This window comes from Aplidium turbinatum, chromosome 11 (genome assembly GCF_918807975.1).
Source record: "Aplidium turbinatum chromosome 11, kaAplTurb1.1, whole genome shotgun sequence".
In the NCBI taxonomy this organism is placed as follows: domain Eukaryota; kingdom Metazoa; phylum Chordata; class Ascidiacea; order Aplousobranchia; family Polyclinidae; genus Aplidium; species Aplidium turbinatum.
The window spans coordinates 12068575-12212753 of NC_137482.1; the positions used below are offsets into that span (position 1 = coordinate 12068575).

At 37.7% G+C, this 144179-nt stretch overlaps 8 protein-coding genes and 2 pseudogenes across 9 annotated transcripts in view; 3 read left to right on the forward strand and 7 right to left on the reverse strand.

Annotated features, from left to right (window-relative positions):
• The first annotated feature begins 447 nt into the window (after positions 1-447).
• On the forward strand, positions 448-10699 carry LOC145779232 (serrate RNA effector molecule homolog). The gene is made up of 21 exons (XM_082590769.1): positions 448-605; positions 737-919; positions 2150-2250; positions 2709-2791; positions 2875-2984; positions 3892-4061; positions 4522-4688; positions 5131-5229; positions 5413-5527; positions 5842-5883; positions 6207-6247; positions 6528-6685; positions 6875-6956; positions 7239-7406; positions 7642-7848; positions 8397-8491; positions 8609-8757; positions 8834-8937; positions 9031-9283; positions 10287-10392; positions 10469-10699. Exons 1-21 carry the CDS (start codon positions 496-498, stop codon positions 10542-10544), a joined length of 2619 nt encoding a protein of 872 aa, XP_082446895.1. The 5' UTR covers positions 448-495; the 3' UTR covers positions 10545-10699.
• Positions 10700-13507: 2808 nt separating this feature from the next.
• LOC145779342 (phosphatidylinositol-3,5-bisphosphate 3-phosphatase MTMR8-like) lies at positions 13508-23759 on the reverse strand. The gene is made up of 13 exons (XM_082590904.1): positions 23646-23759; positions 23208-23392; positions 22800-22891; positions 21995-22150; positions 21454-21595; positions 19770-19893; positions 19337-19469; positions 18855-18964; positions 18495-18670; positions 17464-17664; positions 16966-17130; positions 16646-16803; positions 13508-16294 (listed from the first exon to the last, which is right to left on the reverse strand). Exons 1-13 carry the CDS (start codon positions 23667-23669, stop codon positions 16014-16016), a joined length of 1947 nt encoding a protein of 648 aa, XP_082447030.1. The 5' UTR covers positions 23670-23759; the 3' UTR covers positions 13508-16013.
• LOC145779343 (mitochondrial import inner membrane translocase subunit TIM50-like) lies at positions 23760-26844 on the reverse strand. The gene has a single exon (XM_082590906.1). The coding sequence runs from the start codon at positions 26835-26837 to the stop codon at positions 25317-25319; it is 1521 nt and encodes a 506-aa protein (XP_082447032.1). The 5' UTR covers positions 26838-26844; the 3' UTR covers positions 23760-25316.
• A 12009-nt stretch (positions 26845-38853) lies between these two features.
• LOC145780212 (uncharacterized) lies at positions 38854-41331 on the reverse strand (annotated as a pseudogene).
• A 7287-nt stretch (positions 41332-48618) lies between these two features.
• On the reverse strand, positions 48619-52253 carry LOC145779801 (choline/ethanolamine transporter flvcr2a-like). Its single transcript, XM_082591446.1, has 2 exons — positions 51533-52253; positions 48619-50337 (listed from the first exon to the last, which is right to left on the reverse strand). The coding sequence occupies exons 1-2, from the start codon at positions 52106-52108 to the stop codon at positions 49492-49494; spliced, it is 1422 nt and encodes a 473-aa protein (XP_082447572.1). The 5' UTR covers positions 52109-52253; the 3' UTR covers positions 48619-49491.
• Positions 52254-70569: 18316 nt separating this feature from the next.
• LOC145779866 (protein XRP2-like) lies at positions 70570-82456 on the forward strand. The gene is made up of 7 exons (XM_082591531.1): positions 70570-70701; positions 71178-71365; positions 75367-75496; positions 76465-76699; positions 77778-77902; positions 79881-80016; positions 80622-82456. Exons 1-7 carry the CDS (start codon positions 70609-70611, stop codon positions 80792-80794), a joined length of 1080 nt encoding a protein of 359 aa, XP_082447657.1. The 5' UTR covers positions 70570-70608; the 3' UTR covers positions 80795-82456.
• Positions 82457-82509: 53 nt separating this feature from the next.
• On the reverse strand, positions 82510-87470 carry LOC145780213 (uncharacterized; annotated as a pseudogene). The gene is made up of 4 exons (XR_014290610.1): positions 87421-87470; positions 86268-87353; positions 84022-84195; positions 82510-83904 (listed from the first exon to the last, which is right to left on the reverse strand). The product of XR_014290610.1 is annotated as an uncharacterized LOC145780213 (transcript).
• Positions 87471-94300: 6830 nt separating this feature from the next.
• On the reverse strand, positions 94301-114445 carry LOC145779465 (signal transducer and activator of transcription 5A-like). The gene is made up of 21 exons (XM_082591062.1): positions 114327-114445; positions 108938-109082; positions 107917-108076; positions 107474-107642; positions 104473-104562; positions 104002-104106; positions 103456-103555; positions 102491-102591; positions 101886-102046; positions 101561-101707; positions 101251-101353; positions 100819-100898; positions 100332-100419; positions 100060-100191; positions 99829-99921; positions 99161-99329; positions 98894-99038; positions 98469-98608; positions 97959-98108; positions 97656-97841; positions 94301-96572 (listed from the first exon to the last, which is right to left on the reverse strand). The coding sequence occupies exons 1-21, from the start codon at positions 114390-114392 to the stop codon at positions 96502-96504; spliced, it is 2601 nt and encodes an 866-aa protein (XP_082447188.1). The 5' UTR covers positions 114393-114445; the 3' UTR covers positions 94301-96501.
• Positions 114446-126384: 11939 nt separating this feature from the next.
• LOC145779585 (dnaJ homolog subfamily B member 12-like) lies at positions 126385-141067 on the forward strand. Its single transcript, XM_082591211.1, has 8 exons — positions 126385-126564; positions 135690-135864; positions 136213-136358; positions 136753-136938; positions 137486-137571; positions 138699-138808; positions 139202-139374; positions 139518-141067. The coding sequence occupies exons 1-8, from the start codon at positions 126417-126419 to the stop codon at positions 139634-139636; spliced, it is 1143 nt and encodes a 380-aa protein (XP_082447337.1). The 5' UTR covers positions 126385-126416; the 3' UTR covers positions 139637-141067.
• Positions 141068-142261: 1194 nt separating this feature from the next.
• The window catches only part of LOC145780214 (uncharacterized), a 4370-nt gene continuing 2452 nt past the window's right edge, over positions 142262-144179 (reverse strand). The window contains exons 2-3 of the mRNA XM_082591917.1: positions 143859-144090; positions 142262-143201 (exon numbers count right to left, since the gene is read on the reverse strand). Coding sequence (XP_082448043.1) covers positions 142262-143201; positions 143859-144090 — 1172 coding nt within the window. The remainder of the gene's footprint in view (positions 143202-143858; positions 144091-144179) is intronic.

Here is a 144179-nt window from a genome sequence, read left to right on the forward strand (position 1 = left end):
CAAAATAGGTGTGACTTTTTCTTTGTAATTTTGTCTAAAAATTGGTGCAAGTATAGAATCCGCCACCCTAGTCAACATGACGTCACAAAACGGACGCAACTACTACATACATGTATTGATAAAATGGTGTGGAAACATATGTGGAGGCCATCTGCCAATAGCAGCATGACTGGCTGATGATGATAATTGATGGCTGTACTAATGAAAGCCTAAGTAATTATTATCAATGCATGTTTTTAACTTTTTGGTTTTACAATTTTTTCTGGCATTTAGCTATTAACATATACTAGCGATTTTGGCTAATAACAGATCGACTTTCAGTCAAAGTTGAAGCTGAACGTTGGCATGGCATGTCTATAAAGATCTCCATATTTCATACCGATTAATGAACATAGTATTTTTATAACTTTTATTTAAAATATAATGAAGTGTGTTACTGTCAGCCTGTGTTATTGCAAATCTAAGCTTGAGTTATAATTGTTTGAATAAGTCAATATGGGAGATAGTGGAGATGAATTTGATAGACAACGGCGTGAAAAGTTCCAAAGAGAGAGAAGTGACCAATTTGACCGCCGTGCTCGTGAAAGGGATTGGAGCAGAGAAAGGTATCTTTTAAGAAAATTTGTTCTAAGTTATGTATGTACAATCTTTTTTAATTCTGTGTATAATGGTTGTAAAAATCTGATGCCGGTACATTAATTATATCTTTTTCATGAAGCTATTTTTGATTTGTCAGACCAAGAGGATGGAATGGTTCACCAAGTATGGCAAGTGGGGAAATGAAACAAGCTGGAATGCGACCAGTTTCAAGTGAAACAATGCATCGTCGTCGCATGCCAGATTATCCTCCACCTCATGAAATGAAGAGACGGTATAGCCCTGGACGTGAGCCTGATATGCGGGCATCAAAGCGAATGAGGTTGAAATATTTGTGGAAATAATTTTGCTACATCAGTGTTGAAGAATTTTATCATTTTGCTGCATCAGTGTTGACGAATTTTAATTTAATAGTTCAAACATTTTATTTTTATTCCTTTCTGCACGTTTAGCGACGTTAAAACGATGTGTAACAGTTAGGCTACGGTACCCGATAATTCCCTTTCAAAAATAAAATTTCAAAAACTCGCCGAATAGGGCTCTCGCCGAATCGGACTTGCCGAAATGGGCCATTCAGGCCTGTTTCACCTAAAGGAGGATCATTGTCAGAAGGTCTTGAAAAACATGCAAAAGCAATAAATCGATAATTCCTGAAAAGATATTAAAAATATTATAACTGTAATTTAATCTGCAAAAAAATCCTTTAAATCTGTAATTCCTGAAAAGATATTAAATATTATAACCATAATCCAATCTGCAAAAAAAACCTCAGAATTACAAAGGGCTACCATCCATTGCTTACCACAAAACCTCAATTAAAATGTCTAGATTGAAACCAAGCAGATTGATGCCAACACCTGTGACATCACAAAGAAGCAAAATACAATAAGGATGAAGTAACCTGTAGTAACTGTCACTGTAGTACAAATTAAACTGTACAAATATATATAACTGTTAGTAACCTGAACAAATGAAATGAAATTTATTTTTAAAAACTTGTAAAAACCAAATGAAATTTATTTTTAGATTTATAACCTGTAAAAACCAAATGAAATTTATAACCTGTAAAATTCAAAAGGTATTTATTTTATTTTAAAGTACTTGAGTTTAAATTTGTTTCTATGACGAGTTGACGACATTTACCCACCAGTTCCGAAGTGGCCACCTTCTGAACACGGAATGGCCTGTTTCGGTGAGTCCGATCCCTTAACGGGGGATTTAAAAAAATTTTTTTTTGTTGGGTACCGTAGCCTAATTATGATTGCCGTTTTAGGGTTAGGGGTTAAGGTTAGGGGTTAGAAGTTAGGAACTCACCGAATCAGACTCACCGAATAGTAGCAGACCCTTCTGAACAAGCGTTCGGAACTGGTGGGTAAATGTCGTCATAGAAACAAATTTAAACCCAAGTACTTTAAAATAAAATAAATTCCTTTTGTCTTTGTTGTAAGAAGACGACAATCATAAAATTGGTATTTCTGATTTTAACTTAGTTTAAGTATTTTGGCATGTGCATAGTTTTGCAGTTAATATATATATGTTTATTTTATTTTAGACCGTTTGAACCTGGCTTTGAGCAAGGTGCATGGGGAAGCCCAGGATGGGAGCAAGCTGGGGCACGGCCTCCGTTCCACCCAAGAGAAAAGTGGGGAGGAGGTAATTCTTTGCTCTCATTCTTTGGAAAGTTTCTAAATTGAGCTAAGTTGTCTACATGCAAAAAATGCATAGGCTATTCTGTGAGTAAAGTGCTAATATAGTGAAGGGGAGTCTCACTAATTTTTATTTTAGCTTGTTGGTAAAGGTCCCATACTCAGATACTAAGCTTTGGGGAATGAGAAGATAAGTTTCTCATTATACTAAGCCTTCGGCACTAGGGAGAGTAGGGTGGCCAGTTCCTTTCTCTCGGCCGCCTTTACTTCAGCAACTAGGCCCACCCAATTTATTACACCCTGGGTAGAGGTGAGCGGTGTTTTTTAACAACAGCTGAAGCCGGGAGTCGAACCAGATTTGCATAATAGGAAAGCCAACGCCTTATCCGTTGCGCCATCCCACCGCTGTTGGACATTTCATTGAAAAAACGTCATTTCTAAAGAACATTATTATGATTACTGCAGGTGACAGAGGCATGGGTCATCCAGGGGAAATGGAACAAATGGGAGCACGCATGATGACCTTTAAGCAGTGGCTAAACATGCAAGTAAGAAATGCGCATGCTCAACTTCTGAACCTAGCTAAAGCTTAATATTTAAATATAGCTAATTGCGTTTCCTGTTTTGACAGAGTGATGACATTACTGATGAAGAAGCTGTAACAAAGTACACTGAATACAAAGTCAACTTTCGACGACAACAATTGCAAGAATTTTTTGTTGCCCATAAAGATGAAGAATGGTGAGTGGTACAAATCGATACTTTAGTTAATTTACTACATTAATTAACAGAAAAGCTTTAACATTATGTTTGTGTTCATTTTCGCACAGGCAGTAAATTTGCTCCCGGTTCCAAATGCGGAACACACACGTTGTTTCGATATGCCGAGCTCTTACTGTTGTTGCTCAACAGCAACAAAAAAGGGGAATCTTGCAAAACTTTAAGCAAGTTAATGCTTTTTATGTCTTGGATTAAATGACTGGTTTATTTCTTCATCAATTTCGTATTAATACCACATACGTACTAAAGCTAATAATATTATACACTTTTTCAGTTTGCTCTTGCTCAACCAAGAAACTTTGCTTTGACAGGTTCAGTCCCAAGACAATGTCCCGCACACATCGTGTATGCGTACTTTGGATAGCTAGACAGTTTTTAAATCTCGATGCTTTTAATCGAGAGTAGTTACAAAGGCAGGATGTTGTCACTGATTATATCTGAAACTAGTGATGCTGTCATACATGAACACAATATTCTGGTTCATTGTAAAATTGTATTCTGCTGAATAGAAAATGCAGCGAAAGTGAGGCTTAGTTGAGCATAGAAATATATGCCGGTACTTCGTAGACTCTTTAATCTTTGCCGAAGCCTTAAGGTAAACTTGACAAACAGAGGTGCATATAATTACTGTAGAAGTAGACATTACTTGTAATTCATGAATATTAAAACCTTGCAATGTAAAAGTAGCTAGTATTTAACTACTTTGTTTAAAAATTCTCTATGGCGATTTTTATTTATTTAGGTTGTAAATAAGATCTTTTGTTCATGAAATGAGATGTTGCCATATTCTTCCACCTGAAATCGCATCATAAAGTTCCTCTTTTGTAAATTATTTAAAATTTACTTTTCTTTCTCTCGCTTTGTGCAGGTTCAAAGAGAAGTATCACCCCGACGAAGCAGAGAAGCGATTCGTCGATGAACAAGCTTGCATTCAGTGGCGAGCTGATGTTTTCAAGCAGCTCAACGCATTGCTTTTGTTGGACGGTGTTGACCTTGACCTTGCCAATGAAACTTCTATTGTGAAACTGTTAGATTCAGGTGCTTGTGAATATTGGGTACTATTTTTCACTACGAATTAACTTCGGCATGCGTCAAAATCAAAGCCATATACGTAGTTACGTTATGCTTGCGTTGTTAAACATCAAACTAAAACGCTTTTCCAACCACTAATAGCCTGATATTATGATGACGCACAGAGTAAAATAAGTCGTCGATGTCAATGTAAGATATTAAAAGATAAATCTTCAGGAATGTTAACAAAATTGTGCATCAGTCTTTCATTTATTATGATAGGAAGAGAAAAGTGTAGAAAAACAAGATAAGATTCCCACTGACTAACTCCTAGATGTCATTTTCATCTTGCAATAGTTATTCTTTCATCAACGGTGACTGATTGGAAGTAAACTATTTTAAATGAAAGACAGCATATGATGTCTGCCTGACTTATGTTGATATATGGGAGGGAACAACTTTGTGATACATTACATTTCGTTTTCAGCTGTTATTTTCATGGAAGGAGGTAATGTGGAGGATCTTAAGGTTTTAGACATGGATCCAAATGCGCTGGATGAGACTGTATTGAAACCTGAAGGTGGAGTAACAGGGAAGAGTGATGCAAACCCTCAGAGTGGCAGCAACGATGGAGCAGATTCGGCAGGGATGAAGGTTATTGAATGTCCTTAAAATGGCCTTGCTGCTGATGTTTTAATTTTGACGTTGCTGACTGTCAAATCATTGATTACAATGACTTTATTATGAGGGACACGACATTACAGCGCATCTGACCTAACGCGAGACGATTGACTGCGGCCGACCTTTCGCAAGGACATCTTACTGCGAGACTATTTGGCGCAAATTTTATTTCATCCATTGAGTATATGTCACATTGTGAAGTGTCCAGTGAAAGAATTGTGATGGGCATTCAGCATTGGTAAACAAAAATATCCTCGTAAGATGTACCCTGCGATATGTCGACCGCAGTCGATTATTTCGGTCGGTCTCGCCTTCAAGAATGTCCTGATTCCTTCATCATAACATTCATCACTTAGATTTATTTTTTATTTGAAGTTGTCGACATTTGTTGTAGCAAACACGCCTTATTTTAAAGAAACCTGCCGTGTTAACGGAAGAGCAATATGAGTTGAAGAAGCAAGCAGAACTATATAAACAGCTCGTCGACCAAGAGCCAGGAAGCGCTGCTGAACAGGTATTCTAACTAGTATTGGAGTGAAATCACTTAACAGTGGAGTACCAGCTGCTTTGGCATAATATTACAAAAAACAATGCCATACTCTCAAAGCCTTCTTGTATAACTTTGTTAAAAATACGTAAGTATCGTACACAGTGTTAGTCATCAAGCATCGATATAATCTGGTTGATTTTAATGTAGCCGTCCAGCGAAAATGAAGCTGTGAAAGCGAAGAAGAAAAAACGAGACAGAGGATACATGGGCTACGATGATGAGGATGGAGTTTCGAGCGATTCAAGTGGCTCAGAAACGCAAGGTGATCTTTTCATCTCAAGCTGAAGCACTATTTAGTGACAATGTAAATCAATGAAGTTCTCTCAGAACTCCTTCGTGTTTTATTGTAAATTATAGCGTGATAATTGCATAATATCCTGCGTTGTTTTGCGTATCTTGCTCGTAACTGATAAAAATAATGCTAGTTTTTATGTAGCGCTGTATCCATCGCAGAATGCGTTGCTCCTCAGCGCTTTACAAAGCAGACAGTGTCATTGCAGCTGTATAGAGGCGCAACTGAGTACATTTTTTTTAGGAAATATGGAACACTTTTTTAGACATTTCCTTTCGTTTCAGATTCCGAAAAGAATACAAAGGAAGCTGACTCTTCTGAACCAGGTTTGTTCAAGTGACGTTTACTGACTAAACTTGTAACTAATGTATGTTTGTTTAAAAAAAAAACAACGCATTGGCCTGGCTATTGGTTAAAGCATTTGTCTCTGCAGAACAGAGATTCACATCAGGGGCAGCTTTCTTCTCTCATGTTGTCGCTATGTATCAGGGCACCCGTCGGTTAGCCATAGCCACTGCCTGATGTCATCGTCAAGGTACAGGCAATCCCAAAACACAGAGATTTGCCGCCGCTTTTTATCCCAACTAGGCAAGAAATGAACAGTACTCATGTCAAAACTGATTGTATTAACGAATCTTGTTATTTGAAGGGAAAGGCGAGGAGAGCAAGGATAACAAGGAAGAAGGAGAGGTAAGGTTTGCTTCAAACTCTCACCAGTGGTGATGTCTTCATGCTTGGAAGTCGTCACTACTTTTGGTGGGCTTGTGTTTGACGGCGTTATTTGCTGACCCGGGCAAGGACTTCTAATAAATAAAAAAATACAACTGATACGCTCTGCAAGCGAGTAGTTCTGTTATAAATAGAAATCGTGGTGTTTTATCTTCAATCTTCATTGGCATTTTTTTGTTAGGAAATCGTTCAGGCAAAGATTAGGAAATTTGTGTTCATTTCAAACACATTTTGCTTTAAGGTCTCCATTGTAAAGACTCCAAGAGCGCTTCATCGGACTCACTCCATTTTTATGAGGAATCTTCCTCCTTCTGTTAACAAGCAAGAGATCGTCAACTTGTGCAAAAAGTTTCCCGGTTTCATTCGCGTTGCTTTTTCCCATCCACTGGAAGATAGAAAGTAAGACATTAAAACCACTGCTTGAAGTGACCATGTTGTTGTTTTTTTTGAAAGTTTGTTACTTTTTAAATCTGTAGACGTTAAATCAATGTAAAAAAAGAATGATGTGCTGGCTTGGATCGAGCAGTGGAATCAACCCGTCGATGAAATGTTGCAAGCCACGTATCAAACTTGTTTTTGTTGTTGCAGTCGTTTCTTTCGCCGTTGCTGGGCAACCTTCGATAGAAGTGTCAACATCAAGGATATTTGCTGGAATTTGAATAATCTCAGGGTAGGAAAACGCAAGAAGCATTTGCAATTGTTTTTGCTGTGTTGCCATTGTTTTGGTCTTATGTAGATTTTTTCTTTAAATAGTTTGCTAGAACTAACATCGGTAATTTTGCTACAGTCTTTTATCATGCGTTCATTACGCTTATTTTTATCTTCAGTTTTCCAGCAAGTAAAATCTGCATTTTTTACTTAGTTTCAGCATCTGGCAACAGTGAAAACGAACAGATGAAAACAGAAACTTTGGCCTAGTTGGTTCTTTATTCTCATTATTTTTCTTCGACAGCTTCGCGATCTTGAGCTCAACCCGGTCGTGAATCGTGACCTCGCCCGACGAGTTCGTCCGATATCCGGCATCGCCCAGCATGCGTCGTGCGCTCGCAATGACCTTCGAAACATTGTCAGACTGATCGTGCATCTCGATACAAAGTGGAAGTTGTGGATGAATGCCGAGGTAAAGTCATTATAACATCGATTCAACGTGAAGTTGGTATTGTCAAAGCCAACTGAAGAGATGCAACACGATTTAAATCGCTATTGGTATTTGTTAGAATCAAAACAGGTAGTTATAGAAGGCAAGTTGAGATATCTACTCGTTTTTTATTGTTTTTTAACAAACGTTTGCCTTTAAATAGACTTTAGTTATAAGAAATTCAGCATTTTATTACAGTTGATTTTGATGTGTGCAGAAATCTGATGACACCACAGATGAGAAAAGCCGTGATGCAAACTCTTCTGAAAATCCGTTTCTAAAAAACATCTCTGAATTTCTGGTTGATGAGAGCAGCGCGGAGGAAGAGGAGTTGGTTGGAGAGAAGGAGGAAAAAGAAGAGGGGGAAGAACCAGGAGAGGCTACGTCAATCGTGAAGATCGCAAGAGATCCTAAACTCATCAAAGTAAGATCGCTTTTATTTACAATTTCTGGTTTTCATTGCAACAACGCACGTTGTGAGAGGCTTTTCCCACTGTTTGAATCTATGCAAATATGTTCAAGTGCTTAGATGGCTCATTTTATTTACTTTTTTATTTTTAAACGACTTACAACTTCGTTTAAAAAGTCTCGGGCCAAAGTTTTGATTTTTTTTGCGCTGTACTAAATGATTTTGTTTGCTTATTTTCAAAAAGAAGAGCCAAGCTTAAACATGTCTTAAGGATGTTCACAATAAAGTTTTTTTTTTCTTGTCTTTTTTTCAATGTATTTGAAGCCTATTGAGTTGCGGAACTCTGTCACAATGTGACTGCTGGTGAAAATTTCGGTCTTGGTTTGGCTGTGATGTACACAACGTGAACTATGATGCACTCTATCCAACAACTTCTTTGACGTTTAATCAATGTAGAAATTGTGTCATCTGTTTATAGACTGTTGGTTTATTTCATGAAACGTACAAACTTCCCCAATATTGTCTTTAGATTTTATTCACTAATTTCCTATATTTGACTGTAGGTTCTCGATCGTCTGCTTTACTACTTACGTATCGTCCACTCGGTGGATTATTACAACGCGAGTGAATATCCTTGCGAAGATGAAATGCCGAACAGGTAACCTTCCGCGATTGTTTTACGCATTTAAAAAAAATCAATACAAAATTAAGGAAGGCCACTCATCGACAGGTGATGTCAAAGTTTCACGCTTTTATCGTTAAATCATTCTTTCAGATGCGGCATCATACACGCCAGAGGCCCCATACCACCCAACATGTTGACAAAGACGGACATCAACGAGTTTCAAAAGCGTTTTAACGACAAACTTGTTCATATTCTCAACTTCAAGGAACGCTTAACTGAAGAGGAATCTAAGAAATTGGGTAAGAAAACCAATGCCATTGTGTGTGAAACTTGTTTTTGGTACAACTTGTAAACTTGTATTTTAAACTATTGAAGGACCAAAAGACGTTGAAACCGAAGTAGAAAAATTCGTCACGGCCAACACACAAGAACTCGGTAAAGACAAATGGCTGTGTCCTCTCAGCGGAAAGAAATTCAAGGTACGTGTGGTCACTTACACTTACGCTTGCTGTTGTGTGTCTACGATTGACTGTTTTAGTAGTAAACTATTGCTATTCTAAACCACATTTCAGGGTCCGGATTACATTCGCAAGCACATCTTCAACAAGCACGCCGACAAAGTCGAGTCTGTGAAAAAAGATGTCGCTTACTTCAACAACTACTTGATGGACCCGCGCAGACCAGGACCGATGGAAGGACAGGCCGCAAAGCCATCTGGACCGGCATCAGCTCCGCATCCTCCTAACCCTGGATTTGTGGGTCCTCCTCCAGTGAGAGGATACGGACCTCCTCTACCGGGAACGCCACAATTTCGAGGAGAACCTGGTGATTATATTTGATTCCTGGCAAATTTAGTGAACTTTGCTCAGTCACTTTTTAATGACATGAGCCAAGACCGACTTTAACTTACAGACCTGGAAGCGAATTAAAGATGGCGTCCACAAACTAGCAATACGTTCAGCGGCGTATCGAAAGTTTACGTCTTTAAAGCATTAAAATTAAACTGCTGGTATTAAAATTAATGCTCATATCGAATCCACTTTTATTTTAAATTTTTTCATTCACTTGAAACAAATATTCACTGAAGTTTGGCAGCTAGGTAAAAAGCTGACCGTATTGTTCAAAGCGGCTTTCTAGCTTGCCTGTTTGAAATTTCCCAGTCAATACAAACTGAAAGTTGTGCTCGTGTTACAAGTGCATCACCAGACAGCACAAAAAGATGCAAAATGTGTGGTCTAAAATCTAAATTATCTGACTAAACAAGACTACTGTATCACCACTTTCATAACCGAAGGTTACTGGTAGACTACAGCTGCCTACTCTCTAACCTCGCCATAAGTTTAAACTTAAATGAAAATAAATTCTGAAACCTGCAAAAACAACTTCGATCTTTCAAAAAACTGGGCTGTTAAATATTTAGCTCTTCTAAACGTTGCCATTTGTCTTGTAGAGGGGCTGCCAGATTTCAACCTCTGCTTTGTTTGGCATATCTTGTGTTTCGTTGTGATGGTTAGAAATAAAAACAAACTGAACTTGCAACGCTGTCTAGCAACAACTATCACTGCAATTTGTGTTGTGCAAGCACATGCATGCACACAATAAAGAGAGTTCTGAACAGTAAGCCTCTGATGATTTCCCAATTCTTATGACCAAGAACCGCTTCCAGGCCTGTAAAGTTAAAATCGGTCTTGTATGAGCTGTTCAAAGCTATGACATGTTTCTGCTTAGTGTTTCCTGTGATATCGTATTCGTGTAGGACTGTAGGTCTATCTGCTTGGCCAGAATATCCAATCCCATTGAATTTGTTATTAAAGTATTTTATTTTTAGCGCGTGGACAATTTTCAACTCCACAATTTCACCAGCGGCCACCACATCCTTATGGCAATGGGGGAGGAAGAACATTCCCTCCGAAGAGTCGAGACATCAGACCAAGGTAGAGAAGTTGTTTTGACTCCTCTCGGCTGATCGCCATGAAATGATTGAAATCTAATAATCGTTTTTTTTTTCAGTGGCGATCCGTTTGCTCAACGACCAATAGTCGGCTATCAAGATCTGGACGCTCCTGATGACACTGACTTTTTCTAAACGCTGATGATGATTCTGTACCAGCGGATGGACCGTCAGTGGCAATAATGTCCTACCAGCCATGTCGCATGGTTATTCTGATGAACCTTTTCTTTTGTGGAGATCTTATTTTAAGGTCGATGTAATCACTTGAATGTTGTAAATAAAAATAACAAAACTGAGTGTTTGTGGATAATTACTTTCCCTCAGAACTCTAAAAATTTGCTGAAACACTTCCGGTGGGCAACATGAAGTGAAATCTTTTTGTAATGTACAGGCCTCGAAATTCACGGCGGATATGTCCGCCGTCACAACATGTGATGCGATGTACCATCTAGATCGGTCATATTTGTCCACCGAGAAATAACACAGGAACTAGCGATACAACTCGTCATTGCACAGCACGAACAATTGTTGCGAGAATATAATTTCCCGCACTTCTACACCTATCACGCGCAACTTAGTTCAAGTCTTATGTCACAATGTCTGGCTTTGATCTCTGAGTAATATCGATAAGGCAAGGTTGGTTACAAAATTAGATTATACGAGTAGGTTTTTACAGCAAGATGCAGCAAAATTTAAGTTTATAATTACAGTAAAAAAGAAACGGCCCAGGAAAAATTCCCTTTCGCTCACATGACACGCAAAAGTAAACCTAAAGAAAAAAGCCTAGTGAATCTTTGCACAGCAGAAAATAGTAGCATTAGTGTAGAAGTTTTCCGACTCGTGTCCAGTGCTGGATTAACCATTAGGCAAAGTAGGCACGTGTCTGCCCTACAGGCCAGTCAAAAATCCAGGCCACTTTAAAATCAGTAGAAATTTAGTCACAAAATTAGTTGACTGAGTACGACTCCATGCCTGTTAAAGACATCGATGTTGCAGGTCTGGTTGGTGTGTATTCAAAGGACCTGTCTTCCCATCAGAATTTTGTCAGTTTATATGCTGGTATAAAGAGCAAAGACGATATGAAACAACAACAACAGGAAGTGCCCAGAAGATGTTTAAAATGCTGCACACTACTGGTGTTAATAATGCATTTCCGAACACTGAAGTAGCACTTAAAATGTACTTCAGTACTTGCCTCTAATATCTACGAATTGCTCGGGGGGACAGCTCGTTTTTACAACTGAAACGAATTAAAGACGTTAAATTATCAACAATGTGTCAACAACGTCTTGGTACACTGGAATTTTTTATATTGAAAGCGATCTAATCCGTAAGATTTACCTCCAAAACTAGTTAACGCGTTTTCAATTGCAAAAACGCGCAAAGTTGTTATTTAGTTAGGCATATGACCAAGTTTTTGCACGGTACCATGTGTTACTTATAGTTGCAACAACGATCTTTATGACAATGCTTTGGCAACACTGGTAATTTTAATTTTTTTAGTTGGCAACCCTGATTTTCGCGCCACTTATAAAATGTGGAAGGCACTTTAACATGCAGATATCCAATCCATGGACTTCTGTCCAATCCAACCACGAACCAATGAGATGCTACGTTATCTGTCCAATTGTGACCATTCCAGCATTCACCCAGAGAATTAATTACACTGGTCAACAAAAAAAAATTTTTTTTTCCTGCATGGGCTTTGAGAACTGATTTAGGGTAACTTTGGGGTGCTGAATCCGAATCTGACCTCAGATTTATCCTATCACGTCAGGTTTGTGAGATATGATAACAGCAAATTGCTACTTTTGTCAAAAGTGGAAGATTTGGCGTTTCGTTTACCACCAACATATGCAGTGCTATAACGAAAGGTTAGTGTTAGACAGGTCAAAACAGCTTAAATAAGGTTACTGAACAAGCATTGCCATAGACCTGTGTTCCAGACAATTGTTCACCTAATCAAACGTCATATAAAAACCGTTCAGGTTTACTGAATCTTACGTCATGGAATTTTTCTTAAAAATGAGCCGAAATTGCATCCATCACCTTTGAAAAAAAAAAATAATAAAATAAAAGACGTGACTTGTTAGCTGGTAGGCCAAGAAGCACTAGAAGCACAACCTGTTTAAATCTTTGTGGTTTCATGCAAAACGTTGACGGGGGTGGGGGTCGGTTATACTTTTAGCCTCCCTTTTAGCTTGTTACTACATGATTAATAATGTTGCTTAGAAAACAAATTTGTATCAAAATTATAGTTGGTGGGTGTATTTTAGCTACTTATGTAGGCTACTACATGGCCTGGATTTCTGGTTATAGCACAATGCTGTGTATGTGCAATAAACGCAACGTCAAATCTTCCACTTTTGACAAAAGTAACAATTTGCTGTTAGTGTTATCATATCTCACAAACCTGATGTGATAGGATAAATCTGAGGTCAGATTCGGTTTCAGCACCCCAAAGTTACCCTAAGACCATTGACAAACTCCATGCAAGAAAAGTTGTGTTGACCAGTGTAATTATTACTTTGAACTTTGTTTGGTAATTACAAAAGAAAAAAGAGCTGTAACAGAGGTGGGAGTCAAGCCCACGTCAATGTAATGACTACCACCGCCCTAACCCAATGCGCCAAGTCAACCGATGGCAAAGTATTGATTTAATTTAGCTAGAATTTGCGTTTTTCCTTTATTCTTCCTCAACGCAACCTTGATGACGGCATGAACAGCGTAGCTTCTGATTGGTTCGTGGTTTATTAGAAATCTGCTTGTTAAAGTGCCTACCATAAAATGTGCCATCAGGCCAGCAGACCATTAATCCGGCACTGCTCGTGTCCAGAGCATTGTGACGCAAAAAGCCACACGACCTCGTTCTGTGGAAGTTAATAAGTTATGCGGCGTATTAAGCAGCTACACGACGCTTTGGCTCTTCAAGCGCACGTCGTTGGTTTGATGAAAGGATGAAAGCCTTTCCGAGTGACTTTGCTGAAATTTTAAAAAGCCTTTTAATCCGTAGCTATAGTTCTCAAATGGCGAAGAGGCTGAAAAAACAAGCAGCTAAGACTCTTATCTTTGAAAACATCTACACAACTTGATATAATCACAATTGTATTGCACTAGGATTTAAAGGCAATTGAACAAGACAATATAGAAATCACGGTGTGAAAAAAGTGAACTGTCATACCAAATCAACAGTGTACCAAAACAGATTTTTAACAAATAGCGCCCAAGTCATCAAATACTAAGTTCAAGGATATCACACAGGAAATTCTTAATGCGACCAATCACTGTCGTCTGCAGCAGCTTCTCTGCAGGGCTGTGGAATCGCAGGAACTTTGGCGTATTCGAGAGAAGACCGACTCCGGCTTAATACAAAACGATAAACAATAATCATTATCTTTGTATTTTTTTGTTTCAAAATATTGTTTCTTGTTATTCGCATTCGCAAGTCGCCGTTTAAATTCGATCATAACTTAAAGTACCGTGAAAAAAGTCGTATATTTTTCGCCTGACTCCACAGCCCTGGTTTTCTGGAGAGGCCGCAGTATTGGAACCAGTAACACAAATAAAAAGTGCTTCGCTGTCAAGCACTGGAAACGTCATGAAGCTTGCTATTGAGTAACTGTAGATGGGAATAAATACACAGGGAGGTTAAGTTTGGATGATAAAAATGTGATAGGAATTGCGCACAATGGTGAGTCTAGACTTAGGAACATTCGGTACTGCAAGGTAATAAATCATCAGCAAAGATCAAGAATCGAGTGTCAAATTATTGCACTGCACGACAAGTGGCATCTTTCAAGAAATTCTCAACAAGTTAGATATCAGCTTGGAAGTTTGAATACGCAAATGCAACACATCAACTGAACATTAATTATGGTGAATAAGACAAATATGATTAGCTGCCGTTTAGAAATAACATGCTATGATATTTGTTGCACATCATTGCAAAAGCAATAAAAATTATTGCGAAGAATTGTTTCGGTTCATTGATATGGCATTGTTGCTGTTTTCAATATTTCTGAAAGCGTATTTCAAAAATCAGCAAAAAATACAAGATTCATCTAGATCAGGGGTTCTTAACCTTTTTTCCCTTATTACCCATTTCTGTCCAGATCAAAGTCCGATTACCCAAAATCGAATTTTATCTATTTTGCCGTATTAAAAATATAGAACAGCGTTATTCAACAAAAATAACATTTAATGCAAAGAACAACATCAATAGTGTCAGTGAGACATTTGTTCTTGTTTTTTGTGTACAATCGATGCAATATTGGGTGCGATTTTGGATACTGCACAACTCAAATCTGACTCCAGATCTAACAGCTTGTTTCGGGATTTTGATTTCAAAGCAACAACACTTGAAATTGCTGATTTACAGAGATAAGTAGAATATACATAGGCTACATCGTCTCTAATAAGCTGAACTATCGTAAGTCCAAATCGGGGGTCTAAATTTTGCAAAATTGCGTTTTTGATGGATTTGGTATCTTTATAGACTACAGTTTATTTTGTTAAAGCATCGTAACTCTATCTACTTTAGTTTTGATGATACAGAACGATGAACTATCGTAAATGAATGTACAGCAAACACAGCGTGAACTTTAAAATTCAATTTTCTCAAAACTGCATTTTTGGAGTTACGATAGTTCAGCTTATTAGAGACGACATGGTTAACAATATTAGTGATTTTTGGATATGCTTTCCCCAGAATTTTCCCAAGCTTTCATCTTCAAAAGAATATAGCTCGCTCGTCTCAACACTAACTCTAAATGTACACTTAGCTATACTACTTCAAACAGCAACGCAGCCATCAAGCTTGCTCATAAAACAACTGTAACTGAACTGATTATACAAGAAAAATCTTATTATTATGTCACAAAAATAAAATACATAAAATCGGCGACAAAAATGTTGAGAAAATAAATTACTATGACGAAACAATTTTAAAAATGATAAAATATTACTGTGCTTATTTGGTTGTTTTGAAAGGACTCAAAACATCAAAAAAAGTGTAAGTAATAAAGCAACTTTACCACTTACAGCTGTGACATTGTTTGTTACATCTATAATTCTGGTTCAGCTGATTAACCACCTGCTATCTTCAAATTACCCACATGTGGGTAATTACCCATAGGTTAAGAACCACTGATCTAGATTCTAGTTTGAATAAACAATAAACATGTTGGTAAGAGGCGACAAAATGCTTCACCCAACATTATGTTGAGGATGGTGTCAATAGAAATTGGAATCAGCTCGTTTACTTCGAATGAATGTTTGGACATAACGTTATGCAAAATTGATTAATAGTAAACTAAAATCGTTAACACGGGGTGAGGTATCGACTAATCAGATACAAAAATCCTACAAGCCGATACCAAAAGCTTAAAGACATCTTACAAAACGAGAATGTTGGTCTACCTTGATACTTCGAGCAAATACTAAAAGACAGGTTGCCAGAAAGACAAAATCTTGAACGAGAAAGAAAACGCATAAAAGTTCAATGAAATTAAAAAACAACAATGCCGCCAAGCAACTGCGACAACAAAAACCTTTGTTAACGTAATTAAATTAACTCAGCTAGAAGATGAATCTACTTGTCCATTCTCACTTAACGTTGAAGTTACCAGTCGAATTGATTGGATTTTTTAAAGGTTGCGTGGGTGCTTGTAGTTCTTGCTCGGGGCTAGGTAAGCAGGTAGCAGCCGACATGGCGACACAAGACGATTGAACAATCGCCTTCCCCAGTGACGTGAGCTTCTTGTTAGATGACGCTCCACTTGATCCACCCGGCACAGTGAGCGATGAAGCTAACTGCGTAGATGCATCCGCATCAGTTGCGTCTTCTGACTTAAGACTTGAAATGTCTTGGGCTTGCTGTTTGGCACCTGTCAAATAAGCATTAAGCATCAGCTGGTATCAGACCTTACTACAGAAACAGTTTCCAAAATTTTGTTTGTGTCATTTCAAACAGTAGAATATCAAATCGCTTTGCAACGGTGGTGTTGATAAGTCATGATTACGAAATACGTTGAATATCAATAAGCACAACTGTAGGTGAAGCATGTAAGCTATTAAAGTAACAGCTGAAGGCCAGGAAATTCGGAATACCGATCAAGCGAAGATTTTCACAATGTTTAAGGCTGAGGGCTCAAATTCCAAAATAAGAGGGTTGAGAGAAATGTATTTCTTTCATTTAGCAAACTTTGAAAAATAGACAATAAAATTCCAGTGATTACTTGTGATTGCAGGTTTGCTTTCTGTTTTAAGCATCTTCTGCAAGAAGGCGCTGCGACTTTTCATGTCATTCAAGTTCTTAGTAAGCTGCACTGTTTCTCCATGCAAAGCTTTCACAATCGAAGCTACGGATTCCTTTGGCTGTATGCTCTTGTCAAATCTAATGCAATAAAGAAGAATAACATAACGCATACAATTTTGTTTCAGAAGTCATTTTTCCGATGTCGTCCGTGCATTAAAAGGTTGTACCTTTAAAATTCTACAACGGTAAAAAGTTGTACTGTATTCAACTAAAAAGCACACGACGAAGCGCTACGTCCACCTGTTGTACATGCCCGTCCATAGCTTAACGAATTGGGGGGTGGTGGGTGGAAGGATCAGCTGACTTTCTATGCCGTTTTTCTCCGGTGTTTTGTACAGAGGGTTGGTGTAGACATCGAGCCGGTTCATCATCCAACCCCACAGTGAGTAGGTGCGAGTGGGAAGGCTGCAATACGAAAACCCGTGCTTGTACTTTCGATGAAGTTATTCCAGCTTACAACTGCGCTTCGCAACATTTTCTGATAAAGCCTGCTTGATTGTGAATTTACCAAAAAATTATTTTCTGTTTAGAAAAGCTCTAAGCTTTGCAACGTTTTTGAAAGGTATTAATTCAGCGCGTGCTTTGATGCACAAGCGAGTTAGACGTTAGCCACAATCTAAAACCTTGTACGAACCGCAAATAAAACCAATACTACGTCATAATCAAACGCCAAGCGACAAAAATTACGTACCAGATCTGGCAAAAAGTTCTCGTTGAAGAAAAGATGGCCCAACAAACCTGAGTTCTTGCCTTGCCTTGGCGGAATTTCCTAAGAAAGTACCAAACTGGCACGAATACGCGTGGTCGTGCAAGTCCAACAGCAAGTGCTCGTTGAATTGGAAAGAACACGGCTTCAGTCGTATGAGCTGCCACACTGCATCGAGGAATTGCGTGAATACAGGCGACGTCTCCCTGACATCGAAGTCAAGATGGCCACACCTATCACATAGTCCACTGTCAACCACGTGCTTATGTAAGGCGCGCATTTAGAAAGTACGCAGAACAAGTGGCTTTTACGTCAAGCTAAGAAATACAGTACGTACATTTCTTGACAACTTCCTCTGTTATACTGGCTAAGAATAGTTCGGATGGTTAACACTCAGTTTGTAAATTAAACAGTGATAACAATTTTTAATATAAACACAGCGATTTAACTACATAATATAATGCATGCTGCTGAAAATAATGTGCTAATACAACTATGTGAAAAAAATGTGAACAAAATGTGAACAAGTTATATCGTGCAAACTAGACTTAGAAAAACTCCATTAAATTTGCATTATTGTTTAAAATGTAAAGGTGGTCCCATACTTGATTCAAGTGTTGGAAATGAGAAGATAAGGTTTTCATTGCACTAAGCCTTCGGCACTAAGGAGAGTAGGGTGGCCAGTTCCTTTCTTTCGGCCGCCTTTACTTCAGCAACTACGCCCACCCAATAGAGGTGAGCGGTGTTTCCAATAACCAGCTTAGCCGGGAGTCGAACCAGGTTTGCATAATTGGAAAGCCAACGCCTTATCCGTTGCGCCATCCCATTATTGTTTAAGTAGTGGAAAAAAATCCAATCAAAAACTTGTTGCCAAAGATTTTTACAACAAAGCGGCAAAAATATGAAAATGCAAATGATTTCAAGCTAATGAATGGATGGAGCACAAACTTTTGGGGAAGCAAAGTTGTGAAAGCTCAATTTCGTATTCATCCGAACATCGATGACGTCTTTGTGCATGTCAAAAATATGTCAAGTTTCAGAAATGAACCTACGGGCCACATACCTGTGTTCAAATTTATGCCCAAATTGTATCCAATCTTTTTGGATTAAAGCCAAAAAACCTTCGATAGTGCGGTAACGAGGGTTGAGCATGATGGACGCCAGTGCGCACGTCTGAGCTGTCCTATCCCATCCATCGCTGCAGTGTACCATAACGCTACGTCTCTCCACAGCAACAGCCTTGAAACATAAACAAATAGCTTCCAAAAATAACCGAATAGTTTTCTCGACTATGGTCACTGGACAACGTGACTCTGGTCACATGACCAGAGTAACACAATGGCAATGGATCTAATGCGATATTGTGAAAACAATGAAAACAAGCACTTGCGGCTGCTTGTAGTAGTTGGATGCATTTACTTACATTGGCGATGAACCGCGATACTTGGATCACATTGTGGATGTGCTTCAACCATCCACTGCTGTTTACAGATTCCAGCCAAGTTCCAACACTGACACTTGAATCTTCGCAAGCTGAACAACGTTGAACAAGATGTTTCTATTCTATTTTTACTAACTTCTATAACAAAATTATTGAAAAGGTTCAAGTCAGTGAAATACAGTTTAAAGGGAAAACGTTGAAACACGGACAGCAAAATCCGTCAATTTTACACTGATTCAACGTCTGCAGACGTTGGATCAGTATAAAATTGACGGATTTTGCTGTATGGGTATAGATCAGACCTAGAGCACATTTCCTAGTAAATCTCAGAACAGTGAAGAAACTTGGGACAAATTCGAGAAAAGCAAATCCCCTGTTTAGTTTACTTTACAAGCACATCATCTCTGATGATCTCTTGCTGCCAAAGCAAGCACACCTTTAACAACAAATCTAAACTCATCTACCTTCGAGCATCTTATTCAAACTACTCCTCATCACATGGATGTTGTCGATGCCCAAAAAGCGATACTTGATGTTCTCATAGCGATCAGTGTTTTCGTATCCTTTTCCTTGGGCACGGTTGGCAACGGCATTGATCTAAGTGAAAAAAAAATCCAAGTTGTATCTAATGCCTAAAATAATAATTGATCGCCAGCATGTCATCGCACGTTGATGAAGCGCACGCGCAGTACGGTACGCAGTAGCGTGACGTTTAAAGGCCAAAACTTTGCAGAATAAAAATTTTTCTTATGTCCCTTTTATCACAGCTTTGACGTCAAAGTCGTATTTATAAAACAAAACCCGAGTTGATCAACTGAAAAAGTTTACAGAAAAACAAATCATTAGAGTAATGCATTTAAAACGCATCAGATCTAATGGCTAATCCCAAAGACATACCATTGGCCGCGTATCAACGATGTACATCAAAGTGTTTCCTTCTGACTTTGAGCGACGGATCAGGTCGACAAATGATTCATCTTCGATGGACCGAGAGTTGAAACCCGCCATTGGCTGACTGCACCTGAAGCAAAACACAACCCCAGTTAGCAAAAGTTACTTTACAATGCTTCCCAACCCTTTCCAGTTCGCGATCACTTTTATTGCCATTTGTTTTGTGCGACCCACAGTGAGATGTCATGACGAAACGAATGAAAAACAAATCAATGTCTAACATAAAACAACGTATCCTCATGCAATTTCCTATCAATTCGAAACATTTAGAAATGCTTCGCGGCCCCCCAGAAACAGCTTTGCAACCCACTGGCTGGGAAGGACTGCTTTAGAATGCGTTCTAAACGGATGTTAACTAGAAAACAACACTTTGTTAAAGCACGAGTAAAACTTCATCGAAAGTATCACTTTTAAATACCACTGAATGAACACCAAAACGACCACAAATCACAGAGTCTCCTGGAAGTCGGCAGTTGTGAACTGAGCAAATGTCAGTTGAGCAGGGAACAACTGAGCTACCAACATTTCAGCAAGTGGTTGAAGTTGGCGAATGGTTAACTCTGAGCAAGTAACAACTGAGCAAGCGGAAGCTTGGCATGTGACAAGTCAGCAAGATCAGTTTAAAATGCAAAGACCCACCAAGTAAAGGTGCGTCTACACGAGAAAGTGTTCTTGCTTAGAAATTCTTGCTTAAGCTAGTGATTAAGGTCGTTTCGTCTACACTGGCAACCTCGACGAAGATTTTGCTCGCTTGAATCGCGGTCACGTGAGTATCTAATCCCCAATGACGTCATGTTTTAAAAAGTTCCCGCCAAAGCATAGCAGTTCGCGCTAAAGTACAGCAGAGTACACCAAGCAACTGACTGTTCTTTAACCATTTGAAGTTGTTCAAGTTATTGCAGTCTTTCAGTCATGGCTTCCCAGAAGTTGTGTAAAAAATGCTGCAAAAAGCGAAGGATGCAAACCCGCAATTTACTGCTTATTGAAGCATTCAGACACCTCAGTGAGGTTGAAATGTTGGAAACAGAATTTCGTGTCAGCGTGGGTGACTGGTAACAACCAGCAAGATCATTCCTCCGCTATTTTTATTACCCAGTGTACAATGGCAATGGTTTTCTGCTGAGATCCTGTTTTGGATTTGAAATTGGAAAATATTGTGCTTTCTGTGGGCTATTTCGAGTACGGTTACCGCCAGTTCAGCCCACAACATTAATAAGAACGGGTTGGGATCAAAACTTAACGAAATCCTTTAACGATACCGCGCTGCCCTGTCTGGATACTGAGCTGAGAGGAGACCTGAGATTTTGGCGGGAAAAAACATTTCTAAGCAAGAGAACTCACTTAAGCGCCCAGTTTTTCGCTCTGGAGCGTATTTTTTCTCGACGGCTCGCTTACTCGCCCATTTTCTTAAAAGTAAGCGGCACAAACTGCGATTAACTTAAAGAAACAAGAAGTTTGGCTAGCTTAAGCAAGAAAACAGTCGTCGTGTAGACGCACCTTAAATCTCATTTACCGACTTGACGGTAGCTGAAATGTACTTGCTGAGTTATCGCATGCCGAGTGGTCTGACGACCCAAATCACATTGAGTTATTGGATTGATATGAATGAGGTCAAACTAACAATCAGTACCTAACAATAAAAGAACCATTTTTATGCAGATAGGACAATATTGGAAGACGCCTTTTACTGCGAAACGCAGCACTGCCGACCATAAGCGCAGGTGTGGCGAGGGAAGGCACACACAACAGCTTGGGATATGTTTCACATAAACCTGCAAACAATAACACATGATGTATGCACGTAACCAAAAATAAAACTAAGACGTTTCGTTAAAACCACTGGAGTGACTTTTCGCCCTGGTTTAAACAAACTAGTGATAAAATAGTGGTACAAGAAAAAATATTATACTGACTAATGACTTATAGTCTTGATGGTGGTAACAACAACTAATTGCTTACACTCAGTGTGCAAACCATACGAATACGATTGCAATATTTCATTGAAGATCATGTGGTGAGGAAAAAACTTACTAAGCTTTTCTAGTGCTTTTGTAGAGTTAAGCAGTACAGTACATAACGCGTAAGCCATACATATTGCACGATTTGATATGGACAGTTGATGAAAGGTCTTGTGAAAATCAGAATCACTTTCCAAAAACAGTCAATCATACCAAAATCATTGTTAATTCTTGATAATTTCCAGAATCTCGTCGGCAAACCCATTTGAGAATAGATGCTTTTCATTCCAAACAAGTCCCATCCTTCTTGCTGCGCCAGCTCGCCTCCGGGAGGATTGTATGAGAATGCATGTAAATCTTCCACCTTGACTGCAATCATAAGAAAGAGTTCAAATAACAGCAGGTCAACAACTTGAAAAGTTTTCTGGTGCACGAGCGTAGCGTAGTTTCTGGTGCACAAATCGTAGAAAACAAGGAAGACTCAAGAATACGTGGAAAAGGCAAGTTGAAGAGGAAAGCAGCAAGGTGGGCTTAACAACAGAGGATGCGTTGCCTTGGACAGGTCGATGTGGAGGCAGGGTGTGAAGGCGATTGCGGCACTTGGAGGTGAATCCGCCACCCTCGGTAACAGGGACATCACCGGATTAAAACTGGACTACTACTACTAGTCATCACGTTAACGTATGATGCAGTGAAAAAAACAGATTTGACACGGGAAAACGGGCTTTATTTGCGGATTCCCCACCTCGAAAACCCCTCTTATCTTTGTTGCACCAAAAATGATGTTGACCAGTGTAATCACTTGCAATGTTTCACAACTGAAACCCCAAAGAAATACATGTGTATTACCATACAAGAAAACAGCAATAACAACGCAGTCAAATGAGTTTTGTGCTATTAGCAGACGTTTGCTTGGTTATTATCCATTTGCGACACCATCAAACCAGCAAGCCATCATTGCAAATCACACAGCACGATATTGCCTTCGCAACCACAATAACGTGAAAAAGAAGATTACCTGGTTTGGAAAGCTTAACCAACGAAGAATACAAATCATTATAATCCTTCTCCTGGGCGACAACAAACGTGAATATTTCAAATGTTTTGCATCTGTAATAAACGGCATTAACATTAAGAATGTAACCGCATTGACGAAGGTAAATTTGAGATTTTATTCCAAACTGCTGAAGTTAATTATATACACAGTTTTTTTTTTGTAAAGTAGTATACCCAGCATGTACGAATGCAAGACCAATAGACCATAGATCAGAAAAGTTTTTCCAAACGAACAAAAATTACTTTCGAACCATTTAAAAAATATAGAAGTATTTTTTTGTAAAAACCTTCACGTAGCGCCCTTTACAGAACTGATTGAAAAGCATTTTATCAATTCCATCATGGTAAGCATTCATTATTATCGGCATACCGTATTTGTAAAGGCAAGCCATTTGGTGTTGGGCCGAACTTCTCAAGGGTTTGTATATGACTGTGCAATATCCACTTTTCCTTCTTGTGAGAATTGTCAACAAAAATGAGATGGGATGCTGTCACATACAATATGCCTTTAACAGCAGTATTGGAATAGTTGTTGACCAGATGTACGTCCTCTACCTGCAAGACAGAAGCTTTCAAGGACTATGAGTACCGTATTGAGTATGCTAATAGAGCATTAAGAAAGGTTACAAAGTAGTTCACTACTGTTTAAAAACTGTGACAAACTGACAACGTTAACTTGCCAAAGCGAACGTCAAATTGTTCGCTTTGCCAATTACTTTCCAGAATAAAATCAAAATTTCAGTTTAAAAATCAAACACAAAGCAACAATACGAATATATACGTTGTGTTTGTAAATGCGCAAGCAGACCTTTGGTATGTAAATGTGATCCATCTGATAGTTGTTTCACTAAGAAACCTATTAAGCAAATAAAATTTCCATGAAGAAAAGCCCAACTTAGTAAACACTATGAAGGTATCAAACTCTAAACAGGAGAAAACAAAACACTTTAGTGACAGAAGCTTGGATGCGTGGGTTTCTTAACCCACGGGCCACGGCACGCAGTACAATGCAAACCAACTGTTATGATTTCAATCCAAACTTACAGTTCATGCAATGAAAGTTGTACATTTCAGTAAAAGACTTTATAAAAAAGACAATACGGGACTGTACAAGAATACACTTTCGGCACGTCAACACAAAACATGTTTTTAATTTTCTGTGCGTTGATGTAATTTTCCCTTAGTAACAAAACAGTAAATTGAATTTAAAGCAAGGAATGTGAATTGTAGTGCAGTATTAAAAACACAAACACTTGTCAGAAAATGACAAAATGATTTGACCTGTCTGAATACACATCGAAATCTTTGTGGAATATACTAGAAATGTAATACAGGTATATAAGACATGCAATATGCTTACATTAAGCTTTTTACCACGTCAACTTATAGCATTGATGCAGTTAACTATCTGTACCCTCTGAAGCACCATTTGAAACAAGGTCTTGGTCTGCAAAATTTTAATCCTTGAAAACGTTCACAATTTTTCCACAGAAGCATAGAACTAAAAAAAGTTGAGTTCAATGCAAATGAACTATCCACATTCACAATTCTATTTACAAATGGCCAAAGCCCAAAGGAAATTCTAAATGATAGATAGATTGTTGAAACGCATTTTCCGATAAAATGCCATTTTTAAACTGTATTCAAAACTTTTTTTGATTGATTCATCTTAGTCCAGGTCGACATATAATTATTTAATTGGTAAAAGTGCAATGCATCAGATATAACACAAACAATCAACCTTGCCAGGACAACGCAATTGTAATGAGGAATAACCAACAAAATGGGCTATTCAATATTGTCGTTGAATTATTCATTTCATGTTGTTATTTATATAAGTATTAGTGACAATCATTTTTCAGCTTAAAAAGTGAAAAAAAGCACACAGCCATATTTATCCGAGAAAAAAAAGGAGAATTTTGTGCCAAATATTTAGGCACAAAGTCAGACTGCGATTTATACTCAAATAAATACGGCACTGCATAACACTGCAATTTGCCCACCTCAATTGTAAATGTGCTTTATGGTTTGAACAAAGTTTGTTTTTAACTCTTACTCAACACAACAATTTTTGTTACTGAACTATTCTATTGTGAAACCACACATGAAAAACTGAAGTAAAATCAGTAGATGATTATGAAAACATGTCCTCTGCCATAAGAGCACTCAGCAGTAGTTTCTACTACAAGTACAAGTGATAGTTTTTCACTAACACACAGTTAAGTAGGCTAATCAATACTCAATACTGAATACAAGTAACATGATATTATGCTTGCCAAATTTTGAAATAAGCTATATTATTATATGTTTTGAAAACTGAGTTTGATCTGGAAATGTCAATTTAAAAACGTGCCAAGAGGTGCTTATGTACAGATAAAAAGCAGCTTTGCAACTATTTGTACGATATCTTACAAACAGCATTTGTAGAATTGTAGATTGATGTTGACAAAAGTATGCAACTTATTTCAGCTTTTCAAAATCATCGTCTACGGATCAATGAAGACACAGTGCTGGTTGCCCCAGCAAACAATGCAGAATTAGAGCTTCCTCGGGAAGCCAGTTGCCTGTCTTGCTGCATTCTAGCTTGGGCCAGCTTAAATGCCTCAATTGGTTTGTCATTTTCTGAGTAGTGCTTTAATACAGGACGAACATCATCCACATTGCTAGAAGCAATTGCCCGCAATAAGCCTGCAAGGTCATACAAGGTAGTGTCATTGGTAGAACCATCCCACTTTTCCAAACATAAACCATTCTCTGGTTGAAGTTCAAATGCTCTTTTTTCACTGTCGATGATTATTACTTTTTTAAGGTCTCGATTAAGATATTTTAAGTCTTTTTGATAATATGGATCAAGCTTTGGCATTTCGCCATCCAGTACATTCCCTAAAGAAAAACCAGACTTGTACCTTGCAGCGTCACGAAACAATCTGTACATTATGTAACCTTTTTGGTCCATAGACTCAATCAGAGGAAATGCAGTCATGCCAGTTTCTCTGGTAAAAATGACAATTTCATACAAAGGAGGTCCGACTTGAGCTAAAAAATAGTCAATGCCAGGGCGCTTTTTAAATCTCCATCCTGATACTGAGTCATACACAGGTCGCAAGAAAATGTCCATTAGCTCAATCACTAAAGTATAAGGAGGTTGGTAATATGGTTCCTGCAAAGGATCAGGTAACAATTTGTTTGCTGATGGTTCCACAATATCTCGTTTTACAACCTTTATTTCACCCCAAGCTCGTCGCAGATATGCTTTCACCAGAGGTAAGTCAGAATACTGATCTTTAACTTCTTCACCGAGTTCATTAACAGGGGGAGCACCATTAGTTAAAACAAATAATGGAGCCCCAATTCCAAAACTTCCCAAAAGCATCCATTTGGCATACCTTTGACTTCGCAAAAATGCTGACTCAGAGCTGCTTTCTTTCTGGTCATCAGTTTTTTGTTGGTCTTTGTTGTCACCTTTGTTATCAGAAGAACCATCTTTTGAATTTATATCTGGAGTTCGATCAATTCCAATTGAATCAAGAACAGAAGCATTAGATGAAGTGGACTTTTCTCTGATGTATATCTTTGTTCTGCCACTTTTATCATTTGATGAATTTCTATCTTCAGTTGATTTATCTGATGAATAACTTCTGTATGGATGAATGCACATGACTTGGGACATTAGAAAAGACGTTTTTCTGTTTTCTAGAGGCTGCGACGACACTTTTAATCTAAAACTTTCATGTGTAGGTTTCAGATCGATTAAGTTATGCGATATGGTTGTATAATCTTTAGCAGAAACTTGTTGACTTGATAAAATGTCAGATTTGATAAGATGCTGCATAGATGTATCCACATTTGAATTTTTATTTTTCACAAAATATCGCAATGGCTCAATTTGAGATCTGTGTTCTTGATCACTAGAATCTTGTAAATGCTGACAGCGTTCTGAAACTTTGTTCCAATACTTATTTCCGACTTTTAATTTTGACCAAAATTTTATGCTCGCCATAACTTCAAATTCATAAACCTGTAAAAATGATAAGCAGAAATTAACACAAGGTATGATAATTTAACTGTCAAATTAAAATAAAGGTAAGGGCCAGGGGTAATAGAGTTATTTGGATTTTACTCTATTTTTCAACATTTTTTTTACAAAATTTTTTATTTTAAATCACTGTTCATAAACCAAATTTGATTTTGACTGAACATTGATTTTGAACAACCTTAGTATATGCACGGATGTAATATCATCATCATCATAATCCATCGTCGGTTTGTTCCCCACTAGTGGGGGTGGCCGATTGTTTCCGCGCAGCATTATGTATTTTATGTAATATATGTATATATGTAATATATATATCAAATATAGTTATTACTATCTGAAGCCTTTACAAATTGTTTCACCTAACGGATCATCAGAAGGTCTGTAAAAACATGTAAACAGTAAAGAATCGATAATTCTGAAAAGATATTAAATATTACAACTGTAATTTAATCTGCCAAAAAAAAAAAAAAAAAAAATCTCTAAACCTGTACTTCCTGAGGAGATATTAAATATTACAACTGTAATTTAATCTGCAAAAAAAACCTCTAAACCTGAATTCCTGAAAAGATATTAAATATTATAACCGTAATCCAATCTGCAGAAAAAACTCCAGAACTACTAAGGACAGCCTCCATCCGCCACGATAAAGTTTCAATCAATTTGTCCCAATGGAAACCAAGCAACTGATGGCAACATCTATGACATCACAAAGAAGCAAAATGCTTGTTATGATCGGCGCATCCTGTAGTAATCTGAACAGAATGAACAAAAATTGTTTTTAAACCTGTAAAAATTAAATGAGATTTACAACCTGTAAAAATGAAATGAAATTCAATTTTTTCAAAATTATAACCTGTAAAAATCCCAAGGAATTGTGATGATGTAACCTGTAGTGTCCTGAACAAATGAAATAAAATCTGTTTATAAACCTGTAAAAATTAAATGAGATTTATAGCCTGTAAAAATCAAATGAAATTTTAAAAACCTGTGAAAATCAAAAGGAATTTTCTATGACGACATTTGCCGACCAGTTCCGAACGCTTGTTCAAAAGGTGGCCACTATCAGCCTTCAGAATGGCCAGCTTTTCAGCCAAACATAGGCCACAATTGTTACGACCACCACCACTATAAGGCCGAGCACAGCTGTGGATGGACCAAGTTATTTTAGGATCAACACCCTTGTCCTTAAGGTCCCAAACTGCCTTAGATAGTTCGGTACTGTTTCGTTTAGACCTATCCATGAAGGTACATTTATGGTTGGAAAAACGTTTTTTAAAAGTAGTTTCACAACAACCAATGTAATTAAGAACCTTCGGGCTGTTATCAATGGTAGCTTTGTAAACAATGGCCTTCTGCAAGCATTGCCCATTCAAAGGACATTCTAGCCTCACCCTACAATTGCAACCAGGCTGCGATGGTATATTATCAGCCTGCAATATTGCTTTATTGTGGGAGGATATGACGCTTGCAACATTCGGAGTACAACTGTAGCTCAGCTTAATAGTATTACGGTTGAATATTTTGTGCAATCTATGATGGGGTGGAAAGTGTATGGAAACAAGTTTGAAAAATTCCTTACCAATATTGCTATCAACCTGCAAGCTGAAAGGAGGGTTAAACCATAAAATTTTCCGGCTCCTTTTCCTAGATGTTCGTAAGTTATTAGCAGGGTTGTAGCAAACTCTCTCCGCAAGAATGTCCTTTGAATGGGCAATGCTTGCAGAAGGCCATTGTTTACAAAGCTACCATTGATAACAGCCCGAAGGTTCTTAATTACATTGGTTGTTGTGAAACTACTTTTAAAAAACGTTTTTCCAACCATAAATGTACCTTCATGGATAGGTCTAAACGAAACAGTACCGAACTATCTAAGGCAGTTTGGGACCTTAAGGACAAGGGTGTTGATCCTAAAATAACTTGGTCCATCCACAGCTGTGCTCGGCCTTATAGTGGTGGTGGTCGTAACAATTGTGGCCTATGTTTGGCTGAAAAGCTGGCCATTCTGAAGGCTGATAGTGGCCACCTTTTGAACAAGCGTTCGGAACTGGTCGGCAAATGTCGTCATAGAAACAAATTTAAACTCAAGTACTTCAAAATAAAATAAATTCCTTTTGATTTTCACAGGTTTTTAAAATTTCATTTGATTTTTACAGGCTATAAATCTCATTTAATTTTTACAGGTTTATAAACAGATTTTATTTCATTTGTTCAGGACACTACAGGTTACATCATCACAATTCCTTGGGATTTTTACAGGTTATAATTTTGAAAAAATTGAATTTCATTTCATTTTTACAGGTTGTAAATCTCATTTAATTTTTACAGGTTTAAAAACAATTATTGTTCATTCTGTTCAGATTACTACAGGATGCGCCGATCATAACAAGCATTTTGCTTCTTTGTGATGTCATAGATGTTGCCATCAGTTGCTTGGTTTCCATTGGGACAAATTGATTGAAACCTTATCGTGGCGGATGGAGGCTGTCCTTAGTAGTTCTGGAGTTTTTTCTGCAGATTGGATTACGGTTATAATATTTAATATCTTTTCAGGAATTCAGGTTTAGAGGTTTTTTTTGCAGATTAAATTACAGTTGTAATATTTAATATCTCCTCAGGAAGTACAGGTTTAGAGATTTTTTTTTTTTTTTTTTTTTGGCAGATTAAATTACAGTTGTAATATTTAATATCTTTTCAGAATTATCGATTCTTTACTGTTTACATGTTTTTACAGACCTTCTGATGATCCGTTAGGTGAAACAATTTGTAAAGGCTTCAGATAGTAATAACTATATTTGATTTAATTTGCTCTGCTTTGCTTTTTTGCTTAGCATTGAGCACTTTTTTGTAGTATTGATAGTTTTCATTGTTGTAATATATATATGTATTTTATATAGGCAAGGCTAAAATTATACCAGTATGACCAACTGTTTATGACATCCAGATTGCTTAGAACAAAAATTTTCCGTTCATTTCATATAACTGTATAAAAAGACAGAGGCTATAGTTACAAGACTATGTAGCCTAGTAATTATAACCTACTGGCTATGATTCCTTTGTAAACATCACTCAAGCACTCAAGTCTTCAAATTGTATTTTTAGAAAATGTTTAGCCTTAATTGTACTTTAGGTTGCCACAATAACTTATTATCATAAAATTTCATTCTACATTTATATGCTGAATAAAATTTGTCTATGCTGTTTCCATTGTGACTACTGAGTAAGCTACAATAATAAAGTGTTAAATTGTTTCAAATTTTTTATTTAAAATGTATTGTATTATATAGGCCATAGGCGCCTAAGCCGTGGGGGCCAGGCCCCCACGCATATTTCTGCGTGGAAGCAACTTTTTATGCTGCATTGATACGCTGCATTGATACATAAAACAATAGATGAACTAGCGATCGGCAGCAAGAAAACATTTTTAAATGCAAACCGTAACAGCTTTGCAATAAATAATCACTAGAACGAGTGGCGATGCTACAATCCCACCCCAGACAAAAAAAATCTGTCATTTTCACATTGATTTAACGTCTGCAGATGTTATCTGCAGACAAATCAATGTAAAAACGACTGATTTTGCTGCCTGAGACATAGCAAAAATCTACTATTTTGCGTCGATTCAATGTCATCAAATGTTGAATGCACCCAAAAACAACATAATTTGCTACGTTGACGCAGCGTGCGTTTAGCTTAATGCGCTTGCAAACAGACTCGATGTCGCTTTCGAAAGTCGAAACCTCTGCAGAGAATTGTTGCGGCAGTGAATCGCTTGCTGTGAAAATGAACTTGAAGTCTCGGCCCGAGGTAACCACTAACCAACGTAACAAGGGCTAGTATAAACCGCATTGCGCACACTCAATCATTGGCATAATCACCGCAGTAACGGACTCACGCAAACTGCATGGCGCACACACAACCATTGCCATAGAAACCCGATCAAAGGCGGGAAATATGCGCATTTTTTGTTTCACCTGCAACACGAAAACGGGCGTATTACAGCCAATTGAAACTTGAAAGCTGGTCAATGATAAGTTGCGATATTGTAGTGAAAAGGGAGCAATGTCAAGTCGAAAACTTAATCAAACGTCTCTCCGTAACTATTTTTAAGGGCTGTTTACGGATGTCAGAAACTTTTAAATGTATTCAAGGTGACGTGCTGTTCGCTGTTGAATTGATGTAAACATGAATGATTTTACTTTCAACAGGTATATTTTCAAGCGTATGATCAAGTTAGTATTTTCATTCCATTTACAGTATATATACCTTTTAGTAAACCTTTTCGTCTCTTGTTTCATGCTAATAAATCTAGTTCGTTGCTAAACTTTATGTTGTGCTTAGCTTAAAGAGTCGCAGTCCATCAATCGCGAGCCAACGCAGACGCATAGCATGTGTTTTGGTCGAGTTTTGTTGATAATAATTAACGGTAGGTCGAACGTAGCGATAACTCCGAGTGTGGCAATAAAAGCAATCCTAGTGTGATGACATACTGTAATTACGTCATCCATCTGCGTGACATTTCGCTGAATTTACGTTGCTGCTGATGAAACACGCTTTTGCCCCCACGGCCAAAAAATAGTTAGGCGCCTATGATATAGGCTATATATAATTTAAAAAATTTTCTAGAGGAATTTGTGAACACCAAAAGGGATGCAGTCAGCCCACCATCTACGTTTGCTGAAAGAAATTCCAGGCGATCCACACAACTGTTTTCTCAAATCAAATTTTGTTTCAGTGTCAGACTAGTTACTTTCAGCACTAATTTAGGCAATTGAGTCATTTTTTGCTGTTAACGATGTTAATTTTACACAAAACTTTTTATTAATTTCACAGGCTAGGCTATAATTATATTTAATTTTTTTGTGTTGTCATTTTCTTTTGTTTGTGTGTTTTGTGTATGCAAAAGCTTACATTTTGCAGATATGTATCCTACGGTTGAGCATATGATGCCATGCTCGAGTGCCATAACTTGTAAAGTAGCTAATGATAACCGGATGCAACCTAATTCGTACCATGAACAATTCGTACCGTCAGTTCGTACCTTGAAAAGATCGAGAGAAAATATTAAACAAGCCGAAGTCGCTGATTGCAGTTTCCGCAAACATTTTAAAATTTTTCGCAAACAAAGAAAAACTCTTCAGATCATTACCAGAAATTTTTAAATGTTTGCGGAAACTCCGATCAACCCTAACCCTTTTAAAATGTTTGTGGAAACTCCGATCAACCCTAACCTTTTTAAAATGTTTGTGGAAACTGCAATCAGCGACTTCGGCAAACTCTTAGGATCATTACCGGAAATTTTAAAATGTTTGCAGAAACTGCGATGCGACTTCAGCTTTGTTTTATTTTTTTCTCTCAATCTTTTCAGTTTGTTTGCGGAAACACCCTAACCCTTTTAAAATGTTTGCGGAAACTACGATCAACCTTAACTCTTTTAAAATGTTTGCGGAAACTGCGATCAGCGACTTCAGCAAACTCTTAGGATCATTACCAGAAATTTTAAAATGTTTGCGGAAAAACGAAAACTGTGATCAGCGAATTCGGCTTTGTTCTATTTTTTTCTCTCGATCTTTTCAGTTTGTTTGTTTGCGAAAACACCCTAACCCTTTTAAAATGTTTGCGGAAACTACGATCAACCCTAATCCTCCTTTTAAAATGTTTACAGAAACTGCGATCAGCGACTTCGGCAAACTCTTAGGATCATTACTGGAAATTATAAAATGTTTACGGAAAAACGGAAACTGCGATCAGCAATGTTCTATTTTTTTCTCTCGATCTTTTCAGTTTGTTTGTTTGCGGATACCGATACAATTCAATACCAACAGTAGGGTGCGGCTGGTGCCCCTTGTATGGATGTTTCACCCTTACTTTTTTTTGGTGGGGAGGTTAGGGGTATAAAACAATCTGTTAAAATTTCAGGAAAAATAAACAATGTTTAGGGGTAGCAGGTCACCTTCAAACTTTTGAACCCCCTCGCTCGCCCCGATAATCACGATTTTACAGTATCTACAGTTATACTTGGGCTAGAGAGTTGATTTATAGCTCAAAATGACCAGAAACCTCATATTTATATTAGTCTTTCTAACATTATACTGTATAGGTCTATTTCCGTTAGAAAAAGAGATATATATTGCCAAAAATGGTGTTTTAGGGTTTTTATAGTTAGGAGTTCCAGCACTACCACATAAGTCATCACAAAAGTCAGGAGAATTAATTTCAAAAGCTACCATTGAACATTTCAAGGAATGGAATTGCACTGAGTGTGTTGGAGGGATGGTGTTTGACACAACGGCTTCTAATACCGGTAGTATTATATAGAATAGAAAATTCAGTCAGGCATTTATAATCAGAATTCAGTAAAATACAGTTCAATAAAGGCTAACTCAATACAGTAATATCTATACAATTGCAGAAGGCAGACCAGATTAATAAGATTATTATGAATTATTCTTGTAAGGCTATATTTTATGAGTAGTAAGTAACAATAAAATATGAAACAGTATGCATATTATAACAGAAATATAAATAGATGTACAGTAACAAATGCAGTATCTAAGAGAAATATTATTTCTTAGCAAGTTCAGCAACTAGGCATATAGATTATATGATTTCAGGATCTCAAACGGCAGCATGTGTATCTATTCAAAAGAAGTTGAATCGAAAATTACTGTGGTTTGCATGCAGACACCATATAGGCGAAGTTGTACTAACGCATTCATGGAATAGTTTAAACATGGAAGTTTCTAAAAGTCCTAATATCATGGTATTTAAAAGGTAAGTACAGAGTCAGATATCTTTTTGTTAAAAAACTTGATCACTGTGTTAGGGCTGAAAGATGATGATGATAAGATTACCTATACGAGTCAGTCCGGTATAGATTTGCAAAAGTTTGGACAGATTTGCAGTCTTTGTTACATACAGTAGTTGTGTTCCATTTAGTGATTTTTCAGTTATGATACTAAATTTTATTTAACTAAATTAAAAAACTAAATTGAAACTAAATTAAATTTTTATTTTTCTAAATTTTTGGAAATGGTTTGGTACGGTACTGTATACAAATTTTATTTACCAAAGGGAATGCATGATACATTATTTACCAGATTCAAAGAAAACTATGATTCTTGGACCCATGGAGATGTTGATGATTTGGATATTCCAATCACACCAACTCATCTCCAGGATCGAAGGCATAGCATTATTGATCTATGTAACAATGCATTGACACAATCGTTTGTACGTGGTGATTATAAAGAATTGGTGCATTTGACGCTGGTTTATCTTCGTGATAGTGAGATGTCAAGAACTTTGCATTTCGTAAACCAGGTGCCATGCATAAAGCACGTTGGATGTCGAAGTTGTTGTATTGCTTGAAGATGGACTTAATGAGTTCTAAAATTGTGACGGAATTGCCCAAAGCAAAAGTGGTTACACCACTGCAACAGACCAAAATCCACCAATTTGTCCAGTTTATAGTTTATTGTTACATTCCATGGTGGTTGACAACCACTGATCCTGCCACTGCATCTAAGAATGATCTTGGTTTAATTAACTCGTTATTGCATTATGTTCGTATTGACCAAACGCTTGCTACTTCTGGCCTCAGAGGCTTTGCAAACCATCTTTGGTATTTCACAGAAGAACTGGTGCCATTGGCTCTTCAGTCAACATGTCCCTCCCGAAGAGAAGCTGAAAATGGCTGATTGTTTGCTCTCGGTAAGATCCACAACTGCTTCCAACCGATATGGAACAGGTTTTGGCAGACCGTGTTTTCCCAGAATGCCTACTGAAGAATCCATGGATTTGATACAATTTTTTGGAAGTGGTTTGTGGATGTTTTTCGAGGCATTAAAGATTGGGCATACCTTCCTCTTGCGACCAATTAAAGAATGGTCAGAAGATGAGCAGTACAAAAAAGCTAACACTATTGTACAAAGTCTTCATGTGGTCAACGATGCCGCCGAGAGAGGGGTAAGGCTATGCCATGATTTTTTGGGGGCAGCAGAGAGAGAAGGTCGTCATCAAGATATCCTGCAAGTGGTTGAGAAGCCAGACATCAGCACCAAATCAAAGAAAGAAAAATCTGAAATCAGCATCGTGGTTTCTAGCATTATAAATTAATGCAATACTACCTTACTGCTTTACCTTGCAATGTGTTGAATGTTTGTTTCTGTTGAAATTAAATATGCAAATTACAATAGTTAGCAATTATTTTAAAAGTAGGTATTAGTTACACACTTACACGGTTATAGAACAAGTTTTTTAAATAAATTTTATGTATATTATATACCATTATTCTTGTCGTACAAGAGAAAAATAGTTTTTTCTCATTATCTTTATTTCTCAAGGATATAGACCTATACAGTAGAATTCGCCTATAACGGCTTCGTTTATAACGTCAATTCGCCTATTACGTCACAATTCGCTCGGTCCCGGCAGAATTCCTATCTTTTATATACATTGTAGTTCGGCTACAACAGCATCCCTATAACGTCAATTCGCATGTAACAGCACCCTTTATTGGTCCCCAGACGTCTTTTGTTCGTTTATAAAATAACGTCACTTTAAGCCATCACCTTCACCACGAACGGTCAGTCTTTTAATCCAGTTAGCGCTGCTGCTTGCAAAATGTCTTTCCTTTATTTCGCTACGTCGTTCTCAGCAGGGATTTTAACTGAATTAACTTTTTTCCCGCGTGAAAAACTATCACGTGTAAAAAGCAGCTCTACAGGTGACCTTTAAACAACCCAAAGCAACAGTTGTACAATGTACGTGCAGTAGCCTACTGTATAAACTAATTAACTTTTTTTTCCCCGCGTGAAAAACTATCACGTGTAAAAAACAGCTCTACAGCTGTGTCAAATCCGTGTCAAAACCAAAACAGCTCAAGATCAATGCCTTTTTTGCTAATAAACAATGAACTTTTCTACTACTGTATGTAACGAGCTGTATTGCGCAAATTTCCTGTATTATATCTTTTGCTGTAGGTTATTTTTTTAAAACAATTTCTTTGTTTATAATACTATATTTTCTGCGTGCCCTTTGTCAGTTTGGTGGTACATAGTAACCCTGATTGGATTATACACCTCTTTCTTTAATCAAAAAACGTTGTGGAATAGTTTGCGGTAGTTCGTCTATAACGTCAATTCGGCTATAACGTCAGTTTTTGCAAATCCCCTAGAGGTGCCGTTATAGGCAAATTCTACTGTATAATGTTAGAAAGACTAATATAAATATGAGGTTTTTGAGCTATAAATCAACTCTCTAGCCCAAGTATAACTGTAGAGTGTAGATACTGTAAAATCGTGATTATCGGGGCGAGCGAGGGGGTTCAAAAGTTTGGGGGTGACCTGCTACCCCTAAACATTGTTTATTTTTCCTGAAATTTGAACAGATTGTTTTATACCCCTAACCTCCCCACCAAAAAAAAGTAAGGGTCAATCAATTCCAGTTTTGAAAATCATGGGGCACCAGCCGCACCCTAACCAACAGTTTACGGGAATTCGATTCTCCAAATCCGATTCTCCAAATCCGATACTCTAACCCTTTTAAAATTTTTGCGGAAACTCCGATCAACCCTAATCCTCCTTTTAAAATGTTTACGGAAACTGCGATCAGCGACTGCGGCAAACTCTTAGGATCATTACCGGAAATTATAAAATGTTTGCGAAAAAACGGAAACTGCAATCAGCGATGTTCTACTTTTTTCTCTCAATCTTTTCAATTTGTTTGTTTGCGGATACCGATACAATTCAATACCAACAGTTTACGGAAATTCGATTCTCCGCATCCGATACTCTAACCCTTTTAAAATGTTTGCGGAAACTGCGATCAGCGACTTCGGCTTTTTTTAATTTTTTCTCTTGATCTTTTCATGGTACGAACTGACGGTATGAATAGTTCATGGTACGAATTGGTTGCACCCGATGAAGGCACTGTAGCAGGGATATCTAAAGAAGGGGGTACAAAGGTTTAGAACGATTGCTGATTCTCATGACACTAGAAGGGCAGTAGTTGGTATCGCGTTAAACATGCGGTTCTTTTTAAAATTGCAGAAAGTTTTGTAGTGCAGCTGGTACACTCAGCTACACAAGGCAGTTAGCAAGTGTTATGTAGAACATATATATTTAAAGAATACTTGTTTGAAAAGACAGTTGAAAGGTTACCAGTTAGCTGTTTTTTTGACAAAACCATTACAGTTGGCTAGGTGTAAAGCAAGTATACGAGTAGTTGAATTAACAAGCAATTATGAGCATTCATTGAATATCCATACCTGATGGGAAGGGTGCAACCTAGTTTGTACCCTGAACAGTTCGTACCCTGAAAAGATTGAGAGAAAAAATTAAAAAAAGCCGAAGTCACTGATTGCAGTTTAATAGCACAAAGCCGAAGTCGTTGATCGGAGTTTTCGCAAACAACTCGAGGGTTAGGGTTAGCGGAAACTGCTGAAAAATATTTGCGGAAACTGCGGTCAGCGAGGGAGCATAGATTACTCGATGGTTAGAGTTAAGGTAAGCGAAAACTGCGGAAAAATGTGTGCGGAAACTGCGATCAGCGAGGGTTAGAGCATAGATTACTCTATGGTTAGCGGGTCATTCCATGTCAATTCAACCAGGGCAGTTAACCCAAAGTCTCAGATTTGGCTAAAATTAAGCTGAAAAGAATAATTATGTAATTCTGAGCAAAATAAAGTTTGTTTTAGCAAAATCGGACTAGAGGTCGCAGAGTTATAGCATTTCAAAAAAGAACACTTTTTGTGCTCATTCAACCATGACATGTATTGATTTTGACACCTGTGACATTGAAACAGTCATAACTTTGCTTAGGTGGGAAGATAAGACTTGAAACCAAGTTCTATAAACAGATTATTGATTGATCTTCACTTTTAGCTAACTTTCATATATTTCTGTTAGAGGTCAAAGGTCAAATATGGCAACAAAAATCATCAACTTTTTGAAATCAGTCAAGCGTAACAGAAGTTTGGAGTCGAATAACTCAAATCTAGTTAAACGAATTTTTTTGAGTAAGGTATCATATGAAAGCTCTGTTCATGTAGAATCTATTTAAACTAGTGTCATAAGTGATATTAACTGATATCATGTTCATAAGAGGGTAACAACAGAAACAAACAAAATTGTTGAAATAATCATCGTTTTGCATTTGTTCAGTGTGCTACTTTTTTTGAGCAACACAAGTAAGTGTTTGTAATGTGTTAATGTTTGAGTGTTTAACTGTTTAAGTATCACAGCTTGTTAAAATAGCACGATTTTCACCAGTACGTATGCTGCTATGTATTTTGACATTATGAGTATGATTGAAGAAATCCAGTTTTGTAGCATTGGAATCCTTAAGAGTAAAGAAATACAGAGTCACAAACTTACAATTGTCAGGTCCAAAGCGCTAATATTATTTGCATCACTTATCAATCATACAGAAGAAGATAAAACGAAACTTTTATACAGAGCTGATTTAGTGGAAGAAAAAGATGAAGTTCTAACTGTCTGTGCACACCACAAAGCCCTGATAATTGACAGATATGAAGTCCTGCAAAAGAATTGTTGTAACCCTTTTAAAACGCACAAAAAATATATCAAACAAAATTTACAAGTGATCAGTGTAAAATTTGCTTTAGAATTGCAAGAAAAAGAATTTGCAGTAATTCCTGGAAAAAAAGTTTGTGGAAACTGTAAAACAAGATTGAACAAAGACAAGATTGAACAAACTTTAAGTTCTCCTTCAGATGCTGACTTAACAGGGCAGAGTACTGACAGTGAAGAAAGTACTGCTGCTGCTGATTTATTGAATAGTCAGCTAAATACAAGTTGATTAGGCAGTCTCCAATGAAGCTGCACAGTGTCCCTTCAAGGAGCCGATCTTGTTATGGAAAGCGTAAACTTGTTTCAATTAACAACGAAATGACAAAAAGAGCAGCAATTGCCCTGAAAGTGCCCCTGCATGATCTTACAAGAAAGAAGAAATCGGAAGATTATGAAAGCAAACGTAAGGCTAGAGACCTTGACATTTTAATGGAAAAGATAAAAGCTGTGGATTGTTTCACTGTGCTTCCTAATTCCATCACAGGCAGATTTACCATGACTGGTAACAAAAAAAGACCATTCAGCACAAACACCAAAATCTTCTTCATGTTTACACAAATTTTGCTATTTTTGCACTGAGATGCACAACCGTCTGTAAAATATTCAACTTTGTTGATAGATCCCAACTTGTTCTTCAGAAAATAGATTGTTTTTTTTTTTGGATTTCATACACCATCATGCTTATATCATGATTTAAATCATTAGAAAGAAAGCATAAACTGCAGTGTTGCAGATCACCATTTGTACTGTAATAGCATACCACTGGATGCACAGTACAGTTACTGTGTGTCCAGTAATAGCCTTGAGCTTCATCTTGCACATGAAAAGCATAATTTTTTCTGAAATCCATCAGGCATAAAACAATGCCTGAAAAAATTTGATTGTTGCCTGGCAATAAAAGAGTGTGGAAGAAGTTTTATGAGTTTGGCCATGAGCAAGTTAAGGTATTCATTGACAGGGAGCGTTTGATGAATCATTTCTGTTCTGTCTCTAGTTATCCACTGAGTAAAGTTAATATTTTCACTAGTGTCATCAAATTTACTTTCTAGGTAATCTGCAACAACACTATCTCCTGGACAATTTGCACATCGTTGTAACATACAGTGTTTGTTATTTACATCACATACCATCATAGAAATGAAATCTTGGTAACTTTCCTCAATTTGTGTAGATTTTAACATTAAAATGACATTTTGATGGATTGTACATACACACACAGCATGAGTACCAGCAGATCCACCGAGGACACACCGTTTCGGCCTTAATGTTGCAAATGTAGAAAATCCAACCTTAATATCTGGATATTTCTCTTTAAGTGATAGGTAAAGTTCCTTCAATCAATGTACACAAAATCAGCCTTTTTTGTTCATAAATATTAGGAGCAATGCTGACTTTGTCACGAGCACTAGCCATGATTCTTGTATTTTCATTATCACAATAAAAATCAATCGTAATCTTATTTAATTCTGTACTCAAAGTTTTTCCTTTTCTTGCTGGTGGCTTGCTGCAAATTCCATGTGTTGTTGCTAATGATCTAGCAGCCCTGACCATATAATGAGTTACATGGAAGTATTCCACAACAGTATTCTATGACCATGAGTCTGGAACAAGTGTTAATAACTGTATCTTTTCTGAACGTGTTGTTTCTTCTTTGCTTTTTTTTTTTTTATCTTTTCCATTAAAATGTCAAGGTCTCTAGCCTTACGTTTGCCAGGGTATGGGATGGAATGGAAGACGTTTTTTCCATCTTCCATCCTGAGATTTTCCTCCATTCCATCTTAGAAATCTTCCATTCCATTTTCCATTCCATTTCAAATATCTCTTCCATCTTCACATTGTGTGATCTCCGCTTTGAATATGCCACAAATAAACCTAAAAACCATAGGCTAAATTTAAGCAAAGAATTTAACAGCAGTATTTTCCTAAGGATTACGTACCGTTTGAATTATTGTTTGATCGTACCGTTCGAATTATTTCAGCAAGCAACGTTATATTTTGCATGTCTTGATAAAGCGTTACAAAGTTAATGATGGAATTGGGATGGAATGATGGAATTGGGATGGAATGATGGAAGATTGTCTTCCATCCCATCATCAAGATCTTCCATTCCTTTCCATCCTTGACATTTTCCATCTTCCATCCTAAAATCTGTCTTCCATCCCATTCCCTGACGTTTGCTTTCATAATCTTCCGATTTCTTCTCTCTTGTAACTTCATGCAGGGGCACTTTCAGGGCAATTGCTGCTCTTTTTGTCATTTCGTTGTTAATTGAAACAAGTTTACGCTTTCCATAACAAGATCGGCTCCTTGAAGGGACACTGTGCAGCTTCATTGGAGACTGTCCAATTTCAGATAAATTTGTATTTAGCTGACTATTCAATAAATCAGCAGCAGCAGTACTTTCTTCACTGTCAGTACTCTGCCCTGTTAAGTCAGCATCTGAAGGAGAACTTAAAGTTTGTTCAATCTTGTCTTTGTTCAATCTTGTTTTACAGTTTCCACAAACTTTTTTTCCAGGAATTACTGCAAATTCTTTTTCTTGCAATTCTAAAGCAAATTTTACACTGATCACTTGTAAATTTTGTTTGATATATTTTTTGTGCGTTTTAAAAGGGTTACAACAATTCTTTTGCAGGACTTCATATCTGTCAATTATCAGGGCTTTGTGGTGTGCACAGACAGTTAGAACTTTATCTTTTTCTTCCACTAAATCAGCTCTGTATAAAAGTTTCGTTTTATCTTCTTCTGTATGATAAGTGATGCAAATAATATTAGCGCTTTGGACCTGACAATTGTAATTGTTTGTTACACTGTATTTCTTTGCTCTTAAGGATTCCAATGCTACAAAACTGGATTTCTTCAATCATACTCATAATGTTAAAATACTTAACAGCATACCTACTGGTGAAAATCGTGCTATTTTAACAAGCTGTGATACTTAAACACTCAAACATTAACACATTACAAACAGGAGGTAACCTAGTAAATAGTCACCAGAAGAACGCAAATTACTTTTATTATCAAATGCCTGGTGAACAGTCTCTCTCTGTTTTTACATTACAAACACTTACTTGTGTTGCTCAAAAAAAGTAGCACACTGAACAAATGCAAAACGATGATTATTTCAACAATTTTGTTTGTTTCTGTTGTTACCTTCTTATGAACATGATATCCAGGCCTCGAAACAACTTTTTTTTTCCGGCGGCCAAACGTGTCCGACCGAAGCAAGCTGTTCGGCGGCCAATCACAAGCACATGGCGGCCATCGGAACGTCGACACGCATCAACATACAGTCTTCAAAATTAGCACATTTTTACGTCGGCAAAAACGTTGCCGAGGCCAAATGAAAAAAGTTGAAATTGCCTCGGCAATTGCTGTGAACGTTTATTACGAAACAATTGTACCAAAACGAGAAGCGAAAAATATACTAGAGTAGTCTATCACGACACTGTTTGATTTGTTGTGATGTAATAATACCAAAAGTAGCGATAAAGCGAGCAACAAGATACGCACGTCGCACGCTGTTACAGTAATTCACGTTAAATAACTTACAGGCGGAAAAGTAAGTTAATTTTGGGTTGATTCAACGTTCGAGTCAGCACAGATCGATTTAATTTTCCCGGCGGGTTATACTGCGTAACAACAATGCCCAATAAGAAATTTACGTTTGTTTTACATTAAATCGACATCTAGTAACGTTGAATTATCATAAAATAACGTTAATTGCTCAACCAGGTACCGGTAACAAATTAATAGCTCCCTGCGAGAAGATTGCCTCGATTTACGTATACACTGACATAATTTCGGCACAATTGCGACACTGCGAACAACACAAAGTCTGTTTGATAAAGAACTAGCTGTCAGAATCGGAATCATCAGATGCTGTATCGGAGCACGAGGTTGTCACGTCATCACTGGAATCAGACGTTTTCGCCTTTCGCCACAAAGCGTCCACGTTTTGCGGCTTTCGGGCTTTGATACCAATGCACACGCCTCTTTCTTTTTCATAGAGCTCCATCAGGGTGTTGACTAAGGAACAAATCTATGGCTGTGCCATAACGACTGGGAGGAATGTCTAACCCTAACCTTACAAGCGCTCGTGTGGCCTCGACATTTTTATTGCCGACGCTAATTTCGAAGACTGAATATATCGCATCAACAAAGTGTATTGTGATGTCACTTGCATCCTGCGGATGTCAGACATCAGCTGCATTGTCAATCAATAATGTTAACAATTCAAGCATAGACAGTGTGTATTGTGATTTATCGGGTGCTTTGACTGCTTTCTAATCCTTTGTGATTATAAGTGGCAAAGTACTTTATTCACAAGGCCGCTTGCGTAAAATTTTCTCGGAACTTTATGGCGGACAAATGCGGCCGACGGAAGGGCAAGACCGGCGGACAAAATGGCGGTTTTTGTAGGTTAATCGCGGCCATGGCCGCGATGGCCGCCTTCAGTTTCGAGGCCTGATATCAGTTAATATCATTTATGACACTAGTTTAAATAGATTCTACATGAACAGAGCTTTCATATGATACCTTACTCAAAAAAATTCGTTTAACTAGATTTGAGTTATTCGACTCCAAACTTCTGTTATGCTTGACTGATTTCAAAAAGTTGATGATTTTTGTTGCCATATTTGACCTTTGACCTCTAACAGAAATATATGAAAGTTAGCTTAAAGTGAAGATCAATCAATAATCTGTTTATAGAACTTGGTTTCAAGTCTTATCTTCCCACCTAAGCAAAGTTATGACTGTTTCAATGTCACAGGTGTCAAAATCAATACATGTCATGGTTGAATGAGCACAAAAAGTGTTCTTTTTTGAAATGCTATAACTCTGCGACCTCTAGTCCAAGTTTGCTAAAACAAACTTTATTTTGCTCAGAATTACATAATTATTCTTTTCAGCTTAATTTTAGCAAAATCTGAGAGTTTGGGTTAACATTTTGCTTTTTTTTGGTTGAATTGACATGGAATGACCCTAGCGTTAGGGTAAAGGTTAGCGAAAACTGCGGAAAAATGTGTGCGGAAACTGCGATCAGCGAGGGTTAGAGCATAGATTACTCTATGGTTAGCGTTAGGGTAAAGGTTAGCGGAAACTGCGGAAAAATGTTTGCGAAAACTGTGATCAGCGAGGGTTAGAGCCTAGTTAGAGCATAGATTAGTCTATGGTTAGAGTTAGGGCTAGCAGAAAGTGCAGAAAAATGTTTGCAGAAACTGCGATCAGCGAGGGTTAGCGTTAGGGTGAGGGTTACGGTTAGGGTTAGCGGAAACTGCGATCAGCGACTTCGGCTTTGTGCTATCTTTGAGACTTTCTCTCGATCTTTTCAAGGGGAAAATTTTAAAATGTTTGCGGAAGCTGCGATCAGTGACTTTCGCTTTTTTTAATTTTTTCTCTCGATCTTTTCAGGGTACGAACTGAGGGTACGAACTGTTCAGGGTACGAACTAGGTTGCATCCTGGTGGGAATAGTGTAATGCAGGCTGTCATAACAAAGTTTGTTAAATTACTATAGGTGCCAATTGTCATTTTACCATAAACAGAGATTATTTAAAATAAATAGAAGCCTTTCTATTGTCAGATGTAATGAAAGCCTTCGTATCCCCTTCTCTAGATATCCCTGACTGTAGGGTATAATCTTGCTTTTCAAAATTCTAATGTTAATATTCAAAATGTTATTTTCAAATGTTATAACAGCTTTGACAAAGCACACAATAAAGCTAACGGTAATATTTTTAATTCCTTCTATATCAATAAGGTAAGAAAACATAACTTCTGCAATACTTGCCAAACGTTTACGAAATTAAGAAAATTTTGTTAAAACTAAAGAAAGTGTAAGGTGTTGCCATCTAGGTTTTTTAAAAAATAAACTGGATGAAGCTAAAAAAAAAGACCAGAATAAACCAAATCACGCAGAACTGTACCGGTAGGTTACCAGTTATATGCCATGGGTGTTTTTTTGCCACAATTGACTTTCTAAAAAATAACGCGTTAAAATATTTTTTAAAAATTTTGTAATTGGCGATGTGCGGTGCAGTGCAGTGTCAAAGTTCCAGATAAATTGCGCTGTGCGGATAAAAATTTTGGCTTCACTGCATCTCTAACATACAATACTGATGACAAATCACATCACGACACATGAAACTAAACAAAAAAGACCAGAATAAGCCAAATTGAAGCAGAAATAAACTAAAAAATAAGACTTAAAGTATGTCCAAAAAAACAAACATCAACCAAAAAAATAAAAAATAAACTATAAACCAAATCGAAAAAAAAAAAAACCAAAACGGTTGCAAAATAAACCAGATTTGGTTTAAAAAAGACTAAAATGGTAACACTAAGAAGTTTACTCAAGTCACAAGTGGAATTGTCGTGCGTCATCATCAATATCATCCTGGCATTATAAATTTGTGCTGCCAGGTTCTCAGAAAATTTCATGCCTAATCTGCATAGCATTGAGCGGAGTGTGATTTTTGAGACTCCGACTTCGAGGGGCAATCCGACTCCACTCCTACTCCATGAAATCAGACTCCACTCTAATCTGACTTCAAAAAATATTAGCCTATCAATTTGAATTCTGAATCTACTCTAAAATAAGATTCTAAATTAACGTGATAGGCCTACTTGCCAATGCGTAAGCCCAGGGCCGGATTTAGCTGATGGGGGCCCGGGGCACTTTTAGATCGGGGGGCCCCCTGCAAAAAAAATTTTCGCGCCTACGGCGCGAAAAACCACCTCTGCGTCCATAGTAGCATCAATCCAGCACTGCACAGCATTTTTCAGAAACTTCAAAGGCTGAAAGGAAGAAAAAATAACACAAAATCACATTTTTTCCACGTAGGGGGGCCCTTCAAAAGTCGGGGGGCCCGGGGCACCTGCCCCCCCTAAATCCGGGCCTGCGTAAGCCTATATGCTAACTCAAAATAGCTTTGGGGAGCAAAAATCATTGTCAACTTTAGTAGCACGTAAATGTTTTAAGTGAAGTAGTTATAAGCATTACTGCTAGGTAAAACATTTTGGAGACAGTTTGCATTTTTTTCTTCTACAAGCAGAATTTGACCTCAGCGCCCAGATTTTGATCGGACTTGGATTCAAGCTATTTTAACAACCGAATTTGGATTTGAGCTTCTGATAATTTGGATACCGTATGATTTTGATGTCTTCCTGAGAAAAAAAATTATTGATCTACATTTTAATTGATTGAGTTAGTCTTCATTCTCTAACAGGGAAGGCTGCTTTGAGGCTAATTGTAGAGGCTTTAAACCGCTAATACTGGCCGAGTCACCGAGAATGACGGAATGAAGTTTCCGCTTGTTGTTGAAGTATCGTTGCCGAAGAATTATTCTATTCACTTGATGCTACTAAATGGAAAGCAGTTTTAAAATGCGTTTCTTTATAAGCGCATAAACCAGGAGCCGAACTAACGCCACTTGACCTTGAGTCGGGCGCTTAACCACTGAGCTAACGGGGCTGGCCTAAATTGTTATCAGCCTATACCAGCTTTTTTGCTGTTGTAGCTCCTGAGGCTTTTTTCTTTGCCCCATTTTTGTGTTCCCTTGAGTGCTTCTTAGGAATTTGGAACGCTAACTAATAGACTAATTTGAGCGCATTCTTGCAATTGGTAGTTTGATACATATACCCTGCACGTAGTTTTATGTCTTTTTAGCGTTGTGCATCTGCTACATGCCACTGTGCGTTTGTATGTAGCCTTCAGGCGTTTTTGGTAGCTTCAGGCGTTTTTGGTGGTCTATGCTTTCTACTGCTTGATCAAAACTAAACTTTAGTTTATTGAGAGCAGAATATATAAAAAGATGGCCTATATTCGAAGAAATAGAAAACATAGATTATTGTTGTTCAAGATTCAATAAAGCTAGCGGAAGCGATAGATGTAGACTGAAAGTGGTTGACGAAATAGTCACTGAATACTGAAAAGTTTGGGTGTTCATCAGGACAATTATCGTTTCTAGCACTAGTTGCTACGTTCATCTGATGAAATTGAAAGTAAAATTAACAACAAACAAGATGGTTTATTGCTTCACTGACGTTTCGCGCACCATGACAATGCGCATCCTCAGAGCGAATAACATACAAAAATAAACCATCTTGTTTGTTGTTAATTTTACTTTCAATTTCATCAGATGAACGTAGCAACTAGTGCTAGAAACGGAAATAGTCACTCCCACTTCCCTGATCACAAAGCTAGTAGGGGAAGGGAAGGTAATTTGATACACTTTTAATATTTTTGCCTGTTAACTGAAAATTACGCGACACAAACTATTGATTTTAAGCTGAAATGAAAGTCTGATCCCTTACACACTTTTTAAAAACATTTTCACTTTTCTATTTTTGTTACTTTTTTTTTAATTGAAATTTTAAAAACGTCACTCAAATGTATCAATTTACCTTCCACGGAAGGTAAATTGATACACCCGGAAGGTAATTTGATACAGTAAAACTAATACAGAAATCCCTTTTGACAGCAAAGCAATAAATGAAAATTTAAAATGTGGTTGGCGTGCTTGGGTGCAAGGATGACTATTGAGGCCTATGTGTGCGGCGAAGCTTCTGCAGCGGAATGGACATGGGAAGGATCATTGGCTGGAGTTCTTATTCAAGGGGGGTGCTTCGCGCTTTTCTCATTTTTTGAAAGCATATAGCGTGTAGACCTACGAAAGCCCATATAATAGTTGTTTCCCAAAGTAGCAGGTCTTGTTAATGAAGAATAACTTATTTAAATCAACTAGATCAATAACAGCATTTATTACAGTCACAAAAAGAATTTAATATACTGTATCAATTTACCTTCTCTACATGTATCAATTTACCTTTTTCAAAAAAAGTTATAAAATTCTGATTTATGTATGCTTGGATGCACATTGCAGAAAAAACGTGACATGCCCTTGAAGCCTTATCAATGAACTGTCAAATGAGTTAGGTTTCATCTTTCAGGAACTTTTCTTTAATTTTCCAGACGAAAATAATCATGAGTTAAAAATTTTACAAAAATACTCAAAAAACACACTTTTACAATTTTATGCCATAAAAGCACGAGTTAGCTGCATGGTGCAATTTTTGTAGGCATTATTTTCACAGATCTTCCACCTAATGACAATATTTTTGACTAATATTTTTTGTACATTTCTGTAGGGGGGGTGTATCAAATTACCTTCCGTATCAAATTACCTTCCCTTCCCCTACGGTAGATCTAAACATAGTCTAACAACAAATAAACAATAATTTTAAGAACCCTAAAAGTACCACTTGGTCTTTTTGTAGCCTAGTAGGTCGTATTATGTGAACTGTGAAAGCCAGATCACTAACTCTTGCGTGATCGTCCTCAGCAGCTTAATTTTGATTGTCAGTTGTTAAATCTTCAACAATATCCAACTTTCTTGCATATTGGGGACGTTATCGGCTAAAGCACTTACATTAGCAGCATCGCAATTCGCAAATCACTTTATCATATTCCTTTCTCTCATTGTCAGACTTGCAACTGAAAAGAGCGAATTTTCTCTAACTGTAAAACCTCATGGTCATTTTTTTGTCTGTGGTTCCGATTTAATCTGTTTAGTTGTAGTTCGTTTGCTTTTTGACAAAAACCTTCCATTATGATACAATGTCAATTTAATAACGAATGATCAACTGAGATATCACCTATTCACCATACGAAGTAGCTGGTCACTGTGGTGCAAACAACTCCTACAATAAACCTGCAACTTAGGCTACTCCCTGCAGCTGCTCTGACACTTTCATAATTTTTGCAGCGGGAATTTCATGAGCTCACTCATACATAGCAGAAATCAAAAATTTTCTAAAAATTAATTGTAAAATATTGTTTTCAGCTGTATCAAGGAAAACGAGTGTATTTAACCTCAGACAGCAAAATCCGTCATTTTTACATTGATTCAATGTAAAAACCAATGTGAAAATGACGGATTTTTCTGTCTGGGTCAGAATCTGGTGAAATTAGGCAAGTTACTGTAGCCTAATGCTCTATTAGAAACTGAATTCTAATCAAAACAGTTCTCCCTGATCAACGTCTCATGAATTGGATGTTTACAGGAGGGGAGGCAATTGCCACCTTTGGCTACGCCACCGTTGTGGACTAACGGCTGTGAAAGCCGTGTGGATGACAAGCATAAGTTGCTTAAATTAAAGTGTATTAACAATAAAACACAAACTGAAAAAGAAGGGAAGAAATTATTTTTTTTTATTAGCATTATACAGAGCTGGTCGTAGAAACGCGGAATGGGCCCACAAATTAAAGTTTTTTTTTTCATAAATAAGTTTTAGATGCGGCAGAATTTAACAAAAAAAAACTTCAGAGCAGTTTGTTTGTTGATATTTTCGTTTAGGCGTTTGCTGCGCCAGCCCTGTATGATCCATAAACGATCCAAATTGTATGGTGCACATCCATAGCCTATATGCAGAAACTTCTATCATGGTGTAAAAATAGGCGATGAAAAGGAAAACGTCGATTAGACCTTATCTGATTACAATATTATACTCAAGGTTAGATGCAGTTGCTCTCCATCTCTCCAATTACAATTCACAAAGCATCACTACGTCATGTTTGAGTGACAGAAAAGCAAGCATTAGCGTAATTGTAACATTCTTTAGATGCGACTGGGCAACAAGTCTTCTTTACTTTTACATCGTTCAAGTAAAAAATATGAACAAATCATGCACAATTGAACCTTGAAATAGATTGATGTTGACAACCAGCTTTACGAAATAACAACACAGGTTGCGCTTTCTAATGATAATAATTAGTGTATGAAGGAACGCAAAGTTCGACATCAATATTTTTACTCCAAACGTTTCCATCAGGAATACTTCAATCAGTGGCACCGAGTAGGCAAATTGGAATAGTGTGCACTTAAGAAAGAAAACTTTAACTGCGTGTATGGGATTGGGGAACCGTCAATTTTTCAGCCCTGTTCTCGACAGACATGCGGAACTGTCAGAATAGTGCTTTCTAAACCATGTTCTTTGTCTTAAAATAAATATTCTTCCAAAAAATCAAAGACTATCTTCATCTTCATCTATGAGCGGTTGTAATTCTTTTTCTTTGTTTGCACGTTCACGATAGTAGGTCGGTTTTATGACAACAATTATGAGAGAACAAATAAACGTCATGACAATTGGAAACGAAGTGGACCACCCCGGGCCAACTTGTTTCAACATCAGTCTCCCAAGTAAGGGGAAAGTTAAACGAAAAAGACCTAATATGACAATTGTGATCATAGTAACAAACATTGGAGGAACAGGATAGGTTACTTCTGCTAAAAGTTCAAACAGTGAAGTATTTGCCATCCCGATGAAAAGTCCTTGTGCCATAACCGCAGCGTACACAATATTTAAATATTTGACCTGTATACCTACCAAAATGAGAACACAAGTAACAAGTAATGAGATTACACTGAACATGACCACTTCTTTATAACGTTTTGTTTTTGTGATAAGCGGTCCAGCAATAAACCCACCCAATGTGTACATTGACCAGGCTACCAACAACACTATGCCTGATTGTTTATTAATTTTATCGTTATTGGAAAATCGATGATGTAAAACCGACGTAAGAAGAACGTTGTTGTTTCTAAGTATTGGGTTGATGGCGCCAAATACAAACCACACGGCTATGAATACCTTATTTGCAAACAACGATTTCACAACAGTGGCAAATTCTCTGAAAATAGACTTTGCATCAGCTTTTTCTTCCTTGATTTTGTTTGCTCGCACAATTTTTGCTTGTGCTTTGGAAGGTGGCGTCGGTGGACAATTTCTTACAACGGAGATGGATAGCACAGCCAGCAAAAATGCCACGGAAGAAAGTCCAGAAAACATATACACCAAACTTGTGCTTGTCTGACAAATGAATAAGTTTAGATTGTTAAAAATGCAAGAAAAATAATTCTTAGTTTTACATGTCTAGGCTATATGTAAAAATATGCTGAGTGTAGAGGCAAATTGTAGACCAAGTAGGCATAGTATCTATCATAACATTTAGTGTGGTAGATTACTTTCTGAGTTCTGAAAATATCAGCTAAATAAATTAACGATATGTTGCTATCGATAAACCAAGTTAATTATATAATGGGTGATCATTTGAGTCCCTGTTCTGTTTGCAGTCCCTACTGCGCTTGTTCAGTGATGCTAGAAAACTTTTTTCTGAAAAACCTACGTCATTAAAAAAAGAACAAGCAACACCGGAGGTAGGCACTTTAACATTACCCACTGGTCGAAGAGGTACGCAATCATGCGTGACATGTTCAATCAATATTTGTGTTTTAGTCACAATTTCGACTTGTTAAAGTGGCTACCATTAAGATCCTTCTTGCACTCAGTTCAGTTGCAGAAGAAAAAATAGTATTAGCAGAGGGTGGGAATCGAACCCACGAAATCGAAATTACTATACTCCTCTGCCCTAACCATTAGACAACGGTGGTTGTGGTGAAGCATTCAGTTAAATTTCTTTGTATCAAAATTTTTGATCAGAATATCACGTCACGAGTCACATGACTGAAATCAGCTGAATCGCGAATGAACATGTCACGCATGATTGCGTACCTCTTCGACCAGTGGGTAATGTTAAAGTGCTTACCAACACCGGACCTACAAAATTTGCAGACCCAGAGTTACCAATTAAATTTTGTAATATAAATTTTTTTTTGATTACAAAAAAATTCTTCAAGCGAAATAAATTTAAAAAAAAGCATGGCAAAACTATCTATATGTAACATAATTCACATATGCACAAAAATGTTGGGGGAGCTGCAGTCCCGCAGTCCCTTATGACGAGCCGCCACTGTACAAAACATGATTTAGCTTAGTTTAGATAGCTACTGCTGTTTACAGTGGGAGATCCAGGAGGGAGAGGGCGATCGCCCTCCTAAAACAAATCAGTGACTTTATTCACTGTGTATTTGCAAGGTCGGATTGATATAGATAGACCTTTACATTATTGTGTTTTGTTTGTCGCCTCCTTGACGCTACTGCGGCTACTTGCTGGATCTGCCCCTGGTTATGTGTGTAGTCTATAAAGCAGTGATGTAGTGCTCACCTCTTTGACTGAAGTTGTGTTCGTCATTATAACTGTAGGCAAAAAGGACCCAATTGCTTCTCCAACGCCTCGTCCCACAACTTGAAAAGCTACAGCTGTTGCTACTTCGTGCTTAGGAAACCAAATGGCGGCTGTTGCAGGAGGTAGGGACCAAGATATGATGTTACTGAAACCCATGACTGCTTGACCTATCAAAACAGTACCAAAGCCTCCTCTCCATGTAACTCCAACAGATGTGAGAACAAAGCCAATTGTTAGTGTTGCAGTGACAAGGATAACGGAAAGTTTGTAACCTAGTTTGGTAGTTAGCAGTGACATTGGAAGAGAGAACACCAAAAAAATAACGGATTGAATTATAATCAGCCAATCAACCTGCCAAGGTTCAACGCTAAAATATTTGCTGTAAACATCGTTAATCGGCCCATAGCAAGACTGATTATATCCTCGCAATGCAATTGCCACACACGCAACTAATAGAACAAGCCAGCGGCGTGGGTAAGCTTTCAATGGCATTTCTTCCAATCCATCGTCGGTGACTGGCCGATCACATTCTTTGGCCTTTGCTTCAGACGTCATATTGATCAAGGGTTTGAGATGTGTTGAGTTTAAAGCTTCAAGTTGTTAAATATTTGTTGATCAGCAACAATGGACTTAACAAACGTCCACTATCAACCTCAATACACAAGTTATCGTACAAATTAATTATATGTTCTACATTTTACAATCTGCTGATGACATATTTTTTCAACATTGTTAAAATTAATCTTCAATAGCATTTGTTCCTCTAAGTAGCAAATTTCGTTAACCCAATCAAATGCCGGTACGTATAGTTGCTGCCAAATTTTGCTAGATATCATTCAAATAGCGAGGAATTATTCGAAAATTATTATTTTGATAAACTATATTTTTCCCAAACACCACTCTGAAACGTACCATAATGAAACCTACTACTTTTATGTCTGCACAAAAGTGGAATGCCTCAAACGGAATTCTGTTGAAACTGCAAAGCAACTAAACTCTAAAGTTTTAATTTATGAGCCTGGGGCATTTTGTCTACTATCCTGACTAAAACGTTTAGGGGCCGTGTGCAAAGGCATGTGCTACAAATCTGACTTACATATTTCAAGCGTATTTTTAACATTTGAAACTTTTGGTGAGTAGCACAAGTCAATCAATAAATACATTTGAATACCAGCAAACGTTCAGCTGGTTAACAGCCAAATGAGCCTACAAGACTGCCATTTGTAAATTACATGAACATAATTCGACATACAAGAAGAGGCCGAGTGACAGTGGCTGAAACGGGACGTCGCTACAATGGCATCTGGACTGGAACCTAAAACGCTAGACCTCATCTTGCCAACAGACAAGATTGCCATATAGGCGGTTTTGAAAATTTTTAGTTTTTTTTTTGACTTTGTTATTTTGACAAATTTTTGGCATTTTTTTTTAGCATTGTAAATAGGTTACTGTACTGTAGTTTAAAAAACTCTGTTTTATCAATGCGTATTACCCTATATTAGGGCTACCATACGTCCTCTTTTAGGAGGATTTGTCCTCTTTTTTCAAGAAAAATGAATTTTCCTCCGAGGACACCAAAAATGCTCAAATGTCCTCTTTTTTGACAATTTGGGTTTTCATGCTTATATTTTCAACGGGATTATATTGCTTGATGACGTTTCAGCGACGGATTGCAGGCTATTTGTTTTCTAAACATTTTGCATACCAATCTACCATGCTGATTTATAAATTCTACAAGAAATTGGCGCATTTTATGGAACTGTTGTCGAACGTTCATTGCCTGGTTCACTGTAAGACATTAAACGACATTTTAAAGGTCACGCTCACACTTTCACAAATATTCTTTTACCTACATACGTTTTACATTGATACAACGCTTGCAGACGTTGTTGATTACCAACTCAGTTTGGTTCGTTTATTACTTGAGACAAATCGAAACGAATGTCTAAAAGTGCATTGTGTATGATACCTAACCTACAGCAAAAGAAATCGTGGCATGGATATTGGATAGGCCTACAGATTTGCAAGGAAAGGAACAGCTTTTTAGTTCACGCCGTTTTTAGCATCTTAACGGTTATGAGCACTGAGCAGCTTACTGTTTTAGTCGTATTTCTTGCAAATAATTTAACAATTTCCGGCTGACCATTCCTTGTTGGAAAAAGTTAAGGCTTGGCTACCTGGAGGACGTGCCTGATTTGTCACATTTTGCAGATTTTTGCAATCATTGCTGTCTGACTGAAACTGTCGAAAAATTAGGAGATATATCACTGACTCTTAATTCTAAAATAATTTGTTGTCTTAAGGAAGCACTAAAAAAAGAAAAAAAAAAGTTAAACGTTCAGTCAATTTGTTTTCTTGTTTTTTTATTTTGGTAACTTTTGCTACGTAGGCCTACAGTGGCGTACGCAGGGGGGCATTGGGCCATGCCCCTCCCCCCCCCCCCCCCTTAAAATTGTTTTAGTAGTTAACGACGTAGATTAAGCATTTAATTTGTTTTGCATTGCTTTGTCAAAGCAATTACTGTAACAATGTTGTTTTATAGACTAAGCCAATACGAAATGCATGGCCCACTCCACCTACCCCACCCCAGGTATGCCAATGTAGCATAGTGTTCTGTAAGCCTATTACAGTGATTAGTGAGAGAGAAATGGATAGAGTCTAAACTAAAACCATACTGGGATATCATGAAGACATCTGGGATATCAATGGCTAGTGGCGTAGCCAAGGGGGGGTGGGGGGGGGCTGGTTACAGCCCCACTTGGCACGCGTGTGACGTCACGATATTGAGAATGATGCTTTCAGTCTCTTTATGCTTGGGAATGATGCTTTCAGTCTAAAAAAATTAGCCTAATTTTAAACAAAACTGCATTAAAAGAGCGAGTTTTGCCAATACCAAACATTCCAACATTTCAGCCAGGAATTAACAAGAAAACATAGAGACTTAGCTTTATTTCCGAAAAATGCCGAAGAAAACATGATCTTATCCTTTTGCTATGCCACCTGACAGCACCATTTTACAGGAATATTCATACCCACATTTTTGTTGAAAATGCTCTCAGAATGCACCAAATTCAAAGTAATTTTTCAAAATTTTCTGGGGGAGGTCCCCCAGACCCCCCGCCGCTGGGTGTCGTATTAAGCGAAAACGCCGTCGGGCTTCGCCCGCCGGTCGTCAAAACCCCTCCTTTCAAAATTCCTGGCTACGCTACTCTCAATGGCCCCCCCCTTGAGAAAATCCTGCGTACGCCACTGTAGGCCTATATTGTATAATGATCGAAAGAGATGTAAAAGATTCTTCAAGCGTAAAATTCTACTTGCTGGCGAAACGTGTCCTCTTTTTAGGCCATGAAATATATGGTAGATCTACCTATATATAAAACATCAGGTTTGAAAAGGCAAGTTTTCCCGAATCTTGATCATGTTTTTCATAATATTGCATTTTGGGCTGATTTTGTCAGCAGCATGACTTGCCTACTACTTACTATAGCTTAAAGTGTTGCGACTGTACCATATGTTAACTTGAGAATCTATTAAAAAAACGCCAAATTTCTAAATGGTGGCATTAAAACCCCCAATATGGCAATCCTGTTTGCTGCCAAGATGAAGCCTAGCGTTTTAGCTTCGTTGGGGCTGAAAGACCTAACCTAGGCTACATAGAGAGAAGTAGGCCTATGCGGAATGTCAACAGAAAGGAAACAACCAGAAAGGAAAATGTAGGCTAAGGTCAAAAAAAAAAAAAAAAAAGAATAAAATAATAGGAGTTATTGAAGACAAAAAACCTGAAGGTACAATAGGCTGATCATCTATCAAGGATGAAGAACAAGACATGATTCAAAACAACATTTAGTTGACTGCAAGAGTTTTAAGAGAACTTGAGAAAATACTCGAGAAAGTAACAAGGTATTCATTGTTCTCAACTATTAATGCTGAATTTTACCGCTGCTGCTGTAGTGCTGTATTTTACCGACTGTTTTTATATCCGATCAAGTCCAACAACAGTGATGGGAATTTTTTACAAACAAAGTATTAAACTGACGTTCTGAAATTTTGGATGTCGCGACTGACCTAGAATGAGCAAAACCAAAACAATGAATTCACACGAAACATCTATCCCAGCTAGCAAAAGGTGCTGTTTTTACATCGTTAGGCAACGTTGAATCTATGACAAATTAAATTATACATTTTACATGATGAGATTTAGTTTACATTATTTTTGGATAACCGTGAACGGCAAGAATAACAAGTAGAGTCAACAATAAGTCATAATACTGTAGCAGCCTAAATGGCCTACTTTGTAATAAGTTAATTTGTATAAAAAAAAACCCATTTGTGATTCAACCTCGACCCTGCCTCCTGTTAGTTACGCTCCTGAGTTTGACCTTGCTTGAGACTCAATATCACAACATTCTAGTAATATTTGTTCTTGTGCCTTTGTCTTAACAATTTAAATTTTCAGTCTACGAAAGTACGGTACCGTACCAAAATTTTCTGAAACAGTTGAACTCGATGTCGGCGTGGGTGAGTTGAACGAGACCAAACGTCTGTGAATACCATGTAATATAGTGTAGTGTCAAAATAAGAAAGGAATTTATTAGGCTACCATTTGCATATAGAATTATACATGTACAAAGTTTTAAGACATTTCATTGAGTGATGGATTCCTAACAATAGTCTTCATCTGAAAATCAATAGTCTGACATTCAATTTAAATGTTGAATACATGAACGACTGTTAATTGTTGCGCGTTATTAAAGAAAGCTCATCATGACTACTTAACTTTGAGTCATAGTAGGCTAACCAAGGAAGGAAACAAGCGAAAGCTTAATCTGCAAGTCTGTCTTTCAATAAACGTAGTTTATAAAGTAGGCTTATAGTTCCTATAAGACGGCAGAGGTGGGCACCCGCTACTTTTAAAGTAGCGCGCTACCCGCTACCGCTACTTGGACCAAAATAGCGCGCGCTACCGCTACCCGCTACCAATTTACAAAAGTAGCGCGCTACCCGCTACCGCTACTCGGACCAAAGTAGCGCGCGCTACGGCTACTTCTTCCGCTACTTTTGTCTAAAATGACACTAGGAAACACTCTTAAAGTCCCTATAGTCAGGGTTGCATTCCTGGGGGGGCTCGGAGGGGCTCAGCCCCCCGAAAAACGAAAAGGCTTGATGTAGGGGGGGCTCAGGGGGGGCTCGTTCAAGCTTCCATTTTTCAGCTTTTCTGGCTGAACAACAACTTCTCGACTGAACAAGTAACACTTTAACAGCTTTCTCACAACAGAACTGCAAAAAAACACGAACATAAGTTGATAGCAATCGCCAATTATCACTTTTGTCAGAAACTCTCCAGACTGGGATATCAACTTCGTAGTAGCTAATCGTCATGTCAAATGGACTGTTAGTTCTCTACTTCAAATAAAAAAAGCTATTCAAGAAGGAAAGTATTCGTTTGATGAAGTTGTTAACTTGAGTCCCGGAAGTACAAAAAACTACTCCTTTAAAGGCACAACATTGGACCAGTTCAAAGCTCGACGTAGAGACTAGCCTACCCTTCTTTTGATCGTAATCAGTTTATTCAAGCTTTGGTTGAGAACATTGGAAGCAGGATGGTGGACACCAACAATGAAAATTCTGTAAAGAGCTTGGAAATTATTGTACCAGAGTTATGGCCTGCTGCAGTCGAAGTTCCATGGCAAGAAGGGGAGCAGAGATTACGAAAAATAGAGGAGAGATTTCATGTCATCACTCCTATTTCCAATTTTTGATTGTATGTTGACAATCCTTGTCATATACCAGATATTGCTCAAGAACGTAGTAGCCTACTAAACATGATTGCTATAAGTTCTGCTGAAGCCGAACGTGGATTTTCACAAATGAACTTGGTCATCACACAGCTACGATCACGGCTGACCATATCACTTGTTTCAGCATTGTTGTTCATCAGCATCAATGGACCACCTCCTCATTTATGGAATGGCACTGCGGCAACTCAGAAGTGGTTGCAGACTCATCGGTCGGCTGTGGATGTTCAAGTTAAGCATTCTAAGCTGCCCACATTGAATGGACTCAGATCTCCGCAAAAACTGTTTGCTGGCTAAAATCAAGGACTGTCGTGGTGCTTTAAACTTAGCCCATAAAACCAAAGACCTGGCAGACAGGCTGTTTGTTTTGTGTAATCTCGTTTGCACCAACTTGGAATATGCTTTTGCTGTAATTGGAGTTTTTTAAACTGTTCGTTAATAACTAAATGAGATTTTAGTGTAACTGTCAGATTGGTAGCTTATTGGTTCTTATATAGCAAATCTGCAACCACAAGCGCTCATTTCAAGAATTGCATTTCCTTACTTTTAATTCCTATTGCAGGCAATGTTTTTGCAAGTGTGCTTAGGATTGGCTCATACAAATAAGTTTACAATTGAGTTAAGAGATTGGAATTAGCTCATGCAAATCGAGTTTCAAGTGTAGGCCTACGCAGTAAAAAAAAAGCAAAGGAGATTGCAGTGTAGCAACCAAGCCAAATTTCAAACTTATAATTTTATATCGGATTCAACCACGCTTTCACGTTTTGTTGCTTCTACATTTTTCTGTACTTCAAGCTATGTTTTAGCATGGGTTGTTTTTCGACATGATGTTCAGAAGTAAAAACATACTGAACAGTGTTTCCTTTTAAAAAAGGTAAACATTGTTGGCTAACCTACACCGATTACTTATACATACTTTGTCTATAACAACACAGCTAAGTGTTAGAGCCCCCCCAAAAAAAATTTTAGGAATGCACCCATGCCTATAGTGACGCAAAAATGACCTTGAAAACGAATGTTATCATTCGTTTACGCTGTCATTTTAACGTCGTTATAGAAAACACATTCTAAGGGAAATTTTTTGTTACGCATCTTTCAAAAACACGACCATTTCAAAATGAGAGTCATTAAGTCCTGCCCGCTTTGGCTTAAGCACATCTTTTCCAACAGAGAAAAGCCTCTCTACCGCAGCACTGAAAGGAATGGGGGTGTTGTATGTAATGAACAGATGTTTTAACTCGGTATTCGAAAAGCTCAAGGACTTGCTCCTGTCCGAAAAAAGGCGTCCACAATTGCTGTTTCCTTTTGCACCGACGTTTCACGGGATGGCGCCAACACACCAAAAAGTTCATCCTCGGAGTCGTGACTGGTGTTGGTGTCACTCTTCTCGGTATCAACCTGGCTTGATATCTCCCGCAACAGTCGAATTACATCTGTCTTGACTTTTTCTTGCAGTGCGTCAGCATCATCCGTGGAAACGTAGTGCAGAAATTGTAGCCACGACGTCTTGAAGGAGAGATGAAGACACGATGCTATAGGCTAACGCATTTCATGTCGTTGAAGCACTTGTTGAATCGTTTCTTCACCCCTTCAAGGACTTTCACTCTCAACTCCTCACAGGTCACAAGATCACTGATCTCGGTCAACTTCTTTGCGCAAATTGTAATTGTTGGAAGCAAGACTCCGTAATACGCCTTACACTCGCCCTGGAGAATGTCTAAAGCCTGACAGATAAGCTTCATCACACGGAGATATTCGCCGAAAAAGTTGACGTCAGCTAGAAATAAATCAGCTCTTTAGAAATAAGATAAACTATGTTGTAACTTTTAAGTTGTAAGCAGGGCTGATGAAAATTGAATGGCTGAATCTGGCTGATGACAACCGAATTGGCATCAAAATTGCCTTGTTATGATTTCTTTTAACAAAAACCATCGTGTAAGAAAATTTTATCAGCAACAAATATCTTAGCTAATCATTTGTCAACAGTTTTACTTTAAACAATATGATAAAACCCTATTTTTGGACATCTTAGCATAGGTGATGACTGATGAGGCAATGCTCACTGAATGTAGTCTATATTCTATAAACCATATACAACTTTACTTCCGCTATTATTAAAATTACAATGAACATTAGGCTATCGATTTCATACCTTGATCGCCGGATCGCAGCTCCACACCAGAAAACGAGATTCCCAAAACATCGAAACTTTGCCAGTATTGACCAGAAAAATGCCAGTATTGACCAAAAAAACAAGCATTTTTTTCACTTTAAATTAAAAAGTAGCGGTAGCGGGAGTGCGACTGAAAAAAAGTAGCGCCTCTCCCGCTACCGCTACTTTGGAAAAAAAATAGCGTCGCTACTGCAGCCGCTACTCCAACTAAAAAGTAGCGCCGCTACCGCTACTTTTACCAAAAAAATAGCGCCGCTAGTAGCGGCGCTACAAAGGTAGCGCGCTACTGCCCACCTCTGTAAGACGGTAACAGTATATCATGCTTTCCTGTTCCACACTTCCCACGTCTTTTTTATTGAATTACAAAGACCCGAAATACGTGAAAGTAGGCTGCTGTAATATAGGCTTTCTATAATTTTTAAAAAGCAACCTCCCGGTAAAGCAGGTCATCGGCTATTTGCTGTGAGGAATGGATACTTTGCATCCATAAGGTTTAACTTATGCTACATAAGCAAACAAAAAGCTGTTATGTTTATTGTTTATATTATCTCCACACGCATCTGCCAGCTAACAATAAAGTGAACGGTTTTTTCTGGATGCGTGAGTGCTACTTGTGATTTCCTTTGAGCTCAGCGTATGCAAAACGTGCTATTTCTACATTGTTACAAATACTGACGGGATTAAAACGACGAAGAAAAAACACTTTTATTTAGGTGCTTTCTATCGACCCTTCCTATTACCTGCTTCTCATTAAAAATACGAACATAAGCCTAATGCAAATTATTCGAGGCAAAATATGACAAAATCGACAAAAATTAAAAAGAAACAACTTTTTTGTGAAGACAGGTTTTGTTTCTTCGCTGTTATCTGTTTAACATTTTTGCAAACTCAAAGAAATGCTTCGTTATTAAAACGTGATTCATCCTGTTTTACATTTGTACTAATAAGAAGAAATGCAGCTGGCAAAGTTTTACTTTTTTTATCACTTTAACTAAAAAATCAAGTGCCCACTTACTGTATTTTCTAAACATTAGATACCACTTTGTCTTTCTCGGCCAACCTTCACAATTTGAAGTTTGAAGTTTGTTACATCGAGTCTAGTATGCCTAGAACTAAATGCAAATCTCAACCACAAAACGTAATAAACCAACGAGAAGCGGAATTAAAAACCCGAAAAGAAGCTTGAAATGCAACAACATGGTAAAACAGTGCCATAATGCCGAGATTCAGTTCTTCTATTTAACGGCAATCTAGAAACTATAGCTAGAAACTAATGTTCTCATAACCTAAACTCTTTTTACAAAGGGTATGCGTCCTATAGGCTACGAATAACCTAACCGCTGATTAAATGATCTTGAACAATTTTTTGTCAGAAACTAAAACATTTATCAATTAGCAAACCATTTTAAAATACCCATGTTTTTCAACTTTTAAAATCACATTGTCAAAATTAAAAATGACTGGCCTGCTTCCATTGCTGGCAACAGGAAAGCGTGACAATGCTTGCTTTCAATAAAACCGGTCCTACGGGCTTCGTTGGTTGTGTCGGTGTGCTAGTGCGCTGCTATGTGTTGAATAAGGTAGCTTAAAGGGTAATGTTGGGGGTCTCACCACAACTTTCCAATAAAAGGTAAAAGCTCTTTTCAACAATTTTCAAAGGTGTTGCTTGCCTTATAAGAATAGACTAACGGTTTTGCCGCCTTTCCCGATGCATTCAATTTTCCGTTTTCTACTTGGACCTATCAAAATTTCCGATCTTTTATTTAAAAGTTTCTTTACCAATAACAGTTCTTCTGATCAAAATCGCCTACGCAAAGTTTAGTTAACGTCGCAGTAAAAACGAAAGCATGGTAATCACAAAAACACATCCCTGTCCTTAACTTAAAGGCTCAATTAGGCTAATCTGTTTTAACTAAACTTTAAAATCAGGCAAATTGTTTTCCTGCTGTCAACGGAGGTTCGTATGCTAGCTATGTGTTGTAGTTTTACGTTTTATAACCAAACATTGACATATCTAGTCAACACTCATTACTTTTATTACATGTTGCACAATAGGTTTTAAGTTATGCATGGTTGACGAAGAATTGGCTTCACCATTTTTTACTAATCAGCTTCCGAAATCGAATAACCAGCTTCCGAAATCGAATAACCAGTATGATAGTTTTGGTGAAAATAAATCTAAAAAAGGTCCCTGTAATGTCAACGATGAGATAGGATAAAAAGGTATGTTGATGAATACTGCATTAGACAAGAGAACGCGTTGAAAATCTCACCTCCTCCATGTATTATTATTGGTGGAGGAGATGAATAAACCAAAAAATGTTTTCATGCGCCCTTGATCCATGAAATATGGCATAAATGTGCTTGTGTTAAATCAACATCATTTGTTTTAGGCTACAATTTTTTTCTATACCCGGAGCAAAATGTAATGTCTGAAGTATAGCCTAGAATGCATGCTTCTATAGGCAACAAAGCTGGTCATATTTATATAGTTTTTTTTTTATTTTAACGTTTCTTCAATGAGCGAGCTAAACAATCCAACCTCAAATGGCTCCGTAATGCACAGCCTTACTTACCTGTGCGCAACTTATATTAATTAAAACTAGACGGACTGCACAACAGGTATTGGCCAACTTACCTCAGGTCATTGCTCAACTTATCCCGGAAAATTTTTGTCGAAGTACGCTTTGTCGAAATGTTTGTCGAAGGAGCTTGAGTAAAAGGTGCTCTGTTTACCCCTATCGCCAAAAACTCAGAATTCACAAGTGGAACGCAAAGCTAACCTTATTTGAAAATGGTTTTCTTATGACACTGAAACATTTTCTAATCTCCTTCTGGAAAGCAGAAGCCTACTCCTTGACTTACTTCATGCAATTCCCTCTGATGAATACGTCTACAAATTTAAAAGATTGGATGAAATTTAAGAAAGCTATCTGAATCACAAAACATTATAATATCCTCTTTACAAAATTATTTCCGTGTTAAGTGACCGCTTGTGCCTGGTCATACAGTAGGCTAGATGCAAATTCCTCTGAAACGTAAGAGTATTGAATTAGAAAGGTGAAGGCATCAATCTAATACTTTTTCGGGTAAAAACGTATGTTGCCTGCATGTGTTCAGAAATGAATTCACTGTTGCTTGGATTGATTTTTTTTATGTTGCCTTGGTTGACACTATAATGTTCATATACTAGCCTACTGTACATGTTATAAGTTTTTACAAAATAGAAAATAACGTTTGGTTATAATCAATGTAAAGTATAAACCTGATACATTACAAGTGATGAAAATATCAAAATTAAGGATTGTGTAGGACGTAGGTGATATTATTCAGACGAGCTGTTGTTGGTAGAAAAAGATGAAATGAAAGACAGGAAGTTTTGATAATGCAAGAACGGAAAAGTAAAACCTTCGTGCAAAGACGGTAAAGCACGTTTAAAGATGTTTACACACAATCAGAGATGTACATATACGCTGCAAATTCTAAGCCGTAGACTTGAGGCGTAGACTTTTGTTTACGCTAACGCTTGCGGCCACATATTTTTGGATAGTTGTCGCTTGAGGCTACGCCGTAAAGCATAGGTGTACGGGAAGCATATTTTTTGGGGGTGCGAAAGAATTCTTGCCCAAATATATTCAACTGCGCCTAAACAAAAGTACACACGTAAGAAAAAGCAATAAAGCAGTGTAAGGCATCAATTGACAAGACTTCCACAAAGCCACTGGTATGATTAAGTAGGCTATAACTTACCATTATGCTAATTTACAAAACAAAAAATTCATCAAAAGACAATTGAAGGGTGTAATTGACACTAGGCCTACACTAACGAACCAGTAGAATGCAATACTACCGGTACATGGCTCTAAAACCGCAAAACTAAGCTAAAAAGTATTGAGTACGGTCAGAGCCGGATTAAGGGTACTGTAGGCCAAAGGCTGTTTACTAGAGAAGGGCCTAATTTTGCAAACCAAGCTACAAAAAGTAATAAAAATACATACATGAAAAATTGAAATTATTTACTGCAAAATAACATAAACATAAAAATGGCTAATGATGGCGCATAATTGGTTTTCGAAACAAACGCAATTTTTATTGTCTAATTTGAAGTAGATGAAAAAGATTTTGGAAAGAAAGAAATGGATAGTAGGTACACATGGTAATACGTTACCTAATGACACTCTAACCAGGGGTTTTCAAGCTTTTTTCCACCGCGACCCCTCAAAACAATCAATGTAGTCTCGCGCCCCCCCCCCCCCCTTTAAAGTATTTAACAAAAGCATATTTAATGTAAAATTTAACCAAATTTGATTCATGCCAACATCCAGTTATATTTAGTTTTGCTGTTCCAACGTAAACTTCCGAAACGAAATACGTTTTTTTGCGATATTATCACGGCTTTTATTACATTTTCTGCGATTGTTATTTCCATTTTGTATCAAGCTTAGCTAAATAGCCTAATAGGAGAAAAAATAATGGGATTATCTACGTTTTCGCACTTTCACCGGTTGAATTTATTGCAATCTTTTATGGATTTATTTAAATCAATTTCAGTGAGATGGTTGGTGCTGCATATTTTTAACTATTAAGTTTGTCAATGCTTGCACCTGTTGCTGAAAGAACTTTTAAACAAAATAGCCGACACAATTTTTTTTCAATGCCATTGAAAACGATAGTGAGAAATCTATATTTTGCATAGGATTCTACATCATTTTTGCTTTTTTTACCATAGCGTTATTGATACTGGTTAACTTTAGTCTGACAAAACAACGTACCGTACAAGAACTTGGTGAAAAATGTCGAATGCTTTCCTATAGTTAAAGCCTTTGCAACGTCTGAAAGCTTAAACGATATCATAATCTCAAGTAGAGGAATGGGCGATTGCGAAAAAAACACGGTTTTTAATCTTTTCTTGCAAAAAAGAATTGAAAACACTACATTAGAATTTCAAGCGCCTCGCGAACCTCTGAAAAACGGCTCGCGACCCCCAGGTTGAAAAGCTCTGCTCTAAACTCAATTTCGGTAAAAGTGACGCCTACGTGGTTTTGGAAATGGGCTCTTCATAAGTATTGACTCAACTCCGTCATTCATTTTTAAGCAAAAACTTTACTGTTCTGGTGTTGGATCTGTATCACTATCAGCCTTACAAAATTTGAGGGCCGAAATTTTCCAGAGCCTAAGGCTATAGCCTTGTTAGCCTAATGGTTCATCCGGCCCTGAGTACGGTAGCCTAGTAGATTAAATGCAGTGGTAGACTGGTGGACGGTATACACAAATTAAAAAAAAGTAATTGTTTCGCTCACTTTGTTGTCCAAATATATCTACAATGCGATTGACATCCACTTTATTTCTTGTTGGTCTTTCCAAGTGCAACAAAGCTAAGTTTGACTCTCAGCTGAACATGAAGTTGCAGGAACTGTTGCTAGAATTTTTGCAGTTTGTGCAAAGTGAGGCATAGTTTTATTCTAATCCATTTGAAATTAGGAATTTTGTACATTGTACAGCAGTTTTGATTTCTCTGTTTCGAGTGAGTTGGCGAAAAAGTTGATATTCCGATTCCAGGAAATCCTGTTCCACGGTGTAGAATTCAGATATCAACTTCAAGCTTTGTTGGTTGGCATTATTTGTATCTTTCAAAAATTCTCTTTTTGAAGACTAAGGAGGGTAGATAGGTAAGAAATCTTGCCCAAATATGAAATCTTGCCCAAATTCTCGACAGATTAGGGGTGCGATTGCACCCCTTGCACCCCTGGCTCGTACACCTATGCCGTAAAATTTTCGCGGTTTTTAGCGCATAGCGTCAACGCATACTTTTTAATGTCTTTTTTTCGCTACAACACGCCAATACTTTCCAGCGCTGCAGTTGAAAGAATGTTTTCAATGGGCAAAGACATATTGAAACCAAAACGCAGCACAATGTCAGATAAACCCTTTCAGATGCTTGTGTTTCTTCGTGGAAATTTAAAATAAAACTTGTTTGCTTCGAGTGGTTTATACCGTGTGAATGTTTGGCACCTAGCAAACAAAATGAGTTTACGCTAGTGTATGCGCTGACGCTGACGCCGCCAACATTTTTTACAAGTTACGTTGACGCATTCGCCGTATGGTTTTTCGAACGTTTGCGTTTACTCTGACGGCGTCAATATTTTTTGTATGCGCGTACATCACTGCACACAATATGGTACCAAAATCAATAGCAGACTACAAAATCCATTTCTTTCATCCAGATCGTAAAATAATTTTAGCAATTGCAAATAATTTTGCTATCGGTTTATGCCAAACTAAATAATTAGCAGTTTAGTGAAATGATGTATTTATTTGGTAGGCTACACAGAATTTTATTGAAAAGGATTCAGTAAGATTTGCAATGCTTGTGGTTTTATATTTTATAAAAAAACAAAAACATAATTTACATGGCTCGTAGAGTCAAAAGAAAGCTTTTGGTTAAATTTAGTGGAACATATCTTTTGCGTAGGCCTATGTTACTCTATGGTTGGCATAATTAAATTAGGCCGGCAAATATAGCCTATACGGATATGAAACAGCTGCATTGGAAAGATCACCCAGCAAATCGCAAAACAAATATCAGTATTTACTGGTCAACAGCTTGCACTGTACCAAATTATGTGCGTCATTTTGGATTCCAAAGTAGCCCAGCACCAATCTAAATTGCGCTATAATATTTTATTTACATTTAGCAAACGACATATTAACGGTTAGCCCACATAAAGCATTGGCAATCTAACTTTAAGTTCTATAGTTGTGGATCTAGAAAAACGTTGATTAAGCACTCCTAAGTTACAATTTCTTTGAAATAAAATTGTAAGAGCAGATAGACAAAATAAACGTAAAGATTCAAAGAGTTAAGGACAACGACTTCAAAGGGTCTGAGGGGCTTGCCCTGGAAAGTTATGATAGCCTAAACGTTAGTCTACTTCAGTTTGATCACTATTTAGGCCTACGTGTTTCTTGAAGGCTTGTATGATTATAATGATTGCCAAATTAAACAAGATTTCGAAAGTTAGATTACAACTAAATAGCCTAAGCTATGACAAAAATATAAAAATATCGATCAGAACAACGTCACAAAGTTTGATGGTTTATTTGCTTGAGAAAAGGATATGTTGGTCACAGCGGAAAACCATAATATCTTCGTGGGAAAATTGAAACATAAAATTCCCGAATCCTTTCGTCTGTATGCGATGACACCGAAAAAATACTTTTCTGAAAACGTCTTTTCACGAATTGGGTATTTCAAGAAAAAATAGCCACAGGCTGTCGAAAAGGAGGCGCAACGCGGTACGCACTCAAACTTGTCACCACAATACAAATTACTAGGATAAAAGACGGAAATTTCGTCTAGTTGGTAAGCACAAGCAAAACAGTTTTAATATTCGACCAACCTTTCTAACGACAATTCTAAAAACGACGAATTGATTGCGATATTTCAAATGCACGTAACCAGCTTCTGTGACATAATAGTCCATATGCATTGTTATGCAATTTCACAGGTGTTCAAAAGGATTGTGCAACGTTTTACAGATGTTACGAAGAGATGATGCAATCTCTGCTCATTTTTTTTAGCAATATTCCATAACGTTAGACGCAGTGGCGTATCCTGGTTGGATGAGCAAGGGAAGCAATAAAACTCGTGGGGGAATAGAGCGTGCCGAAGGCACGTGTTTCTAGGGGGTCCGGGGGCATGCTCCCCCGGAAAATTTTGCAAAATTACACTCAAATAATGAATTATACTGCTTTCTGGAAACACTTTTAGGGTAACTTTTGTATGAAATTTATTAGCAGATAAACAGCTATTAACTTATTAAAGGTAGCTCTTACACACGAACGGGCAAAGGGCAAAAATGCAACTATAATTAGAGAACACCAAAAACTCAGCTACATAGTCAAGTCTAGCTTAGACCTCACATATCCTGTCTTATTCCAAAGTCTATCCAGCCAGGATAACAGTGTAAAGCCAACATTTGGCTCAAACTTTTGCTTACAAGGCCGATATTATAACCATAACAGTGCCCTAGATTTTCTCATTACACAGCTCACTGGCACAGCATCCAACAGAGCAGAGTTGCCAGACTATGAAAAAGTCTTAAAGCCAAAATAATACAAAGAAAAGGCCAAAACAAGGAAAATATTAGACAAAAAAGACCAAATGGATATATTTGCCTGTTTCTATCAAAAATAATAAAATATACATATATATTTTATAACTTGTAGGGAATTTTAATAAATTGTAGCAAAAATAATTCTGAAAGTAGCCCGAAAAATAGCAAGTTAGCCTATAAAAGTAGCGGATGAGTTTTGATCCGCCACATTACGAGTATTAAACAAGTATAGAACATGTATTGAACAATGTTGAATATGGTTTCATCTGGTAAGGTTACAATATTAGAGAAATATTGATTATTATGCATTTTGAAAAGTTATTTTAAAAAAAACTAATTCGCGGAATTTGGCTAATCTGGCAACTTCGAGATTGGAAGCAATTTTTAAATCGCTTCCAGCGATTAGTTAAAAGAAACGTAAATTGCGAAAACTTTGCGCTGCTTTTTTCCTTTCTTTCAAAGTTGTTTCTTCTTATTGCAAAAACGAGAGCAACGGATGCAATACGAATCTTCGCTTCCGTTGGCTTCCAACTTTTTTAAAATTAAAACCGAATTCAAAATCATACGGGGGGCATGAGTTAAAAACCGTTCTAAATCGCATTTAGGTAAAGAAATTACGAAATCGTTTTACTGAAAAATATCAGCTTCTTTTTTTTCAATTTTGACAGGAGAAGCAATGCTTCCCTTGCTTCCATTGAGGATACGCCCCTGGTTAGACGCCAGGTTAAGTAGACTTTAACGGTTTTATGTGACGTTTGATTTGGGGAACGATTGTCCGTAACACGTTACACAGAGCAAGTGGTAGAGGGCTAGGTCAGGAAACGTTTTTCACTATTTTTGAAATCATGATCCGGACTAAAACATGTTTTCAATTTCGTGGTTTGCAGGGGCACTCAGTGATTGCGTGATGGTTAGCAGTTTGTTCCTTTTCAATGCGCGTGCCCAGCGTAGAACAAAAGAAGTAATTGGAGCTAACCGCTACTGGCGCAAGCATGAGTGAAAGTGATCAAATCCCGTTCGCATTTGATTTTTCCAAAATGGATGAAGACAGGCTTTCGTTTAGCCTAGGGAACGTTCAAATATTACGTAACGCTTTTTTTCCGAATTTTTGACCCCCCCCTCCCCCATGTAACGCCAACGTAACGCTTTTTTCAATCCCCCCCTCCCCCATGTAACGCTTTTTCACTACGAGTTCAGCACAAAAAACTACCATTCCGTACTCGAAAGCGTTACGTAACGTTTTGCTTGAACCCCCTCCCCCCCGATGTGACGCTAACGTAACGCTTTGCATAAACCCCCCTCCCCTCGAAGGCGTTACGTAATATTTGAACGTTCTCCTATAGGTCGCTAAATAAGCGAAAAAAATTTGTAAAATTGAAAAGAAATTGCATGTTTTTACTCCGATTTGGAAGGGGTCACGTGGGAAAGTAGGCCCTACCGGGCCTACCTCCCTTAATCTGCTACTACTGCGCTAAGAATGTATAAAACTTAGTATTACGTCAATTGGTTCAACATATTTTTAATTTTATTTTTTGTTTAGGCTAAAGATATATGCACCTAACATAAATAAACAAGGAAAAATGTTTTTTAAACATTGTTGTATCAGAACCATAGTGGCTCTGGTTGTATCCTTATCACTTATCAGAAATAGTTTAATTTTGATTAGCCTGCATCTGCAATAAAAAATAAAATAAAAATTAGAAGTTCAATTTAAAATAACAATAAAGTTGAAACTCTTCAGATTACCGGTACTGAAAAGAGCCACTTTAAATCAGAAAATTCTAAATGAAAAGATATTCGGTTTCGTCTTGTTGAATTAAACGAAATTGTGTTAAGTAACGCTTATGGAGTTTGACAAATGAGCAAAGAGGAAATACAATAGTAGCCTATGGCCTTAAAAGCCTTTATGTTTTTCTCTGATCTGACATGAGTACATTTCCGTGTAGTGACCTACCAATCACAGTAATACATAAGCCTGTGGCTAAACTGTTTCCAATGGAAACGATTTTACTCAAGTCCACTGTTTAGTGACATTTTACAAAGTGAAACCTTTAGTTTTGGTTTAAAACTACGATTTACAAGATTTGAAATTCTGATGCAATTTTGCAGCATTTGGTGAAATTCCATGAGATTTCCGGTGATAAATTTATTTGACAATCTGGCAACACTGTGTTGTGGTGTAGTAGTTGGTAGCCACTTTAACAAGTCGAAATTCTGCCACTGAAATTGACTACAATGCAACCGCCAACCAATCAGAACGTGTTATAAGAGGCTACCGTCCAATTGTGACCCTTCTAGCACTCATCCAGAGAGTTAATGCTTGTTTTGAACTTTATTTGGTAATTACAGAAGAAGAAGAGCAATAGCAGTGGTGAGAATCGAACACGCGTCAATGAAATGACTACTTTCTAACCCTATCCCCTAAGCCAACCAGCTTACAAAAAATCCATCACTTAAATTGCTTTCTATGATCTTCTTTTCGCCATTTTTTACGTCACTTAAACCGTAGCTTATGATTGGTTGGTGGTTTCATTCTAGTCAATTTCAGTGGCAGAATTTCGACTTGTTAAAGTGGCTACCGTAGTAGTTCTGTTTCTGTTTGACTATGGAGGCTGGTCTCATCGACATAGACATCGTAATGGTATAACAACAGTTGTTATTACGATGGCTATGGCTTGACTTGACTTTTTAACTCTTCAAGAGTCCAGACAAGACTCTGAACGGTACTCACTACTCAGTAGACTCAGACTGTAGAAATCATTCTTGAGAAACATTTTTTAGTTCACTTCTTCTTAATTGTTGGCAAAGTAAAACCGACAATCTCCTAAAATTTTTCCAAATCAGCCTATATTGTAGTGCTTTTACAGTACTTAATGTTATTAGGATATTGCTGTAAATGCCTTTTTGCTGACTTTATTGCCTTAACAGATTTGGACTGTAACAAAATTTGTATTTTCAACTTTAATTTTAATGAAAATGGGTTGCTGTAGTTCTAAAAAGAGCACAAAATCTACAACAAATTCAAGTGAAAAAAAGCAATACAGTTGGGATAAGAGAGAAGCAGTATGTGAAATGAATTTGAAAAAATGACAATTGCCACAAACTTTTACTTCTAGCAGCAGGCTACTTATTTCTTAAAATATAGGCTATACCTTATTGACAGACCTGTGTTTCAAGACAACTGTTCCTATGTCTATGAAATATCACCAATAACTGGATTTCCATCTTTTGTCATAGTTTTTTATTTGAAGTTATTGTACAATTTAGTGTAATAGATTTATTAAATCTTTTTGCTATTACATAAAGAAGTTGAAAAGAAAATAATGTTTGTTTCTGACAAGCATGTTTTTGTTAAATCTATAATAATGTTATTTTGTGAATATTTTTTAATTTTTGTCTTATGCATTGCAATGATGACAATGTGTAATCTTAGAAGATTATTGCAACCACTATATTACATTTACTGATATACAATGCGCATCTTGAGAAGTATTTTTTTATGAGAAAATTATTGTAAAATGAACTTATTTTTTCTGTAGATTGACCTTTCCAAGTATATCATTGATGGAAAAAATGACACCTTGATTGTACGAAACCCAGGAACAATTAATGGACAACAATTTGTGATACAAAATTGTAACAATGCTAGAATCTTTTTGCTTGATCACATGGCTACTGTCACTGTTGATGACTGCATTGGTTGCCAGATCATCTTGGGGCCAATTGAGTGAGTAATTTGTTTTTTGTCATAAATACATTAACTTAGTTAAATGCTAGAGAAAACAGTGAATACTTTATCCAGTGAAGTTGATTTACAATTAGAATTTTACATATATGCTTACTAATTTATTAAACCTGAATATAATTCATTCCAGCCACGTTGGTTGCTATCATCATCTTCTAAATTCAGTTTTGTCCCTGCTAGTGGTGGTGGAATGGTTGGTTCTTTCCTTGCCACATTTTTTTACCTTATTTTTTAATCTCATTCAGTTTATTGCATCTATCTCTTTTAGTGGGGTGCAATCTAATTCGTACCGTGAACAATTCGTACCATCAGTTCGTACCTTGAAAAGATCGAGAGAAAAAAAAAGGCAAAGTTGCTGATCGCAGTTTCCGCAAACATTTTAAAAGGGTTAGGGTATCGGAGTATCGGTCAGGTATCCGCAAACAAACAAACTGAAAAGACCTGGAGAAAAAACTAGAACATCGCTGATCGCAGTTTCCGGAAACATTTTAAAAGAGTTAGGGTTTTTCTGCAAACAAACACACTGAAAAGATCAAGAGAAAAAAATAGAACAAAGCCGAAGTCGCTAATCGTAGTTTCCGTTTTTCTGCAGTTTCCGCAAACATTTTAAAATTTCCGGTAATGATCCTAAGAGTTTGCCGAAGTCGCTGATCGCAGTTTCCGCAAACATTTTGAAAGGGATAGGGTTTAGGGTTAGGGTTGATTGGAGTTTCTGCAAACATTTCAAAAGGGTTAGGGTTGATCGGAGTTTCCGCAAACATTTTAAAATTAATGGTAATGGTCCTAGGAGTTATTGTTTATTTGCGGAAATTTTTAAAATGTTTGCGGAAACTGCAATCAGTGACTTCGGCTTTTTAAAATTTTTTCCTTAGATCTTTTCAAGGTACGAACTGACGGTACGAATTGTTCATGGTACGAATTAGGTTGCATCCCTTTTAGTGCAACCTTGGCAACCTTCATCTGCTCTTTCCACGTTCCTTTTGGATGTCCCCATTTTCTTCAGTCACAACATTAACAACAATAGCATGTACTAGAGATGACAGTATATACTTATCATTGGTGTACACTGGCGTAGAGTAAGGGGGTGCAGGGGTGCGGCGCACCCCCTGCTCTTGTCGGTATTGACATAGGGTGAGGAAATTTCAAAGCAGAGCGTACAGTACCTTGCGCTGCTGGAATAGTCACGTGACACTATTCACGGCAATAATAAGTAAACCCGCTAAATTAGACGCACTATTTTCAACAAGGTCTTCCCGCAGTGAGATCAATTATGATTCAACAGAACGCATTGTTTTGAATCAGAGCACGAGAATCGAAATCCGCTCATTAACACATGGACATTCAACACTGGCAGACATTGAATTAATGTAAAAAAATGGGCTAATGTCCGCCAGCAATTGTTTATCTCGAGTGAAAAAGCTTATTCAGTAGTGCAAAGGAAAAACTGTAACTTCTGACCTGAGTGGATGAACTCAAACAAAACTAGGCCAGCAAAATATGCTATTATGACTCCCCACGATGTTCTTGAAGCAAAGATAGTTTGCAATGTGTGAAAATTAAATCGAAAGCCGATAAAAGAAAAGGCGTTTAATAGTCTTGGTCGCAGATATTGCCTGCAGTAACGAGGTCTCTTACCGCTATTATCACCTAGTCCTAGCCAACCTGACATCGTTGTTTTATGCGGCCGCTAAGGTTTGACAGCGACTTCAACGATCATGGAATGTTACGTAATAAGAACAATTATATCCTTCACGCAAAAATTAAAAAATGATCGGTTAACAAGTGTAATAGTGTATAAAGTTTAGATTTGACAAGAAATCATTAAATTTGAATCACTGCAAATAAATGTATTCAAAACTTTTACTTTGGCCGACGCCATTTCACAACCCGTAATCTACGTCGGCAATGATTTTTCTATAGCAAATATGCATTAATTTTGAAGGCTGTCGAGCTGGAGACAACAGCTTGTCCCGTGTAGTCTATAAGTCGAACCTGCTTTTAAGGTGAAAATCACTTGCGAAAAATCTTGACCTATACTCGGGTATATACGGTATTTGATGTTTATGCGTGTGATACAGTATTCTGATATAACTGCACCCCCGGTAATTTCTAAAACTCTACGCCTATGTTGGTGTACCCCAAGTTTAACGAAAAAAAATTAGTGTGAACCAACTCTCACTTTTGTTCTTACACCCTTATACATTAATATACATTGACATCATTGCACATCAGCACAGGCCTCGAAATTCATGGCGGACATGTCCTCCGTCACAGCATGTGATGTCTGTGGGAGGGTCTGCTACTATTCGGTGAGTCCGATTCGGTGAGTTCCTAACCTCTAACCCCCAACCCTAAAACGGCAATGATAATTAGGCTACGATACCCGATAATTAAAAAAAAAATTAAAAAAATCCCCCGTTAAGGGATCGGACTCACCGAATTGGACTCACCGAATCGGACTCACCGAATCGGACTCACCGAAACGGGCCATTCCGCCGCGTGAAGTACCATCTAGATCGGTCATATTTGTCCGCCAAGAAATAACACAGGAACCAGCGATACAAATTGCCATTGCAATTGAACAATTGTTGCGAGAATATAATTTCCCGTGCATTCTAGTGCGCATCTAGAAAATGTGAATACTGTATCCCTTAGCTTCCATTCAAGCAGGAAAACTTTCGATTTTTACGTTGCTTCAACAATTGATGACATTGACTCGACGTAACAAAGGTGAATTTTTTGCTAAGAATCGATGGGATAGGAGTACCTGTACTTCCACACTAATCACGCGCAACTTAGTTCTAGTCTTACGTCACACTGTCTGGCTTTGATCTCCGAGTAATTTTGATAAGGCAGCTAGGTTGGTTACAAAATTGGATTATACGAGTGGGCTATTACAGCAAGATGCAACAAAATTTGTTAAGTTTTGGTATTACAGTAACAAAGAAAAGGCCCATGGAAAATTCACTTTCGCTCACATGATATGCAAAAATAAACCTAAAGAAGCCTATTTGAAACTTTGCACTGCAGAAAATAGTAGCGTTAGTGTGGAAGTTTTCCGACTCTTGCCCAGAGCATTGTGACGCAAGAAGCCATACGAACTCCTTCGGTGGAAGTTAAGCAGCTACACGGCGCTTTGACTCTTCAAGCGCACGTCGTTGGTCTGATGAAAGCCTTTCAGGGTGACTCGGCTGAAATTTTATAAAGCCTTCTAAACCGTAGCTATAATTCTCAAATGGCGAAGAATTATCAAGATAAAGCGATTAAGCATGACGATCGACGCTAAAACTGGTGTGTCCGCCGTGAAACTTAATTTGTCCGCCGAGATAGCTGCTCAGACCGGACACGTTGGTCCGCCGTCAACAAAAACGAATTTCGAGGCCTGTCAGCACTTTTAGCATACCAGTACCTCTTTTCCTCATTGCTCACTCCTAACTCTGACTAACCTTTGGATTCTGTCAAAATCTTTCTCTAAGTCTTTATGACACAATTTTCAGCTTTTTCTGTTTTTCTTGGCACTCTTGCTGCATTTTTCTCGGCATAATCATTAGTGTTCTTTCATTATTTCTTTTTTACAATGCTCAATTTCTGAATTTCCACAAAACTTTACTAAACCTTCAGCAAGCAACTTTGGTCTAATTCTAAAGAAAAACAATCAACCATTTTTCTGCCGGTTGTTTTCACCACAAACATGCAAACCAAAGTGTCATCACCAAACTGAAAGTTACTTTCAAGACTTTGTAAAACATTTTACCTTCCATAAGGCCTTTATCAGAAACGACCAGCACAACTTGATAATATAAGTACTAAGCAGACTCACAGACTTTAAATACAGTACTCGAGGAAATACATTGTATCTGAATCTGTAAGTGATAAGCTACTTATGCAGAGAAATTAATCAGCGATTTACACAGTATAATATGTAATACAGTATATACACAGTATGTATGTGTAATATATATAATTTTCATTGCATTGTTTAGGACCTCCGTTTTTTTCCGTGACTGTCAGGATTGCAAATGTATTGTATCTTGTCAACAATTTCGAACAAGGGACTGCTCTAAAATGGATGTATTTTTGAGTTGTTCCACACAACCAATCATTGAGTCATCTGTAAGTAACATTGACAACCGTACTGTAAAATCATCAGCATAAAATATTTGTTCCTTTTCAAATTCAAAGAGTAATTATTTTCGGCCATTTATAAGTGTCTAGAATAATATAGTTTGGTTGATTCGAAAATGATTGAAATGCTTTAAAGAACTTATACAAACAAATTTATTTTCACATTTTGAGTTAGTTCAAGCATAAACAACCTCGTGTGGAAATAAATTCGTTTATATTACAAGACATGTAACCGAGTCGTTCATATCAAGCATTGTTGTGGGTTTGACATCTGTCAGAAGATATTTTATTTTCTAAAATATACTGTATTCTGTACAGTGTACAACTGTACATATAATATATGTACACTGTATTCCTTTTTCTAATGTTATATACCTAAGCTGTAACACTTTAAACATACATTACATAGAAATGTATTTTGTAGTTTGTTGTGATATACGATTTTTCTGTGTTCTTTACAGGTGGCAGAGCTCTTGCTTTTTTGTTTTGTAGTGATATATTTTTATACATTCGGTTCCTTCTTGTGTTGTGTTATTTCATGTTAACAATGTGCAATCAAGGGTTGACGACAGTTTGGCGTTGGCGAGTGGTTAGCGCGTTGGGCTCACAGTCGAAAGCCTGCATGTTCGACTCCAGCCACCCGCACTTGCTGTTGTTTCTCTAGGCAAGAAACTTTACGATAATTGCCTCTACCCAGTGATCGATTTCGAGTAATGGGTAGTACCAAATTTAAGTCATAAGTATAGTAGACAACCGGAAACAGACATTGCAGTCGGCTGCAGCGTGGGTCAGGTGTACGTCGGAAGGCGTACACCGATGCATAGCGCTCAAGTCCGCTTTCCCGCAATGCAGGATAAAGATAAACAAACAAACAAACAAACAAATGGTAAAAACAATAGATAATTGGTTGCATTAATTATATCAATCATTTACATGTTATAAATGCTGAATTCCAGGCTCGCATGCGTTTTGGGTGCTATCAATTGTTTTATGACGGTCTCAAGCAGCAGTTCAAGAATGCTTCTCTCAGCCTCTTCAACAACAACTGGAGCAACATCCATGACTTTACTCCTGTCTCTGACGATAAAAACTGGGTTTCCATTCCTGCAAGTGAACATGTTTCTAAACTTTTCAACTTGAATATAACTGATCAAGGTTCTGCTGGAGATGGTAATGCGAACGAAGTTGAAGGTATGTACACTACAGTAGAGAATTAATATCACGGATAAATTATTTTACATTATATGTACAATTCACTTTGAACAATAAATGCTGTTAATTCTACAACAAGTGCTCAATGCAAAGCAAAAAAGCCAAGCAGAGTGAATTACATTGACATTGATGTGGACTGAAGAAACTTATATGCTGCATAGAATATAACGTATTCCACCATGATTTTGCATGAACATTCCTTTATGTTTGTTTTGGCACTGTTTAATTAAATTTGAAGCACATTGGTATTTCTTGCTGTACCTTCACTTGTCAGTCCAAGCGGAAAGTGATACGGACGCCATCAGCATGCAGTGCAGCAGAGTGTAACAGTCTTTGGCGCATCAACAGAATCGATACAGAAGACTTGAACGACTCTTGCTATTATTGTCAGGCCGAAGCCGAATTTTCATTCAAGCATAGAAATTGTTTTTCAGAAATAGTAAACTCGCCAAATGTTTGCCCCCTTTCGATGCTCTGCTTCATTTCTTTCAATTTCTCAGTTTCTTATCAGTGATAATACGCTTGCCGTTTTCCGGGATTTTGATTATTTTTATGTGCTTTATTATTATCTACTGCAGTGCGTAAGGCGTTTTTGGCATACTTTCTTTTAAAATATTTTTATTGTCGGTTTTATCAATTTTTAAAAATTCGATATTCTTAAACGATTCTGGCATAATGAAAAAGATTTGGAATTATTCAAAATGTAGGCTACCAACCTTTCTAAATGAGCATCTTAATTCAACCTTTTCATTTGAAAATGGAATGGTTGCTGCATTACATTAAGGGGTTTAATCTGATTAGCTTGGTTATTGATCGATTTGCAGCAACCGTAGGTGGCTTATTGTGTTGTCAGGTCGTTACAGGGTTTCCGTCACTCGTGCGTTCAACACAATGTTTTTATTAAGAAATTGTATAAGTCATAGAAGGTGATAATAAAATTTCACTATCGCGCAGGAAATGCTAAATGTTTCGAATATTGCACTCTCAACTTAACTTGTGTAATTAATTTGTCAACTTATAAAGTTTTTTCGAATTATGTGCCTTGTTTTTCTCACAGCCGTTTCTCCGACAGTGCAACTTTCGGTAGATGGCAGTGTCGTGCCACTTACTCTTAGCAACCGACAAAAAAACTCTGATGAGTCTTCTTTCGTCATTGTTTTTCATCACGATGAAGCCACTGAGGTAAGAATTGGTCACAAGATATTTTGTTGTAACATTTTTTTAAATGTATTCTATTTGTACATCGTGGCCATATCCTTTTAAAGTTTAGCTGATTAATCTGATGAACAATTTTTATCATTTTTATTGTTTTGTGTTTTTGACTTTATTATTTATTGCAAGCCTCGATATTGTCATTCTTAGTCAGACTGTTACTTTGCATTCCATAAGATCTGCCATCAGATATCAGATTTTTTTCCCGAATGTTTCAAGTATCCAAAAATACCTGGTGAGTTAAGCTGGGTGAAAGAGAAAGAAAGCATGGCATCCTGCTTTAGGTGCAACACAGAAACTTGTCTAGCCTTGGTATTGTGGAGAACAGCTGTTGGGTGGCTGCAAATAGAGACACGGCAATGAGACATCGAATATGGCTCAGCGATGGTCACACTAGAGCTGTTTGAAAGAAAATTTTTCAGTCGAAACGAAACCTAATCTTTTACAAAGTAGGCTCACTTATTTCGAAACGAGACGAAACAAAATCAACGCAACTAGCCTACCGTATCTTTGCTTCGAAATGGTACGTCATATTTCGAAACGAAATCTTTTCTAAACGTGTCGAATCCTCTAATTGTCTCAAAAATATGGTAGGCTACCGAAGGTGTAAAAACACTCCATAGGTTGAGATCAAAAGTCATAACAAAGGGGAAGGTTTACACTTCCCTAGAAGCGTGTGTCACTATTTGGTTTATCATTTGATTTAGCATATGACAAAGCTGCTAAATTGAGGCCGAATGGAGCAAACAACTGTGCATTGTGTAATACACGTGTTAAGATCTACGTATACAATATTTTTACAATTTGCTGCGGTCCAAGGCGTACTAGATGCTTCCGCTTGGTTTTTGATCACCTACATAACTGTACTTTTTGTATGGAAGTTGTGATACATCTCTCTAAAATAGTCTGCTTTTCGAGTTTGTCTGTTCAAAGGTAACATTATGTTCTCCCTCCCTCAAACTCCTGCCTGCACTAATTTCTACAAGTATTTTAATGGCTGCTTTGAGCAAGACCATGTCAACCACTCTCGAAGAGTTTTAGGTTCCCCGATTTGGTTCGACAAAGTTATCTGCGGCCGACTACAAACATCTACTCATGATAGAACTATCTAGAACAGCTAACAACATATGCTAGCTTTGCCACCATTGGAAACGATTTTGATTGGCTTTTCATTTGTTTTCTTGTATTATTACTTGGGTTTTAAAGTTGTTGCGCCATTTGATATCCTTTCGATATCCTTTTCAACTATATTGCTTTTTTGAAACCCCAGTAAGCATGATTATGGTATAACAAGGCAGTAAGGAGGGGCAGTGTCGCGCTTACGGAGCTATTGTCGTCCAAAAGTTACCGAATTTTCCGATTATTCTTTGTCAATTTCCATTTTTAAACTTTGCTAAGAAACCTAATTTTCAAACTGCATATTTTTGATTGATATTTTCGATTCTCGAATGCATAACGAAACGAAACGGCTTGAATTTCGATGCGAAATTCTTCACGAAGAAAACTACTTCAAAACGACAATAAGATAAGGAATTTCGCCTGGAACAGAACGCAATATTTCGAAAAATTTTCGTTAAGCTATTTGTTTAGAACAACCTTCGTGGAGTTCATGCCATCCGCGATGTATCATATAGTGTGTTGCACACGATTTGGTTGAAAACGTGTACTACGCCACCCAACTAGCAAAGTTACTGTTGTCAAATCACTTTAACGTTGTCAGATGTTGACTATAATCAATATCTTTTCTACCCGCTGTTATTGCTTCTTTGTCTGGTTTACTTCTAAAATAGTATGATGTGTGGGATTCAGAAGCACAAGACCGCAATGCGGCTTTATCTCTGCATAGCATTGCTTGTGAGCGTAAAATTGTTGAAGTTTGAACGTTTGCTATCAAAACATAACCTTCTCATACTTTTTCAATAATCTAACGACGACACCGTTGGTTTAGACGGCGTTGAATGTTGTTGAAAAGCTAAAATCTCGGCTGGATTTGGTCCGAACCAAGGAAATTGTGCTTTCCGCCGATGATGTCTCGAGAGTGTTTGGCACTGATGCTTCAAAGATAGCGACGTCGTCTGCAAACGGTAAATCGTGGTAGTTTTTGTAACTCTGTGAATCTCCGTTTGTTTATGCTGTACTACATTGTGTAATAATGTTCGTGCTTTATGATATTATCGCGAGCAACTTGCAACCTTTCCTTCGAAGTATCTCAACACGGCTTGGCAGCTAGTAAATCTTTTAAAGGGATACAAATTGAAGAAGTCTTTTTTGAAGTTGTGTATTTTTGTAACCAGCTCAGTCGGTGCATAACTGCACATCCGACTTTGCAATCGAGAAAAGTCGATCAAATAGCGATGGTTCTGTGCTCGGAATGTCAATTTGATCAGGGCAGTTCAGGGATAGCTCTTTTTTTATTGGATTTTAATGAATAAGATAATTATTTTTAACTACAAGCGTAAACAACGCTAATGACTGGGCTTGCGTTCATGACTCACAGCTTTTATACAATGCAGTTATACAATACTATAAAAGCAGTGTACAAAATTCATAGAATTCAGCTTCAAAAGAAGATTTTCCTTCGAGATCAAACACGCATGTAATCGATCATGTTACAAAGTCTGCGTCAATTGCCATCTCAGTTTGTTTTTGTTTAAAGCCGAATATGCATCGATTCCTTTTCACCACACAGGTCCTGTTATTGGTTTGGAATTCAACGGCGAAGATGCAGTGAAGTTATGCGCTGAGGTTGTTAACGAACTTGGAAGCCACGAGCACCATCTCTATTCTTCGCCAAGCCCCTCCGCCGCACTGCAGGAAGTCGAACATTTCTATAACTTCTGCGACATGCAATTATCGGCTTAAAAAGAACCGGGCGCGGGGCTACGTGCAAGGAGTTGGTAGATTTGGCGTAATTATCATGCGCTGCGCACAAAACCGCTGTTGTTCGTTGAAACACTTTTAGGAAATTGTTACCATTTGGAACGTTTTATCTTGACAAGCCCAATTATTTTGTGATGATGGCATATGTTTGCTGAAGGTGAAAAAACTGACCAAGGTTAACATTGATTTTCGGTATTTATGTGACAAAACGCAGGAAATGGAAACCACAAGTACAACGGCGTTTTCATCGAAGTCTTTAATCTCGTTATATCCCACTGTGCGCGGTACGTGAAACTGCTCGAAAAAGCAATGCTTTGTTTGCACAATTAGTTTTTGTCCCAGACATAATGAATTTGTGATTAATGTTCATTGTTCAAAAATAAAAAAAATATTTTTCCTTAGAAAGCGTTGCAGAATATTTAAAAGCTAATTTTCTTTGTTTTTACAAACTGGTGTATCTAAATGTTGGCTTTTTTGACGATATTTACTAAATCTGTCGTGCTTGCACGCACACCACAACTTTTTTATTTCACCGTTTAATTCCCACTGTGACAATGGTCCACTACTTTTGTTCATTTTCTAACATTCCAAACTTTATTACATATATCTGACTACTGTGTATTAATTATAATTATATATGACGTCATATATTAGGTGCTCATTTTGTAGATGTTAAAATAAGTCGAAATCGCTTTTATCTCATCGCCGTCTGTGTTCTCCTAATGCAGCCATTGAATACGCTTCGACAGTCGTAATGATTTGCGCAATTAATAATTGGCTTTATGTTCATGCCCCACCCGAGCTATTCTCCCAGTGAACTACAGAGGTAAGCGAAGTGGTCTAATTACCTCATTGAAAAGTTAATAACCGGTTGCTCTGCGTAGCTCATAATTCCAGTTATATTGTCTCGTTTTGCTGTGTTTTCAGCCAAATAGTTTAATTGCTTTTTTTCACTTTCCATCCTACATCACAAAAGTCCTTTTGCAGATATCCGAGGCGTTGAGTTGGTCAAATGCATCCACAGTTTTATTGAAACTGCAACCAGCGCAAAATAACGATCAAGAAAAGTTATAAGCAGACATACCTTGGTCAATCATGTATAAAACAAATAGCATAAACTACACTAATAAGAATAAAAGAAAGCTGCGTATGCACAAGTTTATGGTGTATAAGAACGCAATTGATTTATCGTACAATAACTGCTTCACAAAGTGTTTATTTTATATATTTTTCTTTTATAAATGTACTGTACAATATAGTGTCATACCTTGTAGTTGTTTTTGTGTTAGTCGCATGGATACGGTTCAATAGCGTTCAAAAATACGTTTCGTGAAACGAAGGTGCCCCAGCCAGCAAAAGTGCTCTTTTTCATGGTTTTAACGCTGCTAGACGTTGAAACGATGTTGAAGTTGCACCTCTGTCAGCTGGAGCGCATAAACAAAACTGTCAGCGTGTTAAATCGCTTGCGGTCATGCACTTTGCGCGATCAGAAAAGCTTTTTGTTGGCAAGAAAAACAATTTTATTGCACATGTGTTCGATTTGATCTCAATGCGGCTCATTGTGCGATTGGATAACTGTAATACACACCTAGCGCTTAAAATAATAGGCTCTAATGTGCAGATTGTGCACATTTGCCATGTTTCTGTGCAAAAGTATTTCTCTGCAAGCTGTGCAAACATTTCCGAATGTAATGTAGATTGTTTTGCTGGTTAGTGAACAGCATGGATGGCATTGTTTGTGTCCGTGGTATGAAAATTCAGCGTCTGCTTGCTGATAAGGCACCAATTTAGATAATACCCTCCAATTATTGCTATCAGTGTACCGTCTCAGCGTCAGGGTGTGCAAGATCACATGTTGGAAAACTGCAGTACAACGATCTGCTGTGCAGTTTGAGGTTCACCACAGACACAGCCTGGAGAGTTACACAAGCTGCTCTTGAAACATGTTTTCAAGGTGATCATTTTGATGTAGTTGAAGTGCTGACATTTCTTGAAGGAATTCTATCTGGACGAATAGAATGTTACCTTTGATCATGTTTTCATAAACTCAATCTTTCTGAACCCATGGAATGTATTCTTTTGTATCTTTCATTGTAAGTCGATTCCAGTTACAATTGTTCCTGGAATGTAGAAAATATGATTCTTCCAATGAGGGTTCACATCTGTAACTCCATGATGTAATCCAATTGGTTGAGAAAGTCTGTTTCATGGCTACTCATTTCTGTCAGACCAGTTTTTGTGATGTAACTGTCCGGGTTGTTTTGACGCTGAGTCAAATATATCTTAATCTCTGCATTTGCATGCTTCGTGGCTTCGTTCAAATCCATGTCCGAATCAGCATGCAAGGTTTGCGGGGAGAGTGTGAGAGACGGTGTATGCAACAGAGATTCCTGTCCTGGTTCAGTCGCGCTGATTTCACTGTCTGAAGATATGAAATCTTCCACAAACGGATCTAACGAATTCTGCACTCTTGAAGGGAATTTATCTGGAAGGTTTGTGGACATTTTCTTCGTTGCTCCCGTCATGGTGACGTCAGATGAGGAATCACCGAGTCTCGAGGCGGCCGTAAGTCGAGCTTGATCGTGTGATCTTTGTCGCTGGATAGCGCTTTGTTGCAAGGTGAGGTGACCCACAGGTTTATAAAATAAACTGGCGTTGCTCTGCGCAGTGTTGTCTTTACTGGACTGGTTGACAGACGCGGGAACGTCTGCTTCCAGAAGGGAAAGATAATCGATTTCTTCGTTGTCCGATCCCGTATCGGTCAACCACTTCAGCAAGCTGTTGCTTTGGCCGTTTTCCCCATTTGCTTGTATGGTCGTTCTAAATGGCTCGGAATGGTTTGTGATCGTATAAGTCGTCTGGTGATCGTCGCAAGAGAGCTTTCTCTTCGTTCCTTGCTCGTTGATTCTCACTGTTGACTGCACGGTAGAGAAGTTGCCGATGGCGTCATGGGCTGACACGAAGTGTGATCGAACTTGTTCGGAAGCAGATTTGTTACCCGGATGCTCCTCGTTTCTCCAACGTCTTCTACTCGTGCGTTCCATGTGACCTTGATCACTTCTTGTTGACGAGGTCAACCTGTTTGTTCTCCCCTGTTGAAATAAAGTAAAACGTTTGCGAATTGCAAGTTTTTTGTTAACTTGACGTATTTAGTTGGAGAGCCAGGCATTGATTCGCATTGATTCTACAACAAAACTTTCCGTTCCCACCTTTTCACTGGCCAGTTGTGATTTTATGACTTGGGCCGCACGTAAAGTTTGTTGAGCAGTTTCCTTCCAGCCCCTGGCCTGCCGTTCCAGCTCACTAATTCTGTCTTGGGCCCGATCCAGCTGTCTTTGCAAGTCTGATATCGTTCTGTGCAAATCGGCATCATCAGGCGAATTCTGTAAATGCAACATAGATTAAATGTGTAAATTGTTTAAATTCTGATGTAAATATGCTTCGAATTAAGTGCGATTAACCACATTTTGTAGTCAGTCCTGTTCAGGAACTTCAATTCCTTGAACGCAGCGCGGTCACAATTAATCTTCGCAAAGCTGCTTTTTTGTTTTGCATCGTCAGATAATGTGGTGCAATATCTTTCAATGTTATTCCTAAATTTCTATGATAAACAATCATTGGGTTTTGTTCAATTGCAATCCGCCCGGCCGTTTGTGTTTTCCACACCGGTAACAAGCCGTGGAGTTTCGCGCATACCACAAACAGACACCAGTAGCGACTTCGGTGCCTGGCGAGAGTAGCATGTAACAAATAACAATCCATGATCCAGCTTAGGAATTTACAGTGGAGCATCAGACATTCGCTTTCCATGTCACAGACTGCGGCGCGTTACCGAGAATCATAACAAACTGCACACGTGCGGTCTGGGTCGCGGTTGCCGCTCCTTCGTCCTCAAATCCACTTTTTGTGATTTGAACTGACATTTAGCTTACGATAATTGCTCGTATTTCTTTCAAAAGTGTAGCTTGCAAAATTTGCATGACATTAAACACACAAGCAGGTTTTTGACCACAGACAATTTTACGATTATTTGAAATGGATCCTTGAGAAATGCCATCGCAATAACTACCTTTATCTAACATAGATCAATTTTTAGAACAGCATTGTCATCGAGAAGTTACAGTTTTTGACGGTGTAGGCTATCTGTATAATGGCTTATGTTGGTGTCGCCAACGTGGTCTAACTTGCATGCATGTCCGTTCTTTATAGATCCTACGAAGAGTCCCTAGCCTAGATAAATAAATTACAGTACCGTAGGCCTAGTTATTGGGAGAATACCGACTTCGTATTTGATTTTTGGTCTAAGTAAGATATTTTCTAGCTTAGGCTTTAAGATTTGAGTCGGATTTAACGATATGAATGATTCAGGAAGCGAGTGTCACCAATTTAATTCAGCTATTTGCGATAAAGCTCCCAAATAATTGTCATCATGATCATCATCGATGATTCATTTTCGTCGCAAACAAAACAGTCGCTGTAAAGGAGTAGATCTTATCTCGTGCAGTATTCTAAAGGCAGAATATCAGTTCGATCTTTATCGACAACGAAAACAATTGTCACAGGTCAGCACTCTGATACAATGCCACTCGCAATCTCATGTAAAAAAGGAGTGGTTTTTGATATCAGTAATAACAACGTCACAACTTCGATCTAATGTAGATCTCATGGGCGCTAACCTATTCTCTCTTAAGAGCAAAACGTGATCAAACTGATTGCCGATTTTGTTTACAGAAAAACAAAATTTGACTAATCTTTTTTTCTAAGTCTTTTTGAATACTTTTTTGTTTGAAATTGTTTCATTCAAAAGTGATACTGAAGAAAATAAAAATGTGGCTAATTGATACCAATCGTAAAAACATAGTTTACCAGGCATTTTAATAAATGAAATGAATGAATTGCGTTCTTCTGGTGACTATAGGTTACCGTACCTCCTGATGTTGAGGATGATATCAAGCTTTTATTACCGACGTTTCATCAGTCAGCACGACAGACTTTACCAAGGGGACTGGAACAGGTAAACACAACCTGTTCACCAGCAAATGGCACAACACAAAAACATACTGACGAACAGTCTGTCGTGTTGACTGACGAAATGTCGGCGATAAAAGCTGGGCATCATCTTTAACATGAAGAGGTACGGTAATCTTGTAGTCTGTAACCACCAGAAGAATGCAAGTCATTTTATTTATTGATACCAATCGGTTATACAGTTGTGTAGGCCTACTGTGCATTGCCGGAAATTACAATTTTTGTTTAATTTAGCGAACAAGACTTGTAGCCTACCTCATGTCCTAATGACGTCATCAAGGCGTTGCAAGGTCCTAAGTAACACTCAATAATTATATGTATAGCGAAAAGTTTGTACATTATTCATTCAATTTACAAAATGTGCCAAATCCATAACTTGGTTGCAATTAGCAACTGATCAAAACTTTGACAATCACAATTAGCTTACCTGATCGTAGCTGTCGATCGGTGAAGATTGCCTTGAGGGTTGTTTCAATGGATATCTGCTGATTTTGAATCCTTCTGGAGGGAGAGGTTGCTTCTCCACAGGGATGTGAAGAGACTTTTTCAATTCATCATGAGTTTCTTCTGTTTCTGCAGCATCCGAAATCATCATTGGCTCCGAATCCACCGTGACTGAGGAGAGATTGTTGTCATTTTGCAGCGTTGTGTATGGAGTACTGGTCACCGTGATTCCACATGAAGACGGGTGTCTCTTTCGGAAAGCTTTTTCCACAGAAGGAATTCCTCCTCCTGATTTTAAACTCCTTTTTGAAAGAATTTCATTAATGCTCCTCCTACTCACGGTCACGTTGTTGTTTACTTCTTCTCCCACGATAGGTTGCCTTACGGTTGACGGCACGTTGGATGGGCTTACAACAGGTCCATCGAATGCTGTGCTTGATATTGTGTAAGACGATTCATTGTTAGAATCTTGGCGCGTTTTCCGATTTGCCTGTCCATTTCTTTGTGTCATCTTTCCATAATGTCGTTCCTTTGTCTTACTGGATGCACAAGTGTGTTTATTGCAGCTTTTCTCGGCTTTTTCTTGAGCCATCAATCTATCGTGCTCTTCTGATAAATGCGATATTGCAGAGAAATCAATTTGTGATGAGTAAAATGAAGGAGAATCTAGTTTCGAATTGCTATCAACTTTTGTATCTGGGCTGGAATAGTTTTTGCTATCTACATCTTGTTGGATAGAATTTTCCGGCCATGTTGGACACTTCAACAGTGGTGGTCTATTTTTCTTTTTGCTTTCTTGGACGTTCAAATGCCTTTCCACTTTGTCGGAAATGTTTTCATTTTCATAAAACAGATCCTGATGCACTATTGAGACTGTTGGCTGCGTGCTACTGTGCCGAATTCTCTTCGAAGTGCAATGACGCATTTTTGATTTACTACAGAACTGAACTTTTCTCGTGTTGCTTCTTCCAACGACAACACTTCATCGAATGAAAAGTCTCGACAATCAACATGCTTAACATTGGCAAGTGCAGGTTTCCTTTCTTCTTCTGCGTCAAGCGAATTATCACTGACAGGTAAATTTTTGAAAAAAGAGATCTCGCTCGGTGTCACGTTACAGTTTGAGCTGTTCAAACCTTCTCGTTTGGGGTTGATAAAGGGTCAAAAGGTAAAGATTTCTTATCATAGTCGTCGAAAGCCATGGAAGAATTTCCCATGCATGTTTTGTTTGACGGTTGTGGCTTTCTATTGTTACTCAATATACTATTATCGTTATCGCTTGTGACTTTAATGTAATGTTTGTGTTTTAAAAAGATATTGTCTGTGAATGAACTTTTAGATGGCAAAAAGCATGCAGCCAATATAATTATTATTTTTAAACTAGGCTACTGTAAAATAACTTTCCGGCTACGAATCTACTATCCGTAGTAGGCTATGTTTGAATTCTGATGTCTTTACTTGAACGAAACAACATGAAGACTTTTTCGTCTCTATGGGTACCGCAATTGCTTTTCTACTGTTGTTTTACTTAAACTGAATGAGCTACCTCCACAAAGTAGGCTATAGCCTACTTTACTTTTTTATAGTGTAGCGTTGACTACTATTCTACATCTCGTAAAGTCTCTAATGCACTAGTGGGCATTCAATAACAGTGTTTGCTGCAGTGTCGTGTCACTGACAACTGCATTTCAGAATTGCCTTATTTTAAACTTGCAGTGTCAAAGAGCTGTGTTCCAGGTTTTTCTTGTTGCTATTTGAAGTTTGATTTTAAATTACTCGCACTCTTCTTTTTGACATCACCGATTGGAAATGACCGTGTTTCGGATTAATCGGTTGTAGCCTTGTCAACATTACAGTTTATATTTTCACTTCTTAGGATAAAATTCCATATAAGCCAACAGCGGTTTTGATATTACAGTGACAACTGTGACAGTTTGTTGTTTTTCAGCTTGCCATTTTGAAAGGAATATTAAATAACAACAGCAAAAAACGACATGTTTGGAATAGGAAATAGGCTGCTGCCACCAAATGAACTAGCCTATTGCCATTCTTTCATATGCGATTATGTGTTATAAGTAAGCAAAATATGCATTTCGTAGTTTTTATAACTTAGAAAATCTATGGTGCAAACTCCTATCCTTTTGCTTTCAACTTGAAATACATTCATATTAGTAATTAGTGTAACTACACAATTTTGATGTTGGAATTTAGGTCTCTGGTTGGATAAAGAAATTGTTATGGGCGGCAGTTTCTTGAGCTTTTCGTGTAGGCTAATAGTTTAAAGTTCTTATGAAGAAGTTTGCAGAACACTAAACGATGCTGACCATTTACGGCGAAACTGAAGTATTTCCAAGTAATAACACAGGTTGGTGATGGATATTAAACAGCGGTTTTGATAATATTTTATCATTTCAAAATCACGTTCTTTCACTTTTTGTAAATCAATACCCGCTTTGCCCAGAGGGGATGGTTACAATTGCTGTGGCGTTTACAAAATGGGAACGTCAAGTTTTACCACATCCTACATCATAATTGCATTTCTGCATCGGCCTTTCTCCACTTAACCTACTTGATATGGCGTATCCATTTATCTTGTGTAGTGTTATCAAGTAATCGATTTGAGGGTCACTTTAAACTGTACAAAATTGCAACGTGCTAGCGAATTTTAAGCAAAAGGCCTAAAACAACATACAGAGACAGTAAAAAAAAAGTCAATCGGGGTAGCAACTTCTGCAATGTTATGCAACATTGCAGCAAACCTTCAATGCAAGGATCTATGCTTGGCAATCATAAAGAGAATAGAACAAGGCGAATCAAATATTTTGAAAGGAACTTGTTATAAATATATGTAAGCCTATTTTTTGTTCTTCCACTTACCAGATTAACAATGCCATTCAAGTTTCAGCAATTGTTGTTGCACGTTAGTTATGCGAAGAGAGAGCTCTAAATAGTTATTGGTAAAGAAACTTCCAATTTCCTTGGACGGTAGCTCGATTTTATGCACGAAGAGACCTCAATATCAAGCGGATCTGGTTCGGCTCTCAGGATGGACAACTGCACACACTTGAGCAACTCATTTTAATGACTCCATTCAGCGGCATCTGGTGATGGAATCATTCAAACAACATTTCAACAATCAGAAACTTCACTCTGCCAATCTCTGTAACCGGACCTGCGTTAGTGGCTCAAAGCCCTTTACAAGTATGCAAAATGCTAATAATAACCTACCAGAGGCTTTCTAAGTCCGAGGATAAGGAATCAAAACAAGTCATCTAATTATTTTTTATGCAAAAATGTCTCTGGACCGAAGGAAAGGTTTGCTCATCTTTTGTGTAAATAAAATCTCTGTCAGCGTAATAGCGCAACTTTCTCCAAAGGTAAACGATGTTCTATTTCAGGAAATCTTGAAAGACTTCAAGAGAAAAAAGCTGACATGCAACGTTAACAAAACGTAACAAATGTGATTCACTAAATTCTTTTTTTGAGCCCAAGTAGCAAAATCTGTCATTTTTACATTGATTCAACGTCTGCAGACGGACTTGGCTATCTGAGAAACCGCGCCATGTGGGAAAGTACGAGATTGTACGTCAGAGATGATCATCTTTGAAACATGACACAATCTCTTAATTTGTTATCCTCATCTGAGCGAAGTGTATCAGATAACCGCAATTTTCCATGAGATATTTTGTTGTATTTTCGCCATGAGTGGGCTGCAGCTTTACTTTTATGGACTGCCACGTGAAGTGAATACGTCAGTAGTGGTGGGTACAGTTGCACAGTCTTCCACAAGTCAGCAGTTGTGAACTGAGCACATGACAGTTGAGCAAGTGACAACTGAGCTAGCAACGTTTCAGCGAGCGGTGGAAAATGTTGAAAACTATGCAAGCCGAAACCTGGCATGTCACAAGTCAGTAAATTTAGTTTAGCAAGCGATAACCAAGCAAGACCGATACTTGCTGAGTTGTCACATGCCGAGTGGTCTGACGACCTAGTTTTACAATAGAATTCGTCATCGTTTAATTTTTCAGTTCGCCTTACTCGTCACATTTTTGTTCTTCCGGTTGCATAATTCACAAAGTTGATAGCCTATTGTCACCGTTTGCATAATTTGTCACTTTCTTCTAATCTCTTTGAGACAGGGGCGTATCCTCAATGGAAGCAAGGGAAGCATTGCTTCCCCTGTCAAAATTGAAAAAAGAGAAGCTGATATTTTTCAGTAAAACGATTTCGTAATTTCTTTACCTAAATGCGATTTAGAACGGTTTTTAACTCATGCCCCCCGTACAAGCCCGCAACCAGGGGGGGGCATTGGGGGCATTTGCCCCCCCCGAAATTTTTTGAAAACATTTTAAGCGTTTTATGCAGTATGAAATGTACTATGAATAGACGTAAGTCGTACACTTACAGCCATACTGTAGTGTAGAGTGTAGACTATCGAAACCGAAAGTAGGCTACGCTGGTTGGAAGCCATGCTAACGACTTTGTTCGATAAATTAGGCTGGCATCCTCATTATCTGCATCGATGAAAGGGTACGTTAATGGTGTGCAGGCACATGTAAAAAGACAGTACCCTACTGCTGTGTACTGTATATGCACTGTGCTTCACACGTATTGAATCTGGTTGTTTGTAAGGCTTCCAGTGTAGCTGCCATATCTAATTGCGTGAGCACAATTAAAGACATCACCACATTTGTTAGAGGTTCAGCAAAGCGCATGAAAGCATTGCAACAGAGCAGTGAATCCATTTCGGGTGCATGTAGGAGTAAGTCACTCACACGCCTGTGTGAAACCAAACCAGGTGGGTGGATCGTTCTACCATCCCTAGTGGATCGTCACAAGAATGTCACAAAATTTGTGGAAATGTTTCCTGTCGTGCTTGACACACTTGAAGGAATGACAGAGTGGTCAGATACAACTGCTGCTGCCAAGGCATCGCAATATTTATGTGCTATGCTTTCTCCAAAATTTGTTGTATCTCTTTGTGTGTGCGCCAGATTTTCAAGATTACTTTTGCCGATTTCTAAAATTCTTCAATCTCCAAATATAGACCTCACACAGTGTGCAAAGGAAATTAGCGGAGTTCAAGCAGTTGTATTTGATTGCAGAGAAAATGCAGTTGCTGATTTCAAAATAATATATTCTAAGGCCCAAGAGCTGCTTCTAGATGCAATAACAATACCTAGGAAAGCTGGTCGCCAATCAATGAGAGAAAACTACGAGACAAATGATCCGGAAGATTTCTATCGTCAATCTGTATAGGCTACATACCGTATGTAGATGGCCTTCTACAAGAATTGCAAGGAAGATTTCATGAGCATTTTAAAACAGCTGCCCAAATTCAACTCATTGTGCCTAGAAATGTCGCTTCAACGAGGTAGCCTATAGTGACATTGACAATACAGTACAATTTTACAAAGGAGACATTGACTGCGAAGCCATGATAGATGAACTTGCCAGGTGGAAAATTAAGTGGGAACGAATTCTTGAAAGTGAAAGGCCAGCAAGTGCGATTGATGCGGTGTCAGCAATAGAATCCCAAAAAGAGTTTTATCCAAACATTTACAAACTCTTGATAATTTTGGCTACACTTCCAGTCACAACTGCTTCTGCAAAAAGAACATTTAGCTGTCTACGACGCTTGAAAAGTTACCTTAGAAGCACTATGGGGCAGGACAGGCTTTCTGGACTAGCTCTCATGCAAATCCATCGTAGCCTACTTAAATTCCAAGCGCGGAATTGGTGTCACATGAACTTGCTAAATCAAGTAGAAAGTTAGACATTATGCTCTAAATTAAAATGTCATTTTGCATTTGCAAAGTCAACTTCTTTGGGCCTACAAACATAAAAACTTGTTGAGCCAACAAAATGTTTCAGGATTGTAATTTGTAATTACCGTGTTGAGTTTATTCATATGTATCTGTTTGTTTATGTTGATGTAAATATATGTTATTGATTAATTTATGACTCCAGTCGTGCCAATGCAGTTCGTAGCCTACAGATGTTGTATTTTATTTGTAATCGACTGAACACGTTACTGTATTATCGTAATTTTCTTCCTTGGGTAGTCATAGCTAAATGAGAAAGGGTTACAAAGGCTAGTTTCCTTTAATGCTGTACTAAACAAAAACGTGATTGACATAAGTTATGACCACTGAACCGTAACATGGTAGTGCCACACACTCTATCAATGGGCGCGGACATTAACATAACAATGTCACAATGCATTATTTTAATGTTTGTTCTTTGATAAAAATTAAATGCCCTCCCCGAAAATATTTGCTGGTTGCGGGCCTGCCCCCGTATGATTTTAACTCGGTTTTAATTTTAAAAAAGTTGGAAGCCAACGGAAGCGAAGATTCGTATTGCATCCGTTGCTCTCGTTTTTGCAATAAGAAGAAACAAGTTTGAAAGAAAGGAAAAAAGCAGCGCAAAGTTTTCGCAATTTAGGTTTCTTTTAACTAATCGCTGGAAGCGATTTAAAAATTGCTTCCAGTCGCGGAGTTGCCAGATTAGCCAAATTCCGCGAATTAGTTTTTTTTTCAAATAACTCTTCAAAATGCATAATAATCAATATGTCTCTAATATTGTAACCTTACCAGATGAAACCATATTCAACATTGTTCAATACATGTTCTATACTTGTTTAATACTCGTAATGTGGCGGATCAAAACTCATCCGCTACTTTTATAGGCTAACTTGCTATTTTTTGGGCTACTTTCAGAATTATTTTTGCTACAATTTATTAAAATCCACTACAAGTTATAAAATATATATGTAAATTTTATTATTTTTGATAGAAACTGGTAAATATATCCATTTGACCTTTTTTGTCTAATATTTTCTTTGTTTTGGCCTTTTCTTTGTATTATTTTGACTTTAAGACTTTTTCATAGTCTGGCAACTCTGCTCTGTTGGATGTTGTGCCAGTGAGCTATGTAATGAGAAAATCTAGGGCACTGTTATGGTTATAATATCGGCCTTGTAAGCAAAAGTTTGAGCCAAATGTTGGCTTTACACTGTTATCCTGGCTGGATAGACTTTGGAATAAGACATGATATGTGAGGTCTAAGCTAGACTTGACTTTGTAGCTGAGTTTTTGGTGTTCTCTAATTATAGTCGCATTTTTTGCCCTTTGCCCGTTCGTGTGTAAGAGCTACCTTTAATAAGTTAATAGCTGTTTATCTGCTAATAAATTTCATACAAAAATTACCCTAAAAGTGTTTCCAGAAAGCAGTATAATTCATTATTTGAGTGTAATTTTGCAAAAATTTTCCGGGGGAGCATGCCCCCGGACCCCCCTAAAAAACACGTGCCTTCGGCACGCTCTATTCCCCCACGAGTTTCATTGCTTCCCTTGCTCAACCAACCAGGATACGCCACTGCGAGTTGAGATGACGAATTCCATTGTATTTCTATCACGCAGCCAGTTGATTATCCCACTGTTACAACGTAAGCTTATGCCGAAGTAAATAAGCTAAAAACTGACGTAAAAATTGAACCACTGACGCAAGCTCGATCACAGAGATCGACAGAGTGGAGTTTCCGATAGTTTTTGCCGGGGAGATATTGCACCCACTAAGTACCGCTGAATGGAGAGCAGTCCTAAAATGCGTTGCCCAACGATCAATATCATTAAATGTTTGCACTGGATTTTACTCAAGAGCAGAAATCATGCACAAAAGGTACCCCCAGACAGAACAAACATTAATCAGCAAAACGTTCAAGTAGAGTTTCCGGTTTCAACTCGCTGCACGTTGAAACAAAAGCTTCATGCCAACACTCTCTTCGTAATACTGCTGGAACCAGTAAGCTATTTGATTCCACACACTTGCCCTATTATTTGGTAGAGAGTCTGTAAGATACCACGAGGTCACGATTACATTACATCAATGCGGAAGTGCTGAATTTTATAAGGAATGAGTATAAACCAACCAACAGCAACCAATGAAAACTAATCATTCTCTTTCGGAAAGCATACTAACTTATGACACGCTGATGAAACGAACAAGAACCTTGCAATGTACTTCTATATTTTGACACAAACCTTCCGTTGATTCACTTGAACACGAAACGTTTCGGGATCTAATTTTCGTACATAAGCTAAACTTACTACCGGTAATCTACTTGCACGCATGCAAGGTAAAATTCTTAAGATAAAAACAAAGACCCAAGTCGAAACGTGCAACTGCACTCCAAAGTCCATTACGAAAAGTAAATCATGTGAGGTCTTAGATAAAATCATCAGCAGAATAGAACTTCACTGTTTGCAATGAGCTTCAACGAGTTCATAACGGGGAATTTACATTTCAACCATACATCAAAATCAAGGTCCATCACGAAAAAGCAAAGCATGCGACCTCTAAGGTAAAACTATTGGCAGAATAGAACTTCTCTTTATATTTGAACGGCACTACTACAATAGCTTGAACGAGTTCAAAAAGGGGAATTTACAATTCGAAAGGTAGAAGCATACAAAAGATACCAGAATTGCCAAATAATATATGCATTTCTCGTGAAAAGACACCACTTTTCGGAAACAGCGACAACCAGATTGACAATAATAAGTATAGTTTTCAATAATTAAAAGATAATGCAATGCATTGAAAATGGTAAGTAGTTTAACTCCAGTCAATGAATCTCATGCTGTTGGATCGGTAGCCACTTAACGAAACAACTTTTGTAAGAGCCTATGAAGCATGAACCAATCAGAAGCTACGTTGTCTGTGACGTCATTCGTAAATGGAAGTTAGAGATAAAACAGAGAAAAATCGCAAACAGTTCTGATAGACAAGTAATTAGGTGAATGTTCCGCCGTAGTGGCCTACAGGGTTAGGGCTAGGCAATACATTTCGATGACATGGGTTTGATTCCCACCCAAACCATAACTTTTTTCTTTTGTAATTACCAAACAAGGTTCAAAGCATGGATCAACTCTGGCTGAGTGCTAGAAGGGTAGGGACGGTACATTACGGGACGCGCAACTCCGTTGTTCCTTCAACATTAGAAGGGTCAATTGCCAATTTTACATTTTTTTTACGCTTTACTGCTGGCTTGCTTTCAACTAAAAACCTCAAATTACTTTAAAACCAACTTCACTCTTCTTATATAACCCATAAAAAGTAAAATATTTTGTAAATTACAAAAAAACGTAACCCTTCTAGTGTTGCGGATAAGCCAAAAGCGGATGAAGTTTCGCATCCCTATGATCTACAATCCCTATAGAAGGGTCACAATCGGACGATAGCCACTTAAACATGTTTTAATTGGTTGACGGTGTCATTGGGTCTTACTGATGATTGACATGCTAAAGTGGCTACCCGTTGGATCTGGCAATGACGGGCTGCCAGACGCTTTAACTTGAAACCTACATTGATACTGAACTAGGGTTAAGAAGTCCACCATTCCATACGCAACGCCCTGTTGTTAATAATGAAGCAATTTTAACAGTCAATCTGACCTTTTACCTGAAAGTGATGCGTTTTTCAGAAAATCAATGAAAAAAAAGTGGTAACTTCTGCACGGTTACACCTGAAAGAACGTATACTGCGAATTAAAAAGCAAGTAAACTGGAAGCGCAAACAATGCCATAACATCAAATAGTAGTACATATTAACAATGCATAACTGATAGTACAATCGGCATGTATTCGGACCAAGAAAGAATATGAATGGGCAGCCGTGCAATTCACTTGGCGTGGGTAGTTCAAACTTGCATAACGATTAAAAAACATTAAAATGTATCATAAAAGCGTTGCATTGGAAATTGACAATACAGCTTTTAACCAGTGCTTGGTAGGACAGAAACAAATCCATGGAAGTACGATCAAATAAAGTAACAACTGCCAATACCTGACTTTTAATTGTACCATGATTGGAATGATGTTAAAAAACGTTAAAATCGCAATGTAAGGAAATGATTGAAACTTAAAATTCGACGGGATATGAAAATATACTGCATAAAGCAACTGCTGAAACATAAACGAAAAATATGTAACAGGAAATAAAAGCGATTGCAGCTAGTTCAACACATAACAAGAATTTTACAAGTAACATGCTACAATTGGAGCAGCATTAAAATGCCTCGTGCGTTCTTTCACTAATTCCACAGTTTATTCAAATAATGCCGCAAAGATTCTTTTCAGCAAAAAAATTGACTCAAAACAACTTCAACGTCTTCACCGTCGGGCAATCACAGCTATGCTGTTTGGAGAGCAAATCTATTCCATGTTGTCTGAAACGTCACTAGCTGGCGAGAAAACGTTGCTCGGGGCAGGAGAAAAGCTGGAGCCTAAAAACAAGAAACAATTGGTTTAAAATTTGAAGTTGAACATTAATCACACCATTGAAATGGAAAGAAATGAAATGCTATATCAGTGGTTCTCAAACTATGTTAAGTATCCCAATAGTCATCAGTTGAAACAAGCTCAAAAATAGCTTTAAATCGAAAATTTCGAACAAAGTGAAGTCATCATACGACATATAAAAGCAAATTTTTTTAAGTAAAAACGATTTTTATTCTATGAAAGCCGGTTCGAAATAAAACGAAACCAAATAAATCAACCAACAAACAAAAACTGCAAAAATTTTCCGGAAACAAAACTAGCCTAATTCCACGGGAAAAGCACGGAAGTGACAATTATTTTCTAAAAATGATAAAGCGATTCTTTGTTGCGAAACAAGCATAACATCCGGCGGATAGATGCGGAACGTTCAAATTCTAACAAAACATACCTACGCGTGGTTTGAGTCGCTTGTGTTTTGAAAAATTTACCTTACTACCTAATTATACTTAGATTCAAGTCCGTGTGTGTGCGAATAAAACATCAAATCCTTACACGCACCAGTTAGGGAACCGCTCTCGATATGATTCATCACGATTAACGTTTTTTGTTTTAATTTTAGACAAGACCAAGTTTGTTACACAACAATGCTATTATTATCGATCATCGTATATTCCAAGACTAGTCAACGACGATTGGAGTGCATTTGATGACGCCAGTTAATTTCTCAGCATCCAGCAAGCAATATTTGTTAATGGTTAGTTGAGTCTGTGGTCAAAGTTACATTTTACTATGCAATATGAAGCATCTTAACCTTGTTTGTTAGTAATCTACTTTTTTTGCCGTATTCAGGCTTACGCCCCCAGTAGTTGCAGTTTTAAATTAAGTGGAGGCGAAGGCACGGAAGTCAATCTTCGTGTCCACCTTCAGGCATGCCTTTGAGTGTCTTGCCAAAGACACAGCCACGTGTTCTTGACCGGTGTCGAACCGGTGACCTTTCGAACGCCGATTCAAGGCTCTCAACCATCGGCTAACCAGTATCCTACATTAACCCATATCTTCATCTCTGCTATATCATGCCATGTACTTACGAGAAGCAGGAGAAAATCCACCACGTGACGATAGTGCGTTCATTTGAATCTGTGGCATGAAGGAACTTCCGGGGGACAGGGGAGTACCCGGTGTCCCATCTGTGGGGACACCGCCAAGGCCATCATTATTGGCTACCATGTGAAGCTCTTTCGTCCAGTAATCGTTCGGAGAATTTTGCGGTTTTGCTAAAAAAAATGATTTATGAACCCACTAGGCCTATATGTGAGTTTAATTGCAATTATAGTTGATTTTCAGCACAACTTAACAACTTCTTTTTATGAAAAAATAGGGTAGCAATTTACCTTTGGTGTAAAACTGTCCAAAAGCGGTATCTTTAGGAAGATCAGGATAAAGAAAATGCAAAAACTTTATGTCCTTCACAATGTCTGGTAAACTGCGAGCCCTGAACTTTGCAACGGTGTCTGGCTCTAGGTGACCGACTTCATTTGCTCCTGAAACAAACAATTGCAAATATCTGTGAGTGTCATTCATAAATTAATTATTTTAGTGTATTGTTGTTTTCTCGTTTTTTTCAACAGTGCTGTCTACTAACATGTGTTTATCACCCAAACAACTGCTCATGCACGCTCTATCTTACAAGGATTTGCCACCTTTTTCCATTCATATTTCGCATATTGTAGCAAGTAATTTTTTTTGCTTTGGCATGTCTGTGATCTACGGTAGAATGATAAACATCACAAAGGACTGATCTTCAAAACTTTTAAACAAAATGAAATCAATGAACGCCTCTTGCGTGTAGACAAGAAAAACTCATGATCAATGTAAAAGTTGCAAGCATTCTACTTCTTCACCTGAGAACTTGCTCAACGTGTAGCACGAGATGGATACAGCTCCTAACGTCGAGTCGCTGAAGCGAAAGAGGAACGTTCCAAGAGGACGCTGCATCAGCAACCTCTGGCAATCCGCCTTGCTGATGAATCCTTTGATCCTCCTGCCAAGTAGCATAAAGATCAGTTGTTATAACAATTGCTCGTTCAAATGCATTGTCTCCAAAATAATAGACTTTGCTCAATCCAGCACCAGGCAGACATTGAAGTGAGATGTGGTGTAAAAACATTTGCAGACCCTAACACTGAAACAATATACTGGTAGTAAAATTTGGAGGGTGTTACCGGAATCCTATCTCATACACAAGAAAGAAGGAAACCGATTACCAACGTAGAGCAAGTGATTGGTGTAGCGACAGATGGAGATTACGTCAATGTAGGTTTCTCACCCAGCGTTCCAATGCTTCTTCACGTATGGGCTTGAAACGAGCTCCATTATTTTGAAAAGCCAGGTCCAGAAGGTGAAGTTTTGCCCGGAAAGATTGTCGCGGTTGAACTGACGCCAATTGACCGTTATATTGCGTTCGTCTCTGCCTGCGATTGTTTCGTTAGTATTACATCAGTGTGACGCAAATGTTATCATCAGTCACATGACGCACATACTCGTCATAAAACGTCACTTCATGAAAATAAAAAGTAGGCCCTAACAGATTTACCCCACAATTTGATGGTGAGATATCTTTTTGCTTCTTCATCTAAGCCACGAGGCTCATCTTGGATTCCTCCGCCACTTCCTTGGCAATTCTTCTTCCATATCCAGTCCAACTCATCCAACATCACGTTCCACGGAAGAGAGTCGGGAACTTCAAAAGGGCGTCGTCGGAGCTGAAGAAAAAAAAATTGAATTAAAATTTTAACATTTATTTGAACATTCGTTCACTTCTACCATCCTACTGTTGTATCCAGTCTAATGTTGGTTGTTGGAGATTTTGATTGAATGACAAAAGAACAAGAGAGATAATCTTAGCGTCCATCGTCAAGTAATACCATCAGGTGTCTTGCCAAAAAATAAGACGCCTTTCCAACCATCGTGCAGAAGACATCATCCCTTGGTTTTGCACCGGAAACTTTCTCAGATAAAGAAAGTTATAGAAAAGTAAGCCCCTCTCATCTCAACACAAGGAAAACGAACCATTGGTTCGATTTAAAAATATACTTCAATAAACAGACACGCTTTGTTTTGAACATTAACCAAGACATTTGAGCGATTTGGTAGCCAATCAGGTTGTTTAAAAAAGCTTTCGGGGAGCAATTGTAGTGCAAAAGAAAGAACAGAACGTGCCTTAAAAAGAACCTACCTACATACTTTACAAACAATGCTTACGTTTTCTGAGAACGCATTATCCCAAAATATTGTGGCTTGCGCGTCGGGTTCTTGTTTTCCATGCGATATGACAACTATGGGCAGCGACATGGTCTGCAAATCAAAAGCAATTATGCGAAGCGATCTTATCGCGCATCTCGCTGAGCTATGCGAAGAAATGTAAGGTGAGTTCAATAGTTTCTACATCTTCTTTTTACTCCAATTACAGCAATCGTAAGAACGTTAATTTACTTGAGCAACCACGTTGCATTCGGTGTTGGATGGGAAGCGCAGGGATATGTTTGAACGGAAAATCATGCAAAACTTCTCTTCTGCAACCGAGTCCGCTCTTCCTCGATCTCCCCGCTGCCGCATCCGAAGACTCTGAAAGACAGAAACAGAAAAAGAGTGAAACAAAGAAGTGAAACTTAATAACAAAAATGTTAAAGGTTTTAGAGTGTGGAAAGTTTTGTTATTCAAGTTTCAAGTCCTTGTTTCACTTATGCTCGAAATGGCGCAGTTACCATATTTCTCATGTGGACATGGAGCTGCTTGGTTTGATCAACAAAATCCGCCTTTGCTGAATTGTTGAGAATTTCACCAGAAGGTTGTCTGTAAGAAGCATAACAATATTTTCAAACTGTCAGCAAAAATTACTTACGAATTGAAAAGATCGGTAAATTTCTTAATATTCTAGTTAAAAAAAACAGTCAATACGCGTAAGGGTAGTTTAAAGTCTAAAACTTGTTATTTGTGAAACAAGTGTTTCGAAAAAAGGAACTAAAGTAACGTAATTCTAGATAGCATTTAAATTAAATTTCATTTTTTTCTGAGCTAATTTATGTATACAGACTAAAAATAATCAATCAACTAGTCTAACAACACTTACTACCAACCCACAGCAGGACAACAGTTTAAAAAAACGTTAAAAGCATGGATGCAATGATATATTTGTGATTTCGTTTTGCTCTTCCCACTAAAACTTAGGCTATTCATGAAGAATGGACTTACATTTCAACTTTGTGACCTCCTTCCAATATAGCGGAAGCGGATTCTGTGTTGATCAGCCATACTTTGGTGTCGAAGCGAAACTGAAACACAAACCGAGGTATTGAAAGATCCATGTCAAGTAACGCTAGTCGCATCAGTGTTGCATCAAGTCATCGAAAAATACTAATAATACACTACAATTCTAAAAGATAATAATCAAACTTGTCATGTCGAGGAAAAGTCAAAATATGAAGAAAAAACCATGAAGCAGCCTGAACATTGTGAAAGGTTTAATTTATTTCGTACCAACATTTTGTGACACATAAATTGAGAGGCATTGATGTGTGGTTTTTTTGTATGAACGAATAGACATCAGGCTAATCACAACACTCTAGACTAGGTAAAAAGGTGGTAAATTTTATCAAACTAACGTCGTATTGACATAAACCAAACCTGATGGCTGCTCAATCCATTGCCAAGCAAATGGCGAAGCTGGCAGGCGAATTTTTTGTCTTTCATCAGAACCTGAGGCGGTTGCTTCTCTACAACCAGTGAGCTGCAAATATTATTAAAAACTAAATCTTAAAAATCGACTATGATAAACCACACTCCAAGAAATATTGTGAAAGTTCAGTAAGCGTTGATACAGCTACAGAAACATACAATGGGATTACTTCAGTTGTCATTGTCACGAGCAGACGACCAGTGGACTATACTGTACTATGAAATGATGTCAGCTCGGGAACAGTTTTGCGGCGCTTACTTTTCAACGAGATCTTTGACAGTGGCTTCGTAGTGCTGCTGTAGGACGTTGAGGTTTTGCTGATCAGACGGTCCGTCTACGTCCAAGTACAGTAACTTGACGATCTGCTCCAGGCTCGTGTTCAATAGTTGGGCCAACGGTTTGCAGCTAAACAAAACTCATTTTTGACAATCTCAAAATATTATTGTCAATGATTGATTTGCAAAATGAAAGCTCTTCGTCGGTAACGTAACGTTGCTTGTCCTGATTTGATGCTACGCTGTCGCGACTGAAATACTTTTAAGTTTTGTTTATAACTTTCTCTCAACGTTTTCCTTGGACTTACCAGTCTTCAAGCTGGTCAATATCGCAGTAGTCGGGTATGCTTTTGCCATTACTCAGGTATGCTTGTCCTCTTTTCCAAACCGCTAGTTCTTGTTTCATGTTCAACACCAGAGCTGGTATTTGACGAGAGAACTTCTCTTGATGATATTGAACAATCAAATACTGCAAAGACACAATTTGAATGCTTCAATGAGCACCGAGCAGGAGAAAAGCACAGCGCAGACAGCAAGACTTTCCTTTACGTAGACTTTTACTGGCGAGAGTAAATTGAAGCGATCAAAAACAGGTGACAGATGAAAACAGTTGAAAAAAGAGGAGTATTCTGACAACGCGTGGGTTGCAAGATTCCATGTACATTACAATTTACAATAAATTAGAAAAAATTATACACCAGTAGCATATCACTCAATACTTTCTCAAGACACTCATTCCAACATAAACAAAATTTAGAGCAATTCCACAGTTTTAATTCCTTCTTGTCGTTCACTGGAAAAGATTTCATCTAACTTCACGAAAGTGGTGAGAAGTTATAGTTCATCTACAACTGGATTGATAATATTCAACTTGCCGTAACAATTATGGTGATAAAACACTTGCACACTGCACCTGCTTGTTTCGAATAAGAGATTCGTGGAGCTTGCAGAGTGATCTCCAAGTATTCTGAGCTTCACGGGTGGGAAAGTTTTGTGGGTTGGAAAGTGCTCGAACTAAATGAAACATAATATCAAATTTGAATTTAAGAATAATTTTTAACGAATCCACAAACCTGTTTTTGTAACTAACGACAATGCGTTTTAGAAACATCTTTTCAAGTTAATAGAAACAGCAGAAGATCGGCCAACACAAACTAAGAAAAAGTCTAATAACTTCATTAATGTGCTAATTTTGTGAGAACAACCCAGCAAGCAAGAGTTTCCTTTTGAAACGTTTTGATACGCAGTCTGTAACGTGAAACTATGCAAAAAAGGCAACTCTTGGAGGTTTGGAAAGCCAGTATTATTCGTCTCGAAAAGTTGCTTTTTTCACATCGCTTTCGATGTTTGGCAGCATTGAAGTGATGTAAAAAGGACAATTTTATTGGCTGGGATGCAGAACTGCAACGGTTCATCTCGCAATACTCCTTGAAGTTGCAAAGGCGTGAGAACAAACAATACTTAGAACTAAATCACCCGAGGCACAGAGTGGGAGAGCAAGAATCGAGTTAAAACTTCAGATGGTGTTTGCCATTATACGTCGATGTTTGCAGCATCCACAATCACTAGCAAGGGTTTTGAATGGGATACAAATTTTAAGCCCGAACACAAAAGTTCAAACTAGTGCATTAACAAAATTAGCAGGAATAGAATGCGTCTATCAATATTTAGACATTTAAAGTCTGCATCTGTGCCTAAAGTATATCCAAACACGAGCTGGCTGGAACCAGTACTGAAAAGCCTCTCCCAATTTGCAGCTTTCTGGCTTCCCGATAAACTTCACTGTGTTGCTTTTTATTGGAACAATACAATTCGAACAACTCAAAATAGCAAAAAAATAATTTGATCTTATAGACCATTTAGATGAAGTAATTTTACCATTTCCAGAGGTGCAAAGTTGCAGTTGTTGATATTCCGACGTCATTTTATCTAGTCGAAGGGTCACATCCTTGCTGTGTATTTCTAATTCGCTGATTTGCTGCAAATAAATGCTACTGTAAGGATACATTTACCATGAGTTTCATATGCACTATTTTCCAATCGATTATGGCGGAAAAGCATAAACAACAGAAAGAAATTCGGACGAATTTTTGTCTTCAATACGAAGTTGAAGACCTGAATAGTTTAAGACAATGCCAGTGCATACAAAAAGCACAGTCTGTAAATTAAACAATAAAAAAAGTATGGACTTCTGTAGACTTTTGGCAAACTGCCAGTTCCTATCAACCGTGCTTCACAACCAGTCTCTATATTGTGATATCACTCAACATAACGCAGTCCACAAAGTGTCTCCATGGATTCACAGTAGGCTACCTACACAGTAACGTAGTCTACAGCATCCCAATTTCAATTTGAAAGTATGATGTACTAAAAAAGTGTTTTTTTTTTAATAAGACCATAGCTACAATGCAAACGAGCTTATACGTTCATGATTTTTTGTATTCTCTCGAGCTGGGATGACTTTGCCACTCCTTGCATTGTGGTTCCTCCATTAGATAAAAACCCAGCGTTAACCGTAGCCGTTGCTTGCTGCAAATAATGACGTCATAAGTGTTGTAAATTGTCGACCAATTCGTTTGTCAATCTACTGTATTATGTTGGCGTGGAAGCAATATAAAAAATACAGACGACAGGATATTCGACCATCATAGAAGTTTAAACAGAAAATTAGTCCAACGACAGTAGATCTTTGCAAATTTCTATAAAGTATCACCAAGAAAAAAAAAGGACAACACTGAGGCGTTCATCTGAAGGTCATACAATAAATTTGTGTTAATTTCAAGCTATAAAATTCTCCATCAAACTAGTTGCTAAATCAACAACAGGGTAATTGTTTTTTTAATATCTTTCCAAACAACGACATTCAACACTCAACAGTATCGATTTAAGTCTTACATTTGCTGCAAATTCCATAATGCTGCGTTCCTTTTTCAACATTTTCACCATCAATTGTACCAGTTCCATAGGTTGCTCACAATACCGCTCCTAAAACATTTGTAGAGAAAAAGCAGTTAGTTACCTGCAAACATGATCAGACATTTGAAAATTGTCAACTCTTACACAAGTCGCATGTATCCAGACTCACAAAGAAAGTGTTGCGACATGACCCACTAGAACACGGCCAAATATGTTGCTATTTGAGGAAATTTCTAAGAGTCTGAATTGTTACAATCCTAGCTATGACAAACCTGTCATCTTCCCATTTCCAGAAGTAAGTAAAATAATCAGTATTTGCACCTAGACATATGTTTGGCTTTTTTAACGGTAGATTAGGTATGTACGTTGAGCACAGTTTACACAATAATAATGTAATATGTAAGACTTTCCAACTGCATCCTGGAGGTAGTCTCATCATACAGTCGTTAGGTTTTTTTGTATTGCAGGATTTTTCGCCAAAACACATATTTTACTTGCAAAATTAAACTTGGCAAAAAACAAAACAAACTAAAATTTAAATTGGCACATCAAATGAACAGCTTACAACATATATACAATTCACAAAAAATCCTTGATATTTTAAATGGAACATGCAATTGCACCAAACGATGCTACCTCCAAGATGCAGTTGAAAAGTCTTACATATTAAATTTTTATTGTGTAAAGTGTGCTCAACTGCTCAACGTACATACCTAATCTCCAGTTAAATAAGCCAAACATATGTCTAGGTGCAAATACTGATTATTTTACTTACTTCTGCAAGTGGGAAGATGACAGGTTTGTCATAGCTAGGATTGTAACAATTCAGACTCTTAGAAATTTCCTCAAATAGCAACATATTTGGCCGTGTTCTAGTGGGTCATGGTTGCGATGTTGCGATATGATCAATAAAAGCCACGCAACTGAATTTCTAAACTGATTAAGCAAAGTATTTTCTAAGAATTAAAAAGATCTTTCCAGCTGAAGATGATTTGACGAATCCTGACGAATTTGAAACCACGAAAAGATTGTGCTAAAGCTGCCTAAGACCAAACTGTTAAAGAATGGTAAACAAGTAGGTTTTCAATTCTTTGCGTCAACTATGAAATGAAAAACAAAGGCAAAGATCAGCATTGCCAATTACCACGCCATACTAAACCATACTACTATCGTTTTCACACTTTTGCCCTCCAATGAAAGCTATTGGTTGAGACCAAACAACTAAGCAGACCGAGAATAAAAACTCTTTCACAAAGAAGTTGCCACGAATCAATAAGCTGTGGGCGAACTGCATCGGAAAATAGCTATCTTATTTTTCTTATACCGGTACTTTAATTGAAGTTACAAAACCAGAGTTACCAACAACACTATTGTTGTAACTGCAACAAACAAGAGAACAAGACAACCTGTCGATGAACAATTACAAAACCAAAACTACTTCAAATGCATCGACAACCTTTAACAGAAAAAAGAAAAAAATGCTTTATATATTCGTTTTTTCATGATTTTTTTTTTATTGCAGCGCAGGAATTCAGAAAAAAAAACATTCTCTTGCTGTCCACTGCTTTGAGGATACGAAGTCGGAAAAGAAAAAAATGTCATGCTTTGGCTTTGCTTGAAGTCGAAAGAGTTACAACAGTTTTCGCAAATCCCTTTGGCCACTATGCGACATGCGTGCACTACTTCTAATAACAAAACAATATTAACCGAAGAATGAATGATCGTTAAAAAGAAGAGTCAACAACTTGATGTTGATTGTAGTCGGATTCTATAGTTCGACTGTCCTCGCTTGTATGGGAGGAACAACTACGGTTAATGAAAGCAAGATCCCTCTTACAAAAAGAAGATTCGACTTACAAAAACAATTTAGATTTCAGTTTAAAGTGCTTGGCTTTTAACCCCTACATTGGATCACGACTGAACTTGTACGGATAAATGAAACTGTGGGTTTGCATTAGACATGCAACCAATCTGGGTAAGATACAACAGATGTGAACAAGATTAAAAAAAAATACTTTTGAAGGTCTTACAGCAAATTAGCAAACATGATAACAAAGCAAATGTGACGGAAAGCAAATGTGACGGAAAGCATCAATAACGTTATGAGGTTGCTTTCTTTTCGTCAGAACAGCCAACATCATAATTAAACAAAAATTCTCATATGACGAGCAGGTTCCGTGTTGATTTAATCAACAAACTAACGACGAATCCCACCTAGTAGACTGCGACAAATTATGAAGTCAACTGTGCGCTAGATCCAATGAATAACATAATGACTAATGAGCAACAAAAATAGTGTGATGGAAAGAATTCAGAAATTTTGTTTTTGCATGCTGAAAACCCTAATCAACATGCTGAACAAACTCGCGCTTATAGAATCGCTAACCGTTTGACAAAGCTATGCAAATAAAAAATATGAAATCGAACACAAACAGCAGTTTACAATATACACGTGGTGGTACTTTTATTGGGTCTTTAGAAGCAATACAGTCGAAGCAGTTTTGTAGCATCATGAAACATAAAAGTATTAAAATAGAAAACAGAATTGTTAGGACGTGGAACTGTTGTGTGATGCGTGTGAGTAAAACCAGTTCTACTTGTAGTCTTTGCACGTTCTGATAGCCGGCACATTGGAAAAGATTGATTGCATGACTGTCAAAAAATGACGTAAAGCATATAATGTTTTCGTTTTTCTAACGATAACAAAACTAATTCTGATTCCCCAGAAGTCACATTAATCTCAATAAGCCAAGTCAAATTAATTGCAATAAATAACGTGACAAATGAGAAACGTTGCAAACCAATTCCTATTCCATGACAGGCATTTCATAGATCGTAAAACAACCGCACACATGTGCTAACTTTGGTATTCTAGACCAGAAAATAGACGTAGGCTACAAGTTCGGTTGACATGCACAGTTTGCACACACGAAATACTGTAAAGCAATGTACATTGTACATGAAATCACCAACAAAATACCTGAAGTTCTCTCTGCCATTGCTGAAGCCTTGCAACCAACTCAAACGACATCTTGTTGTTGCCATCGGACAAGAATATGTTGATTTCCACCAGTAGATTGGACACGATGGCTCTGGCGCGCTTAGTGCTCTCATCACCCACTTGATAGTTGACAGGGTCAATCATGTCCCTGTGTGTTTAAGGTCAATTAAATACTTACCGCTGTAACGTATGCAAACATCTTATTTATTAATAAGAACCATCGACAATCAATCAAACCAGCGACGGTTGTCGACTAAATGGAACAGGATATCTGCATGGCATAGGTGACGAGACCGAATGCTAGCTGTTTTCCTGTAGTCTTCCTGTGTCGCAGAAATCATCGCCTTTCTGGCGTGAAAAAAAATAGAACCTCGGCCGGAAAAGATGAAGCGAAGATGAACGAAGATGCTAAAAATACTTACCAGCATTTTCTTTCAATGGCATCAGCAAACTGTGCACGAAACTCAAGAATGGCCGTGAATTCTCGGCTGTAGCGATCCATTTGACTTCTGACCGCGTTGTTGGTTGTGGTTGAAGCCAACTGACAAAACTGATTCCATTGGCCAATCCAACGACTGTCAGCTGCAAGAAAGAAGCGTCACCTTGCTTTATAAAAAAATATTGGTAACTTAAAACGAAAATAAAGCTTTTGTTTTGTACAAACAAATAAATGATGCACTAATGTCATTATTTCACTAACACTAATCTTTTAGTGGTGTAAAAATGAACACTTGAACAGTGATGATATTTAGCCTACACAAGAAGTTGTTGAATGTTAGAATAGATTTTTATTGGATGTTCACAAAGCTACATGCCCCCAGAGAGTTTCACACGATAGGATAGACCACTTGTCTTCAACTGATCACAAGTGTAGAATGTAATAACAATAAGAAAATGGAGAAACTGCAATTAATGGTTCTGCAAATCTAGCAAACGGTTCATGGTGAGTTGGTGACCCTGAAAGTATCGTCAATGAAAAATATAATTAACTAAGTTTAGTGTCCTCTCCCAGTCATACTGAAGTCACCAAGCCAGTGGTATCAGACCGGATGTATCTGTTTTAACAGCAACTACCGTAGGTCGAAGTTAGGTTGCTCAATGCTGACCTGTGTAATCATATCAACATTATTAATCACATATCTGTCAATCACCGAAAGGACTATAAAACAAAATTATCCACATGTCTTGGATGGAGAGATCAAACACTGGCTGCTCTCCAGCAGTCTGTTAGGGCAGTTTAGGAAAGTATCGACAAGCTGAGAAAGTAAAACGATAAACCCATCCATGGCCTTAAAAGCTTAAAAAAGAAGTAGCCTACCGGTACTAATTTGTCAAGAAACATAATTTGAAATGAACGACAGTGTTTCAAATTTCCCATGCTATAGGTGACTGTTTACAAACGTGCTCTGTTCAGTAAATAAGATAGTAATAAAATTTACAAACCTGTATCTACTATGATTGAAGAGAACTGTGATGGCATTTGTAAGCCAGATAGAAGTTGTCCCACTTCACCATCCATGCCTAGCTCAAGTAACAACTCATCAACCACGTTTTCATTTAGTTCTTCAGTAAAAGTTGGCTGCAGATCCTAAATAAAAGATTAGGCTGAACTCAATATAAGCTAGTTGGTAAATGTAACATTTTTATAATTGAAATACCGTATTTACTTGATTGTAAGACGCGGCTTATAAAGTTTTTTTTCCATCATGTTTGCGGCTTAAATTCAAGGGCGGCTTACAATCAAAGGCGGCTTACATTTTTCTTTTTTCCTTGTTGACTTTGCCATAGATGTTTTGCCGTACTGCGTTGTCTGATGCCGACAATTGTGAAGTTGTGATGTGCATTTTAAATGGTCACATGCATTTATGACGTGCATTCGAAAAAAAAAGGAGTTGTCAGTTTTATTTATGGTACTTAACAGTAAACAGTTTCAGCTTTGCGTGTAAACAGTATTTGCGGCTTACATTAAATTTTTAACACTATCACATGCGGCTTACAATCAAGGGCGGCTTACAATCAAGCGCGGCTTACAATCAAGTAAATATGGTAGATATAATACAAATGTATTTATTATGGACTGACTAATATATTTCTGTTGTTTTTTTACATTTTCTACAGATATAAGTGCAAAGCTGTCCAAGTTTTGACAGAACCTAACTTTCAGTCTCTTATACAAAAAGTTCCACATGAATTTGCATGTCATGCTGCTTCACCAACTACAGCCCTGATGACTGGTCCGGCATTGATTAAACTAGCAATTAGCCAAAACTAACAGCTTCGGTGAAAAAAACAATATGTTAAAGGCAAAAACACACTTCATCATTATCATTACGTTCATTCCTCGTATTGAGGGTTGGATACAATGCGCCATTGTTCTCGACCATGAGCTGTTTGTACTGCATTTTCATAACTTAATTTTGTCCATTTAGTGATGTTTGATGTCCAAATCATTCTTGGTCTACCTTTGTTTCTTTTACCGTTTATCTTCCCTTCTATTAATGATCTATGTAACGAGTTTTGCCTTATTGTGTGTCCAAAATATTTTAATTTTCTTCTTTTGACTATTTGTAATAGAATTTTGCTTGAAATACATTTGGATAATACTTCATCGTTAGTGATCTTTTGTTTCCATGAAATTTTTAACATTTGCCTGTATGACCAGAGCTCAAAGGCATCGATCCGTTTTTCCATTTTTAGTGACACTGTCCAAGTTTTAGAGTTGTATAATATAAAAGAGTTGACCAGACATAGCATTTTAATATTTGTTGACGAATTGATAAATTTAAACTTTGATTGATTAAAACATTTTTCATTTTTCCAAATGTAGTTCTTGCAATTTCTATCCGTCTTAGAATTTCATGTTCACACCTCCCATCTTCAGTTATTAAATGTCCAAGATAAGAAAAAGATTTAACTTTTTGTATATTTTGATTGTCAATTATAATTTGGAGCTGGGTTTTTTTTTTCGGTCATTTATCGGTCATTGACCGATTTTTTAGCAAAATGTCCGAAAAAAATATAGTCAATTCGGTCAAAATGTCCGAAAAATATATAGTCAAATCTGGTGTTGCAAGGTTGAGTTTCGCTGATGAACGTTGAAGAAAGTTTTCTCAGATAAAACACGACAACGTTTCTCAGCGAAACATAATGTTGTAGCCATGGCTTGGTTGTAGCTCATAGGCGCCTAACTATTTTTTTGGCCGTGGGGGCGAAAGCGTGTTTCATCAGCAGCAACGTAAATTCAGCAAAATGTCACGCAGATGGATGACATAATTATGTCGTCACACTAGGATTGCTTTTATTGCCACACTCGGAGTTATCGCTACGTTCGACCTACCGTTAATTATTATAAACAAAACTCGACCACTTCGGTTAAGCAAACACATGCCATGCGTCTGCGTAGGCTAGCGGTTGATGGACTGCGACTCTAAAAGCTAAGCACAACATAAAGTTTAGCAACGAGCTAGATTTATTACCATGAAACAAGAGACGAAAAGGTTTACTAAAAAGTAAAAGGTAAACTGTGAATGGAATGACAATGTCTTGAAAATGGAATGCAAATACTAACTTGATTATACGCTTGAAAATGTGCCTGTTGAAAGTAAAATCATTCACGTTTACATCAATTCAACAGCACGTTAGGGCACCTTGAATAAATTTAGAAGTTGCTAACATCCGTAAACAGCCCTTGAGAAATAGTTACGGAGAGACGTCTGATTAAGTTTTCGACTTGACATAGCTCCCTTTTCACTACAATATCGCAACTTATGACTGACTTGCTTTCAACTTACGACTGACCTGTTTTCGTGTTGCAGATGAAACAAAAGATGCGCATATTCCGCCTTTGATCAGGTTTCTATGGCAACGGTCGTGTGTGCGCCATGCAGTTTGCGCGAGCCCGTTGTTGCGTTGATTATTCCGCATGTGCGCAATGCGGTTTGTACCAGCCCTTGTTACGTTGGTTGGTGGTTACGTCAGCGAGCGGTTCACTGCCGCGACAATTCACTGTAGAGGTTTCGACTTTCGAAAGCAACATCGAGTCTGTTTGCAAGCGCATAAAGCCAAACGCACGCTCCGTCTACGTAGCAAATTATGATGTTTTTGGGTGCATTCAACATCTGATGACATTGAATCGACACAAAATGGTAGATTTTTGCTATGTCGCAGGCAGCAAAATCAGTCATTTTTACATTGATTCAACGTCTGCAGACGTTAAATCAATGTAAAAATGACAGATTTTGTCTGGTGTGGAATTGTAGCATCCTACTCGTTCTAGTGATTATTTATCGCGAAGCTGTTGCGGTTTGCATTAAAAAAATGTTGTCCTGCTGCCGATCGCTAGTTCATCTATTGTTTTATGTATCAATACAGCATAAAAAGTTGGCGCCTATGTTGTAGCTAGTCAGGAAGTGCAAATTTTGGTTTGTATCAGCTACTTGAAAGGAAATATTTTCATCAGAAAAAATGACCGAAATAAATAAAAAAATGACCGAATTTTTTCAAGTCATTTCGGACAAATGACCGAAAAGTGTCAGCGAAAAAAAAACCCAGGATTTGGAGTACTGGAGTGTCTGGTGATTTTGAGATTATCATTGATTCAGTCTTTTTAGCATTAATTTTCATATTAAATTCTTTTCCAATTGAGTTAACATTGTCCAATATTTCTTGAAGATTTTCTTGTGATTCAGCCAAAAGAACAGTATCATCATCAGCATAGCGTAAATTTGTTATGTTCAATCCGCCAACATTTACCCCTTTTATATCATCAATGCGTCGAAAAATCATTTCTGTATACAAATTAAAAATACATGGAGAGAGTACACAGAGTCCAGCTTGAAGTACAGTATATGTATATACTATAATCAAGCCTTTTCACTGTATATTTTTTCAACCACTTTAACAGTTTTACAAAGAGATATAACTAGGCTTACCATATTTTTGTGACCTTATAACGGGACGCCTCCAAAGACCAAGACCGCTTAGCTGTGATTTTTTAACTTTACATTTTCCGATATTATTACATAGGCCTACATCAGTGGTTCTCAACAGGGGCGGTACCGCCCCCCGGGGGGCATTTTGATTTTGCAGGGGGCGATATGATTACCTTGGCTTAAGGGGGGCGTTTTGATTATTAGGGGGCATTCTGGTTTAAACCATCTTCCGGCACCGCCCAGCGTAACAAGTTCGTCAAAGAGCTCGTGTCTTCGTGGTAGCATTTCCTACCTCATACCTGGTGGAAAAGGGATTTCAGCTGTGTTGTTCTGCTGCATAGCCTACCAAACAGCGATACCCACTTGACATATCCAAAAGAGGTGATCTTCGAATGTTTCTCACTGGCTTTACACCGGATGTGAAGAAACTGATACTTTCTCATCAAGCGCAAGGTTCACACTGACTACCAGTAGGCCTATACTGTTTTCATGCTCACAAATATATATTTGCTTTTCATCAAATATGGTTACTAGTCTCTAAAACCCTTACAGCCTGTTTCACTCTAAAAGGGGGATCATCAAAAGGGGATCATCAATCATTTGAATAAGGACCTTCTGATGATCCCCCTTTTAGGGTAAAACAGGCTGTAAGGGTTTTGGAGACTGGTAACTAGTCTATATTTGATGTATTTCACTCTGCTTGGCTTTTGCTTGGCATTGAGCACTTTTTGTAGTATTAATAGTATTTTTTTCGCTTTTTGTAATTAATTGTTTTTGTTGGGGGGCGGTAAAATTTTGCCAGTTCATGAAGGGGGCGTTGGGCCAAAAAAGGTTGAGAAACACTGGCCTACATTAAAGCCATCCCGGCTGTCTTCATTGACCGTATTGTCATCGAGAGTTCATGCGCATATTCTCTGTCTAAATATCGGTTTCAGTTCGAAAAAGAGAAAGAAATTGACGTTAATGATACAAAATAATTCGAATTTAGATTTTTTCTATAAAGCAAAAGGAAGAAAGAATAATAAAATAGCCCGCGGTTTTCAAGTCGATAAGTAACTCCCAATTGCACTGAATTTACCCCACACTGCGTACAAGCATTTGCGAATTTACTTATTTGCCCAATCATACTTTTCTGTAGATAACACCTTCTTCAAAAAGACATTGTTCAATTTTACATTCTCGTAAAAGTCAGAGCAGGACCAATCAGTATTGATTTTACATGTGATAACGGCTTTCACGTTCTGCTCCAGCATCCTGCTTCTGCTCTCAGACCACATGCTCTTCATGATGGAAAAAATTCACCTTCAGCAAGTAGGCTACACAGCAACAACAGTAACGAGAACATGCTAATTGGTAATGTTCGTGTATTATGCTGGCTGGTTAAACGCCCAAGCGGGACGTTTGGCTGACCGGTCGGGACAAGACGTTAAAAAGCGGGACTGTCCCGCCTAAAACGGGACGTATGGTAAGCCTAGATATAACATAATTAAAAAATCTACTCAATCGTTTTTGACACATACATGTGTCCTTATCAGAAATTACTTAAAGCTGATAAAATGAAAATTATAAGATAAATCCAACAAAGCAAACTCTCTACCAAAGCTTTATCACTCTAACAGTAAGTAATAAATAACATATCATACTATTTTCATTTCATCAAATCCAACCTTTATGTAATTATGTTGTGCAAGAAAGTATATTATTATCATTAAATTATCCATCAAATTCAACATCTCTTTTCAAATACAAAAGATGACAAATTATGTTGAATGTCTATGTAATTCTGTATATATAAGATTTATATAAATGTTACGGTATTTCATCTAAATAACATTTCTATTAATGCAACTTAACAAGAACAACTTAACAAGCAACTTAACCAGACCTTACATTTAACTTACCACATCTTGATATTGGCCATTGAGTGATCCAGGAGCAGAAGATTGAGATTGGTCATGTACATTCATGTTATTTCCAGCTATTGCATCCTCTTTGACACCAAGCACAAACTGGTCAGACCTACTTGGAGCTCCACTTTGAGGAGAGCCAAGGCTGCCCGAAGGCATTGAATCATCATTGGCAGAGGGACTAAAAGTAAAATCCATCAACCTACTTCAAAAAAATCTAAAAAAAACATGGGAGAAAGTTTGTTCATGGGTTCTTCAGTGGACACTTGCCAATAATTTTTTTTTAAAACATGAGAAGTTGGAGTGATTTTAATGTAATTTTATGACCCTGATTCAGAAAATGCACTCGTTTTTTTTTCGAGTCGGTTCTAGTTTTAGAAATACAGTAAAATTACTTTTACCATAGTTTGCAAATACCATACACAAAATATAGTACATTTGTTTTTTTTACATAACATAACTGGAAGTAAGTCTAGACATATTTCTGAGTTATAATATATGTATATATGATACATATATAAATGGCTAAGCTATTTGATGCCTATCAAGTTGATTACAACCAAACGTTTCATTTTTGATTTATTTTATTTTCCATGTACCCTAGTTCATTTTATCTCTTGCTTGTGATTCGAACTATTTACAATAGTAACCAATTGAACTAGGTAGACAAATGCAATTTTGACACCACAATAATGAAAAGTGCTAAAAATGAGTGATTTTACCAATGAAAAATTTGAAGTGACTATTTCTACACGCCAGTTGCCATGGTTGCAATCAAAAAGCATGAATCTTTGTGGCATGTATTGCCAAAGTTTGGATTAAAGTTCTATCACCCATCACTGAAGAAGTGCTTAAACATCTGAACAATTTGTCATGCTCTAAAAGTATTGGATTCAATGGAATACCTAAGAAATTTATAAAGCTATCTTCATTAGTGATAGCACCCATCTCAACAAATCTATTCAATGGATGTATTAATCAAAGTGATTATCATGACGTGCTAAAATTGCTCAAGTGACTCCTATATATAAATACTACATAAAAATGGATTTAAAAAAGCTGCAGCAACTATTATAGCCTACAGAGTACAGACCAATATCAAACCTGTCACTGTTCACAAAAGTATTTGACAAATGCCTGTTTGACAAAATGCGCAAATATCTAGCAAAAAAAAACAACTTAATATTACACCTCACCAATTTGGTTTTAGGCCAGAGTAATCCACTTCACTTGCTGTTTCAAATATTTGTGATGACATTTTAGCAAACCTTGACAATAAAAAACCACCTGTTTGGTATTTCTTAACCTTGCTAAGGCTTTTGATACAGTCATTCAGTCAACCATACTATGCTCATAAAAAATTAGAAAAGTATAGATTTCGAGGCAATTCTCAACAATTGTTAAACAGTTACATAAGCAACCGTCAACAATACATAGTTGTAAATAGTGTTCCATCCAGTTCTACAAAAGTTATCTGTGGAGTTTCCCAAGGTTGCAAAGAGTTCTTGGTCACTATTAAAACTGAGGAAATATGTGAATTCAGACACCTTGACAACCGTTTATTATATTTTAATTTACTCCCACCTTCATATTGCATTACTAGCTGGGGTAAAGCTTGCAACAAACTTCTAAACCCTCTCAAAAAAATGCAAAAAAGATTAATAAAATAATTATAATTTTAGCAATTATAAAGCCCATACCAGTTCATTATTTTTAAAATGAATACCGGTACCGGTATCTTAAAGCTGGAAGACATATGTTCACTAGAAATAAGAAAACACGTGTTCAGAGTCTGCATGAACCTATACCCTTCTGTTCTGTCTACTGTACATTGTTTACAAATTTTTCACTCATCCACAACCATGATGCTAGATATCAATCAAACAATAATTATTATGTTAATCGCATTAATATCATACAGAATTTGGCGAAAACCCATACAAGTATTCGAACCAGTGGTGTGGTCAGAGGTTCCAAGCAATCTCAAAAAGTTCTTTTTTTATGATTTCAAAAAACGTAGCAAAGCATTAGCATTGAAAAGTTATGATACTTCATAAGTGGGTCTTCATTTGGCCTAAGCATATTCTAATATTCAACAATGTCTATTGTTATGGTGTCCACTGTCTATCTGTGATTTCCATCATTAATCTCGTATACAATTCTAAGTAGCTGACAATTAATTGTAAGATACTAATTGAAGTATTAGTCTTGTTTGTATTTTCTTTTTAGAATGTAATCGATTTGGTTGAACTGTTGATTAGTTCCATAACTCAAATTGTATGCTCTCCAGGGTGGCAACTGACTAGTAGACTGTATGGTCGTTTCGTTGTCTCGTTATCAATAACTAAACCTAAACTATTTTTCTTCTGTAGTACCATGTGTACTGGACCAGAATACAATATTGATAATAATAATAATCATCCTTTTCATTTTTTTAATTTCAATGGTTGATTTCAATATTGTCATCAGCAAATAAAAAAAACTACTATTCACAGTGTTGCCAACCTTGTGGTATTTCAGCAAATTTGGACTTGTATTTTTTTAGTTTGCTTATATTTTTGCGGGTTGTTTGGATTTGGGCTTGTTTGTTTAAAATGTTTGAGAAAGAAAAGTTGTAATGACAAAGCAGGGCGAAGAGGAAACCTTCAAAAACAGCGAAAACCTGCAGTTGTTTCATTTTTACAGATTAATTTGCAGCAGTTCACATACGTAAAAATCATGCATGTGAGTAGTGGAATTTTATTTCACTTGTGACTCAGCAAAAAATCACCATTTTTTTTGTTGACTTTCTTATTTTAGTTTTTTTTTCAAGTCTCCTTCAAGTCAGCAGTTGTGAACTAAACAAATAACAGCTAAGCAAGTAACAACTGAGCTAGCAACAATTCAGATAGTGGTTGAAGTTGGTAGATGATTTCAGGTCCGATAGCTCAGTTGGTTAGCGCGTGACATTGGCGTAGCCAGTGATGGGCATTATCGGCGATAAATTTTTATCGCTTATCGTTATCGCTCAATTATTTTTTCAGTTATCGTTTATCGTTATCGCCAAAGGCAATATTTGATTATCGCCGATAATTATTCGCCGATAAATTTTATTTCGGATCAACACACAAGTGGAAAGATCATGAAAAGTAATATTTTAACTAGCCATCTAGTTAATGAAACTAAAATTAAAACCAGTTCTTCTTCAGTGCCTGAAGTGTGTGTGCACAGGTCGTTATCAGGGAAGGGGGCACGCCCCCCTGCAGCGACGGCCCTGACAACACAATAACTTTTAGAGTTGCAAATTGCAATGCATGCAACATACGAGGGCGCTTTTACAGCGGAAACACGTCTTTGGTCTTTCGCGCCACCTCACAATCAACTATTTTATTCTTGCGTTTTCTTTTTTCGTTGGAAGTGTTAGTTTTTAGTAATTGTCGTAAAAAAATAAAATCACTCTCGCCAAAACATGAAACTTACTGTTTTAAGCGCATTAAATCTTTAGATGAGTAGATTAACTAAAATTGCAAGAATTGCCTTGAGACGTGCGGTTACGTCACAAGCTCAGATTAAAAGACAGAATTCACACACAATAACAACACAAGATCGGTTATAGACTGTAAGATCGATTTTTTTCTAGCTTGGCGATATAACTTTAATCCAAAAATAATAACCAAATGCATAAGTGCCATTTAACTTAAAAAGTTAACCCATTTGTGCCTAAAGTGAAAGTACTTAAAAAATTTTTCGGAAGATTTAAACATTGCATAATTACTAGGGCCATTTTTATATGACCTTAAAAAATCAATAATATGACTTTATTTTTTGGAAAATATGACTTTATATGACTTTATGTGAAAATCGTTTATTTTTACATGCGAACAACGTCACTCACGGAACTAAGAAGTAAAACATAAGCAACATAATACACATCCATTTTTAATTTAAATCACTGTTGTAGTACAGTTTCATGTAGTGTGGAACGTTAGAGTCTTTGAAGTTACGATTTGGACGTAAAAATGACTTTAGTAAGGAAAATGAGCGCTCCACAGACTCTGATGTGGGTTGACACTTCTGCAGTTTTGCATAAAGCGCTGGTGAAATGTCTTGTCTTTGTAGCTCCATAATTTGTTTCACATCGTTTTTGTCCAATCGCTTCTTAATGTTATTTTTGAGCTCAAGCGGATCTTTTCCGAAATCAAGGGCATTTAGATCAGCATGGGCCTCTTTGATGGTGTACGTACAACTTTTCATTTTGAATATTAAGTTGACCTCAATGTGTGACCGCATAAAATATAGGTCTGTGACTGTAAGTGTTATGTAGGCTAATCCTAAAGTTTGCATTCGTTCAATCAGAAATTGCCTTACTTTCTTAGTGCTTAATTGTTTTACCGCTTAAATTGATATTTTTTATTTAAAGTGTACAACGGTATGACTTTACAACTCAAAAATATGACTATATAACTTAAAAAGCTGATTTATGACCTAACCAGGAAAATATGACTTTATATGACTTCATAACTTTCTTAATATACCTCATAGGGATGCGGTTTTTGCGTTAAAATTGATTTCACGACTTACTGATGCATAGAAAAAAATATGACTTTAATGACTTTAAATGGCCCTAATAATTACTGTATGACCTAAAAAACATATCACAATTATTTTTTTCCTAATTGTGTGTGTACTTTTTGAGAAAAAAGCCGTCCTATATATAAGACGCTAGGCAAATCCGTTATCAAATTACACAAGTTTCTTGTGCGTAATGCTTAAGCGTTATTACATTTTACTTATCGCTAAAGTGGTAAATGGGAAATGTCTTTTTCATGTCTTGTCATGTCATTATTGTAATCGAGCATTTTATTGACATGAAAGTTCAAAAAATATGAAGATGAAAATTAGCAAAGTAACAAAACATCACTGAAACAAGTCATTGCGGAATATGATATTGCTTGAAGCATTTAACATGCAGACCGACATCACATTTTTTGCATCTTGTAGTATAGTTTTTGCACGACAATAGGCGGACCGAGTTGCGTGGTAAAATTATGCTAAATACAGTATAACCTTTCTCATTTACTGTAGCCTACCTATGCGACATAGCCTACTTCAATCAAATATTTCTATTCCCACTAATACAGTGCCTACATTGTAATTCTTATCTCAACAACTCAGCGTTCTGCCATTGCTTTAATGATGGTGTTCACAAAAAAAAACAAAAACAATCATCTGAAATTATCAGTAAATTACGATAATTATGTTATTGTTCTTAAACAAACACGACTAATTTGACAAGCTTGATGAATTTCACAGTATGCACATTTTTACTACCAATAACGCTTAAGATTACTGATAAATTTTCAAGCATTTTGCGTTTTTGGGAATTTTTTCAATTATTGCTGACTTTGCTGTGAACAGCCCTTTAAGCAGAAAGCAAAATACAAAGTTTGGAATTTTTTATGGTATTTTCATTTGATTTAATTATTTTGCCTACTGCACGTAAGCGGCAGTGTAACTCAATTAATAAAAGCATCCAACTGGTATCTGAAGGTATAATTATAAGCACGGCGGTTACCTCAGTGGTTTCTGGATCAAGAGGTTGAAGATTCGATACCCACTGCCGCTATTGCGATTCTATTGATGCATATTGCATAACTTACAAATAGTTTTGTCCCTTTACACTATATTATGTTTGATTTTTCGGCATGTTGATGAAAACAGTTCGTGCTGCATGGGATGGGGCAGCGCTAATCAAGAAAAAAAAATTTATCGTTATCGGACATTATCGGCGATAATTTATCGTTATCGCTATCGCTTAACTTTTTTTTGATTTATCGTTTATCGTTATCGCTTTAGGCATTTTTCGTTTATCGATTATCGTTATCGCTTAACTGAAAAATGAGTTATCGCGCCCAACACTGGGCGTAGCCAAGGGGGGGGGGGGGGCAAAAGGGGCCATGGCCCCCCAAAATTTTCCAAGTTTGGATTCCAATGTTGAGTCCTTTGTTAAAAATGTAATAAAATTTGTAGAAATTTATAACGTTTTCCAAGACATCTGACTATTAACACCTCCAAGGACTTGTTTTAGACACACAGAAAGACACCAATAAATTTTGCAAATCGTAAATCGAGCAAAATTTACGCGATTTACGTTTCTTTGAACTAATTTGTGGAAGCAATTTCAAAATGGCTTAGGCTACTCTGTTGGGTTTTTGTGTAGTTATTGAGTTTTTTGTGAAGCTGAGTTTTTGGTGTTCTCTACTTTTAGCCGCAGTTTTTGCCCGTTTGTGTGTAAGAGCTACCTTTAATAAGTTAATAGTAATAGCTGTTTATTTGCTAATAAATTTCATACAAATATTACCCTAAAAGCTGCCAGAAGTGTTTTCAGAAAGCGCTATAATCCATTATTTGAGTGTAATTTTTCAAAAAATTTCCGGGGGAGCATGCCCCCAGACCTTTTTAGAATACGCGTGCCTCCTAGAATACGCTTCGTGCACGCTTTAAACCCCAATCACTTTTATTGCTTCCCGTGCTCAACCCACCAGGATACGCCACTGCACATCAAGTGGCGATGGCCTAAATCAAACACTTTGTTGTTCTCTACATTTCATTAAATATTTGGCTCTTCTCCCCATTTTTTTCTGGCTACGCCACTGGCGCGTGACTTTGTGCACGAAGAAGCTTCAAGAACAAGAGTCAAGAGGCGATGGTTCGATTCTACAGAAGTGCGCTAAAGCAACTCATTTTAAAGACTGCCCTCCATTCAGCGGCACTTAATGGATGGAATTATTCCCCGGCAACAACACTTCAACAGTCAAAAAATTCACTCACTCAAACTTGGTAATCGGCCGTGCGTCAAAAGCCTCTAGCCTACAAGTATAGTATGCAAAAATAACTTATCAATAACAAGGTTTTGTTGTTGAGATAGAGCGATCTTCCTGACGCCAACACTACCTTGATAAAAGTTAGTTTAGTTGTTTTCTTTCCACAAAGAGCTGTCAATTCTTGCTACGCTCGATTGCCGAGAAACCTATCAAGACTTTGTCATTCCGAGGATAAAGATTCAAAACAAACCAAACCAAATACCGTAATAAAACTGAGAAAGTATTAAATACTAAAACTGAAAAATTAACAATTCAATTTTTGAGCAAGCGGCGTTGCAAGTCTGATGCAAGCTGAAAATCTCGTTTGCTGACTTGGACTGTAGCTGAAATGCTGAGGTGAAGCACTTCTTGAGTTGTCGCACCTAGTCTAGAAGTACATGGCCGAGTGGTCTGATCAGAGTCACTATATTTATAGTGATTCTGGTCTGACGACATGTTTTTTTCAGATTTATTTTGTAAATTAACCTGGCAACTCTGATTAGAAATCAGAACAAAGATTTAAGATTCCTTAGATGTTAGATTAGTTAGATCACTTTTTAAGTCAGAGTCTGCACTCTAGTACAAGCCAGCAGTTGTGAACTGAGCTAGCAACATTTCAGCAAGTGGCTGAAGTTGGTAAATGATAAAACTTAGCAAGCCATAACTTGGCATGTCACAAGTCAGCCCCGATCGATAGCTCAGTTGGTTAGCGTACAACTTTTGGAACGAGGAAGGTTCAAGATCAAGCGGCGCTGGTTCATCTCGGTGTGTGCGCTTGAGCAACGCACGTTAAGGACTGCTCTCTATTCAACAGCACCTAATGGATGGAATAATTCCCCGGCAACAAGATTTCAACAATCGGAAGCTTCACTCTGTCAATCTTGGCAAACAGCCCTGCGTAAGTGGTTCAAAGCCTCTACTAGTATGCAAAACTGCCAGAATTAAGCTTTGTAAAAAGTTTTCCCAGTTTGAGGATACAGATTCAATCAATCAGTAAATTCAGTTTCACAAGAAACTCTGGTGTGAGCACATAAATCTTATTTGCTGACTTAGTAGTAACTGAAATGTAATTGCTGAGTTGTTGCATACCGTACTGAGTGGTGTGACGACCTTTCACAAAGTATTAAATTAATTTTTCATAACTGGTGCAAACATGTAGAAAACAATAAAGTAAACACACAAACCTGGCAACAAAAAAAAGACAAAACCCAAAGGTTTAAAATAGGAAGTGGCTACACTTACGACGCTGTAAATACAGCTGTTCCATGCCCTTTGTTTAATCTTTACGTCACTTTTACTGCACATGCGTGCTGGTACTGCGTATTTTTTTCTTCTTTCACCTTCTTTTTCAAAGCAAAAGACGAAAGAACAAATGAAAAAAGTCCATATATAACTTCTAAATTCAACTGTTTTTGCCAAGTGAATCAGTGGCACGTGCGATCTTTGTCTGGCTCGTACTCGCAAGGACATGAGTTTGATACCACCAGGCGGTAATTTTTTTTTTCAAACTAAATTCTAACCCAAAGTGACTCATCCGTTAGGCTACGCATTTTTGTGGCCGTTCAGTTTAGTTTGTTTTTAGTTCTGACCATCACAACGAAAAAACAGTATATATGTGACAAACCATGGCGACCTTTATACACAGGCCATGGCAACGTGCAGCTTAAAATTTGACTAAAGGCCGATCTGTTAGTAGCCAAAATCGCGAGTATAAGTTGATAGTTTGAGTATTAGTTGATAAATAGAGTCTTTGTCTATATTTTGTGAGAGTTTGAGTTACTTTTGTGCTGTTTTTACCATTCAAATAACAGAATAGATTTTGGCACCTGTACTGGAAATCCAAAAAGCGTCTGGCAACACCAGTATTTCGGAAACTATTGTCATTTTGTCAACATAATTTTAAGAGTTTTGCAGTGATTTGGGATTCAGTGATCACACTTTGGCAATTTAAATTGTTTAAATTAGGCAGTGGCTATTTGACCGGCTCCGGTCTTTGAATCTGAAACACTATTTGACCGGTCATGACGTCACTACATAAGCACTTTTTTCTTTCAAAGCAAAAGACGATAAGCGCGTTAAGTTTTAAATTCAACACGTTTCCTTCAACTGAGTCCGTGGCGCATACGTAACGTCTGGGGCTGCCATTTTAGAGGGAATGAGTTCGATACTATCCGGAAGCGTTTTTTTTTTTTTTTTAACTACAAAAGGATACAAACTGGTATGAATGAATCAACAAGTGAATAAAAAAGTTTCAAAACGAATTAAAAAAGTTTTTTCTAGTCTTTATTTTTAACAAATTCCTTTCATTTCTTAGCACAAATTCTCTGAAAAAATCACACCTTCTAATAGGCTGTAAGATTACGTTTCGCTAAAGTCCGAAGTTAAAAATTAAATCCAGTCTCATTGTCGCACAACAATCAGTCAAGTTTCAAATCATCATCTCAACCAACCCTTCAAGACAACTTTCCACTTTCAAAAATTTAATTAAAAAAAAAAAAAAAGAACACTTCCGGATAGAATCGAACTCTTTCCCTCTACAATGGCAGCCCGATACGTTACGTATGCGCCACGGATTCAGTTGAAAAAATCGTATTGAATTTAAAACTTAAGGCGCTTATCGTCTTTTGCTTTGAAAGAGAAAAAGAAAAAAGTGCTTATGTAGTGACGTCATGACCGGTCAAATAGTGTTTCAGATTCAAAGACCGGAGCCGGTCAAATAGCCACTGCCTTTAAATTATCATTTAAAAGGAATATATATATATAAAGTGAATTTAGCTTAAACTTCAAAATTGAACATACATCGGCCTTCAGTCAGCCCTCCAGTTCGTACGTTGTCAAGGCCTGTGTATACAGATCGCTATGTGACAAACATAGCAGAGGTCTAGAAAAAGGTAGAAGCGACAAAACGCGGAGGTTATAGCGTGCATGATACCAAAGCAGGACAACCAGTTTGAAATATGGCACGGTCGTAACACCTTAATAAAAATTTTATAAATTTAAAATAAAGAGAAAAAAAAGGCTAGTGAGTTTTTTTTTAACAATTAAAATGAGTAAAAAAATTCTTAATTTATAAAATTTTCAGCCGTTGGGCTTCGCCCGCCGGTCGTCAAACCCCTCCCCCCCTTTAAAGTTTCTGGCTACGCTACTGTCAATGGCCCCCTCTTGAGAAAATCCTGCGTACGCCACTGTGCACCACACTCTATAAAATCTGTTTCATTAACAGTTGTGCCTAAATTGCTTGTAGCTACAATGACAGGGAATCTTAATCAATTATTGCTACAGTGAAGGTGCCTAATCGACATGTACCGTACCTATTTGACTTCGCCTGAGTGATTGTTTCTCACTCCACCTGGGTTTTTTTTCAGTCATTGAACGATTTTTTAGCAAAATGTCCGAAAAATATATAGTCAATTTGGTCAAAATGTCTAAAAAAATATACAGTCAATTGACTATATATATGTGACTAAAAATGACCGAAATAAATAAAATTGACCGAAGTTTTTTAAGTCATTTCAGACAAATGACCAAAAAGTCTCAGCGAAAAAGAAAACCCAGCACGCCACTAATTTTTGGATATTACATCAAGGGTCGGATGCAGCAAACGTGGTTAACTGCTGGTTAAGTTAACCAATCTGTTAACTTTCATTTAACCAAAATGTGATATGCACCAACGCTAACAATGAGTTAACCGCAGGTTAACTTGGCTGACTTAACCGAAAAGTTAACCCAACAGACGATGTGGGTTAACCATTGGTTAACTTGATGAAGTTGTTTGTTTTCGCTTCAGTTAGCTTACTGGTGCTGATTGCTGAGTTTAATTATCATTAGCTGTATTTTACCACATGTTTGTATTATATAAACAACAAGTTTGTACATCGCGACATCAACATTAAAAATGAATTTCAATAATTCAGTTATGGTCACTGTAAATTTTCTTTTTCAGCTTTCTCTAATTTTAATTTCAGAATTTTCATTTTTATTTCATGTTCTTCCCTCTTCCAATCAAGTTCTTTCTTCCTGCAGTCGATTTCATGCTCTAACGTTTCCATTTTTCTTTTCAACAGATCATCCATTGTTATTTTCTTTCGTTTGTGTAATGATTCCACAATCTCTGCACCGGTACTTGCTTTTTGCTTCTATGATTTGTGTGGTGTTTATGAGGGTACTGCTGTTTGCCACAAGGCTATCATGTATGAACACCAGTTCCACTGGGTCTGTTGCTTCTTGTGAACATTTTGCAATAAAAAAATTGACATCACAAAGATTGTGCTTCAGGTGTTAAGTAAAATGACTGTTACAGTCACTTGAATTTGATCTAGCAGAGTTTATTAATGGTTCCTTGAAATCTGTGAAAGCATTGACTTTTTTGCATATGATGGAAGGTTGGCATGGCACAACTTTTCACTACCTACACCTAATATAAAAAAAAGTTGGGGGCCCCAAAAACCAGGGGGGCTGAGGTCTGTGTCTCATGGTTAATTGGGCCCTGGTTACAGTGAAGTAATTCAGCTATTTACCTCCACAATCTTGTACTTCAAGATTCCCAGCATCAAGCACTGCATCGTCATCATATTGAGTGGGTAAAGGATTTATTTGTTCGGCTATCATACCTGTTCCACAAATACAATATTGTATTATACTAAGCATTAAGGCTGCATGAAAATAAAGTGTTGAAAATGTATGCATAAATCCACTCACCTTCAACTTCATCCAAAATCGGGTCATCAAGTTTCTGGGGAGGACCACCACCAGTTTTGTATAGCTTAGTGAACGCCTTAGGTCTGCTGTGCAAATGAATTAGCCTATTGTTAAAGCTACTACATCATGTTAAATGTAAGAACATAACCTACGGTATCAAACGGAACGACTCGCTGCCATGCTTTCTTGTATTTGATAAAAGTGACTGTGTAACCTTTAAAATGATATTAACAAAACACGTAATGCCTCTAAGAACGCAATAACAAACTGTTTTCTGGTTGACTGCTGCTGATGACTCAGCAAATTCCGACTGTTCACGCGGTTACCTAACCAGCGGTTGGTGCATTCGGTGGTAACTTTAACCGGCGGTTAAGTTAACCGATGGTCAGCTAACCACCGGTTAAAGTTAACCGCCGGTTAATTTAACCACGTTTGGTGCATCCGACCCCAAGTGTACTATGACAACAAGTTTGTTTTTTAACAAAGTTTGTTAATTTTCAGGCAATATTATAACCTAGTTTATTTCAAATACGTATGCAATTGTATGGTTGACTTCATAATGGAAAGCAATAGAGAAGAAGCACATCGATGTATTCATATTGCTTTGAATGCAAAAAAGGAAGGTGACTATAGAAAGGCAGTAAAGTTTTTAAAAAAATCTATCAAACTTTATCCAACTATCGAAGCAACAGGTAAAACTTATATATACAGTCGTGGCCAAAAGTTTAAGACCAAACCGCAAATTTCGAGAAAATCAGTTCTCCCTCCTATTTCTTGTCGTTTTTTCACTTATTTCTTGCTAACTGTATATAATGACAAAGTAATAAGCATGTATATTGTATTTTGCATCAAAATCTCAAATTTTTAATATTTGGTGTGTCTTCCTTTCACTTTGATGACGGCCTTGATTCGTCTGGGCATAGTTTCGATTAAATTTTTGCAAAGTTTTTCAGGAATTTCACGGATCCAAACTAATTTGATTACTTCAAGTAGGGAAGAGTACTGGAGGGATGTTTTTCAGCAACATTATTTTTGAGAAAAGTCCAAAAGTTTTCGATAGGGTTAAGATTGGGACTGTTCCCCGGCCACTGCAGAGGAGTGATTTTCTTAGCCCTAAAAAACTCTGTTACTGTCTTTAAACGATGACATAGGGCTCCATCTTGCACCAAAATTGTACACTCGTGCACCGACATGTGCATTACTGTGCAGTTGTAGCTTCTCTTTCATTAAGTTCAAGTATTTCTGGCCGTTCATCCTGGTTCCTGGTTTTAGAAAAAAGAGGCCGGCTGTACCTTTGGTCGAAATGGCTCCCCATATCATCACACCTGGTGGATGTTTCACCGTTCGTCGTGTATACTTTTCATCAATTTGTGTACCTGAGGGTCGACGGACATTTCTTTTTCTTACACCAAACTGTTGGACACTTGATTCGTCTGAAAATGAAACTTTAAACCATTGGGCAGAAATCCAGTCTTTGTGCTGCAATGCAAACAGGAGACCCTTCTTCTTCATCGCTAGTGTAAGCCTCGATTTTCTTGCTGGTTTTCGTGATTTCAGACCAAATTCTACAACTAAACGGCGGCTAACAGTCCTCCTGCTGACTGGAATACCAGCTTCATTTAAATCGGCCCTGATTTGTTTGGCTGAACATGTTGGAGACTTCACCACTTGCCTTTTCATGAAGATGTCAGACTAGGAGTTGTTTTTCAAGGACAACCACTGCGTTTTGCATCAACATAAGTTGCTGATTTCTTAAATTTCACAATTGCCTGATGCACAAAAGTTTTTCTAAATCCAAGCTGCTCACCAATTTGATGTTCTGTGTAGCCTTCCCTGAGGAGAACAACAATTTGACATCGCTGAACCTCCAAAAGGGAGCACATTTTGCCCATTTTGGGCAGATAAGAAATACAGAAAAGTGATCTCTACTGGCTGATGTTCAATTGATATTTGCTGAATAATGACTGATTACATCAGATTTCGACCCAGAATAAAGATGGTGTAACTTAAACAATATCTGATGCAGTATTATGGCGTAATACAAAAAACGTCATAAATCAAGCCTGGTCTTAAACTTTTGGCCACGACTATCTTTTTGTAAAATTATTGTATTTCTTTGCATTGAATGAGTTTTTTATACATTGCACTGATTGCTTTATTTATTTAAAAAAAAATTTGGTTGAGAGTTTGTTGTGTTGAAGGTGTTAAGTTTCATTTTGATAATAAAAAATGAAGTGCTTCAAGCCAGGGGTCCGCAAATATTGGGTCGCGAGTCGCGACCCAACCATCTATAGTCTGGGAGCCAAACGCCATTTTTCCCTTGCATTGCTGTATTAAGTTTTTTTTACTGTTGATTTTGGTAGCCAAGGGTCTCTATTTTCAGAAACTGCTTGATGACCTGTTGTCACCTTTGGGCAATTTGAGAAATTCAAGATGGCCGCCATTACCTATAAATGACCATAACTCCCTATCCATTCACCTTAGGAAAATGATTTTTGTCTCTATACCTAGGTTGTAGGGGTCAAGCTATCTATTAGAACTAATTATTATCTTAATATCGTATTACATAGGCCTAATGGTAATTTCCAAGATGGCGTCCAAGATGGCCGCCATTACCTATAAATGACCGTAACTCCCTATCCACTCACCTTTTAGGAAGGCGATTTTTTGTCTCTATACCTAGGTTGTAGGGGTCAAGCTATCCATTAGAACTAATTATTATCTTAATATCGTATTACATAATGGTAATTTCCAAGATGGCGTCCAAGATGGCCACCATTACCTATTATAAATGGCCATAACTCCCTATCCATTCATCTTAGGAAGGTGATTTTTGTCTCTATACTTAAGTTGTAGGGGTCAAGCTATCCATAGAACAAAGTATTTATCTTAATATCGTATTACATAATGGTAATTAATTTCCAAGATGGCCGCCATTACCTATAAATGACCATAACTTCCTATCCATTCATCTTAGGAAGGTGATTTTTGTCTATACCTAGGTTGTAGGGGTCAAGCTATCCATTAGAACTAAGTATTATCTTAATATCGTATTACATACATAATGGTAATTTCCAAGATGGCCGTAGTAACACTAAATTATCTTACATACTATTCTATGATGTCAGGTTATAGCAACCCGATTATAGCAGGCGCAAAATATTGTGCATTTCATGTTAGCAGAGTTGCAACTACAAGCACGTGAACTGCATGGAGTAGTACTGTGGCATCCATATTTTATTAGACGCCGTACCATCTCTGGAGCTAGTTCGACTTCATCAGGTAGGGTGACTGGTTGAAGGGACTTGTTTTGGTCATCCTTTACCCAACCATATTTCGTTTGATCTATCGAAGTGTTTTGAATGCAGTAGCCTTCCCAATTTTGAAATAGGAGGCGACGATGTCACAGCCAGAAAGTGCATATGCCGTGAGTAGTCATTTGACTACCTGACAATGCTTCTGTACAGTTTTTTTCCTATATCAAGCACCGCGCTTCCTTTGATTGGGGACTCCATCAATACAACATTCTTGAGATTTGCCATGTGATGATAATGCAGCAACAGTACAAAGACGTCAGTGTCATCGGCAACGACAATGATTTTGCTTTCAGCATTTTGCGCGGCACCACTCAAGACCTATTGAACAATGACGTTATCTGCTTTTTCGTGTGAGGTTAACAGATCTGCCCGTGAGATGACAACTCCACCTTCACTGATTTTGATTGGCACCGGATCTGCTCCTGTTACCACTAACTTATGATGTTGTGTGTTGTTCTCATGAAACTTCTTATCCTGGACAAAATCATCAACTATCAGTTGCTTCTTGTTTAAATTGGAAGAGGTTAGTAGAACCTTCTGCGCTGCCAGCAACTCTATCAGACACCTCAACTTGTAGAATTTTCTTTAAGGTAGATTTAGATTTCACAACCCTCATATCTCCAGTATCATCAAACATGGATGTTAAAACTGACGCAAGTTCATGACCAAGCACAACCTTGTCCTGCCCAATAACCTGCAGGCAAATCACCCTTGCGTAAATCTGGTTTGGGACAATTAAACGACGTGTGAGACTATCACTCCCGAATTCATTGTATGCTTCATGCAACTCAACTGAATTCAGGAAGCCGGACGAGTCTTTGATCATTACAACAAGTGATTCAAAGGCACGATCAATGTTAGTTTGGCTATCAGACTTGGTTGCAGCTGAAGCCACATTTTTTCTGACAAGAAGCTATTTCGGCAATCCACATGATACCTTGCATCAGCTGCGTGAAGGTCACTTACAGTGCTATCTACCCTTTGTCGCACAACTTCTGATAGCTCATCTTGATGCCGTTCGCAGGCTTCACGTATAGTTTGCTTGAGTGACTTCTTGCCACCTGCGCTGCCTATTTCCCGACATGAATATGCTGGTCGCCAACGTTTTGGGTGTTTCGGATATTTTTCAAGCACACAAGTTTCACCACAAAACAAACAATGTACTTTGAAGATAAACCCTGGTAGTGATGACCGTCTCCTGGTCGGAATGTAAAATGAGTAACTTTCTGGATTCTTCCTTTTATGCCTTTGAACCTGGAGGCTTGAAGTGTATGTTGAAGCACAGTTTCCGTGACATTTAACTGTGCATTCAGGATTTTCACTAACTTTTTCTTCAAGAAGTTCATGATACCTGCCCCCATAGATTTTGCTATGCTTGATAAAGTTTTGAATACTGACAGGACCAGTGTCTTTCAGCGGTTCAGCCTTATTCTCACATCCAAATTTGAACACGAAAAATCACTGTTCTCCATTCATGCTTCACTATTGGTGATCGTCAATACTATATTATAGGCTTCGGGCAGCAGGGCTTGATTAAGGCTGACGGGGCCCCGAGGCACAGCTAAGTTTAGGGGCTCCTATTGCCAATCGCTTTCAATGCAGAGCAGGAGTGCTCAACTGTTACTGCAAAATCGTTACACAATTTGAAATTGTTACTAAAAAATAACAACTGTGGACACACTGGCACAACAACTTTCACTACCTACGGATACGGTACTAATGTAAAAAAAAAGAGGGCCCCTAAAACCAGGGGGCCTGAGGCCTGTGCCTCATGTGCATCATGGTTAATCGGGCCCTGACCGGCAGCACCTAAAAAGACAATAGTGAATTATTAGTGCCCGTCTACTACAATATGATATTTACATGGGATTTAGGCTACCGTACAGAGAGTTATGCTATGCTCATTTATAGGTAATGGCGGCCATCTTGGACGCCATCTTGGAAATTACCATTATGTATGTAATACGATATTAAGATAATTCTTAGTTCCAATGGATAGCTTGACCCCTACAACCTAGGCATAGAGACAAAATCACCTTCCTAAGATGAATGGATAGGGAATTATGGTCATTTAATAGGTAATGGTGGCCATCTTGGAAATTGCTATTATGTAATACAATATTAAGATAATACTTTGTTCTATGGATAGCTTGACCCCTACAACTTAAGTATAGAGACAAAAATCACCTTCCTAAGGTGAATGAATAGGGAGTTATGGCCATTTATAGGTAATGGCGGCCATCTTGGACGCCATCTTGGAAATTACGATTATGTAATACGATATTAAGATAATAATTAGTTCTAATGGATAGCTTGACCCCTACAACCTAGGTATAGAGACAAAAATCACCTTCCTAAGGTGAATGGATAAGGAGTTATGGTCATTTATAGGTAATGGCGGCCATCTTGGACGCCATCTTGAATTTCTCAAATTGCCCAAAGGTGACAACATGTCATCAAGCAGTTTCTGAAAGTAGAGACCCTTGGCTACCAAAATCAACAGTAAAAAAAACTTATTACAACAATACAAGGTCAACCATCCCCGCTCCCGGACTACTACATTGGGTCGCAAAACGGTTTAAACTTACTATAAATATAACTTGTATGGCAAAAATAAATACAATCACATAGGCTTTGATGTGCTGAGTTTCGTACAATTTTGTACAAGAAAACTTATACTTTCTATTGTAGTGCAGCAGTTAAGCCCACGGTTATACAAATATACAGCCTAGAAGACACCTTGAGCCAGGACATGAAAACTCTCTCAGCTTATCTCCAGAACTGGTGACTGAAACTCAGCCAAATTTTTCCAGCTGTTTTCCACCTACACAATCGGGAAGCTGATCGTGAGCTACATGTTCAGAACAATGGAAAACCTCTGTCCTTCTGCCCCGAACCAAGATATCTTTGGGTGACGCTAGACAGATCGCTCACATACCGCCACCAGTTGGTGCACTGCGCAAGAAACTCACATCCAGCGCTGCGCTACTCAAGCGCCTGCCAGGCTCTAGCTGGGGGGCAAGGGCCAACAGTTTGCGTATAGCAGCCTTAGCCTTTGTCTACTCTTCAACAGAGTATTGTGCACCTGTTTGGTACTGCAGTACTCACTGCCATAGACAGCGCCCTGCGCACAATGACCGGATGTCTGCGTCTCACATTATTGGACAATCTCCGCATTCTCGCTGGCATCCAACCTACTGAGCTTTGTCGCGAAGAAGCCACTCTGTCTCTCGACCGACGGGCACTAGAGCCTAACCATCTTCTCAACCACAAGATCTTTGATCCCCCAAACTAGCACCCCGTCGACTGAAATCAAGACACCCATTCGTGCCAGCCGCTCAACTTGTGAGTAACGAAGCAGATGAACAAGACATCTGTACGGCTACTTAGGCGGATCATAAATGGAATTCTGAAGGGAAGTCAAGCACCACCAGACTCCATTTGTTCATCTCCGACGCCGACACATGCCCCATCAGCCTGACACTTCTTCTTCTTCTCTCGTTTGACTTGTAGTAGCTTAGATTGGCAATGCCTCCTCGACTCCTCGTGCAGCCAAGATACGGTAGTTGGGTCCAGTTGTCGAATACCAGTGATTCCACTTGGGGGCCGTAAGATGGAACATTCGTGGAGTATGTGTTGCATTGTTTGTTCTACCGTTCCGCAGACACATATCGGGGAATTATGCAACCCCCACCTAAACAGTTTAGCTCCAGTGCAGCCAACGTCACATCTGATCCTGTTCAATGTGACCCGTGCCTTTCTTGAGAGGTCTACTCCAGGAGGGATGGAGAGTGCTGGTATAACTGAAAACTGGGGAGGGATATGTGGCAGCTCGTTCCATTCCTGGGCCCATGTTTCCATGCAGCTGAAGTTCTTATCCACAAGTTGTGTAGCATATTGATGGAATTGGCGCCTTGATCATAGGCTTTGAGGTCTGACTGATCCATTTGTTTGGAAGTGACTGTGGAGAAAGTGTTGAGGATCGAGTCTCGCATACAAAGCCAGTTTGTGAGAGGCTTCTTCCCTACAGACATGAGCAGGAGCAATGCCAGCCAAAGTTGGCAGATAAGCAGTAGGCGTGGGGCGGAGACAGCCAGTGATAATGCGCAAGGTGAATACTGAAAAGTTGGGTGTTCATCAGGACAATTATCGTTTCTAGCACTAGTTGCTACGTTCATCTGATGAAATTAAAAGTAAAATTAACAACAAACAAGATGATTTATTGCTTCATTGACGTTTCGCGCACCATGACAATGCGCATCCTCAGAGCGAATAACATACAAAATAAAATTTCACCAGGTTATATAGTATATACTGCAGTGCGATTGAAGGCAAGAAAAAATAAAACGTGGAGACAATAATGATTTATAAGGTTGCAACGTACTCAACCGGAACGACGGAAACCTTTTACCAAAACCTTATAAATCATTATTGTCTCAACGTGCAGGCTTCAAGCCTACTTAAACACAGTTGGAAACGTTATTGCAATCTAATTTTGTCTCGAATTTCTAGTGGTCTTCAGTGCTTCGAATTTATGTTTATTGTTGGAAGTTTTTACGTAATTTAACGTCGAAAGTAACCGCACTTCATTAGCCAATCTTTAAAACATTGTGTTCTATTTCTCTTGCCTTCAATCGCACTTTTTCTGTTGGTTGTCACCGCTTCGAATTTTTTATGTCTATTGTTGGAAGTTTTTACGTAATTTAACGTGGAAAGTAACCGCTCACACATCATTGGCCAATTTTTAAAATATTGCGTGTTTTCTTTTTTCTTGCCTTCAATCGCACTGCAGTATATAACCTGGTGAAATTTTATTTTGTATGTTATTCGCTCTGAGGATGCGCATTGTCATGGTGCGCGAAACGTCAGTGAAGCAGTAAACCATTTTGTTTGTTGTTAATTTTACTTTCAATTTCATCAGATGAACGTAGCAATTAGTGCTAGAAACGATGCGCAAGGTGTCGTTAATACAATATACATCCATCTTTTTTGTGTGTCTGCTGCGGTTCCACACAGCTGAGGCATATTCGGCTGAGCTGTAGACCAAGGCTAGTGCACTTGTACGCAAGGTTGATGCTCGGGCTCCCCATCCTGTTCCTGCTAGTCTTCTCAAGGGGTTATTTGCGATACTACATGATAGGCATGGGTAAGCTACAAAGATTAACACTACAAAGATAGGCATGGGTGCGCCTCAACCGTCTTCGTACGGGCGTCGTGCTTTTCCGCTCAATCATGCACCAATGGCCTCTTCCTCCTCCTGTGAATGTGGTGCTGAGAAACAGACCACAGACCACATCATCAATGACTGTACCACCTTCAATGACAATACATCATCAATGATTGTACCATCTTCAAGCCACCTAACGGAATGGAAGGTCTACTCTACTCGTCATGGGTGATGAAATCAGACTGGCTGCTCTCTAGTAGCCTTCCAGTGTAGTCTGGGAACATCGTGAGTCTGGGTTGATAAAAGGATAAACACTTAGCCTCAGAATCTTGCACGACGACGACGACGAAGCCCACAGTTAGTAGGTCCACCCGCTTATTAAGCCCAATTTGGTCCATTCCGAAATTACTGAAAGTATATCAGTGATAAAAAATTGTCCCCCGCTTAATAAGCCCAAAGTCGTTCGGTCCTGATGTGGGCTTTAATAAGCGGGGACGACCGTGTTGGAATTGCTATTAAATTGCAAAGTATTTTGCACAATTTTATATACTTCCAAAACGTTTTGGTCGCAAAGATTTCAAACGATTGTTTTTTGGGTTGCGCCAACAAGTGCGGGCCCCTGCTCCAAGCCATCTTGGACATGTCATTGCTCACCATGTCAAATGTGTTATCATTTTGAGCACGTTTTCTTGAAATACGTATGGTTGAACTAACCAAGCTTAAGCATGATAATTATGGACTTCTGACAGAATGTTAGGAATCTATCATGTCCCCAGCAAATTCCATTGCTGTACCAATCTCATTTAATAATCTCATTCATTCCTTTTTTCTCCATTTGCTTATAAATTTTTAATAAGTTTTTTGACATTTTTTTACATTTAGCCTATTGTTTGATTTCAGTTTTGATTTGAATCAAACAACCCTGGTTGTTTATCAATAACTGTAGTGTATATCTTTTGTATTACCACTTTAAAGACAGTTTTTTTTTTTAGTGTCACCTTGTGGTGGATAAATAGCTTGCTGTCAGCAACAGCAGGCTACCATACACACAAAAAACATCACACTGTTGGTTTCAGCTATGTGATTGCATCAGTGCCTGCATCAGTGATTTGAAAATATTTTGAAACAAACAGAACTAAATTTCAGAAGATGAGTTCTCACTTTAAAAAGAAAATATTTTATCAACTTGTATTTTAGCAGTTTTGTTATAAAATCCATACATGAGCACTTTGAGCAGTTATTATTGCATGGCTTAAAACATGGCATTATGTTTTGTTGTACAGTACAGTAATTGCTTGTGAAAAATGGTTAGATATCATTGATTTATTTTTAGATTTACTCTCTGGCTTCGAATCTGATTCTCAAAAAAACAATCAGCCTGATCATAATGCAAGATCTTCAAATACATCAGGAAGATCCACTGCCATGCCAGATTTTTCTGAATTACATGGAACTTCTGAACCTGAAAGTACAGCATACACAGAAGCACAGAAAACATTAGCAAATCGGTAGCGTATTTATAGTATTTTGACAACTATTTCAATTATTGTTTAAACCTACAGAAACCAAAGTCCTAATATGCTGGTGTTCTTTATTGTCATCATAAATTGTACCATAAGGTCCTTCTTTCTGAAACACTCTGTATTTAAACTATTGTCATAAAAGTTGTGTGCAGTGATGCAAATTTTTGTTTTTGGGTAGATTGCAAATTGGATGATAATTAATTCAATGATGATAAAATATGTTCTAGGGAAAGACTGAGTCAAACATTAATAAATTATTAATACTATAACAAATTGAGTACTAATAGCACAAACCAACAAATGCAGTATAGTAATAAACTGCTTATTGTACAGAATCAACCATTGCAAAGATTATTATGAAATTTTGGGTGTTCAAAAAGATGCACCTGAAGCTGACATTAAGAAGGCATATAGGAAAATGGCTCTGCAGCTTCATCCGGATAAGAACTTTGCACCTGGTTCCACCGAGGCATTTAAAGGTATCCTTCGTTCATTTGCAATTTTATGGTATATTGATGAATAGTAAACTACGTTTCGTCTTTGACATGTGGCACTTTTAATTGTAGTTAAAAATTCATTGAAGCTTTTTTGGAAACGGTTAAAAATCTTTCCTTTTGCTTATATTTTCCGCGAACCAGACTACAGAGCTTTGACAGGTTGATAGTCTTGGTTTGAACTTTTATAGTCCAGTGTCCATTTTGTTCTTCAGATATTTGACGTAGCCTACTCCACCGAAAAATTGCTGGAATCCAATCAGTCTTGGCTTCGCCAGTGTTCCTCAACATCACACTTTCCTAAACTTAAAGATGCTATTTCCCATTTTGTTTGTAACTTAAGAATATAACTTTAAACAATTACTCTGTACATTTCAAGCTGTAGGAAAAGCGTTTTCTGTTTTGAATGACTCTGAAAAGAGACGTCGGTACGACCTCTATGGACCGGAAGTCGTCAACTCAACGACGCGACGACGACGTCACAGCGACAGCGAAGATGACGGCAGTGACGCGTTTGATCCTCAAGAACTGTTCAACATGTTTTTTGGTGGTGGTTTTCCTTCAGGTAGGGAATATGTGATAGCAATACGCAATTGCGAGTTGTTTCCGGCATGCTGCAATGTAGACACTTTCAGTATTGTCACGTAAAAATGTTGTCATGCTTTTCACACTAATATTTGCATTAAATACAAATTATGCAGAAAGTTGAGATAAAAATAAAATAGAAGCAACGCCCAAATCATTTCCTCATGTTCTTCAGAAATGTCCCAGATATGTAACAGATCTTTGAGTTGGAATGGCCTTTAATCTCCTGTCTTGTTGCATGTTATTCAAAACCTGTATATATATTTGCAAATGTAATTTAACACATCCGCAGCATTAAAATGTTTGCTACTTAAACGTTGCACCAAGTTTCAGCATTGACTCTGTGTTTCGCTTCTGTGCTAGAGAACATACCACAGTCTAAAATAAATTAAAAAAATCGAACCTTGAAAGGAATCCAGGGTATGTCAGATCGTGTGCGATTTTCTTAGCGGTCCATTTTGGTCAATCCAACTGGGGTTCGATTTTGGCAACAGACAACGTTTGTAAGATTGCTTTTCGTACCACAGGGAACGTCCGTGTATTTCGCCGAGGCAACACATTCTACTATGACGGAAACGCGGGTCGCAGAAGGCAAGAACAGCATCAACAACAGGTTGGCTTGCTTTGCTATATACACAAAACTTTTATACTGACTGTTTTGATACTTACAAAATATTTTTTTCCTTTTTTTTGCGACGCCATTTGTTATTTTAAGAAGACTCACTACCAATATAGGCGAAATAATATCATTCAACATGTTATCGAAGGTAGCACGAGTTCTACGATAAGATATTCACCAGCATACAAATCGCAACTCGTTGCTATTACGTCGACTCCGACTCTTTGACAATAAGTGAGGCAGTCAATTAATTATTTATTCAATGACTTTACCATCGAATTATTAACAGTCAGTTGTTTGAAGGCATGTAAGGGCGTGAAAGAATACCAGTGTTTTCTATTTAACTTTTTCGTGAATACGGACGTGTGTATACGTTTTTGGATTTTTGCCATGACGACCATCGACGTGCCCATACATTGAAGGTAAAACGGTTCTCCAAGCGAAAAATGTTACATTTTTAACCGTTTTACCTTGAACTTATGGGCACGTCCTTGGTCGTCATGAAAAGAATCCAAAGACGTATACACACGTCCGTGGTCGCGAAAGTAATCTTGTGAGCTGTTAATCAACGTTCTGCTTCTGATTAGTTGATTTAGTAGAATATACTGGGCCGTATTAACCACCCTGGTACTCCTCGGGGGAGCCTACTTCTGATTAGGGGCCCACTCATTTTAGCCTAATATTTTTTGACTATGTAAAAAATAAAACAATACTACAGAAGCTCGATAATAATCAATAGCTAATTAAATCATGCAAGGCCGTATTTACTGCTTTCCAAACTCCCGACTGGGGCCTACCTCTAATTATGGGTCTACTCAATACTTATATATAGTTCGTGCAGCGTTTTTCGGCTTGTAATTTGACAACTTTATTTCCATTTTTACAATTCCCCATTTCGTTCAACTCGGCGATGGCGGTATTGGGAAAGCATAATTGGGGATTATGTTAACATTCTGTTATAAACTATGCGGAGTGTGGTCACAAGACAAGATAGAGAGCTGTAACAACGTTAAGGCAATTAAGAAAACCACTAAGCAACATAAAACAAACGTAATTTAGTATAAATTTAACTAGAAAGATGCCCCTCCAGCAAGCTTTTTACTGATCTGTCTTCTGTTTAGCATCCTGCCGCTCAGTGGCTACAGTTCCTCCCTATCATTGCCCTCATCGTCATGACTATTCTGGGGAACATTCTTACACCATCACCGGCGTATCATCTGTCAGCGTATGGGTAGGTACTTTCCCAAACAGCAAAATCCGTCATTTTTACATTGGTTCAACCTCTGCTGACGTTGAATTGCTATCTGGGTTATAACAGGATTTCTTAACAATTCCGATTGGTATAGAAGCGTGATTTTGCGTTGTGGCTGAATCTCCTCTTTATATTGGATTTGAATCCTGGGAAATTAGTAAAATGCGAGTAACTTTGTCATCTGCTTGTCGTATCCAGGCTTACACCTGATGGTTAAAGATTTAGTAGAATTTAGTAGTTTACCTTCAGACATGTCTTTAAGCGTCCTGCCAAAGACACAGCTGCATGCTCTTGATCTTTGGTTTTATCGTTTGTGAAAAGAAGTATGGCATTCCGGTTTTTCGATTTAACTGGCAATTTTTTTCTTTTCAGAGAGTACAGACAAGTCAGACATACAGCTAGCCTCAACGTAAAGTACTATGTGAAATCGGATTTTGACCAACAATACAAGAGAGGAACCTCGTCGCGTAGGACCATAGAAAACATGGTTGAATCAGATTACGTGGACAGTCTCAGAAGCCATTGTTACAACGAGCGAACACAAAGTAAGTTTTAGTGTTTTTTTTTTAATTGACAATACTTCTGGTATGCATGTAGAACGTTAAAAAGCCGTCTTTGTATGAGTGCATACTGTTTAAGCATAAAATGTCAACAAAAATCCTTTTTCAACTCTTTCTTTCTGTTGCAGAAGAAAACTTGCGACGTAAAGGGATCTATCTTCAACAAAAGAAAATCATAACGCGCGCGGAGAACATGAAAACACCTTCCTGCGATAGGCTTGAAGACATCGTGAATCGGATTTCTTAGTTTATCTTTGCATTGATTTCCTCGTATGTTTCATTCATTGCATTTTGCAGCGCCAGGAATGCGACCAGTATTTGACAGGCACCCCCTTCCTTTGGGCGGCCATTTTGACGGCACATTATGGTAGATAGACCATGTGGCGGTTATTTGTCTGTCAGCATAAAATACTGCTTACCTTGTCGATATGTATGAATAATACAGGGCAGGTATGTTAATTAGTTTAATTTATAACCGTGTGATGCTTAGAAAAACAACTGTTTGAAAGAAATCTCCATGAAGTGCTGTCTGTTCAAGGTCTTGAAACGTCAGCGCAGAGTGCAGTGTTGAAAATTGGTGTGGTATTTTTGTCGTAAATATTTTATAAAAAAGTTAGTGCATCATGTTATATATGTACTGTGCATTTCTGTACTTGCAAAACATAAAACAAACGGAAAGAGAAATAGGAATTTTAGTTGCTTCGCATACTGATGTGTGCTAATGACTATGCAATGTATACTTAATTATTTAAGATAGAAAATCCGACCCTGCAACATTCAGTTTGCAAGTTCAATTCTCCATGAAGCATCAATATTTATAATTACCCACCTGTTGACTTGCTTTGCAGGAGTCAGCATTATTTTGCTGTCTTTTAGCGTTTGAAAACGTACGCAAAGCATTTAAAGCAAGTATTTTATCAACATCTTGTGCAAAATCAGTGAGTTTGTTTCGCAGTCAATCTTTCGCCTTCATGAAGATTGCATGGTGGGGATGGGTGAGAAATCTCTGCATGACTTATGTGAGGACATAGTTCCACACCTGTCTGGAACACACGGCTGTCTCTTTGCAAGACATGCTTTGAATGTCCACAACGTTTTCTTTTTTGTCTTGCTGTTCCCTTAGTCTCAATCTACAACCACCGGCAAAAACTAGGGTCACAAAAAATTGAGAATCTAATAAATATTAAATCTAGGCTATTTGAAGAAGTTAAAGTCATATTGTATTTGTTCAGTTCATCCGACTCCAGCGAGAGTTAAGTAAGGGCGGGATTCATGCGTTTGTGATAACCTTGGGCCAAATTTAGTTTTGTTGGCTATGTCGGAGATCTATGTAGGTTGCTTTGTCTGTATTGATTTGATTCGTTTAAAAATTAACTTTTGAGTGTTCAGACTTACATTTTTGATTCGAGCTTAAAATCCTGGTCTTAAGGAACGCATTGAACGTTGCAATATCACTCGATGCATTCGCTGTTGACTTGCATGAGTGTGTGATTTGTTAACATTTTTATGTTGTCGCATGTGCAGGGCATTTGCTATAGATTTTTATTGAACTAATTTAGTCTCTTGTTTCCACATTTATATCATCAATGGATAGAATATTACTTTCTAAAGCTTAATTACTATTAGGCTGTGTCTTTACTGTTTATATCGATCTGCAATAAATGTTTTTTTCCTGATACTTCGTATGCTATGCTCAGTCCATAGACGGATTCTATTGAACAGATTTGTTCTAGGTCGTCTCGAACAGTTTTCGAGCACTTTACCGTATGCGTGTTTGTGATTTGCAGGTCGCTGCAGCAGATGTGGTTTATTAACCAACCAAAAGGCCAAATTTAAATCAGGTGATTCACTTGTAGACATGCGACTCATGAACGTTTCGCCGTCGCCAGCGTGGCACCGATGGTTAGGGAATATTCATTTTGATGGCGTGAGTTCGATTTCCACCCCCTGTCATTGCTCTTTTTTCTGTAACTAAACCTACTTATCAAACAAACTTCAAAGCAAGAATTAACTTTCTGGCTGAGTACGACAAGGCTCACAATGCTGCAGTCAGCTGGTTTATAGAGGAATCAATGGTCTACCCGTCAAAATACTCCATCTGCTGCAGCGACCTACAGATTACAAATATGATTACAAAAAGTCTACATGATGATACTCCCCGGAGTGGCTCATTCAAATTATGTCCAAACCATGACTCCGAAATTGAGCAGTCCAAATGTCAACAATCATTCAATAAAAGTTAATCTCATCAGTCAGTCTAATGCAATGGTTGCGCCTAGCCAGTTAAGTTAGATCTCGGAGTGACTGTTATACCACCCCCACGAATGTCATTTCCTCAGTAGTAGGACGTAAACTATGCACTTAAAACAACTACATATATTGATAAAGCGAAAAGAGTACAATAGTGTACAACAAAGAAGCAACGCGTATCAGTGACAAAATATCTAGTTTCTACTGATTAAAATTGTGCATGATACTAGGTAATAATCACATGCTATAAAAAAAGCCAACATGTTCATTTTTGATACGATCTTTCTTGAGTTTCACCAACCGGCAACTGAATACAAATCAGGAATGCCATTTTTTTTTGTAACAAAGGGAAGTTCTTGGCTTGAAATCCGAAACTAATGCGTTGCACAATGACATAAATAGATTTACAAGAATTTTATTAAAACGAAGAGTTGACAATGCAACCTGACTGCATGATGAGTCAGTTACGGGAAAAGCATTGTTGAAGCTCTGCGCTGTCTGCTGTACGTCGCGCGGGAAGCTTTATCACATGCTCTCGGCGTGAATGCCCACTGTGCCACGTGCATTGCTACTGCAAAATAATTCTTTGGAACTTGTAAGTGGTTTCATAAACAGTAAAAGGCTAACTGCAAACGCATTCAGTCACTATCATGTCTTCATGCTCCCTTTGTTTAACTACACCATCTTCGTAATAAAGAATGCTCATTGACTGCAGTTTGAAAGGAACACAACAAGGTTCGGGTATTGCTGAACGATGAAATGACAGAAGGCTTTGCATAAATGCGTGGCTGCTTGGTTTTCCTTGTCCAAGAAGTGGAATCCTGCATGCACCTTCGCACCTGTACGCGTTAAAACGTTTGGGGTAAATTATCCAGTCACCCCAGCCGATTTTCTCAAAGTCTATTGTGTAATCTACTCTTCTGCAATGCACTGGTTTCCGTGGTTGGTAGTTTGGTGGAACGACAGGGACTGGGGAAACTTTTGGAGGAACAACCACCTTTGCGCTTTCCTGCTCAATTCTATCCTCGACAATTGTGACATCACTGGTTTGTTCTCGACGCCATCCTTCCACTTCGTCTTCAGCATCGCTTAACTGATTTCTTTTTTCAAAACTTAACTGATTTTTTACGGGGCCCATTTGACGGGAATATTGAATATTATTTTCAATATCGTTAAATCGTGTTTCGGGCACAACGACATGCTGCTTTTCAGTTTTATTTTTCTTTCGATTTCGTTGCTTTGAATATCGATATCTACGGTAAACTTTCTTCTTCAGTTGACCCCTTTTAGAAGAACGTCTGTGACGATTTTGACGAGCCACAGCCACGTCTATGAGACCAATGTTTTTGGTAGTTGAGTAAACAAATAGCAAGTTGCTTTCAGGAGAAGACGAAGAGAAACGCTGCCAATCAATCGGCAGTTTAAAAATGGTGGAGTTTAAAAATTGCTTGTCTTTTCTATTTGCTTTCGTATCGCTGCTTCGGTTAGATTCATCAGCATCTTTGTTTCTTTGTTCGTTATTGTACCACCGCCGAAGCACACGAGTGACATCACCAGTGATTCTAAAAAAAAATAGTGCAACAGTTGTTAGCAATATGATACTGTTTGTTGTGTCAATAATTTTGAAAATTATTTCATGTGCAGTTGTGCACATTGCCAAAACGGTTCCAAGTTTCTGCTAGCGAATTTGATGTACGGTATCTGGGGCTGTCCCCACGACAAGACAGTGAAGTACCATAAGCTATTTTTAAGCATGATCACAGATTCGCTGACCGAGGAGTGTGCATGAAGAGATTTTACAGCACTATAAGGAGAGTATTGAATTAAACTCCTCTCTCACGGCCTTCTTTTTTATAGCAAATATTTTTACATCCATCCATGATCCATCTTAGTTTGATGTCAGACCAGAGTACTAAGCCTATGGTTGGAAACCAAATTCCATTCATCCTCCCACTACATGGTTCACGGTTCAATAGAAAATAAACAAGTTAGTTTTACCTCATAAAAAGTTGCCATAATAAAAACATTGTGAGAAAGTATAATAATCTCAACACCGATAAAATTTATTGTTTGCATAAGAGGTCACATTGCACGATTTTGAATGCGTAATTTTTGATGAGAAAATGCTTCTCCAATTCAAATTCGCACAGTAAAATTAAGCTAGAAACTCTTCATAAACAAGTAGCCTTGGCCCATTTTTTAACAAAATATGACACTACCTTTGTCTGTCCAACAATCTGCTTCCGCCAAAGTCAACGCTCCCAATTTTTCTTCTTATCAATTCCAGGCCGGTAGAAGAGATAGTTTTTCTCTGATCCCACACTTCGATTGTTTTGGCATCGCGATAATGCGTGAACATGGTGACTTGAATCTCAGCCAAACGGATGCGTTCGTGTCCAATTTCCGAAAGATCAAAAACGAGAATCCATTTTTTCGATTCTTTATACGACTCTGCCAAATAAACGAGAGTACATTATCATTCTTTTTACCTTCAGTGACAAGGCTACATTACGTAATTAAGGCTACTTTATAGCACAGTA

Excerpts from the sequence above, each read along its gene's own strand:
- LOC145779232 (XM_082590769.1), top strand. The coding sequence starts at position 496 with ATGGGAGATAGTGGAGATGAATTTGATAGACAACGGCGTGAAAAGTTC. Across the intron at positions 5,884-6,206 it reads AGCTGACTCTTCTGAACCAG|GGAAAGGCGAGGAGAGCAAG; the intron begins GTTTGTTCAAGT and ends TGTTATTTGAAG. Across the intron at positions 8,758-8,833 it reads AGAGGAATCTAAGAAATTGG|GACCAAAAGACGTTGAAACC; the intron begins GTAAGAAAACCA and ends AAACTATTGAAG.
- LOC145779342 (XM_082590904.1), bottom strand. The coding sequence starts at position 23,669 with ATGGATCACATTTACATACCAAAG. Across the intron at positions 19,470-19,769 it reads TCGTTGATACGCGGCCAATG|ATCAATGCCGTTGCCAACCG; the intron begins GTATGTCTTTGG and ends TTTTTCACTTAG. Across the intron at positions 16,804-16,965 it reads TGGACGGGCATGTACAACAG|ATTTGACAAGAGCATACAGC; the intron begins GTGGACGTAGCG and ends TTATTGCATTAG.
- LOC145779343 (XM_082590906.1), bottom strand. The coding sequence starts at position 26,837 with ATGGCGAGCATAAAATTTTGGTCAAAATTAAAAGTCGGAAATAAGTAT.
- LOC145779801 (XM_082591446.1), bottom strand. The coding sequence starts at position 52,108 with ATGACGTCTGAAGCAAAGGCCAAAGAATGTGATCGGCCAGTCACCGAC. Across the intron at positions 50,338-51,532 it reads ACACAACTTCAGTCAAAGAG|ACAAGCACAAGTTTGGTGTA; the intron begins GTGAGCACTACA and ends TTCATTTGTCAG.
- LOC145779866 (XM_082591531.1), top strand. The coding sequence starts at position 70,609 with ATGAAAATGGGTTGCTGTAGTTCTAAAAAGAGCACAAAATCTACAACA. Across the intron at positions 70,702-71,177 it reads GTTGGGATAAGAGAGAAGCA|ATTGACCTTTCCAAGTATAT; the intron begins GTATGTGAAATG and ends TTTTTTCTGTAG. Across the intron at positions 77,903-79,880 it reads ATCACGATGAAGCCACTGAG|ACGGCGTTGAATGTTGTTGA; the intron begins GTAAGAATTGGT and ends CCGTTGGTTTAG.
- LOC145779465 (XM_082591062.1), bottom strand. The coding sequence starts at position 114,392 with ATGAATGTACATGACCAATCTCAATCTTCTGCTCCTGGATCACTCAAT. Across the intron at positions 104,563-107,473 it reads AATGGCAGAGAGAACTTCAG|GAGCGGTATTGTGAGCAACC; the intron begins GTATTTTGTTGG and ends CAAATGTTTTAG. Across the intron at positions 99,039-99,160 it reads TCTCACCATCAAATTGTGGG|GCAGAGACGAACGCAATATA; the intron begins GTAAATCTGTTA and ends AAACAATCGCAG.
- LOC145779585 (XM_082591211.1), top strand. The coding sequence starts at position 126,417 with ATGGTTGACTTCATAATGGAAAGCAATAGAGAAGAAGCACATCGATGT. Across the intron at positions 136,939-137,485 it reads TGGTGGTGGTTTTCCTTCAG|GGAACGTCCGTGTATTTCGC; the intron begins GTAGGGAATATG and ends TTCGTACCACAG. Across the intron at positions 138,809-139,201 it reads TATCATCTGTCAGCGTATGG|AGAGTACAGACAAGTCAGAC; the intron begins GTAGGTACTTTC and ends TTTTCTTTTCAG.